This window comes from Osmerus mordax, chromosome 25 (assembly GCF_038355195.1).
Source record: "Osmerus mordax isolate fOsmMor3 chromosome 25, fOsmMor3.pri, whole genome shotgun sequence".
NCBI classification, from domain to species: Eukaryota; Metazoa; Chordata; class Actinopteri; order Osmeriformes; family Osmeridae; genus Osmerus; species Osmerus mordax.
In genome coordinates, this window is record NC_090074.1 from 9,595,570 (window position 1) to 9,710,862 (window position 115,293).

Genomic DNA, 115,293 nt, shown 5'->3' on the forward strand with positions numbered 1-115,293 from the left:
CAGACAGACAGATGAGAGACAGGACTGGCTCAGACACGGGGACTGACACACACACACACACACACACACATAAGCACAAACACACACACACACACATACAAATGACAGACATGCACCACTCACATGCATACACACATATTTCAGCACACAAACACACATGCCCACGTAGAAAACCACGGCGGAGGGGGGATTTAGACAGAAGTTAAAAACACAGTAGAATCCATAGAAGTAAACCTTCCTAACACAAAAAGGAAAAAATACAAATTCCGTTTTTTTTGATCGCTTCGATACATTGGTCAAAACTGAAGCCATATTTTCAAAACTCTTCACACAGTCAGCAAAACAAAAGTGTATGTGGACCAAACTGTGAATCATTTTTCATTGCTTTCACACAAAATGCATTCAATTACGCCACTGTCAATTACCACATTCTCCAAAATCCATGAACTCTTTTCTCATTTATACTGTACCACCTGCAAAACACTATGTTCTACCAAAACTTTTTTTAAACACGTTCAAACCCGAATTATGGCAAATGTTGTGCATTTCTGCAGTAACCATATTGAAATATGTATAAAACTTCATATTGTATTAGCAGAATATATAATCATACATACTACAAAGCTGATTGGAATTTCAGCGATATTTTGACAGTTTTTAGTCTCATAACCAAACAGACAAAAGGAACGGCTTTGGACTGATTTGGAAGTTTGGAAACATGGATCAATGAAGACAGGTTGGTGGGGAAAGAAGAGGCAGGGAAAAGGAGAATGCGTGGAGGACAAGAGAGTGAAAGACCAAGAACGAGGTCTCTGATGAGATTAGGGCCACATTATGGCAAAATGCAGGAGAGAGGGAGAACTACAGTACATTTAGTCATTTAGCAGACGCTCTTATCCAGAGCGACTTACAGTAAGTACAGGGACATTCCCCCGAGGCAAGTAGGGAGAAGTGCCTTGCCCAAGGACACAATGTCAGCTGGCATGACCGAGAATCGAATTACGAATTACTAACCTTCGGATTACTAGCCCGATTCCCTCACCGCTCAGCCACCTGACTCCTCTCAGTAGAACCATCTACCTCAGTAGAACCATCACAGTAGCCTACTGTGCAGCATGAGTGATAACAGAATTTTACAATCGCTGTAACTATTTTTCAATACTTTTAACAAGTTTCCTAAGCACATTCTCATCCTCACAATACTACACACAGTGTTTTGCAAATCACTAAACACACTTTTCTACATTAGACACAGAAATTGAAGATTGTCATTGCCTTTTCAAGATACTGCTTTGTAAAATGCCACACATGTGAACGAATGGATCAAACACAGGTGTTAGGTGTACTAGCACTCAAGTGCTTACAGTATTTCCAATTGCTTACTGTAATTGCCCTTTTTAGACATTGTACGGTAAAATGCCACACGTGAACGAATGTCACGTGTGGCATTTGTGACACGAATGTCACAAACAAAATTGTCATAGCCGTGGAAAAGACTGTAATAATAAGAACATTTCATACAAGAATTGTAGCTCAATGTGCTTTACATAAAATCAATAAAAACAATAATACAAGTAATAAAAGTAATAAAACCCTTCTGAACACAGGCCGCAGTCTTTGCGATACCTCGAGCCACAGTCTTTGTGGTTTCCCAATATACAGTTTTTTACAATCGCTATGACAATTTTTTCAATACTTCTAACAAGTTTCCTAAACTCTTAACGCACCAACACACCTACCACACACAATTGGCAAAACTGTTACTAATTTCAAGCTCAAAATCACACATTGTAAACTAAACTCAAAGACTAATTATCGTAACACAAAAATACACTAAACAATACACCATGTCTACCAAAACACTAACACACGTTCTCTTTCAACAGGAACATTTAGTCAATCATAGCACAATGTCATAAAAAACACTACATCAGATGGAATTACAGAAACTGTATTATTATATATATGTGTCAGGTCTCACGGTATATGGATCATAGATTGTGTTTTGCAATACAGTTTCTTTTGAAGCCTCTTTACATTTTTGTTTTGTTGGGTTTTAGTAAATGGATACATTTAGTTTCTTTTGCTGCAGAAATTCAGACAACAAAAAATGAATGATCCATCTCAGAGTAGCTTTATAGAATGTACAGTTACTGTATTGAAAAAAAGAAGACAGAAACATAATTGCTGCAGTAAAGGCTTCATTTGCAACAGGACATAACTGCAAGAAATATGCAATATAGCTGCCATTTACAGTATTTCATAGTTACCCTAACTATGAAATAGTTACCCAAGCTCTGGCCCTTCTCTGAGCACCACCACACATTCTAACTCCTCTCCCTTGTCCTGGTACTTGTCTTCCTCTCCCTCATGCAGGCATTACATATTCTTACTGTCTTTGTGTTGCTCTATATTGTTCTTTCTCCTTACATGATCATCCCAAAGAGGTCCTCTTTATATATACCATATGGTCATGTGACTCAGAACCGGTCCTAGCACATCTGGCGCCCTAGGCGAAATGTATCAACAGAACCTCCCCCCCCCCTCCCCCCCTCCGGGAGCGCAAATCGTAGTGACGCCGCCGCCCCCCGGGCCGCCCCCCCCAAACGCACGGAGATATGACGTGGGGCAGTTGGCGCCCTCTGCTGGTTGTGCGGGAGGGTTAATTAATGGATGCACTTGGGAAAATGCCGCCCCCCTCTTCATGCCGCCCTAGGCGGCTGCCTATGTCGCCTGTAGGAAGGACCGGCCCTGATGTGACTGAAAGAACCCTGAACACCTGAGTTTTTCCTAGTTGGGAGACAGCTGTGATAGCAATAGAATAAAATACAGGGGATGTACAGTATTTGTGTTTCAATTCACAATATGAACAGCAGTTCAATTTGACTTTATCAAGTTTTGAACATGATGTTATCTGTTCTGACATACAGTGTGAAAGCATTGGTAAATTGGGCAGTAAAAATTGATTGTTTTGGTCTTGGTTGAGCTTGTGTGTAAAAGAAGTTCAAGAATTTAAAATTTGTGTTTATTCTATGCATTTTGTGTCAAAGCAACAAGAAATGTGTTAATTGTATAGCCAACACAGAGTTTAGGAAACAAATAGCGATTGTAAAATACTGTAAATAAAAATGTAACAACAAAAACACAGGCCGCTGTCTTTACGGGAATCCAAAACACATTAGCCACAGTCTTTGCGGTATCTCAAGCCACAGTCTTTGCGGTATCTCAGATTACTCTATACTTGTTGTTTTTTGTACTTACAGTACTTAATTGAAATTGAAATATCATTGATCATTTGTGTGGGTTTCAACTTTGTAATTTTCATATGTATATTACAGTACTGTATACAAAGAATGGAAAACACGTGTAAAGGATACTGAAGCAAATGCTGCATTTTTATTTCATTCTTGTATAGACTTTTAGAGTCAAAGTGAAAAAGTGATATATTTATTTCTATCAGACATTATGTAACTGTTTGCATGTTGCTAATGCAGACTGGGTAAAGGTTTGAAAATGTGACTTCAGTTTCGACCAATGCGTGTAAGCAATCGAATGAAACTGTAATACCTTAACTTACCTTGGATGTTAAGTGTCATGTTCACGTTCTGAAAAAAAAATCCGTCTGAATTGAAGACCTCAAATTGGTACAAACCTCTGTCTGTCCTCACTGCTGAGTCCAGCCAGAAGGTACCATTGTTGAAGAACTTAGTCCGATTCATGTAGTCTGGCCAGACTTTAGACACATTATGTTTAAATTGAAAGACCTTGTGTTTGCCATTGTTGAATTTAAACAGTATAATCTCTTTTCCAGTTGTGTCCAAGGTCAGCTGAAGGAAGAATGGCTCTCCTAAAGTTCCAGAACACTTCACAGTTCCAACAGTGTCAGAAAGATTACAGGTTCTGGAACCTGTTAGAAAAAATTAAATGATTAAATAACTTCCTATTTGACAACTAAAATCTACCTATCAGTACTCACATCAGACATCACAGACACTGTACCCAAAAAACAGTTATAACCTCAGTAACAATTAATTAAATGTATCCCCAATTGGTAGGAATACCAGTGTAGTAGTCGTACACTACCTATAATATGTGTGTTAAAACACACATTGAACTTAAGTGATCTCGAATGTGCGTTTCATAGCCCCAATATCTATAAGCGGCGTGAACAAATTTCCCCGCTTAAAAGAGCGAGCAATGGAGGGCAACAGAAGGTCCCGTCCTCCGTCTTTGGGTGTGTTGTTGTTACGGAGTGTTCTCCACCTCACCCTGCCGAGGTACAGCCTGCCATGTATCTTACCCTGTGTAGCGCTGAAGACCACCAGGAACACAACCAGAATAAGATCCATTTGTTCTGCCTGAACCAGAAGACTCCTAGTGGAACATCAACCGCCCAGTAGATCGTTCTGTCTTCGTGTACGATGAGCTCGGTGGCATAGGCGTTGGTTTCTAAAGGGTGGTTCCTTATTCATGTGAGACTCAGTGTGAACACACACGGACACACAAACAAAATGTCAGCCTCATTTTGAACATCTTCTAGAAGGTCTTAAAGAGATAGCCAGTGCTGAGGGACTCTGAAAGCCTTTGTCCGCTTTGTATGACAGTCAATAGTTCATCACAATAGCAGTTCGTAACAATAGCATTTTCTGCATCTTCTGATGTTATTCTGTGAGAATAACATCTCCTGATGGTAAAGGGTTGCAGGGTAGTGCAATAATGACAATTGTAAGATTTACACAGATTTTCTGGTGAAGTAATATTTCTGAACTCACCTCAAAAAGCACTATTACTGGAAGCTGTTTCTGGAGTGCTGCTTTTGTGGGGCAGTGTACAAACTAAGATGAAAGGGTCTTTGATATTTATAGACATGGGCTGCAAGTAGTCTGTCATTTATATACCAAGTGTGCCAATGCTGGCCAAAGAACAGCATTGAAAAACAGATATTTGTTTAGGTGTTTGTGTGTATTTTTCTTTATCACATGAATCGTTTTCCTTGATTTCCAGATTTTTCTTTCACTAATTTGACTGTATTCATGCCTGACAGATGTGAGATTTGTTGAGTTATTTGGGGGTCTTGTGAGAGAGGGCTGCATCAGATGCATAGACTGCAGCACCTGCAGAAGACTGAGACTGCAGCAATGTCACCTGCAATTAGAAAACTAACCAGACTCTTGACATGTTTCAAACACCCATAGAAAAAAAATATTTGTTTTACTTCAAATGTTTACTTTTACAGAACTTGAGTGGTTTGCCAATAACATATAAAGTGAAACGATGTCACAACACAATTTTCTGATTTGTCATTGCTCTGCATTTATAAATGAACTCCTATAATTACACTGCAATTTCTGTGGTTGTCAACATTTGTGACATCATAGGAAAGCCCAGGATGTTTTCTCAAGTGGGAAAAATAAATAAACACAAAGGTCAGTGTGGTTGCAAAGTTATTAGCCCAGACCAATGCCCACTGTAGTGGATGTGAATGATAGGCTGCACCTCAGGTGGATAAAGAAGCCTTCATGATGACAAGTGTTCCTTGTCCAGATGATACCTGGAAGATGCACCCTGTTTGGAAACCCACACCAGGGCCTTACATGAGATCCAACTGGTTTTGGTCGCTTGCTAATTGACTGTATACGTATTCCATATGCATGTCAAGGGAGTCAGGGAAATGTTTGTAATTATTATTTTTTTTTTAAATTCACAAAAATGTCAACGTACCTTTATGCTTGTTACAAATGGCAAATAAACTTCAAACATTAGCCTGAAACCAAAAGGGTTCATGTTTCCGGATGCTCAATACAAAACAGAAGGCTATTTCCATCCCTCAACGCAGGCCAACTGACACTTCCTTTCTCGACACAGAGAGCTGCTTTAGCTGTTTCCTGTTCAGATAATGTGCAAATGTAGTGTTTTGTGACACCTAAGATAGACTGTGAGAAACGCGCATGAAACTCAAAGGCTGGATGTTAAACAGTGTCATGGTTGTATAGAGTTAGAGAGTTCAGTGTAGTTAATTGAAGTCCACTGGTCTTACACTTATACATACATGAAACACACCATATAACAGTCCATACACACCTTAAGAACCCATACACACCCTGTGAGAGTCCATACACAATTTACTACAGGGCCTTGTTATTTAAAGCAAGATGTAGCTTCCATGCAAATTCCATCTCTTAATTTTTGAATGCTTTCTCTCAATACAGTAACAGAAAAAAGCATGAGAACTTGTTTTCTCATTGTCCAGTTTGGGTTTATTGTCAGATGCACATCAGCAGAGTTACGGGCAAAAAAACGATTGAGTCCCAGACTTCCTCAGCAATGCAGACATATGTTTCACTTAAACTTTGTCAAAACTAGATCAGTGCAAACATGAATATACTGTATTTTAGATATATGTATGTTACACATAAAACTCTTAAAAAAGAAACATAAAAGCTATAGAAAACAAAGAGCAATGTAAACAAGAAGGTACCAAATGTACTTCTTTAAACCTAATATGAAATAACACAAAAAAAGATCTATAACAAGTATGTCTAGCTCTATAACCATTCTAGTTCCATAACCACTATGTCTAGATCTATAACCACTTTGTTTAGTTCTAAACCACTATGTCTACTACAATGCTTGGTTCGATAGCTACTATCAAGAGCTGACATGCCCCTCATCTCAGCTCTCTCGTTCCAGTTGGTTCGTCCTGATTTGGCCGTAGACGACTTTGTCAAAAGGAGGTGGAGCCTGACCTCCGTCTGTCTTACAGCCCTTCACCACCTCTACATAGATGATGTCATCAAGGTTTCCCCCCCCCATCAACATCTCCTGAGGACACACATGAAGAGTCAGCAGATAAAATACCAGGAAGTAAGAGAGTCAGCTGATGAAAGACCAGGAAGTAGGAGGGTCAGCTGACTGAAGAGCTGGAAGATAATAGGCAGTTTGTGTAACCAGTGTCACGGTACAAGGTGGATGCCCACTGAGTTTAAATGGAAACACAATGCGATCAGTTCTACCCCTCGAATGTACCAACTCTTCCATCAGAACACCCCATGAGACGACTCTACCCCAGTGAATGTGACAGAGATGGTTTGGGGCCCATCCTGCCTTACACCACAATGCCTGCCAGGCTTTAGCGCAGAGAGTTACGGCATTTCTTTGGAACAGTAAACCCCGGGTGTGAGTCCTACGACCAGAGAGAGGTGTGGCCTCCTCACCTGTACCGGAGGGGCGGGGCCTGGAGGTTTGACTCAGCCAAACACACAGCGAGACGAGGAGGAGGAGGATGACGGCCATCACAGCCACTCCCTTGATCAACACCACATACAGGAGCCGCTCAGAGACCACTAGACAGAAAGAGATGGTGGGGGGGGGGGGGGGTGAGGATAGCAATGAGACGGTAGAGAAAGATAGGGGGGAAGGGTATAGAGATGGGGTACATAGAGAAAGTTGGGGGGGGTAGATGGAGGTGGGAAGGTAAAGAAAGACGGGGGGAGGGGGTATAGAGATGGGGTGGATAGAGGGAGATGGGAGAGTAGAGAGAGGTGGAAGTGGGTAGAGAAAGATGGGGGGACGGGGTATAGAGATGGGGTGGATAGAGGGGCATGGGAGGGTAGAGAGAGGTGGAAGTGGGTTGAGAAAGATGGGGGGAGGGGGTGGAGTGAGAGAGCTGACTAAAAATGTCTCAACGTCGCTCCTCTGTGCAGCGCTCGTATTGAACACTTGGTTTTCAAATGGTTTTGATTGGTCCAACCATATTCTGGTCGGCAAGAGAAATCTGTGCGAATGGGACGTTGGCCAGATATATCTACCTTAGCAAATAAAACATGAGCTGGCAGATTCATCTGGTTCCCTGGCTAACTCAGTCACTACATTGGAAGTAAATGGTGATCAGAATGTGACCATGGTGGTTTATAGGGTACGCAATTGTGGATGGGTAGCGCTCAGTGGTAGATTATTTGACTGCAGATCAAAAGGTCACAGGTTCAAATCCCCCGAGTGCGTATGAATACGTAAGTACATCGTACCTGAGCAGGTGGAGAGGTGGATTGTGTTAATGTTGGTACTGACGTCATTCAGAACTTCACAGGTCAGATTTCCTGTCATATGGCCCGGCAAGGTGATCGTGGTGTTGTGATGAGATTGGTTGGAGATACTAATTGGCGGATAGGCTACTGATTGGCTGTCCAGACCTGAGTCTCTCCTCCAGACAGACAGATGAGAGACAGGACTGGCTCAGACAAGGGGACTGACACACACACACACAGACAGAAGCACAAACACACACACAAATACAAAAGACAGACACATCACTCGCATGCGCACACACATATATAGACAAACACAAACATGTTCACATAGAAATACACGGCAGAGGGGGGATTTAGACAGAAGTTAAAAACACGGTAGAATCCATAGAAGTAAACATTATAACAGGAAAACAGGAAAAGGCAAAAATACAAATAATACCTAACTTACCTTGGATCTCAAGGGTCATGTTCACTTTCTGAAAAAAATTTCCGTCTGAATTGAAGACCTCAAGTTGGTACAAACCTCTGTCTGTCCTCACTGCTGAGTCCAGCCAGAAAGTTCCATTGGTGAAGAACTTAATCCAATTCATATTGTCTGGATTCAAGACGTTAGTCAAATTTACTTTGAATTGAAAGACAACCCTATGTTTCACATTACTGATTTTGTACAGTGTAATCTCTTTTCCAGTTGTGTCCAAGGTCAGCTGAAGGAAGAATGGCTCTCCTAAAGTTCCAGAACACTTCACAGTTCCAACAGCGTCAGAAAGATTACAGGTTCTGGAACCTGATAGAAAACATTTAATGATTAAATAACTTCCTCTTTGACAACTAAAATCTACCTATCAGAACTCACATCAGACACTGTACCTGATGATTTGAACAACTTTTTTTTTGCTTTTGATTAAATTCCCCTGCCATAATGCAACATATGTTACAATACTATATTTATGATACAGCTGAGAGTTTGGATACGACACGCTGAAAGTGACCTCCAGTGTGCTTTTCAAAGCCTCAATATCATTACATTTCCCCGCTTCCACGCTTAAAAGAGTGAGCCAAGGAGGGGAACAGAAAGGTCCCGTCCTCCATCTTTGGGTGTGTTGTTGTTACGGAGTGTTCTCCACCTCACCCTGCCGAGGTACAGCCTGCCATGTATCTTAACCTGTGTAGCGCTGAAGACCACCAGGAACACAACCAGAATAAGATCCATTTGTTCTGCCTGAACCAGAAGACTCCTAGTGGAACATCAACCGCCCAGAAGATCGTTCTGTCTTCGTGTACGATGAGCTTGGTGGTGCAGTCGATGGTTTCTAAAGGGTGGGTCCTTATTCATGTGAGACTCAGTGTGAACACACACGGACACACAAACAAAATGTCAGCCTCATTTTGAACATCTTCTAGAAGGTCTTCAAGAGATAGCCAGTGCTGAGGGACTCCGAAAGCCTTTGTCTGCTTTGTATGACAGTTAATAGTTCATCACTTTGAAAGTAACATCTCATGCTTGACAAACCAGTTAATCTCTGAGAAAATAACACCTCCTGATGGTAAAGGGGTTATAGGGCAGTGCAGTAATACTAATTCTAAGGTTTATCTGGTGAAGTAGTATTTTTTTTAACTCACCTAAAACAACACTACTACTAGAAGACTAGAAGCCGTTTCTGAAGTGTTGCTTTTGAGGGCCAGTGTACAAACTAAGATGAAAGGGTCTATGATATTTATAGACATGGGTTGCTGAAAGTCTGTCATTTATAGACCAGGGTTGACGATATTGGCTATAGAACATCATTTTAAAACAGATATTGTGTTTAGGTGTTTTTGTGATCTTTTTACGTTATCTCTAGATTTCAATTTCTCTGATTTGACCCTTTCTGTGCCTGACAGATGTGGGGCCTGCCAGCTAAAATATCTGGCCTGCCACACTATTTTGATAATCTGATAATTTTGTTGTCCTTTTCTCAACAAAATAAAAGTGCCAGAAAGTTTTTGGATCAATGTTTTATTTTGTAAGTGAACTGGGACTTTTTATTCTAAATCAATTCTGACCAAAGTTGAAGCAGAAAGGCCACTTTGAATGTGCCATGCTTCTCTCTCTGGTGCTACCTAATATTTTATTCATTAACACGAATCGCCCTTAACAAAAATGCTGAATGAAACAAAATGTTGTTATTACATAAAGTTCCAAAAACAGTAGTCTATTGGTGCACAAAAGAATGCAATTATTATTTTTTACTATTGGTGTCCCTACCAAAGCTGAAATCAAACCTATGCCCTTGCACACCGGCTTTGCATTAATCAAACTAGTTAGGATGACCACAATTGCCTAGTTATCTTTCCATCCTTCTTTGTATACTCAATTTTCACTAATAACTTTCATATTTAGACTTTTTGATTGTAAAATCATTTTCTTGCAAGCTATCTTAAAGATACAGTGTGTAGCATCTAGCTAATTTAACCTTACACACAACATAGGCTACAACAAGATACTCTTTAAAAGTATGTCTCAATTTCCAGAGGCATTTTGTATCACTGATAATCTTAAATTAGCCTTAGATTATGTTCTGGCCCGCCATCTAATGTCTTAGAAAAAAAAATGGTCCCAAACTTACTTACCGACCCATAAATTTAAAGGCACATTCAGACAAATGCAAAAATCCCCAGAGTATCTGATGTATCCATATCTAATAATTGTATAAGCTGTATCAATATTGGATTGTTTTTCTTATGTTTGTGCATGTATAGGCAAGCTTTATGTGTGTGTTTTAGTGTGTACACAATGCCTGTGTCTGTTAAGAAATGGTCATTTCCTGTTGCTACACAGTGCATGAGATACACTTGTCTAATGTAAAATGGTTAACAGGACTAAACACCTCACACTCCTACAGAGAAGGTTGGTGCTCAAACGAAGAAGACAGTTAAAAACACACACATACACACAAACACATACCATCCACACCACCAAATATTGTGTTGTGAGTTGAAAGCAACAAAGAACTGTTGGTTTCAGCTGGCCTGGTATAGCTTCACTGCTCGCTCATGATCTCTCAGTGGAACTCACCACACTCACTCCCTCACACGCACATACACATAGTCACACACACGGACACTAACCACTTGTAATGGAAGACAAAAATAACCCTGACCTGCCAGCTATGGTTTCAAATGGAAACTTTCACACAGGTTGTTTGTGTGTGTACATGCCCGTGTGTGTAGGTGTTTCTGTGTGTGTGCGTTTGCGTGCAAGTCTATGTGTGGGTGAGCATGTGCATCTGTGTGTGTGTGTCTGTCTGTGTGTGTGTCTGTGTGTGTGTGTGTGTGTGTGTGTGTATGTGTGTGTGTGTGCATCATAGCTAAACCCCACCCACCCAACAAATACAAAAAACACTAACAGATTACATGATGTCTGTACAGTTTACTGGACTAGATGGTGCATAAGGAATGGCACAAAGGAATAGATGACAGTAATGAATGAATTACAGTAATAAAGAAATTACAGTAATGAATGAATGTTAGTAAGTAATTAATTACAGTAATGAATGAATGACAGTACAGGACAAATTACAGTCATGAATGAATACTTGTATTTGAATGTATTTTTTCACAAATTCAGTTGATCTGTGTGCAACTCGTCTGGTCAGGAGAGGCACTGGTCTGCCTGCAGGGTGGAGACACCATAACCTCCTCCACACCTTCATATCCTCCCCACCCTTTCCTCCCCCTCCTCTCCTCTTCTTCTCCTCCTCCTCCTCCTTCTCCTCCTCCTCCTCCTCCTCCACATGCGTCTCTCTACAGAGCGACGGTCATCTCGACCCGTCCGTAGTCCACCTCCTGAGGAACAGGAGAGGGTGTGGCTCTCTCTTTTCTCCTCCCCACCATCACGTCTGTTGCTGTGCAGATCACTTCCTCTACTCCTCCACCTTAGGGTTAGGACAGGGTTAGATCTAGGACAGGGTTACATGTAGGACATGGATATGGCTCGGACAGGGTTAGGATATGATCAAAGAAAGAGAAGGCTCCTGTAGTTCACCTGAGTGGACAGGTTGGGACCTGGTCTTCTTTAGAAGGTGTCTGACGCCCAGAAACGGAGAGAAGAGGAGAAGGAGGAGGGTCGCCACTTTGACAGACACAGTCAAAGCTATGTAGGTGAACTGGGATGGGACTGAGAGATGACGAGAGAAAACACAGGAATATTTTGGCTGCATTGATTCTTCAAGGAAAGTAAATATTGTAGTAAGCTTGTAAGCTCTGATTCTTAACTTCTTCTTCTGTGGTTCTCTCTCAACCATACCTGAGCAGGCAGAAAGCTGGATTCTGTTAATGTTGGTACTGACGTCATTCAGAACTTCACAGATCAGATTTCCTGTCATATGACCCTGCAAGATGATGGTGATGTTGTGATGAGATTGGTTGGAGATACTAATGTTGGTCATTGATTGGCCGTCCAGACCCCAGCGGTACTCCACAGGTTCTCCCTCTGTAGAGCATGTGACCTGAGTCTCTCCTCCAGACAGACAGATGAGCGACAGGACTGGCTCAGACACGGAGACTGACACACACACACAGAAGCACAAACACACACACAATTTCAGCACACAAAACACACATACTCACATAGAAATACACGGCAGAGGGGGGATTTAGACAGAAGTTAAAAACACGGTAGAATCCATAGAAGTAAACATTATAACAGGAAAACAGGAAAAGGCAAAAATACAAATAATACCTAACTTACCTTGGATCTCAAGGGTCATGTTCACTTTCTGAAAACATTTCCGTCTGAATTGAAGACCTCAAGTTGGTACAAACCTCTGTCTGTCCTCACTGCTGAGTCCAGCCAGAAAGTTCCATTGGTGAAGAACTTAACTGTTGACACCATATTGAAGAACAGAACTAGGGGATTTTTATGATGTGAATACATATATGATTACTTAAGGCAAATCGTATTTTATCAAGGTGATTTCAGGCAGCCATTTTTTACAAAAACTTCTCCATCCACCATACCTCATCAGACAACTTCATTTTTAACCACTTTAATTACAAGATGGAGGAAAACTTTGAGCAGGTGGAATATCCACACATCTGTGGGCAATGTGGAACAGAAGACAGATTAGAAATATCATATTTTGATTAAAAGTTATGACCATTCTAGTGACTACATGGAAACACGTGGAAACATGGGGGAAACCTAAATTTCTCTGCCCCAAAAGTAGCTAGCGCTATGGCTGGATACTCCTCTCGATAACTAAAAAACGTTGGAGTTTCTTCCACAATCGACCGAATTGGCCAAACAAGGCATGTACATTTAGCTTACAGTGTATATAATCTAGCTAGTTAATGTTGTTTTTCTAAGTTGTTTAGAAATCTGCTCAAATCGAGGCTAAACAGTGCTACTAACGTCATTACTGCCTGTCCTGCCGGACACGGCAGAACGCGAGTTTTCTTCTGGAAAAAACTCGCGTCACTCCCACAAACAAATTCTTCGTAAGTAAAAAGTTTAGACTTTTAATTGACAATATTGACAACACATATTAATAAACTTGTCTTTACTCAGAATATCGTCTCAGATTTCAATTCGAAGCTGTAAATCTAACACTGTAGGCAATCTCCCATGGTCTCCGCTCTGGCTCCGCCTCGAAAAACAATGGCTGCCGTTGCAGACGATACATTTATTTTCCCCTCCCAGTAACCCCTTAACCAATGATATGTACTTTGAGCTTAACTTGTCATGAGTATCTGGCAGTTTTCAGAAATAAAATCGGTGATTGGACGGCAAAGATATTAAGGCGGGTCTTATGGGTCTTTTTCGACCCATATTTGAATGGGCCGGCTATGAGTATCTGGCAGTTTTCAGAAATAAAATCGGTGATTGGACGGCAAAGATATTAAGACCCATATTTGAATGGTCCGGCTGGATAGGGTTAAGGTGTATGATTTAATATGAAAATTCATAAAATTTGCATATTAATATGAATATCATATTTCAACAGCATATGGAATGTTTGGAATGTTGGCTTAGGCAGCAAAAGGTTCCGATTCATATAGTCTGGATTCAAGACGTTAGTCAAATTTACTTTGAATTGAAAGACAACCCTATGTTTCACATTACTGATTTTGTACAGTTTAATCTCTTTTCCAGTTGTGTCCAAGGTCAGCTGAAGGAAGAATGGGTCTCCTAAAGTTCCAGAACACTTCACAGTTCCAACAGCGTCAGAAAGATTACAGGTTCTGGAACCTGATAGAAAACATTTAATGATTAAATAACTTCCTCTTTGACAACTAAAATCTACCTATCAGAACTCACATCAGACACTGTACCTGATGATTTGAACAACTTTTTTTTGCTTTTGATTAAATTCCCCTGCCATAATGCAACATATGTTACAATACTATATTTATGATACAGCTGAGAGTTTGGATACGACACGCTGAAAGTGACCTCCAGTGTGCTTTTCAAAGCCTCAATATCATTACATTTCCCGCTTCCACGCTTAAAAGAGTGAGCCAAGGAGGGGAAGAGAAAGGTCCCGTCCTCCATCTTTGGGTGTGTTGTTGTTACAGAGTGTTCTCCACCTCACCCTGCCGAGGTACAGCCTGCCATGTATCTTACCCTGTGTAGCTCTGAAGACCACCAGGAACACAACCAGAACTAGAGAGGGTACAATTTCTGGGGAAATTGTAGGGTGTGCTTGCTTGCATCGGTTGCACAGGGGTCCGTTTTTGAATGACATTTTTACAACTGATTTATGTATATTTTATATGAAAATGCATACTTATTATTTATAAAGATTAAATAGATTTAACGGCATTTTTTTTTGCTGCTCATTTACAACTGAAAATACGAGTGAAGTGTAGAATGAAATAGATGTCTTCTCATTTCCCCTGCAAGAGGCAGCCTCATCGTTGAATCAAAACGAATAAATTTGGCAGACCGGTGTAAAAATTGACCTAATCTCTATGACTTAAACGTCATTTTAAGTTTTTCCCTTCTCGTGATATTTTCAGGCATGTAGCCTACTCATTGCATTCATTCATTAATAAAGAACCCCCTTTGAAGATTATTCTACGACGTTACCCGGCAGTAGAAGATGGAATCGCGATTCAGACAGTCCCATCTGCTAACTGAAAATATGCCCCCCAAAACGTAAATAAGCTTGACATTTATTTAGAGGAAAATCGCTCATTCATAAAAAGCTCACTGGTAGCGATCATTGTCAGTAACAACGCAAAATGCGATATAGCCCTGTGTGGAGAAGCTGCCCCGGTAAATTGTACTACTACGGTACAGTACTAGACTACTGCTGTGTTCGTCTTGGTAGCGATTGCGTTGGTTGAATTGGATTTAACGTTCCGTTGTAAGGTTTAGGCTGAAATTAATTATTTTCATGAACAGATTGGCAACGTTTAGGCTGTGGCAATGAAGTTCAGGTTAGTAGTTAGATAGACATTTGATTAAGTAAGGGGAGTGCCGAACATGTTCTGTCGCCGTTTGACTTCTTAAACAGCTGTGTAGATGTTTTTGTAGTGTCTCGCGTAGGCTACAGCATTGCAGTGAGCAACACTGGTTTGAAACCACAGGTAATGATAATTTCACCCACAAATCGTTTACTTGTAATGTAATGTCATAATAAATCCTACAACGAAAATGTATTTGTGAGGAATGTTTATTTTAAAGATTGAAAACAGATGCATCATAGACCACTGTAGTATGTGTTGCCCGGGCAACAGAGGCTATTGTCATGATGCTAATGCTTCAGTGAAATAGTAGACTACCGTTTCCAAAAGTAGATGTGGGCCTACTTCCTTAATAATATCAGCTAATATTGTACATTACATTTCATAATTGTGTTTCACATCACAAAGTAAAATGAGTAAATAGTTATCACCCTGGCCTCTTTGCTTGTGGCGTTCCTGCAGCTGCCTTGCAGTAAAGCTATAGTTATCCTAGCTATCCCCCAAGTTAACAGATGTGAAACGAATGTTCTGCTACAGGTAGTCACGCGTGTTTTCGTGACGTGGTGACGTTAGTAACGTCAGTGACTGTGGCTAGCAAATTAGCCACCGTTAGCTTCACTTTTCACCACAAAAACGCAATTTCTACTTAAACCATGCAACGGAACGTAAATAAAAATACAACCAACGCAATCGCTACCAAGACGAACCTTTTGACACCGCCGTTGTGTATGTAGTCCAAATATTGACTGATCCTTAGGGGGGCGAAAATAAATAATAACTAGAAACGGCTGTTCCTGCGAAACAGCAGTGAGAATGCTGAAAACCTGAATGGGGATAGCTGACCATGCTAAAAAAGCGGAAAATTGTGAAACTTTAGTAGAAAGTTAAAAGCTGAAGCTTCAAAGCAACCGAAAGGTATTTTTGAGAGGGGCTGGAGCAGCATTCCAACAATGATTTGAAAGGATTTACCATTACTTTTAAAGGGAGAATAATTTGCACAAAAACCTTAATATTTTAAAAAGTATAAAAGTGAGAAATAAGAAAATACCCGCAAGCTGAAATGAATTAAAAAAATGTGTGAGTCACACAAAAGAGGCAGTGTGGAAGCTGAACTGCATCATCTTAACAAAGCTAAGAGCTTAAATAGCCTACAATGCTGGAGAAGCTGAAAGCTGAACTGTTAAACAGACGAAGAAGTAGGCTAGGTAGTCGTAACAAGAATATTATCGTTTTAACAGCTGAAATTATAGTTGGGATAGTAATAGCAGTAGCAGATGTAGCCTACCATTGAGTGCGTTTACTCAGCTTTCTTAGTTGGATTCAATGTGTTGATGGAATGAAACATACAGCAGTAGGGCCAATACAGGAAGACACGGCGACACTTTGTTGCAGAAGGATGATGGTGCAAGTTTTGTCCGTGGAGCATACAACGATTAATAAAAAAGAATCATGTAGACGCTTTTATTGAGTAATCGCATAACTAATTACACATGTAAACGGAGTAATCGTATTATTGGTATAAACCGACAATTGCTAGTAATCGGGTTTCTCATGGTCAAGTTAATGTACCAATCACCTGTGCGAGAGACTGAGTGGTGCGTGTCTGTCGTTACGGTGATGGTGCAGCTATGATTGCTAACGCGCTGAGGGCAGAGAATAAGAGAAATGTAGCTAGAATCCACACCTCAAACAAGATAACCTAGACGCAAAACTGTACGTCCAAACCAAAATATAAGGATATTTTCCGAGACCCAAGACTCTGCCGAAACCAGAGATATTCTTTATATGTCTGTGCAGTCAGAAATACGACTCTACCTGCAGTTTCAAAAACGTGTTCCTTTTGCTTTCCTGGTGCGTGTTTGTTTGGTTGCCACGGCGATGGAGCAGCTGTGATCGCTAACAAGCTAGGCAGAGAGAAAAACGAACATTTACCTAGCATCCACACCTCAAACAAGTTGACCTAGACGCAAAACTACACGTCCAATCAATAAAATGAGGATATTTTCCGAGACCCAAGACTCGAAAGTAGAGATGTCCTTTATATGTATGTGCGGTCAGAAATATGTCTCTACCGGCAGTTTCGAAATCGTCTTCCTTCCTGCTTTCTCTGACGGATTTTACCCACCTCTCCATTGAAGTTAGTGTGAGAATTTGAAAGGCTGCTCTCGCTTCAAGGCCCATAGCTGAAAATCTGTAAATGTGAGCTCTTTAGTAGTTACATTGGCTGAAAGAGGACAATTTTTCCTACATTTTAAGGTATAACTTGTTTCTGTACGTTAAACTATATGAACGTTAGAGGAATTTGTTTGACAATTTAGTTGAATATCAGAAAAAGAGCAGCCAGCAGAGTGTGCCACTCTGCTTGCTGCTCATTCATAAAAATCAAGAAGGAGCAAACATTTTAATGTATTTCAAACTGTCATAATTCAAAATTGGCTGAATATTTGAAAAAGCTGAATCATTTGGGAATAGCTGAATGTCTTGTGAACATTTTAAAGGTTGTATGGTGTCTCTAGCTGAAAGTATGCTGAAGTAGTTACGTTTGAAAGAGGAGGAAGCTTTTTAATGATTTGAAAGGATTTACCATTACTTTTAATGGGAGAATAATTTGCACAAAAACCTTAATGTCTTAAAAAGTATAAAAGTGAGAAATACCAAAAGTCCAAGCCAACATCTCCTGAAGGAGCTGAACGTTTTGATACATAAATTGTAGGAATCGGTGAAAGTATGCAGAACTAGTTAAAGGCCAAAAAACGGCGGAAGAACTAAGAAGTTGATATAATAATAATAATAATAAAGAGAAACAGGAAAATAATAGTGAGAATGCTTAACAGCATTCTCACAATAAATAAATAAACTAGAGAGGATACAATTTCTGGGGAAATTGTAGGGTGTGCTTGCTTGCGTCGGTTGCACAGGGGTCCGTTTTTGAATGACATTTTTACAACTGATTTATGTATATTTTATATGAAAATGCATACTTATTATTTATAAAGATTAAATAGATTTAACGGCATTTTTTTTTGCTGCTCATTTACAACTGAAAATATGAGTGAAGTGTAGAATGAAATAGATGTCTTCTCATTTCCCCTGCAAGAGGCAGCCTCATCGTTGAATCAAAACGAATAAATTTGGCAGACCGGTGTAAAAATGGACCTAATCTCTATGACTTAAACGTCATTTTAAGTTTTTCCCTTCTCGTGATATTTTCAGGCATGTAGCCTACTCATTGCATTCATTCATTAATAAAGAACCCCCTTTGAAGATTATTCTACGACGTTACCCAGCAGTAGAAGATGGAATCGCGATTCAGACAGTCCCATCTGCTAACTGAAAATATGCCCCCCAAAACGTAAATAAGCTTGACATTTATTTAGAGGAAAATCGCTCATTCATAAAAAGCTCACTGGTAGCGATCATTGTCAGTAACAACGCAAAATGCGATATAGCCCTGTGTGGAGAAGCTGCCCTGGTAAATTGTACTACTACGGTACAGTACTAGTAGACTACTGCTGTGTTCGTCTTGGTAGCGATTGCGTTGGTTGAATTGGATTTAACGTTCCGTTGTACATTTACATTTAGTCATTTAGCAGACGCTCTTATCCAGAGCGACTTACAGTAAGTACAGGGACATTCTCCCCGAGGCAAGTAGGGTGAAGTGCCTTGCCCAAGGACACAACGTCATCTGGCACGGCCGGGAATCGAACTGGCAACCTTCTGATTACAAGCCCGCTTCCCTAACCGCTCAGCCACCTGACTCCCATATACGCTTGTACGGTTTAGGCTGAAATTAATTATTTTCATGAACAGATTGGCAACGTTTAGGCTGTGGCAATGAAGTTCAGGTTAGTAGTTAGATAGACTTTTGATTAACTAAGGGGAGTGCCGAACATGTTCTGTTGCCGTTTGACTTCCTACAGCTGTGTAGATGTTTTTGTAGTGTCTCGCGTAGGCTACAGCATTGCAGTGAGCAACACTGGTTTGAAACCACAGGTAATGATAATTTCACCCACAAATCGTTTACTTGTAATGTAATGTCATAATAAATCCTACAACGAAAATGTATTTGTGAGGAATGTTTATTTTAAAGATTGAAAACAGATGCATCATAGACCACTGTAGTATGTGTTGCCCGGGCAACAGAGGCTAATGTCATGATGCTAATGCTTCAGTGAAATAGTAGACTACCGTTTCCAAAAGTAGATGTGGGCCTACTTCCTTAATAATATCAGCTAATATTGTACATTACATTTCATAATTGTGTTTCACATCACAAAGTAAAATGAGAAAATAGTTATCACCCTGGCCTCTTTGCTTGTGTCGTTCCTGCAGCTGCCTTGCAGTAAAGCTATAGTTATCCTAGCTATCCCCCAAGTTAACAGATGTGAAACGAATGTTCTGCTACAGGTAGTCACGCGTGTTTTCGTGACGTTAGTGACGTAGTGACGTTAGTAACGTCAGTGACTGTGGCTAGCAAATTAGCCACCGTTAGCTTCACTTTTCACCACAAAAACGCAATTTCTACTTAAACCATGCAACGGAACGTAAATAAAAATACAACCAACGCAATCGCTACCAAGACGAACCTTTTGACACCGCCGTTGTGTATGTATTCCAAATATTGACTGATCCTTAGGGGGGCGAAAATAAATAATAATAAATAAATAAATATATATGTGAGAGAACAAGGGTTGTGCTCTTGCCGAAGGCTTGAGCACACCCAATAAGATCCATTTGTTCTGCCTGAACCAGAAGACTCCTAGTGGAACATCAACCGCCCAGAAGATCATTCTGTCTTCGTGTACGATGAGCTCGGTGGTGCAGTCGATGGTTTCTAAAGGGTGGGTCCTTATTCATGTGAGACTCAGTGTGAACACACACGGACACACAAACAAAATATCAGCCTCATTTTGAATATCTTCTAGAAGGTCTTCAAGATATAGCCAGTGCTGAGGGACTCCGAAAGCCTTTGTCTGCTTTGTATGACAGTCAATAGTTCATTACTGTGAAAGTAACATCTTATGCTTGACAAACCAGTTAATCTCTGAGAAAATAACACCTCCTGATGGTAAAGGGGTTTTAGGGCAGTGCAGTAACACTAATTCTAAGGTTTATCTGGTGAAGTAGTATTTTTTTTTACTCACCTAAAACAACACTACTACTAGAAGACTAGAAGCCGTTTCTGAAGTGTTGCTTTTGAGGGCCAGTGTACAAACTAAGATGAAAGGGTCTATGATATTTATAGACATGGGTTGCTGGAAGTCTGTCATTTATAGACCAGGGTTGACGATATTGGCTATAGAACATCATTTTAAAACAGATATTGTGTTTAGGTGTTTTTGTGATCTTTTTACGTTATCTCTAGATTTCAATTTCTCTGATTGGACCCTTTCTGTGCCTGACAGATGTGGGGCCTGCCAGCTAAAATATCTGGCCTGCCACACTATTTTGATAATCTGATAATTTTGTTGTCCTTTTCTCATCAAAATAAAAGTGCCAGAAAGTTTTTGGATCAATGTTTTATTTTGTAAGTGAACTGGGACTTTTTATTCTAAATCAATTCTGACCGAAGTTGAAGCAGAAAGGCCACTTTGAATGTGCCATGCTTCTCTCTCTGGTGCTACCTAATATTTTATTCATTAACACGAATCGCCCTTAACAAAAATGCAGAATGAAACAAAATGTTGTTATTACATAAAGTTCCAAAAACAGTAGTCTATTGGTGCACAAAAGAATGCAATTATTATTTTTTACTATTGGTGTCCCTAACAAAGCTGAAATCAAACCTATGCCCTTGCACACCAGCTTTGCATTAATCAAACTAGTTAGGATGACCACAATTGCCTAGTTGTCTTTCCATCCTTCTTTGTATACTCAATTTTCACTAATAACTTTCATATTTAGACTTTTTGATAGTAAAATCATTTTCTTGCAAGCTATCTTAAAGATACAGTGTGTAGCATCTAGCTAATTTAACCTTACACACAACATAGGCTACAACAAGATACTCTTTAAAAGTCGGTCGCATTTCCAGAGGCATTTTGTATCACTGATAATATTAAATTAGCCTTAGATTATGTTCTGGCCCGCCATCTAATGGCTTAGAATAAAAATTGGTCCCAAACTTACTTGCCGACCCCTGATTTAAAGGCTCATTCAGACTAACGCAAAAATCCCCAGAGTAACTGATGTATCCATATCTAATAATTGTATAAGCTGTATCAATATTGGATTGTTTTTCTTATGTTTGTGGATGTGTAGGCAAGCTTTATGTGTGTGTTTTAGTGTGTACACAATGTCTGTGTCTGTTAAGAAATGGTCATTTCCTGTTGCTACACAGTGCATGAGATACACTTGTCAAATGTGAAATGGTAATGCTCGAACCAAGAAGACAGTTGCAAACACACACATACACACATACACATAAACCATCCACACCACCAAAGATTGTGTTGTGAGTTGAAAGCAACAAAGAAATGTTGGTTTCAGCTGGCCTGGTATAGCTTCACTGCTCGCTCATGATCTCTCGGTGGAACTCACCACACTCACACCCTCACACACACATACACATAGTCACACACACATGCACACTAACCACTAAGGTTTCTAATGGACATTTTCACACACGTTGTTTGTGTGTGTACATGCACGTGTGTGTAGGTGTTTCTGTGTGTGTGCGTTTGCGTGCATGTCTATGTGTGGGTGAGCATGTGCATCTGTGTGTGTGTGTGTGTGTGTGTGTGTGTGTGGGTGTGTGTGTGTGTGTGTGTGTGTGTGTGTGTGTGCATCATAGCTAAACCCCACCCAACAAATACAAAAAACACACTAACAGATTACATGATGTCTGTACAGTTTACTGGACTAGATGGTGCACAAGGAATGGCACAAAGGAATGGATGACAGCAATTAATGAATTACAGTAATAAAGAAATTACAGTACTGAATGAATGTTAGTAAGTAATTAATTACAGTAATGAATGAATGACAGTACAGGACAAATTACAGTCATGAATGAATACTTGTATTTGAATGTATTTTTTCACAAATTCAGTCGATCTGTGTGCAACTCGTCTGGTCAGGAGAGGCACTGGTCTGCCTGCAGGGTGGAGACACCATAACCTGCTCCACACCTTCATCTCCTCCCCACCCTTTCCTCCCCCTCCTCTCCTCCTCCTCCTCCTTCTCCTCTTCCCTCCTCCACATGCGTCTCTCTACAGAGCGACGGTCATCTCGACCCGTCCGTAGTCCACCTCCTGAGGAACAGGAGAGGGTGTGGCTCTCTCCTTTCTCCTCCCCACCATCACGTCTGTTGCCGTGCAGATCACTTCCTCTACTCCTCCACCTTAGGGTTAGGACAGGGTTAGATCTAGGACAGGGTTACATGTAGGACATGGATATGGCTCGGACAGGGTTAGGATACGATCAAAGAAAGAGAAGGCTCCTGTAGTTCACCTGAGTGGACAGGTTGGGACCTGGTCTTCTTTAGAAGGTGTCTGACGCCCAGAAACGTAGAGAAGAGGAGAAGGAGGAGGGTCGCCACTTTGACAGACACAGTCAAAGCTATGTAGGTGAACTGGGATGGGACTGAGAGATGACGAGAGAAAACACAGGAATATTTTGGCTGCATTGATTTTTCATGGAAAGTAAATATTGTAGTAAGCTTGTAAGCTCTGATTCTTAACTTCTTCTTCTGTGGTTCTGTCTCGACCATACCTGAGCAGGCAGAAAGCTGGATTCTGTTAATGTTGGTACTGACGTCATTCAGAACTTCACAGGTCAGATTTCCTGTCATATGACCCTGCAAGGTGATGGTGGTGTTGTGATGAGATTGGTTGGAGATACTAATGTTGGTCATTGATTTGCCATCCAGACTCCAGCGGTACTCCACAGGTTCTCCCTCTGAAGAGCATGTGACCTGAGTCTCTCCTCCAGACAGACAGATGAGAGACAGGACTGGCTCAGACACGGGGACTGACACACACACACACACACACACATAAGCACAAACACACACACACACACATACAAATGACAGACATTCACCACTCACATGCATACACACATATTTCAGCACACAAACACACATGCCCACGTAGAAAACCACGGCGGAGGGGGGATTTAGACAGAAGTTAAAAACACAGTAGAATCCATAGAAGTAAACCTTCCTAACACAAAAAGGAAAAAATACAAATTCCGTTTTTTTTGATCGCTTCGATACATTGGTCAAAACTGAAGCCATATTTTCAAAACTCTTCACACAGTCAGCAAAACAAAAGTGTATGTGGACCAAACTGTGAATCATTTTTCATTGCTTTCACACAAAATGCATTCAATTACGCCACTGTCAATTACCACATTCTCCAAAATCCATGAACTCTTTTCTCATTTATACTGTACCACCTGCAAAACACTATGTTCTACCAAAACTTTTTTTAAACACGTTCAAACCCGAATTATGGCAAATGTTGTGCATTTCTGCAGTAACCATATTGAAATATGTATAAAACTTCATATTGTATTAGCAGAATATATAATCATACATACTACAAAGCTGATTGGAATTTCAGCGATATTTTGACAGTTTTTAGTCTCATAACCAAACAGACAAAAGGAACGGCTTTGGACTGATTTGGAAGTTTGGAAACATGGATCAATGAAGACAGGTTGGTGGGGAAAGAAGAGGCAGGGAAAAGGAGAATGCGTGGAGGACAAGAGAGTGAAAGACCAAGAACGAGGTCTCTGATGAGATTAGGGCCACATTATGGCAAAATGCAGGAGAGAGGGAGAACTACAGTACATTTAGTCATTTAGCAGACGCTCTTATCCAGAGCGACTTACAGTAAGTACAGGGACATTCCCCCGAGGCAAGTAGGGAGAAGTGCCTTGCCCAAGGACACAATGTCAGCTGGCATGACCGAGAATCGAATTACGAATTACTAACCTTCGGATTACTAGCCCGATTCCCTCACCGCTCAGCCACCTGACTCCTCTCAGTAGAACCATCTACCTCAGTAGAACCATCACAGTAGCCTACTGTGCAGCATGAGTGATAACAGAATTTTACAATCGCTGTAACTATTTTTCAATACTTTTAACAAGTTTCCTAAGCACATTCTCATCCTCACAATACTACACACAGTGTTTTGCAAATCACTAAACACACTTTTCTACATTAGACACAGAAATTGAAGATTGTCATTGCCTTTTCAAGATACTGCTTTGTAAAATGCCACACATGTGAACGAATGGATCAAACACAGGTGTTAGGTGTACTAGCACTCAAGTGCTTACAGTATTTCCAATTGCTTACTGTAATTGCCCTTTTTAGACATTGTACGGTAAAATGCCACACGTGAACGAATGTCACGTGTGGCATTTGTGACACGAATGTCACAAACAAAATTGTCATAGCCGTGGAAAAGACTGTAATAATAAGAACATTTCATACAAGAATTGTAGCTCAATGTGCTTTACATAAAATCAATAAAAACAATAATACAAGTAATAAAAGTAATAAAACCCTTCTGAACACAGGCCGCAGTCTTTGCGATACCTCGAGCCACAGTCTTTGTGGTTTCCCAATATACAGTTTTTTACAATCGCTATGACAATTTTTTCAATACTTCTAACAAGTTTCCTAAACTCTTAACGCACCAACACACCTACCACACACAATTGGCAAAACTGTTACTAATTTCAAGCTCAAAATCACACATTGTAAACTAAACTCAAAGACTAATTATCGTAACACAAAAATACACTAAACAATACACCATGTCTACCAAAACACTAACACACGTTCTCTTTCAACAGGAACATTTAGTCAATCATAGCACAATGTCATAAAAAACACTACATCAGATGGAATTACAGAAACTGTATTATTATATATATGTGTCAGGTCTCACGGTATATGGATCATAGATTGTGTTTTGCAATACAGTTTCTTTTGAAGCCTCTTTACATTTTTGTTTTGTTGGGTTTTAGTAAATGGATACATTTAGTTTCTTTTGCTGCAGAAATTCAGACAACAAAAAATGAATGATCCATCTCAGAGTAGCTTTATAGAATGTACAGTTACTGTATTGAAAAAAAGAAGACAGAAACATAATTGCTGCAGTAAAGGCTTCATTTGCAACAGGACATAACTGCAAGAAATATGCAATATAGCTGCCATTTACAGTATTTCATAGTTACCCTAACTATGAAATAGTTACCCAAGCTCTGGCCCTTCTCTGAGCACCACCACACATTCTAACTCCTCTCCCTTGTCCTGGTACTTGTCTTCCTCTCCCTCATGCAGGCATTACATATTCTTACTGTCTTTGTGTTGCTCTATATTGTTCTTTCTCCTTACATGATCATCCCAAAGAGGTCCTCTTTATATATACCATATGGTCATGTGACTCAGAACCGGTCCTAGCACATCTGGCGCCCTAGGCGAAATGTATCAACAGAACCTCCCCCCCCCCTCCCCCCCTCCGGGAGCGCAAATCGTAGTGACGCCGCCGCCCCCCGGGCCGCCCCCCCCAAACGCACGGAGATATGACGTGGGGCAGTTGGCGCCCTCTGCTGGTTGTGCGGGAGGGTTAATTAATGGATGCACTTGGGAAAATGCCGCCCCCCTCTTCATGCCGCCCTAGGCGGCTGCCTATGTCGCCTGTAGGAAGGACCGGCCCTGATGTGACTGAAAGAACCCTGAACACCTGAGTTTTTCCTAGTTGGGAGACAGCTGTGATAGCAATAGAATAAAATACAGGGGATGTACAGTATTTGTGTTTCAATTCACAATATGAACAGCAGTTCAATTTGACTTTATCAAGTTTTGAACATGATGTTATCTGTTCTGACATACAGTGTGAAAGCATTGGTAAATTGGGCAGTAAAAATTGATTGTTTTGGTCTTGGTTGAGCTTGTGTGTAAAAGAAGTTCAAGAATTTAAAATTTGTGTTTATTCTATGCATTTTGTGTCAAAGCAACAAGAAATGTGTTAATTGTATAGCCAACACAGAGTTTAGGAAACAAATAGCGATTGTAAAATACTGTAAATAAAAATGTAACAACAAAAACACAGGCCGCTGTCTTTACGGGAATCCAAAACACATTAGCCACAGTCTTTGCGGTATCTCAAGCCACAGTCTTTGCGGTATCTCGGATTACTCTATACTTGTTGTTTTTTGTACTTACAGTACTTAATTGAAATTGAAATATCATTGATCATTTGTGTGGGTTTCAACTTTGTAATTTTCATATGTATATTACAGTACTGTATACAAAGAATGGAAAACACGTGTAAAGGATACTGAAGCAAATGCTGCATTTTTATTTCATTCTTGTATAGACTTTTAGAGTCAAAGTGAAAAAGTGATATATTTATTTCTATCAGACATTACGTAACTGTTTGCATGTTGCTAATGCAGACTGGGTAAAGGTTTGAAAATGTGACTTCAGTTTCGACCAATGCGTGTAAGCAATCGAATGAAACTGTAATACCTTAACTTACCTTGGATGTTAAGTGTCATGTTCACGTTCTGAAAAAAAAATCCGTCTGAATTGAAGACCTCAAATTGGTACAAACCTCTGTCTGTCCTCACTGCTGAGTCCAGCCAGAAGGTACCATTGTTGAAGAACTTAGTCCGATTCATGTAGTCTGGATGCCAGACTTTAGACACATTATGTTTAAATTGAAAGACCTTGTGTTTGCCATTGTTGAATTTAAACAGTATAATCTCTTTTCCAGTTGTGTCCAAGGTCAGCTGAAGGAAGAATGGCTCTCCTAAAGTTCCAGAACACTTCACAGTTCCAACAGTGTCAGAAAGATTACAGGTTCTGGAACCTGTTAGAAAAAATTAAATGATTAAATAACTTCCTATTTGACAACTAAAATCTACCTATCAGTACTCACATCAGACATCACAGACACTGTACCCAAAAAACAGTTATAACCTCAGTAACAATTAATTAAATGTATCCCCAATTGGTAGGAATACCAGTGTAGTAGTCGTACACTACCTATAATATGTGTGTTAAAACACACATTGAACTTAAGTGATCTCGAATGTGCGTTTCATAGCCCCAATATCTATAAGCGGCGTGAACAAATTTCCCCGCTTAAAAGAGCGAGCAATGGAGGGCAACAGAAGGTCCCGTCCTCCGTCTTTGGGTGTGTTGTTGTTACGGAGTGTTCTCCACCTCACCCTGCCGAGGTACAGCCTGCCATGTATCTTACCCTGTGTAGCGCTGAAGACCACCAGGAACACAACCAGAATAAGATCCATTTGTTCTGCCTGAACCAGAAGACTCCTAGTGGAACATCAACCGCCCAGTAGATCGTTCTGTCTTCGTGTACGATGAGCTCGGTGGCATAGGCGTTGGTTTCTAAAGGGTGGTTCCTTATTCATGTGAGACTCAGTGTGAACACACACGGACACACAAACAAAATGTCAGCCTCATTTTGAACATCTTCTAGAAGGTCTTCAAGAGATAGCCAGTGCTGAGGGACTCTGAAAGCCTTTGTCCGCTTTGTATGACAGTCAATAGTTCATCACAATAGCAGTTCGTAACAATAGCATTTTCTGCATCTTCTGATGTTATTCTGTGAGAGTAACATCTCCTGATGGTAAAGGGTTGCAGGGTAGTGCAATAATGACAATTGTAAGATTTACACAGATTTTCTGGTGAAGTAATATTTCTGAACTCACCTCAAAAAGCACTATTACTGGAAGCTGTTTCTGGAGTGCTGCTTTTGTGGGGCAGTGTACAAACTAAGATGAAAGGGTCTTTGATATTTATAGACATGGGCTGCAAGTAGTCTGTCATTTATATACCAAGTGTGCCAATGCTGGCCAAAGAACAGCATTGAAAAACAGATATTTGTTTAGGTGTTTGTGTGTATTTTTCTTTATCACATGAATCGTTTTCCTTGATTTCCAGATTTTTCTTTCACTAATTTGACTGTATTCATGCCTGACAGATGTGAGATTTGTTGAGTTATTTGGGGTCTTGTGAGAGAGGGCTGCATCAGATGCATAGACTGCAGCACCTGCAGAAGACTGAGACTGCAGCAATGTCACCTGCATTTAGAAAACTAACCAGACTCTTGACATGTTTCAAACACCCATAGAAAATTTGTTTTTGTTTTACTTCAAATGTTTACTTTTACAGAACTTGAGTGGTTTGCCAATAACATATAAAGTGAAACGATGTCACAACACAATTTTCTGATTTGTCATTGCTCTGCATTTATAAATGAACTCCTATAATTACACTGCAATTTCTGTGGTTGTCAACATTCGTGACATCATAGGAAAGCCCAGGATGTTTTCTCAAGTGGGAAAAATAAATACACACAAAGGTCAGTGTGGTTGCAAAGTTATTAGCCCAGACCAATGTCCACTGTAGTGGATGTGAATGATATGCTGCACCTCAGGTGGATAAAGAAGCCTTCATGATGACAAGTGTTCCTTGTCCAGATGATACCTGGAAGATGCACCATTTGGAAACCCACACCAGGGCCTTACATGAGATCCAACTGTTTATGGTCGCTTGCTAATTGACTGTACACTTATTCCATATGCATGTCAAGGGAGTCAGGGAAATGTTTGTAATTATTAATAAATAAATAAAAATCACAAGAATTTCAACGTACCTTTATGCTTGTTACAAATGGCAAATAAACTTCAAACATGAGCCTGAAACCAAAAGGGTTCATGTTTCCGGATGCTCAATACAAAACAGAAGGCTATTTCCATCCCTCAACGCAGGCCCACTGACACTTCCTTTCTCGACACAGAGAGCTGCTTTAGCTGTTTCCTGTTCAGATAATGTGCAAATGTAGTGTTTTGTGACACCTAAGATAGACTGTGCATGAAACTCAAAGGCTGGATGTTAAACAGTGTCATGGTTGTATAGAGTTAGAGAGTTCAGTGTAGTTAATTAAAGTCCACTGGTCTTACACTTATACATGAAACACACCATATAACAGTCCATACACACCTTAGGAATCCATACACACCCTGTGAGAGGCCATACACAATTTACTAGAGGGCCTTGGTATTTAAAGCAAGATGTAGCTTACATGCAAATTCCATCTCTTAATTTTTGAATGCTTTCTCTCAATACAGTAACAGAAAAAAGCATGAGAACTTGTTTTCTCATTGTCCAGTTTGGGTTTATTGTCAGATGCACATCAGCAGAGTTACGGGCAAAACGATTGAGTCCCAGACTTCCTCAGCAATGCAGACATATGTTTCACTTAAACTTTGTCAAAACTAGATCAGTGCAAACACGAATATACAGTATTTTAGATACACATAAAACTCTTAAAAAAGAAACATAAAAGCTATAGAAAACAAAGAGCAATGTAAACAAGAAGGTACCAAATGTACTTATTTAAACCTAATATGAAATAGCACAAAAAAAGATCTATAACAAGTATGTCTAGCTCTATAACCATTATGTCTAGTTCCATAACCACTATGTCTAGATCTATAACCATGTCGACTACAATGCTTGGTTCGATAGCTACTATCAAGAGCTGACATGCCCCTCATCTCAGCTCTCTCGTTCCATTTGGTTCGTCCTGATTTGGCCGTAGACGACTTTGTCAAAAGGAGGTGGAGCCTGACCTCCGTCTGTCTTACAGCCCTTCACCACCTCTACATAGATGATGTCATCAAGGTCCACCCCCCCATCAACATCTCCTGAGGACACACATGAAGAGTCAGCAGATAAAATACCAGGAAGTAAGAGAGTCAGCTGATGAAAGACCAGGAAGTAGGATAATCAGATGATCAAAGACCAGGAAGTATAAGGGTCAGCTGACTGAAGAGCTGGAAGATAATAGGCAGTTTGTGTAACCAGTGTCACGGTAGAAGGTGGATGCCCACTGAGTTTAAATGGAAACACAATGTGATCAGTTCTACCCCTCGAATGTACCAACTCTTCCATCAGAACACCCCATGAGACGACTCTACCCCAGTGAATGTGACAGAGATGGTTTGGGGCCCATCCTGCCTTACACCACAATGCCTGCCAGGCTTTAGCGCAGAGAGTTACGGCATTTCTTTGGAACAGTAAACCCCGGGTGTGAGTCCTACGACCAGAGAGAGGTGTGGCCTCCTCACCTGTACCGGAGGGGCGGGGCCTGGAGGTTTGACTCAGCCAAACACACAGCGAGACGAGGAGGAGGAGGATGACGGCCATCACAGCCACTCCCTTGATCAACACCACATACAGGAGCCGCTCAGAGACCACTAGACAGAAAGAGATGGTGGGGGGGGGGGGGGGGGTGAGGATATGGAGGTTGGTGAAGATGGATAGCAATGGGACGGTAGAGAAAGATTGTGGGGAAGGGTATAGAGATGGGGTACATAGAGAAAGTTGGGGGGGGTAGATGGAGGTGGGAAGGTAAAGAAAGACGGGGGGAGGGGGTATAGAGATGGGGTGGATAGAGGGAGATGGGAGGGTAGAGAGAGTTGGAAGTGGGTTGAGAAAGATGGGGGGACGGGGTATACAGATGGGGTGGATAGAGGGACATGGGAGGGTAGAGAGAGTTGGAAGTGGGTTGAGAAAGATGGGGGGAGGGGATGGAGAGAGAGAGCTGACTAAAAATGTCTCAACGTCGCTCCTCTGTGCACGATCGTATTGAACACTTGGTTTTCAAATGGTTTTGATTGGTCCAACCATATTCTGGTCGGCAAGAGAAATCTGTGCGAATGGGACGTTGGCCAGATATATCTACCTTAGCAAATAAAACATGAGCTTGCAGATTCATCTGGTTCCCTGGCTAACTCAGTCACTACATTGGAAGTAAATGGTGATCAGAATGTGACCATGGTGGTGCATAGGGTACGCAATTGTGGATGGGTAGCGCTCAGTGGTAGATTATTTGACTGCAGATCAAAAGGTCACAGGTTCAAATTCCCCCGAGTGCGTATGAATACGTAAGTACATCGTACCTGAGCAGGTGGAGAGGTGGATTGTGTTAATGTTGGCACTGACGTCATTCAGAACTTCACAGGTCAGATTTCCTGTCATATGGCCCGGCAAGGTGATGGTGGTGTTGTGATGAGATTGGTTGGAGATACTAATTGGCGGATAGGCTACTGATTGGCTGTCCAGACTCCAGCGGTACTCCACAGGTTCTCCCTCTGAAGAGCATGTGACCTGAGTCTCTCCTCCAGACAGACAGATGAGAGACAGGACTGGCTCAGACACGGGGACTGACACACACACATACACACCAATGCAAGACACAGACACACACACAGTACTCGAACATCAGCTTTACATCCGTTTCTACACTGATGAAACCTTTTTCCAAAACCAGCAGGACAAGTCTAGATTGGTTTTCGTCTGAAAGGGAGTCCCCACTTGCCTAACCTGAATCCTTACCTTTCTACCCTGAGTCTCAATCTTTCTATTCTGAGTCTATACCTGCTTACCCAGTGTCTCTACCTGTCTACCCTGGGTCTCTATTTTCCTACCTTGAGTCTTCAGGTCCAGGCTGAGGTCCCACAGCAGACATCCAGAGGTCTTGTAGGTTTTCAGCTGGTATCTCCCTGTGTCTCTCCTCTCAGCCTGATCCAGACGCAATGTCCCATTAGAGAAGAACTCAGCCCGGCTCTGGTACCCTGGATGCAGACTGTAATTCCAGACAGGCCCGGGGAAGGATCGTGCGATACGCATATCTCCAGTCTGCAGTGTGACTTCTTGTTCCAGGAATTGGTGGCCAGGATTCACATGGAGAAAAAACGGCTCTCCTTGAGAGACGAAGCAGAAAGGAACCTCGTCTGGGTTCTCCTGAAGGAACCGACAGACCCCGCGACTGGCCGCAGAAAACACTAGAACACAACAGGGTGGTGCTGATCATGTGTAGATAGAGAACACTGTGTATTGATCATGTATAGGTGATAGGTGATTGTCATAGTCATGGGGAACTTACCTTGAGTCACAGCAGTCAGCATCAGAACCATCCCCACCAGCACCAGACTGTGGCCCATCTCTGCTGACTGGGCAGAATGAGTGGCAGGCTTAGCTACAGTCACAGGGTTAACTGGTGAGAGAAAAGTAACCTCTGATGCACCCTGGTAAAACAAACTCACTTCACACCCTTGAGGAGCAGATAACGCACTCTCCCTCGTGGAACAGAGTTACCCTGAATCTGTACATCCTGATCATCTTTAGAAACTGCACACCAGTGTTGAGAACTTAAACTATGTTGCTTTGGATACATTATTTGTCTATTTTAAAATGACTAGATCCTAAAAACACTTTTTATATTTTCTGTAGGATGTAGAGAGACTCACTCGGACGGTACGTGGAGCGAAGCAGAACCTCCCGGAACACTTCGCACAACCACAGTAGAAGATCTGGCATCAAGCAGTGAGACCCATGACTTCTGTCAGTATGTGTGAGTGTGTGTGTGAGTGTCTATCAGGATATATAAAGCCTAAAGGGCTTGAGTCACACACACAAATACGCACACAGACCTATACACATCCAGTATATAAATACACACACTTACACAAACACGCAGACGCTCACACACGCACATATTACCCTATTAAACGTTACACCATGAGCAGCATTGGTGCGATTGATGGAGTCAAATCAAAATGCATGATCAGATGATTATTAGTTCTGTGAATTAATGTTTGCCAATTATCTTTGTAAACGTCAGAGTTTGTTGAATTTTAATAAAATATTCACTTAAACATAATTCCAAACGTCTTGACGATTTCCTCCACAATTCAAATGTCCGATTCCCCTACACAATTCAAATGTCTTGAGCCCGCCTGTTCTTCAATTTCATTGGTTGAATCTGTAAACCAATAATTTTCCTTTCTGCCCTCAGAACGTTTGAGTTCGTAAAACTCCTATCTGCCACAAGCAGACACACAGGCCTACACACTTCCAGTATATTAATAGATCTACACAAATATGCACACGTCACAAAGAAAAGCACAGACAAACATAATACCACTGTGTCTATGTCTTTAATGTCATAAACTTGTATTTACAGGACCACACCCACAACAGTTTTACAGAACAACTGCAAATTACTGCTTCAGATAATCTTTACAAAATCAATGTTAAAAACACACACACACACACATCAACTTCAGCACATTACAAACTTGCATGCCTCCACTGACACAAAGCCACATACATGTACACTACAGTCAGCAGACTGGTGTCTACGTTGTGCTCTTAGAACCAGGACCAGAACCAGAACCAAGACCAGGACCAGGCTATACAAACTGATATAAAGACTGGGGGGTATAATGACTAACCTAGACTAAAAATATTAACCTTAGACTATATAGAGTCACCTGGACTATGGAGACTAACCTAGACTATATATTCTAACCTAAACTATATTGAGTAACCCGGACTATGAACACTAACCTTAAATCTATAGACTAGCGTAAAGATAATTAGACCACCGTGGACTAAATAGACTAGGTATAAAGACTGCCTAGGCTTAAAAAACTACCCGGACTATACAGACTAACCTTGGGCTATAAAGAATAGACTGTATAGACTAACCTAGATTGACCTAGGGGTGTAAACCAGCCTGGACTAGCCTAGAGACATATAGATCACACTGGACTAGCCTAGAGACATATAGATCACACTGGACCATATGACTAACCTAGACTAGCCTAGTGATAGACTATATAGACAGGGGTGTTGAGTATATAGTCTAACATATATAGACTAACCTAAACTAGCCTAGGGGTATAGACTATATAGACTGATCTAGACTAACCTGGAGGTATAGACTATATAGATTAGCCTACGAGTATATAGCTTAACCTAAACTACCATAGGTGTATAGACTACCCTGGAGCTGGAACAGAGTGTAATGTCCTGGGTGTGTTTGAGTACCCAGATAGATGGTTCAGAAGATACCTTCCTCACATTTTCAGAAGACTAGTTTAACTGTACAGTACAAAATTTGTGGTATACCTTGCTCCAATGCTGAAAGCAGCAACAGGAACTAGCAATACTGTAACAATATTATCAGTGCCTAAACTGGCAGTGTTTCACAACATAGTCATTCTGTAAAGCATCCATTTTAGTCAGAGGGTAAACATATATGTATATATATTATATTTTCTAAAGAACATTATAAAGCTGATAACAATAACCTTCATTTACCACTTTGTACATTCGCTTGACCATAGAAAGAACAGTGTTTCAAATCGCTGGGACAGTACATCTGAAGTGCCTTCGGACATCAGATTTCAGCCATTAAACATAAACGTGTAAATAATCAGTTTTCATTTTTGTACATTGTCATGCAATACATGTGTGTGCTATAATACTTGAGAAAGAGGGTTAGGAAGAGATTGATAAACACCTAGAACAGAAGCAGCCAACACGAATGAATAGAATCAGAACACAGAAAATCAACTGTCGTTTTTCAAAAACCCACATCTCTGCGGCCATGGGGCAGTAGGAAGTCAAACACAGCAAGCGGCTTATTGCAGGGAATCTTAGAGGGACTGAGGGTGTTACAGACTTTGAGGGGGGTGTGGTGGTGTTGGGGGGGTCATCCATACCTGTAACCAGTGTCTGAGTTTTAGCGAGGTCCAACCACAGACATAACTCGAAGCTCCAGGACATTTTAACACTTAGGGCAGGGCAATATTTAAGTACTTTCTTTAGCCTAATTCTGAACTTGGGGTCTCTCGTGTGGAGGCCCTGGGGGTAGCTGTCAGGCAGAGGGTTTAATCTGTGTTCAGGCACAGCTGTGTCATCCTGCCTCTGAGACCTAAAGTGACAGTACAGCAACACAGACAGGAGACCTACACACCCTGACCCCTGACAAGGTCTGGTAGAACCTCCAAGTTAGCACGGATTGACCTCCAGATTCCTCTAGAGGACTGTAATTGCACACACACACACACACTACTTGAAAAACAATTAATATAAAGTAAATATATTTGTGGCTCTAACATATTCAGTCAGTACAACTTACTAACATGTATAATTATTATTATTATTATGTTATTGTGTGTGTGTATCTGTGTGTGTCTGTGTGTGATTGTGTGCATGTTAGTGTGTCATTAATTAACAGTTGTTGTAGCAGAAAGGAAATGTTGGGTAATAAGGAAACAGGAACAGGCCTAAGAGGTTACAACTAATCGTAAATTATCGTCTTTTTCTGCAAACCAGTCATATGTCTCCTTTGAGGTCAAAAGAGGAAGTGAAAACATGGAGACAGGAACCAGAACGTCTAGGTGTCTTACCTCCCTGGAACACAAAGTGACTGGCCTGTGAGATAGATTATATAGTCATACAGTACATGATTAAATTAGATGACGGGGCGATGATTAATTATTGGTCGATGACCGAGACGGAGAGGATGGCTAGATGATGTCGAGATGAGAAGCAGAGGGCTGGTGGTTGGTCCTGCCACTGGGGGGCGGGTCCTTCTGTGTTCCCTCCCACTCAGCCAACTGGTCATCGCTGCTGTCAATCACAGAGACTGTCGCTCAATACCCCTCCCACTCCGGAGCTCAACTAAGGACAGGACAGGAGGGGAGAGGGGCAGTAGGAAGAGGAAAGGAGAGGAGAGGGGGATGAAGGAAGAGAAGAGACGAGGGGGGGAGACAGAAATACAAGGTTAATTAACATTCCTTAGCCGGAAGCATGCAGGAAACAGGAAGGTGAAGATGGACACAAAGCAGGAACAGGAAGGTAGATCGGAAGCAGCAAGATGGATGTAGACAGTGAGCAGGAAGCTGTAGATGGCAAACAGGAAGGTAGAGAGGAAATAGGAAGATGAATGCAGACAGAAACCTGAAGGTAGCAAGAGGGGAGATGCAGCAGGTTTACTTTTCTACCACTAGGATTCAGTGTCGAGCCATCTGTCTAGAATACTCAGAACAAAACCTTCCATTCTCTAATTCTAATATAACACACTACCGCTTTTTAGAGCATCAAGATTTTTCAATTTGTCATGAAATGTATTTATACTTCAAGTCCTGCGAACAACCTTAAATGTTATAAAGGTATGCAGTAAACTGCGAGGGGTAAAAAAAAAATATCATAATAATTTGTTACCAAATACAAAACAAAGTAAAGTAAGGCAGAGTTATAGAAGGAATTAACAATGTGTTTCACAATTTACAGCTGTTCTGCAGCAATGGAAGTAAAACAACGTGTCCCAACGTATGTTGATTACTTCGTTACAACACCCACTTACTGTAAGGATTATTTGGCAAGTATGGTACCGCAGGAGATAGTATATTGCTATGTTGATTATGATAAAAAGGTAATCAACAAATCCTTAAAAGTTGTTGGTGAGTAGGCCTACATTTTGCTACACCATCAAAAGACAGATGGCAAATGGAGAAAACTCTGACAGGAAGAGTTCTGGCAGACCCAAAGCCTGAAAAAAAAATCTTGAGTTTCTTGATAGTCAAGTCCAGCTTCAAGCACAGCTCAACACTGGTGGGAGTAAGCAAGTGTCCATTTCTGCCAGAGAAGACTCAGAGCTGCAGGTTTGAGTGACAGTAAGGAAGCCAAAGAAGAACAGGAGGCCATTAGGCACCTGGAAGACGGTCTTGTGGACCGGTGAGTCATCGGAGATCTTCGATTCATCACGCAAGGTTTTTGTATGGCGTCAAGGATTGAAAGAATGGTTCCTCAGTGTGTGACACCAAGAGAAGGAAGGACAGAGTAAGACACTAAAGCAACTACCACAGCATTTTGTAGTGCCATGCAATAGCCACTGGTATCTGTCTAGTTGGTCAGGGGTACAGCAAGATAATGACCCAAACATACCTCCAGGCTATGTTAGAACTAGCTTGGCAAGGAAACAACAAGATGTAGCTTCGTATCATGGAATGGCCAGCACAGTCTCCAGGCTTAAAGATGATGTAGGCAGAAGCACTTTTTGTCATATTTGCCTAATGCTACATCTTGATAGCAACCAATACATCTAAAGGTTTGACGGTAATATGAAATCAATCTGACATCTGTGGGCGTCGCACAACTGTAACAAACACGACAAATCATTAAGACCGTTTTGAGGCTAATGATTGGATGGGCTACCTGTCTACCTACCTAACAGCTCGCACTCTGTCCCTGCACTCAACTACTGTAGTTTTCAACCAGGCTAGGCAGAGGTATTCTAAACAACCGAGTAAGAGGCACAAGACTGGCGGAGAAAGAGCAGGCAATAAATCCAGTTCCATATTTCACCGTTTAAACACTATTATAGAATTTACGAATACTTACATGCTAGCTTGAAAGTAGTGAGTACTAACGTTAGCCATGTTTATATTCGTTATTATAGTGTTGTGTGTGTTCTTACATGTGAATGCGACAAAATCAATGCTACTCTCTCAAAAGCTCTTTCTCTCGTTGAGACTCGTGGAACTAGACTTGTCTTCCCGGCAGTTCTGTAGTCATTCTGTAGCGCGTTCATGTGTTTTGCGGGAGTGACTTTGAAGGGAGGCGGTGGTATATTATGGTTTGAATAATTTGGAATAGAAGCTAAAATAGCTAGCTTCGCAAAACTTGCCTACACCAGCTTTAAACCCCATTAAGCCTGTTTGGGATGAACTGGAAGTGCAACATGTTAGTAGGAACTTGCTGTGAAGAACTTCACTAACAATATTTGATTTCCATTGTAGAAAGAGTGCACAAGTGTGTTTGGGTGTTACATCTGAAAAAGGTGGCTACTTTGATCAGTAAGAGAAAGATTTCTGAAAAAAAAATAATATATTGCATGTGTTTTAGTTTTTCTTATCTCCAATTGTTAATTTGTTTTCTCCTTTAATTAAAAAAAATGTGTTCTAAAACTTTGACCGGTGGTGAATAACACAGTCAACCATCATTGACACACACACACATCCCTCAAAATACCCCACCCCCCCGCTTCACACACACACACATCCCGCCACCACCCTCCCAGTCTTACTTGGTGAGGGCGGAGGGTGAGCCAGAGCGGTGGAAGTGGACTATCTGCCACTTGCCGTCGCGGCGGTGCCAGATGCGTGTCTCCTCTGACTGGGCAGTGCGGGGCATGCCCTGGGCGTCCAGGTACTGGGTGATGCGGATGTAGGCGATGCAGGCCGCCTCCTCGCCCATCAGGTGGATGTGGGGGTTCAGGATGGTGGTGTGGACTGGTTTGCTGTTCTTGGACCACACTGGGGGGGGGGGGGGGGACAGGGGGACACACACACGGCACACACACGCAGGGACGCAACAATTCACACACGCAAACATATGAACGCAGCGGGCACACACGCACAAACACACACATACACAGACACACATGCGCCCACAGGCGCACACACACACATATCAGACAATTAGACAAGGCGCAGGGATAATGGATGTTATCATTATCTCTGTCTGGTCGCTGTCTAAAACTCTGACAGGACGACAGAGAGAGAGAGAGAGAGAGAGAGAGAGAGAGAGAGAGAGAGAGAGAGAGAGAGAGAGAGAGAGAGAGAGAGAGAGAGGGTGTGCATATGTGCGGATGTGTGTGAGCGTGTGTATGTGTGTGTGTGCGTACAGTTTTCAAAGTAGAAGTGGTGGAAGTCCAGGCCCTCTACCAGGTTCCCCAAAGCCTCTGGTTCAAACGCCGTCACACTGGGGTCACACATCTTCCTGTGGGGAGGGAGGGGGGTGGGGGAGGGAGGGGAAAGGAGGAAAGGAGAGGGAGGAAAGGAGGGGGAGAGGAGTAGGGTGGAGGGAGGGGAGGAAGGTGGAGGGAGGGGAGGAGGGTGGAGGGAGGGGATGAGGTAGGGCAGGGTTTGGAAGGAGGTGGAGTGGAGGAGGGGGATGGAAGGGAGTGGGAGGGAGGGAGGGAGGGAGGGAGGGAGGGAGGGAGGGAGGGAGGGAGGGAGGGAGGGAGGGAGGGAGGGAGGGAGGGAGGGAGGGAGGGAGGGAGGGAAGGAAGGAGGGAAGGAAGAGGAGGAGGAGAGGAGAGGAGAGGAGAGGAAAGAAGGGTATGAAAGGAACAGGGAGATGAGAGTAGGGGAAGGGGAAGGAGGGGAGGAGAGGAGGAGCAGATGAGAGCAGAGAAAGAATGACGTAGGAAGTAGATGGTGTTTTGTATGGATGTCTCACACAGTTATCCTTCCAAAGAAATACATGAGTCTGAATGCACAAGACTTTCCCTTCCCCTCTTGTCCTCCTTTTCTCTACTCTCCACTCCTCTCTCTCAACTACATTCCTCTACATTCCTCTCTCTCCTCTCCTTGTGAACAGGTGTCAAGATGACCTATCCACCCTATTCCTGTGTACGTGTGTGTGTGTGGGGGGGGTTTGTGTGAGTGTGTGGGGGGGGGGGGGGGGGTAGAGGTGTTGTTAGAAGTGAGTGTGACTCACGTGTAGCTCTCAAAGTCTCCATTGCTGATGGCTTCAATAAGCTGCTCCGTCACTTTGATGATCTCCTGTTTCCTAACTGTAAACACACACATACACACATACACACACAAGCACACATTCACAACCACATGCACACATGCCCAATTATGTTATTTATTGCGAACTGATAACACACAATGTAATATGTATTCATCCTCTATCTTACAAACACACACACTCACACAGGCACACATAACCACACACATATTAGCCAGTTTGATAAATGGGACTGCCACTGAGTTCATTATTTCCCAGTATAGCTGCTGCTCAGTCAGGAAGATAAATGATCATTAGTGGTGTTCTGACAGTGAGATTTGGTTAGCTTGTTAAACTGGACTACAGTAGCTCTGAGATAGCTGTTAGCCTGTTAAGCTAGCCTGTTTGCTTGTAAGACTGGACTAGTTCTGAGATAGCTGTTAGCCTGTTTGTTTATTTGTTTGTTAGGCTACACTACCTCTGATAAAGCTGTTAGCCTGTTAGCTTGTTTGACTGGACTAGCTCTGAGACAGATTTGATCCAGTTAGCTTGTTAGACTGGACTAGGTCTGAGATTACTATTGATGGCTGTATTTGGCCCAGCCTAGCTCAAAGATAACTGTTGATGGTAGACTGGCTGTAATCAGACTAGCTCAGAGATAACTTTCGATGGTTGACTGGCTGTAATCATTCTAGCATAGAGATAACTGTTGACGGTTGACTGGCTGTAATCCGCCTAGCTCAGAGATAACTGTTGACGGTTGACTGGCTGTATATTTCTCAGCCTATCTCAGAGATAACTGATGATGATAGACTGGCTATAATCAGCCTAGCTCAGATATTTCGATTGATGGTTGACTGCTTACATAACCAAAAACGCAGCAGCAGCTGCTGCTGCAACATGTGAAGCAGCATTTCATAAGATACTGTAGGTAGGAGGTAATGTTTGTGTGTGTATCTCTTGGTGCGTTGTTGAGTGTGTGTGTGTGTGTCTCGGTGCGTTGTTATTATTGTATGTGAGTATCTTGGTGAGTTGTTAAATGTGTATGTGTGTACATGTGCATATGTATATTTGTGTATCTGTGTGTGTGTCTCGGCGCGTTAAGTGTGTGTGTGTGTGTGTGTGTGGGTGTGATCTGCCCACACTGAGTGCTGAGAGCGCCAGCAGAGAGAATAATTTCCTCCCACCCAGCTCAGTTCTGAGAGGGAGGGCTTGCTACTGGCATATGGATGTGTGTGTGTGTTTGTGTTTGTCTATGTGTGTGTCTGTGTGTGTGCCTGTGTGTGTATGTGTATGTGTCTGTGTGTCAATGGACGTGTGTGTTTGTATGTGTGTGCGTGTGTGTGTGTGTGTTTGTGTGTGAGAGACATATGGAGGACAGTGGCACTTCCAGCTAAACAGGTTGCCCTCTCTCATTTTCTCCACATAATAGAAAGAGAGAGAGAGGGAAAGGGAGTGAGAGAACAAGGGGAAAGAGAAAGGGGGAGAGAGAAGGGGGGAGAGACAAGGAAAGGGATAGGGATAGAGAGGAAGAGAGAGAAAGAGAGGGAGGGAGAGATGAAGAAGGAGAAAAAGTGAGAGAATAAATCACTGTACCAACTTCAGTCTCTGTCGTTGTCATGACAATAAAAGCAGATGAAACAGCTGAACCCAACTTCAAACATCAGCGGCCTGCATAACAGTACGATACATCACACAGCACTGACTAACTGGATAACTGAATGACTGGTTGAGTGACTGATTGATTCACTTGCTACCTGGCTGGTTGGCTGGCTGGCTGGCTGAATGATTGATTGATTGAATGACTGACTGATTCACAGACTGGCTATCTGGCTGGCTGGCTGGCTGGCAGGTTGGCTGGTTGGCTGGCTAGCTAGCTGGCTGACTGACTAACTGGCTGCATGGATGGCTGTCTGGCTGACCGGGTCTCCAAGACTGCGTCAGACAGTGATCCACCATGGCTGGAACACACTCACAGCTCTTCACCTGCCCTCCCACTCTCTCATCCCTCTCTAACCTTCATCTATCCATCTCTTCAACGCTCTCTCTCCCACTCACTCTTTTTCACTGTCTCAGTTTTTTTCGATCCCTTCAGTCCAGAGTTTGCTAGCCTCCCTCGCCCACTCTCATTTTGCCCTCTCCCTCTCTCCTCCTCCTACATTTCTCTCTCCTCTCCCTTCTCCCTCCTGTCCTCTCCTCCTCCTTGTGTATTTGAAGAAGGTCGGTTATCAGACCAGATCAGAATCAGAAACCATAGGATAGTTGTAGCATGTGGTTCCATTTGACAAGTTTAAGTCCAGTGCAGCTCCAGTCTAACTCCATTGCAACTACAGTGTAACTTCAGTCAAGCTCCAATACAACTTTAGTGTAACTCCAGTGTAACTCCAGTGTAACTACAATGTCACTCCAATGTCACTCCAGTCTAATTGTAGTGTAACTGTAGTGTAACTCCAGTGCAACTCTCTCCAGTTTTAAGCTCTGCACTTCCAGTTATGGTGGATGTCTATACTATATATAGCATTACAGAGTGTCCCTTTCCCAGCCACTGACAGACACGTCCCAACAGATATCTGTGTGTGTGTGTGTTTGTGAAAGTGTGTGTGTATTTGTGTGTGTGCGTGTTTGTGAGTGTGCGAGTATGTGTTGGCGAAAGTGTGTTTGTGTGTGTGTGTGTGTGTGTGTTTGTGTGTGCGAGTGTTTGTGAGGGTGTGTCGGCTTACCCCTGGTGTCCTCATCTTCTATAGTGGTGTTGGTGCTCTCAGAAGATTCCTATGAACGACAGACACTCCATTAGAGACACACACATACCCACAAACACAGACGCAAGACACACACACGCCTAACAACACACACAGAGAGAGTGACACAGGTCTACAGCAGCCTGCGTCCTGCCCCTTTAGAAGAGAAACCAGTCAGAGAGTCAGGTGGTTAGCAGGACGGGGAGAAGGGGAGGGAGGGGGGGGGGAGGGGGGGCACACCTATACTGGGAGGATGGGTGTCTCACAGACCCGTCATGGTAGAGCCAGCCCCAGACAGTAGCGGTGAGGCTGGGTTAGAGGATGGGATGTGTGTGTGTGTGTGGGGGGGGGTGTATATGTGTTTGTGTTTGTCTGTGTGAGTGTGTGTGTGTGTGTCTGTGTGCGATGGGATGTCCACAGAGATAAATCAACAAAAAGAAAGTCCAGCTCCATTCTGAATGAACCACAGCTGTTAGCCACGCGTTCATTGGACGATTTTTTTTCGCGGGAGTTATTCTTGAGTTTCTTCTGGCCAGTGCGCTAATCAATCACTTTCCCGAGTGTTAGGGGGCGGGATAAAGCCAGGCGCGGCACTGGGGGGGGGGGGCGCGCGGTCGACAGGAAGTGACATCACTCACCATCAGCTGCACGCTGGAACTGGACTTCCTTTTCTGGAAGAGAAGTTAGAAGAGGTTAAGGAGCGACAGAAGGGATGGACGGATGGACGGATGGACGGATGGACGGATGGAGGGATGGACGGATGGACGGATGGAGGGATGGAGGGCCGGTGACAGGCCAGGCAGGACACGCTAGTATGTGTGTGAATGTTTGGGTGTGTACGCGTGTACACGTGTACATGTGTGTGTATGTGTGAGTGTGTACATGTGTGTGTACGTACATGTGTGTATGCTTGTGTGTGAGGGTGAACATGTGTGTGTGTGTGTGTGTGCGTGTGTCTGTGTGTATGCATGTGTGTGCATTCCTACAGCATTCCTCTCACTATGCTCCTGTGGGTAGCCGCTGCAAAGCATCAAGGGAGCTTGGAGAGAGCCACCTGTGACCCTTTTTAAAACACAGAAACTACACGCACACACATACACACATACACACACACACACATACACACATTCACACACACACACACACATATACACACGCATACACACACAGACACAAATATACACATACACATATATACACATGCACGCACGCATACTTATACACAGACACTTACACACATATCTTCAAACACACTCACACATACATACAGACACACATACTTAAATACAGTATATTGATGCACAAACAGTCACTCACACTCACCAATATACACACCTACAGACACACAACACTTATATCGAGTTTTGATGCCCTTTTGGACATCATCGTGTCAACCATACAGGGTAGGAGATCTGTGTTTGTGTGTGAGTGGGCGTGTCTGTCAGTGTGTAAGTGGACGTGTGAGTGGACGTGTGTGTATGTGTGTGTGTCAGTGTGTGTGAGTGTGTGTGTGTCAGTGTGTGTGAGTGTGTGTGTGTCAGTGTGTGTGTGTGTGTGTGTGAGCCCTACCTTCACACCGTCAGCCTTCTTGTTGGCTCCGCTCTTCCCCCCTGAGCGAGAGAGAAACAGGAAGAGGGAGAACACAGCCATGAGGACGGGCACAAACGCCCAAAAGAGGAGGGCGAAGGGCATGACCCCTGACCCCCGAGCCCTCACCCCTCACCCCTGACCCTTGCTCTTGGAAGAGACCGCCTTCAAAGGGGGAGGAAGAAAAGAGGAGATTCCATGGCAACGGGAGAGGAGAGAAGGAGAGGAGGAGTGGAGGTCCGGAAGGGCGTCGCCGGAACCGTGGGGGTCAGATGGGCGTTGCGGTGGAGGCCGCGGAGCTCCGTGGATTAGCGTTCAACAGAGCGAGCGTGTTCCGATATTCTCAGACCCCAGACCCACACCCAGACCAGACAGGCTTGAGAAGCAGTAGGCAGGCAGGGTGAGAAGAAAACTGGCTGGACTGAGGAGCCCCACCACCCAGCAGAGAGAGAGGAGGAGGGGCCCTCACCGTCCCTCTCACCCACCCCAATCCCCCCACGTTCCTGCCATGCCCCCCTCCTCCCTCCCCCAGAGAGGCCAGATATAGGAGCACTTGAGATATGGCACATTCCATACCTCTCTCTCTCTCTCTCTCTCTCTCTCTCTCTCTCTCTCTCTCTCTCTCTGTCTCTCTCTCTCTCTCTCTCTCACCATCAGTCTGTGTCTCTCTCTCTCTCGTGTTCTCCACTGGTGTACTTGTCACGTTTATTGGCAAAGCCTGGATTTTATTTCAAAGATCTCTGCTTTTGACAATGAGCTTGAACTTGAACTCTCTCTCGCTGGCATGCTCTCTCTTTCCCTCTCCCCCTTTAGACTTTTTCCCTGCCTCACCCTCTGAAATCCCACCACACCTCAACTATCAGGAGGGGGGCATGGGGACCAAGGGGGTCGGGCAGATTGGGTCAGGGGGGGATCAGGGGCATCGGGGGGGGGGGGGGTTAGAGGGGCCTAGGGGGGACCGTTGGGGGTCATGAAGGGCAGGGTGGTTTCCCCTCATTCATCAACATGCGTCTATTTTTAGCAGTGGTCTGTCCTGGTCTCACACAGACATACACACACAGACACCCACATACGCACACACACATACTACAGACCTACATACAGTACCAGTCAAAAGTTTGGACACATTGAATGGGAAAATGTGTCCAAACTTTTGACTGGTACTGTACATCATTGTTAGTAGAAGTAGTAGTATTACATTTACATTTAGTCATTTAGCAGACGCTCTTATCCAGAGCGACTTACAGTAAGTACAGGGACATTCCCCCGAGGCAAGTAGGGTGAAGTGCCTTGCCCAAGGACACAACGTCAGTTGGCTTGACCGGGAATCGAACTGGCAACCTTCGGATTACTAGCCCGATTCCCTCACCGCTCAGCCACCTGACTCCCCTATTATTATTATCCAGTATTATTATTGCAAGTAGTAGTATTAACTTTGTTCAAGACAATTGGTGCTACTGTTGTAATTATAATGACATGGAAAAGTGTGTGTGTGTCTATGTACAGAACGGAGATTGTATAAATAGACTTGTGATATGTTATCTGCTCATAAATCTGCCTGGTGTTCCCTGTCTGGGGGGGATGAAGAGGAGGGGAGGAGGGAGGGAGGGATGGGAGAAGAGGAGGCGGAGGAGAGGAGGCGGAGGAGAGGAGGCGGAGGAGAGGAGGGGGGTCAGGAGGGAGGGAGGGAAAGATGGAGGGAGAGAGGGATGAGGAGGAAAGGGAAGGAAGGAAGGAAGGAGGGGTGAGGAGGGGAGGGAGTAAAGGAGATAGGGGGAGGAGGAGGGGAGGGAGGGAGGTCTGTGGCTGGTGTTCTAATCCAGACTGGAATGAGAATGTGGACCCTAACAGAACCCAATAAAATATTTATTGTTGCTAATATAGCCTATATTACAGTTTTTCTCCATTGCTTTGGCTCAATTCTTGAAAAAGAAATTAAATTCTCAAAGTTTTAAGTGCATTTGGCAAAATAGCCTATATGGTTCAGCACAAATACATAGATCACCTTCAAAAGGTCATATCTCACCCATAACAGTTAACTTGTGCTTCAAAACCAAATCATTTTCTCATATAAATAGTCAGTACCCCCAAAATGAAAAGTTCCTTCTCGATTGCTGTGATTCATCTCTCTCTCGAAAAAAAAAAAGACATTCTCAAAACTATAAATACAGTTGCCAAAATAACCTAGATGGTTCAGCAAAACACCATGACACACCTGCAAAAGGTCATATCTCTCCCAAAACAGACAACTCATCAGTAAAAGTTTTAACCTTTTCTCATACAAATAGTCAGTGCCCCCAAAATGAAGTTCCTTTGGCATTGTGTAAACACTGCAGATCAAAATGTTTAGATGTTTTGTCAGTATGGCAGTGGACCTTAGAAATATCCCTCATGTGCACTGTGCTACAGTTACTGTAGTAGATGTTTTCTTCCCAGAATACTATATGCCTCATGTACTAACGCTTTTGCGCCCACTTCAGGCGTATTTGTTTCACAATTGCGTGTAAAAGCATGGCGAGGTATGTTCAAACATGCCGCACTGAGGTAAAAGCGCAGATTGCCTGTCGCGGGAACTGAAAATAGCAAATTGCGCTTTTCAGTGTCATGCATATGCATTCACGGGAGGGTCAAGGGGAAAGTGGGAGTTTCCCATAAAGAGATGGGAGGGGATGCGTAAAGTGCGCCTAATTATGTATTCCGCAGTATGTACAAAAACCGCCTGTGAAAGCGCACCTATATTTTGCGGTGAAAATTCTCCGCCTGTTAGTAAACCATGTGACTACAATTCAAATGATTACATGAAACAAAAGAACGTTATTCGTGATCACGTCACTGAGCATGAGCAGAAAGGTGGTTATCAGGTAGGGGGTTGTTCCTGGGAGAGACAGAACTTACCAGAGAAGTTCCTGGTGGCCAGCATGGTAGTGAGGATGGCACCCTGTAACCAATCACAGACAAGTTATCATCCCTCTTCTCCAATCACACAACAGTTATCATACCACTCCATCAATCACTGACAATATATCACCATTCCCCACTAATCCTTTAGTCAATTTGTTGAGAGGGGTTGAGAGTGTTGTGTTTCCTTTGTTGCCAACAGGGTGATGATGTGTTTCCTGTGTGCCGCAAGTTGACGATGTGTTTCCTGTGTGCCGCAAGTTGACGATGTGTTTCCTGTGTGTCGCGGGGTGATGATCCTGGGGCCAATCCCAGAAAAGCAGGAACAAGGGGTGCAGGTTACCATGGTGACCAACAGGACATACCTTGAGCTTCCGTCGGGCGTTGAACTTCTTGAGACACTCTACTGTCTCCTGTCTATGCATACAAGAGGCCACGGTGGAGCGATGCTGAGGGGGGGGGGGGGGGGAGCGGGAAGGGGGCAGGAAGGGAGGAGAGGGAGAGAGAGGGAGAGAAGTGAAGAAAAAGGGGGAGAAAAAGAGGGACAAAGGGACAGGGAGGGAAAGAGAGGGATACAGAGGGAGAGAGAGGGAGGGAGAGAGATGGAAAAAGAGGAAGAAGGAGAGAGGGAGACAGTCGGAGAGAAAAAGAGATAATGTTATTCATTAACAGGACAAGGTTCAACAGAGTTTCCAGGATGTGAAAAGATCTACATCATGTTAATTATCCTCATTATCATCTAAACAATGACTTCCCTCCCGCCTCCCATCCCCCCTTTCCTCCCCGTCTCCCCTCTCGTCCTCCTCCTTTCCCCTCTCCCCCTCCTCCCCCTTGCTCCCCTCTCCTCTCCCCTCCTCCCCCTGCTCCCCCTCCTCTCCACCTCCTTCCCCCTGCTCCCCTTCCTCCCAACTGCTCTCCTCCCCCACCGCTTTCCCCTCCTCCCTCCTGCTCTCCCACCCCCCCCTGCCCTCCTGCTCTCCCACCCCCCCCCTGCCCTCCTGCTCTCCCCTCCTTCCCCCTCCTCCCTCCCTCCTTCCTTCCCCCTCCTCCCTCTCCTCCTCCCCGGTCTTACAGAGATCCAGGGGTGTTTGAGGACCTCAGAAGCAGTGATGCGTTTGGCAGGGTTGATGGTCAGCATCTTGTTGATCAGATCCTTGGCCTCGGGAGTCACTGTGTCCCACTCTGGAGACGGAAACTGTGGAGGGGGGAGCAGGGGGAGCAGGGGGTGTGAGGGGGGAGGAAGGGAGAGGAGGAGGAGCAGGGCAGGGCAGGAAGGAGGGAGGGAGGGTTGAGGAAGGGGACACATTCCAGCAGGTCATCTCCAGAGATGCTATTACATGATTGTGATATCATAAGATGACATATATCCACAGAGAGAGGCTTATGGAGTAGCTCACGTCATACGCCCCCGCCTTGATCTGCTGGTACAGTCTGTGCTGGTCCTCGTCCCAGAAAGGGGGATAACCCACCAGGAGGATGTACAGAATCACACCTGGCAACCCACACAACATGCAACATGTTAGAACATACACACACTCTCACACATGGGCACACTCACATCCACACACACAAATGCTCACACACAGTTCACACACTCACACACAAGTGCTATACACACACAGGCAGACACACACTCAAATACACACACACATAAATATACACTCACATACCGTACACGCAAACTTACACACACATACGTTATACACAAACACACACAAACAAACCTACTCTCACAGACACAACCACACACACACACACACTCCTGTACTTACCACATGCCCACAGGTCCACAGCCTTGCCATACGGGTCCTTCCTCAGAACCTCTGGTGACAGATAGCCTGGTGTTCCAGCGAAGCCTGCATACACACCAAAACACACACACCCGAGGACACACAATCACACGCACACAAACACACGCACACACTCAAGCACACACGTGCAGAAACACACACACACACATGCATACACACAGTCCATTTAACGTTTAATGTTATAATAGTACAAATAGTGCACACACACACAAAGAAACACCTGTACATACACATCTACACGTCTACACACAAATACACATCTACAAGTACATAAATATACACACAGACACACCCCCCACTCACACACACACACATACACACATTTACTCAAACGCAGAGATAGAGACAGAGACACAAACACCTACTCACGCTGACACTCACACACACCTGAACGCACACTGTACACAGACACCTACACCCATACACACCTACATATCTATACATCTACACACAAAGTCGCACACCAAGATACACACACACAGATACCTACACACCTATACACAGATGCACACACACACACACATACACGCTTGCACATACACACAGAGACACCTACACACAGATACACGCCTACATATCGACAGGTCGACACACAAGGACGCACCTACACACCCACCTAGACACACACAGAGATACCGGTACAGATACAGACACACACACACACACCTGCCGTACACGCACACACACACACCTAGAGTGTGCAGAGAGGTCGACACACACCTACGCCCCTACATGTTTGCACTCCTACAGCACACCTACGGCAGGGCTTGTGAGAGACGACAGTGTGACTCAGAGATAATGTTCTCTAATGAGCCTGGAGACCCATTCTCTCCTCCACTCTGCTCACCCTGTCATTAGACTCAGGGCTTCACCACACACCCCAGAGGGTGTGCGTGTGTAGGTGTGTGTGTAGGTGTCTGCGCGTGTAAGCGCGCGCATGTGTGTGTGTGTGCGCGTGTAGGTGTGTGTGTTTGTGTGTGTATGTGTGTGCGTACACGTTAGATCCCTTTTCAAGCCTGGAGACTGAAGTAATGACCAAGTCATACCTCTCCTCTCCCTCCATCCCTCCCTCTTCTCCTTCCTTCCTTCCTTCCCTCCCTCCTCCCTCCCTCCCTCCCTCCCTCCCTCTTCTCCTTCCCTCCCTCCCTCCCTCCCTCCTTCCTTCCTTCCTTCCCTCCCTCCCTCCCTCCCTCCCTCCCTCCCTCCCTCCCTCCCTCCCTCCCTCCCCTAAAAGAAAGAAGAGGTGTCAGTTCATGTGAACCTACAAATCTTTGTCCTCTAGTTTGTGGCTGTTCAGCTATGATTAAATATGCTATTATATATACTGTACATTTTAATACTGTAATAATGTCTTTACATAAATGAAAAAACGGGTACATATTTCCATCTAACACTAATGGTTTTCCTGTTTTTATTTTATAACCTTTGTATCCCAAATGTTTTGATCACATAAAATGTGAGATAGTTCTGTGGAGTCCTTAGATCAATTCCCTACTCTGAACAAAATCTTTTTAGTACAAATCGTTTAGTTTTTTATTTAAAAACGGACCGAAAAGAGAGTAGCAAACGGTTAAATAACAGCTGCTGCCTGCAGTTGTGGAGCAAGGGGGTGAGGGCTGCGATGATTCATCCCACCCATTCCCATTCACGCCATCCACTAGAAGTACACTGACCCAGATGTCCTGCATTTGTGTCCAAAATAAACGTGCATGGGCCTACGTGTCTGTATCTGAATCAGCGGGGACGCAAATGCAGGGCGAGGAGGGCGGGAAACCCAAAACAAAAAAGCGAGAAAGTATTTCTTTGAACGAAACAGAGGAACGCGAAGGACAGACTATTTATTCCTAAGGACTGGACACCCAGAACGAAGCAACTAACTGACAAAGACACACCAGGGACGACACCGCAACTGCACACAAGGACCAAACAAGACACAGGTGAAACCACTCCAGCTGAAGAGCAAACTGAAGCTCACACACACTTAACAAGACAACAGGTGCAGATAATCACTCAGACACTGAGAATGTGTTGGAATCTACGCAAAGTGAAAGCTGCAATTTACTAATCGGTTATCATGGCTTTTACCGACACTTTCTAAATAACTTCAACTTGACCTGGACCCTGACTTTTTTGACCTTGTTATAAGCTCCAACAATAAACAGACTAACGACTCATCATCAGGCGCAGCTTTCACCGACTGTATAAATTGAGCAGTCTCTTCTGTGTCATTCTGATGTGTCACATCACACAATACACACTGGTTCAAGCCTCTCCAATTTAACACCTACATGAAGCAACATGTGTATGTGTGTGTGTGTGTGTGTGTGTGTGTGTGTGTGTGTGTGTGTGTGTGTGTGTGTGTGTGTGGACGTGTATGTGTGTGTGTGTGTGAGTGTGTGTGTGTGTGTGTGTGTGTGTGTGTGTGTGTGATGTACCGAACCAGGCCTGTTGGTCCCCCCTCCACCTCTATGGCCAGGCCAAAGTCTGCCAGCTTCACTGCTGCTCCCCTTAGACTTGGACGCCAGGAGGAGGTTCTCCGGCTGGGGAGGGGAGGGGAGGGAGTGTGTGGGGGGGGGGGAGAAAGTGATGTTTATCACAGCATCTCTGGTAACAGAAACATATTCACATGCTAAATGGTTGAGGTGTGTGTCTATTATGTAATACCTGTTACTGTAATAGTGAAGAAATTGTACTGTATGTAATAGTACTCTCTCCTCTCTCTCCTCTCTCTCTCCTCTCCCCCTCCTCTCTCTCTCTCTCTCTCTCTCTCTTTCTTTCTCTCTCTCATCTCATCTCATCTACTCTCTTTTCTCCTCTCCCCTCCTCCTCTCTTTCCTTTCTTCTCCTCTCTTCTCCTCTCCTCTCCTCTCTCATTTCCTCATCTCCTATCCTTTCTTTCCTTTCCCCTCTTCTCCTCTCATCCATATCATTTTCTCCCTCCTCCTCTGCTCTCCACTCTTCCCCCTTCCTCCTCTCATTCCCCTCTCCTCTCTCACCTTTTCCTTTCCCCTCTTCTCCGCTCCTCCCCCCCTCCTCTGCTTTTATTACTGGAGCGTGTGGGCGTGAGGACCTCTGCCGCGATGGTCTACTGAGACACAGACGAGGAGCGCTTAAAGAGGAGGGTTCTGTGTGTGTGTGTGTGTGTGTGTGTGTTGGTGGGTGGGTGGGTGGGTGGGGCGGGTGGCTGAGTGGGTGTAGGTGTTAGGGTGTGTGTGAATGCGTGTGTGTTTGTATGTCTTGTATGTCTTTAAGGTACCTTCAGGTCTCTATGGACCACTCCCATCTGATGACAATGTAGCACCGCCTCCAGAATCTGTTGAATACAATGACTGATACAGACATAGAGAGTGAGAGAGAGAGAGAGAGAGAGAGAGAGAGAGAGAGAGAGAGAGAGAGAGAGAGAGAGAGAGAGAGAGAGAGAGGGAGAGGGAGGGAGGGAGGGAGGGAGGGAGGGAGGGAGGGAGGGAGGGAGGGAGGGAGGGAGGGAGGGAGGGAGGGAGGGAGGGAGGGAGGGAGGGAGGGAGGGGAGGGAGGGAGGGGAATATAGAGAGAACAGACAGAAGAGAGCAGAGAAAAGGAAGGAGTGGGCAGGAAGTTAGAAGGCTGAATTGAAGGATGTTGAGAATAAAATTTGAACATTTAATCCTGGCATCCTACGCACTCTGGAGACCAAATAAGAATTAAGAAGAATGAATGGCTGTGATCTGCCGCTGGAGCACACAGGTTATGTGTGTGTACGTGTGTACGTTTTTTGTGTTTTTTTGCGAGTGACCGAAGGTCATAGACGTGTGAGACTCTGTTCCTCCTCCACCTCCCCCTCCTTCTCCACCTCCCCCTCCTCCTCCACCTCCCCCTCCTTCTCCACCTCCCCCTCCTCCTCCACCTCCCCCTCCTTCTCCACCTCCCCTTCCTTCTCCACCTCCCCTTCCTTCTCTCGTCCTCCTCCACCTCCCCCTCCTTCTCCACCTCCCCTTCCTTCTCTCATCCTCCTCCACCTCCCCCTCCTTCTCCACCTCCCCTTCCTTCTCTCGTCCTCCTCCACCTCCCTCTCCTTCTCCACCTCCCCCTTCCTTCTCTTCGTCCCCCTCCCACCTCCCCCCTCCTTCTCCACCTCCCCTTCCTTCTCTCGTCCCCCCTCCACCTCCTCCTCCCATCTCATCCTCTCCGAGGAGAGCAGACTTACCTGGCGTCTGCTTCACTGTAGTACTCTCTGGCCACAATGTCTTCAAACAGCTCTCCTCCTGTCACCCTGCAGGAGGGGGGGGGAGGGAAGGTTCTGTCAATCGGTCTGAGGGGAGGCGGGGGGAGGGATGTGGGAGGAGAGGGGGGCGAGGGGACTGGGGGGGGGGGGGGGGGTGGCGGTCGGGAGGGTGCTGTCTGAAGAGGATCCAGATGGTCAATAGACCATGGAGAGAATGGGAGATGGAGAGCAGAGCACTAACACACACTAACACACACACTAACACACACAGTAACACAAGCACTAACACACGCACTAACGCACACACTAACACACACAGTACTGTAACATACTCACACACGCAAACACAGACACACTATTACAAACAAGCATGCACACACAGAAATAGATAGATAGATTCAGAAATGGAGATTACTGTTTTTTACCATCACTTTGACACTAATTTCAGAACCTTGATGTCCTTTTTCCAAACTCTAGATACAAAACTCGAAACAGTCATTACTTGTTACACACACTGTCACATGTTCAAAGCATAGCATTGTATGTTCATATCTTTAAAGACACCTTGCGCGTGCAGAATCATTAGTTCAAAAAACGAATTTATCATGAAATACCATAGGAACATTCACTTAGATCATCCACATACAAGTTACCCATAGTTTCACCATGTAGTTGTTTGTACAATAATTAAATATTGTATTACAAAATTTGTGATACATGTTTCATAAGTCACTACATCACCATAAATGGACTAAGAGAGAATACTACAGACAGTGGAGTCATTGAGCAAAATCAGAAATTTCTTGATCAACTACAATCAAATTCCAATGTTTCTTAGTCTTTTTGTATCAAAGCAAACATAATTAGCTACAAAGGAAAACTATGCTACTGTACGTAAAACATGTACTGCAGTGTTCCTCACCTGGCTCAAAAAACAAACAAACAAAGCAAAACAAAGGATTGATTACTCTCCTACATTTCCATCAAACCTGTCTTGTGGATTTGGCCACAAGTTTTTATCCACATCGGAATGGATGTTTTAATTTGACAAACATCTCTGAAAGAATCTCCGGCCATGGCGAATCCTGGCCTGACACTGGTCTGCCGTGATTCAATTGCATGCCTCATCCATGGCCTGTAGAAGGGTAACTTGTTCATGAGGGTGCTTATCGTACACTTTCCTCCATACCTCCATGTGAAGAAGAATCTTCAATAGGGTTGAGGAAGGGAGAGTATGGGAGCAAGTACAAGGCTGTACATTGTGCATGGGCCTGAAACCATGCTTGCACCAATTGAGCATGGTGTCAATGGATCTTGTCATACTGAAACTTTCATGTTCTACACTTGGAATATTGTTTGTCAGTTTCTATAAAACTATGCATTACAGTAAGAGTAATGCAACAGTTACTTATCATTTTGAGCAGTAGTATCAATTGACAGTTAGATCATTGTAATGTAAGAAAATGACAGACATTTCAGATGTTGTGTGAATTTCATTTTAAAATGGTGATACTTTGATGTTTAGTTTTGTCATTTTAAACAGATGATTATAGTTCAAGCAACAAATGATCTAAGGTGTATGTATTGTATCCAAGCAATTGAAGATTGTCTTAGCGTTTTGAAAAATGTGCATTTTGATCATCAGTTGTGAGTTTTGTGTCTAGAGTTTTGAAAAAGGACATCAAGGTTCTGAAATTAGTGTCAACGTGATTGTAAAGAACTGTGAGAGATGGAGATATTCTGAGAGATAGATAGATAGATAGATAGATAGATAGATAGATAGATAGATAGATAGAAAGATAGATACTTACAGGTCAAATATCAGATAATGGTGCCCCTCTTCTGAAATACTGTCATGGAGACGAACTGAGAGCGAGAAAAAGAAAGAAAGAAAAAAAGAAAGTAAGAGGAGGGAGGACAGATAGAGAGGGACACAAAGAGTGGAGTGCTCCTCCATTGGGGAGTCCAGCTGCAGAAGGACACTACACGCTACATTTGCAACACACTCCTAACTCCACTCAATATCGCGATTGGGGTTTTTCACAGGTTTGTTTGCAACAACAACATCAATATTCTGACGGCTTTGTCCAGTATGCGCCGTGTGTTTACTGCCATTTACAGTCCCTTAGACAGGTCCAAATGGCTGAATTCTTCCTGTGTACTTTAGCTTCATCCAGGTTTACCTCGTCATCATTCATGAGTACCATGTCTTCACCTATACCTAGCATGTCCTTTAAAAGACAGCAGGTTAGCATGGTGTTAGCATTTTGTTTTCAATGCGTTGGCCTAGTGTTAGCATGGTGTGTGTCCCCCTCCCTCCCCCCTCCTCCTCCTCCACCACCCCTCCTCCACCTTTCCCTCTCTGCCTCCTCCTCCCCCATGCCTCCTGAACCCCTCCAACACGCTTCACTTGTGTGAATCATTCTAGCCTGCATTCAACCATTCTAGACTGCATCCAACCATTCTACCTTGCCCTCAACTATTTGACCCTGCATCCAACCATTCTACCCTGCCCTCAATCATTCTAGACTGCATCCAACCATTTACGATTGCATCCAACCATTCTACCCTTCCCTCAATCATTCTAGACTGCATCCAACCATTCACGATTGCATCCAACCATTCTACCCTGCCCTCAACCATTCTACTCTGCATCCAACCATTCTAGACTTCATACAACCATTCTACTCTGCCTTTAACGATTTCAACCTGTATCAACCACCTTGCCAGATACATTTAACAGCAAACTGAAGGCATCTCTCCTATTGGCTCTGTCTGTTGTGTTTGTTAGTGTGTGGGCAGGCTGTGCTTTCATTGGCTGACTCTGCTGTGGTTGTCAGTGTGTGGGCGGGCTCTGGATGCTTGACGAATAGCAACCCCCGCTTCCAGCGAGGAAGACTGGAGAAGGTGTCAGTAAACAAAGAGTCATAACTCTCTTCCTCTCTTCCTCTCGCTCTTTTTCCCTGCATCCCTCTCTCTCTCACTTTCTCTCTCTCAGATTTTCTCTCTCTCCCGCTATCTCTCCATCTTTCTCTCCTCCCCTCTCTCTTTGTCTTCCTCCCCCCTTTCCTCCCCCTTTCTATCTCTCTTTCGCTCTCTTTCCCTTTCTCTCCATCTCTCCTACCCTCTCTCCGTCTCTCCCTCCCTTCGTCCCTCTCTCTTTCTCTCCAGTGGGGCTCTAGTGCTGTAAACAGGGTTGTTATTAGGTTTGTTTATGGGTGTTTACTGTCCTGCATCAGTGTGATCAAGTCGTTACTGTAATGTCTATAGTGGTGTAACTGGTCGGAATGTGGCAGTTTTAATTGCCCATTAAAGGCTTTGAGAAAAAAGGAATCTCTCTCTTTCTCCCTCTCTCACCATCCCTTCCACTCTCTCTCCCTCCCTCTCCCTCTCTGCCTACCTCCTTCCCTCTTCATAACCTTCCCTCTCCCTACCTCTTTCCCTGTCTTTCCCCCTCCCTCCCTCCCTCCCTCCCTCTCTCGCTCTCTGTCTCTCCCTCCCTCCCTCCCTCCCTCTCTCGCTCTCTGTCTCTCCCTCCCTCCCAGTTCCCCCCCCCCCCCCTCCCAGAGCAGGGGACTCCTGTGAGCGCTCCACACAATATTGTTACGCAAGCCTCTTTATCCTGTCAAGCTACGGGCTGGGTGTGTGAGTGTCCATATGTGTGTACGTGAGAGAGAGATAATTTCCCATCTGGGCTGCCAAGGGGGTCGATCCTTAGCAGATAGTTGTGCATAATGTAGCTCTGTATGGCCCTCCTGACACCCCCCCCCACACACACACACACACACACTCTGACTGTGTGTGGGAAGAGACAGCTCCGTTCGCCACGCCAGAATTATATACATCTCACTGAGTGCATGTGTGTGAGTGGGTGGGGGGATGGGCTTCCCTGCAGGTCACTCCCAAGTAACCTGCAGGAACACGCGCGCACACTCACACATGCACACACACACGCAGGATTCATTATAACTGTGACACTGTGACCTGGCATGTATTTGAGCATTCTTTCATTCTCTTTCTCAATATCTTTCCCCCCTCTCTATTTCTCTCTCTCTCCCTCAATCTCCATCCATCTTTCTCTCTATCTCCGCCACCCTCTCTCCCTCTCTACACCTCTCTTTCTCCGCCTCTTCCTCGCTCGCTCTCTCCCTCGCAACCTTTCTCTCTCCACTTCTCTCCCTCTCTTTTTAACCCTCCCTTCCTCCCTCCCTCTCCACCTTCCTTCCTCCCTCCCTTCTCAATCTCCCTCTACACCTCTCCCTCCCTCCCTCTCCCTCTCACTCCCTCTCTCCGTCCCTCTCCCTCCCTTTCCACCTCCCTCCCTCGCTCTCTTGCTCTCTCCCTCTCTCCCTCTCTCCCTCTCCCTCTCTCTCTCCTAGACTAGAATACCTCACTATTAATAATGGAGGGTTCCAGAAGCTCAGCGGGGCACACTTCTAAAGACCTGAGAGTCTGCATCCACACACGTGTGTGTGTGTGTGTGTGTGTGTGTGTGAGAGAGAGAGCAAGAGAGAGAGAGAGAGAAAGAGAGAGAGAGGTGTTTGTGTGTATTAGTGTGCATGTCTGGGGTGTGTGTGACCTCACCTATGTTGGAGTGTTTCAGCAGTCGACAGATTCTGGCCTCCCGGTCCAACTTCTGGTGGTCTAAAACACAGAACACACTCTGTTAACACACACAGACACTCTCACACACACTCTCACTCATGTATACCCTCTCAAGCTAATTCAGTCACACCCGCAGCCTGCACACTAACACACACATATATACACAAACACTCTTACACAGAGAACGCACGCTATTATGCACACAGAACACACACATACTCTCTCACACAATAAACACACACTGTTGGTCTGAGTAACCACAAAACACACTCTCTCATCCACTCTTTATCTTTAGCACACTTAGACTCTCACACATGTATACCCTCTCAAACTAACTTAATCACACTGATAACCTGTCCGCATACACACACACACTCCTGTAAGCTACTGTAGCACTATAGGTAAAGCTATGCTGAAAACTCAGAAAAATGGTGTTGCTAAGCAACCTTGCTGAATATACTAAGAACAGGATTACAAAGATATAGAAGTAGAGACAGACAGACAGAAGCAGAGAGAAAGAGGTAGGAAGAAAGAAAGAAAGAGAGAGAGAGAGAGAGAGAGAGAGAGAGAGAGAGAGAGAGAAGAGAAAAGAGAGAGGGGAAATGGAAAGAAAGAGAAATTACAAAGAATACATGTCTGCCTGTATGTCTGTCTGTCTGTCTCCCAGTATGTCTGTCTCTCAGTCTGTCTGTCTGTCTGTCTGTCTGTCTGTCTGTCTGTCTGTCTGTCTGTCTGTCTGTCTGTGGAACTGTCTGATGAGCCAATTATTGAGCAGAACCAGCTTGTTACACACACTAACCCACTTACAGCTGTTACCGTGACAATGGCTGTGTTAAGGGGGACAATGTTTCCAAAGTTTGTATAAAGAGGGATATAGGGAGGCAGGCAGGGAGGGAGAAAAGAAGGAAGGAAGGAAGAGAGGAGAGAAGAGAAGAGAAGAGAAGAGAAGAGAAGAGAAGAGAAGAGAAGAGAAGAGAAGAGAAGAGAGGGATGGAGTGAAACAGGAGGAGAGAGGAAGGGAATGATGGGGAGAATTGATTAAGGAGAGAGAGAGGGAAGAAGGATCGAGGGGTATTCCGTATAGTTGCCTCCTTCTTTGGCAGAAAGCCAAACAAGAAGCTGGTTAGAATGTCCTTAATGACTGCTCACAAACAAACAAACACACACACACACACACAAACCCATTAACACACTCAAATACACACATACACACAGAATCACTGATGCCAAACAGCTAATAGTACTGTAATTAAAGCTGACAAACACAAACACACACCTGGATGCCACCACAGGGAAACCAATACACACCCCATGAACCAAACCCCCTCACACACACCCCCCCCCCATGGACCAGGCCTTCACACACACACACACACACCATGAATCCAACCTTCACACACACCACAAACCCTATCTCACACACACATACATACCCACCCCATAAACCAGCCCTTCACACACACACACACACACACCATGAATCCAACCTTCACACACACCACGAACCCTGTCTCACACACACATACATACCCACCCCATGAACCAACCTCACACACACTCAACACAGGGAACCCACAACAGGACAGGGAGGAGAGTTATTTTATGATGAGCTTTGTCTGTCTCAAACTGGTTCACCGCACCCATTCCGTCTGCATCACAACACAACATCAACACGACCACACCACAACCACAGCTCAAAAACACAACCACAGATCAACAACACAACAACACAACAACAACAACACAACCACAGCACAACACAACCCAGTGCACCAGCAGCAGACACACAAGCAGGGCAGAGACCCCAGGAAGAAACGCCAGCAACTCCAGATGGATCTGAAACCGACCGCCTCTCTCTGAACCCTCGAGCACACACAGCCTGACAAGCCAAGTCACTGCCTCCGCCGAGTCAGGACCGCGGACACACACACACACACACGACCACTGGGAGCCATGACGGGCAGCCTGTTTGATACCTCCCCTCATCCCAGTCAGCAGAGCAGAGACAAGGCCAGCTTCTGTCAGACAACAAGCAGGGCAGCAGGGATGGAGAAGGCCAACTCACTCACACAGGATTCGACCACCGAGTGAGAGAGGGTGAGGACTGGAAGCCGGTAGAGAATTCTTCCTCTTTTTTTTGTGTGTGTGACTCTGTTCTGCTCTCTGTTGCCTGACCGATGCCTGCTATGAGGGCTTGTTAAAAGCGATTTTCCCACCCGGAAGAAGAATTTAGTTTGAAAGCTTTAGTTTTTGTTTACCTTCTTGCTAAGAAGCCTCACGTTTGTGTTGACGCTGCCCCTGACTGTGTCTGACTAAATTAGATGGGGCTCATGCCGGTATCGCTCGTTCGTTGCCAAAACACACACATACGCACACTTGGAAGCATGCACACACAGACACACACATACACACACTTGAAAGCCCGCACACACACACATGCTCACATGCGCAAATACACATGCGCTCACACACACATGCGCTCACTTACACATGAGCGCACACACTCACACACCCGTATGCATGAACGCACACACACACACACATGAATACACACACTTACGGCCACTCATGAACCCAAACACTCACTCGCACACACACGCTCACACACCCATCAGGATACAAAGAGAAGGACAGTTCCTTTTGACAGACTGCTTGTTAGCAACTTCGGCTCTGTATGTGTGTGTGCTTGTGTGTGTGTGTGTGCTGTGAAGGCAGATACACAGGTAGACGGACAGACAGACAGGCAGACAAGTAGACAGACATACAGACAGACAGACAGACAGGCAAGTAGACAGAAAGACAGGTAGACAGAAAGACAGTCAAACAGACAGACAGGCATAAAGACAGGTAGACAGACAGACATATAGACATGTAGACAGACAGGCAGACAGGCAGACAGACAGACAGACAGACAGGTAGACAGACAGGTAGACCGACATACAGACATACATACAGACAGACAAGTAGACAGAAAGACAAGTAGACAGGCAAACAGATATCCAGACAGACAGGCAGACAGACAGACAGACAGACAGACAGGCAGGTAGACAAGCAGACCTCTGGCTGAGAGTTTCTTGGTGTTAATGATCTTGGCAGCGTACTCCTGTGCTGACAGCACCTTCAAGCAGCGGCGCACCACTGAAAAGGCTCCCCTGGAAACAAGAACACAGTCAGGAACTTTCCTCGCAGACCTGGACCTGGACTCTAGTCTGTGTCATCCATTCTGTTTGCTGTTGTAAAAACCCCTTCACATCTGTTACACACACACACACCTCTCACACATACTCCTCACACACACCTCACATACAGATACATACACCACTCACACACAGGAACACACACCTCACACAAGCACACTCCTCACACACACATCTCTCTCTCACACATACACACAAGCACACACTCCTCACACATACCACACACCTCAGGCACACATTGCTCACACTCATAAACACAAACACACTCACACACCTTTATAGCGATAGTGGGTGAGAAGCCAGTATCAGATGTACTACTGTGTTTCCACCCCCAAATGGAATTATGTAACATCTTTGGCTGCTTGACGTGTGTGTGTGTTTGTGTGAGAGAGAGGTGTGTGATGTTGAGAGTGTGTGTGTGGGAGTAACAGTGTGGGCCGGGGTCAGGGACGTTCAGTAGACCCTCTCTCGCGCTACCTCTCACTCTCTCTCTCTTTCTCTCTGTCTCTGTCTCTCTCCCTTCTCTCTCTCTTCTCTCTCTCCCGCCTCTCCACCTCTTTACCTTTACCTCCACGTCTCTCTTTCTCTACCTCTCCCTCTCACTCCCTCTCCCTCTCCCTCTCGTTCTCTCTACCTCTCCTTTCTCCTCCTCCTCACCTCTCCTCTCCGCAGCCTGCAGATAGAGTACAGTCCTCTATCATGTCTCAGTATCACCGTAGTCTGTGTTTATACAGTATGTTATGCTGGGAGAGACACACACAACTTTACATTTACATTTTACATTTAGTCATTTAGCAGACGCTCTTATCCAGAGCGACTTACAGTAAGTACAGGGACATTCCCCCCGAGGCAAGTAGGGTGAAGTGCCCAAGGACACAACGTCATTTTGCACGGCCGGGAATCAAACTGGCAACCTTCAGATTACTAGCCCGCTTCTCTAACCGCTCAGCCACATGACTCCCTTCACTAGCTGGGGGGCTGAGGGGAGGGGGGGGGCAGTAGATAGCTCCACTGAAGAAGACAAAAGCGCAACATACACACACCCGCACACAAACACACACACCAGAGGAGGCAGCTATCCCCAGAGACACTGCTGTCAGTCTGGTTGAGGGGAAGGGGAAGGAGAAAGGAAAGGGGAGGGAGAGTGTGTACGTGTGTGTGCTTGTGTGTGCGTGTATGTGCTTGTGTGTGCTTGTGTGTGCATGTTTTTGTGTATGTATGTATGTGTGTGTGTGTGTGTGTGTGTGTGTGTGTGTGTGTGTGTGTGTGTGTGTGTGTGTGTGTGTCTTTGTCATAGTGACCAGGACCTTCTGTAACCTGGTCCATTGAAGTGGACCGAACCAAAAACAGAACTATATTGTAACATGTAATATCATTACTCTCTGTCTGTCTCTCCCTCTCTCCCTCTCTCCCTCTCTCCCTCTCTCCCTCTCTCCCTCTCTCCATCTCTCTATCTCCCTCTCTCTATCTTTATCTCCCTCCCTCTCTTTCGCCCTCTCTCTCCATCACACAAAGAGACAGAACCTTCTGATTTGTCCTTCTGATCTACAGGATCCGAAGGACATGTTTTATATGTGCATGAGTAAGTGTGTGTATATGTGTGTGTGAGTGTGTGTGTCCTGGAGGATCATTAACATCCGCAGGCTGAACGATCAACTGTCGTCAACTATCACCTGTTCCCACGGCAACATACAGCAACAAGCCTCATGCACTCAGTCACTGCCTCTCTCTCTCCAGTCCACCTCTTCTACTCTTATCACCCCCTGTTCCATTCCTTCACTCCTCCACACCTCCACATTCTCTCCTTTCATCTCTCTTACTTTTTTTTTACTTCAGCGCTCTCAGTGTTCGAGAACAAATCCATCAGTTCTATTCTCAACATTCTAGAACAGCAGCAGTTCCATTCTTAGTGTTCTTGAACAAAACCAGTAGTTACATTCTCAGTGTCTCGAAGAAAAGCAGCAGTTCTATTCTCAGTGTTCTAGAACATCAGCAGCAGTTCTATTCTCAGTTTTCTAGAACAAAACCAGAAGTTATATTCTCATTGTTCGAGAACAACAGCAGCAGTTCTATTCTCAGTGTTCTAGAACAAAACCAGTAATCATATTCTCAGTGTTTAAGAACAACAGCAGCAGTTCAAATCTCAGTGTTCTAGAACAACATCAGTTATTCTCTCAGTGTTCTGGAACAACTGCAGTTGTTCTATTCTCAGTGTTCTAGAACAAAACCAGTAGTTCTATTTTGATGGTTCTAGAGCAACAGCAGCAGTTCAATTCTCAGTGTTCCAGAACAGCAGCAGTTCTATTTTCAGTGTTCTGGAACCAATGCAGTAGTTCTATTCTCAGTGTTCTAGAACAAAACCAGTAGTTTTTTAATGGTTCTAGAGCAACAGCAGCAGTTCTATTCTCAGTGTTCTAGAACAGCTGCTCTAGTCTTACTAGAACCAGCACACAGACTTGCAGAGCAACATGAGCTCTATTCTACTTCAGGCTGTAAACCAGGCAGTCAACAGGGCAGTGAAACAGAGAGTAACTTACTTCCCCAGTTCCTCAAAGAGCTGGAACTCCTCAGTGAAGCGTGTGCAGGTGATGGTGGCCATGCTGGAGCTAGTGGACTGGTTCACTGACTGGCTGGCTGACTGGCTGGCTGGTTCACTGCCTGGTGTGGCGGTGGTGGAACAAGAACAGCACAAAGCTTTGGTGATGGTATCCCACTCTTCTTGTTATTGTCTCTCCTCTCTCCTCTCTCTCTCCTCTCTGTATCGGGAGTGAAGGAGGGTTCCTAGTCTGGATGACAGCTTTGGCCCCTCCTCCATCACACAGCCTCGTCCAATCGCACCTCTGCCTGCGAGCCTTCTGAATACACAGCTGCGTCGTCATGGCAACTGCGTCCGCCCTCCGCCTCCCTCCTGCTCTCTCCGAGCGCTCGTCACACACACATGCCACACACACACATTCAAGCACACACACACACTCATACACTCTCTCCGAGCGCCCGTAACACACACATGCCACACACACACACATTCAAGCACACACACACTCATACACACAGACATACAGTACAGGCTCATCCATGACACAGATATTAAATATATAACGTTTAGAGTCTGGCTTGTTTCCAGAGATTCATCAAGATTTCATTCTTGCTTTTTTCCTCCAAGCTCCTCTCCCCTCTTTTCCTCTTCCCTCTCTCCCCCTCCTTCCCCTCCTCCCTCCCTGCCTCTCTCCCCCTCCTTCCCCTCCTCCCTCCCTGCCTCTCTCCCCCCACATCTCTTCAAAGACATCCTCAAATTCCTCTTGTGTAGTTTACTTCTATACCCTCTGACTTCCTTTTGATTTCTCTCTCTCTCTCTCGCTCAAACACACACCCACAAATCCACACACACCCCCCCACACACATGCATGTACACACACATCCACATTTGCACGCACACACACTCGCCGGTGCGCACACACATGCCCACACGCATGCCCAAACAAACTGAATGCTTGAGCTTTTTCTGTATGTTAAGTTCACGCTTAGATGCACAGAATAGGTTCCGAACGCAGACGAAGGACTCTGGAGAATGAGGGAGGGGTAAGGTGGAGTGGGAGGAGGGGAGGAGGAGGAGGAGGGGAGGAGGAGGGGGAGAGGGTGGGTGGGTGGGTGGGAGATATGAAACCTAGAATTAGAGGGAGAGACTGGAGTGGATGGCACGAGGGAGGGATGAAGTGAAAGAGCAAAAGAGGACAGCAAAGTGAAGATTGGAAAGGATGAAGAGAGTGAGGAATGGATTCTCCACTACTCCCCTCTCATCTCCAACAAGAAGAGTCTGTGAGGCAAATACATTTTACATTCAGAGAAAGAGAGGAGAGAGAGATGGACTGGACAGGAGAGAGAGAGGGATGACAGGAGAGAGAGGGAGAGATGGATGGTAGAGGAGAGAGGGATGCGAGAGAGAGAGAAAGAGAGAGAGAGAGAGAGAGAGAGAGAGAGAGAGAGAGAGAGAGAGAGAGAGAGAGAGAGAGAGAGGGATGAGAAGAGTGGAGAGAGAGGTGACAGGAGAAAAGAGAGAGGGGGGAGGAGGGAGGAAAGAGAAAGAGAGAGAGGGGCGAGAAGAGAGGAGAGACACAAGAGAAGATTAACAGGAGAAAGGGGAGAGAGAAAGAGAAAGGAAGAGAGCGAGAGACGGTTTGACCAATGATGGGTGAGCGATTCCTGTGGATTCTTACTTGCAATGAGTCACATGAGGACACAAAGGGGGTCATGTGACCTAAGGGAATCCAATCGAAGCTCCTGGTGGCTTATTCAAAGTTGTTCAGCGATGCAGGAAGATCAGTCTTCTAACCCTCCTGGTCAGAGGAGAGGCACTGCCTCCTGGTGGCACAACTCGGAAATGCAGCGTCATGTTAATGTGGAGAGGCAATGATGAGCATCGCTATTGCATCTTCCACTGGAACTGGACACACACTCACAATGCACACACACACACACACACACAACGTACACACACACACACCACATACACTAAACACTCACACACAAACAAAAACACACACACAACCCAAACGCCCCCCCCCACACACACACACACACACCAAGCACACAAACACATGACTCTAGTGTGTGTGAGTGTGTATGCATGTGCAAGTGTGTTTACAAGTATGTATGCATGTTTTTGTGTGTGACTGTATGTACATGTATGTGTGTGTATGTGTATCTCAACTGCGGTAACGTTTGTTCTTACTGTCTCTCCTGGGAATATTCCAAAATCTCCATGGCAACACATAGGTATGCGTCATCATCGTAGCTGTCTGTCTGCCTGTCTGTCTGCCTGTCTGACTGCCTACATGTCTATTGGACCAAAAGATGCAGGAAAGAGAGGGAGACGGAGACCTAGAGAGAGACAGAGAGACAGACTGAGGGAGAGACTGAACCAGTGAGCTGACATGAGGAGAGTCACCATCTTGTCTATTTCCACCTCGACTGGAGATGATACAACTTTATTTACGACAGAGAACTTACTGTGTTTCTCTCTTTCTGGATGTTTCTGCCTCTACCTCTCTCTCTCTTACTCTGCCTTACACACACACACCCACACAGCTGCCCTCTGCCCCTCCTCACACACACACACACAGAGGGGTCTTCCTTCTCTTTGATTAAGGCACAGATGACGTCAAGGATGATGTAACAGATGATGTCACTGTGATATGGGTCCTCACAACCTGGGTAAACACAAACACACACACAGGTACACACACACACACAGACATTGAATGTATTTTGAACCAAGTGCCGTATGAGCATGCTCAGAGCTGTCTCTCGCCTGTGAGGAACAACATCATTGTTCAAGAACATTTTGTCCGGTTCCGCAGCTGGACGAGAGTTGCACTGGTATGCAATGGACCTACACACACACACACACACACACACACACACCCACAGACAAATTCTCACAACAACCTGAACTCCTGTCACCTTCATATTTGTCTGTAATGTGTCCAGGTCGTATTTTTCCAGGTTGTGTTAGTTTGGATGACGACAGTTAAACTCTCCGGAAATTCCCTCTAAAAGTGTTTTCATCCAGGAAGGAAATTCCACAGGAGCTCAGGTTGTTGTCTGTGTATTTGTATGCACGTGTGAGTGTGTGTGCGTGTGTACGTGTGAGCCAAACTGGATGCAGTCCCTGAACACGGAGCAGCTGTAGCTATGCTGAAAAAGACTAGAGAACACCTATGATGTTATTGTTGCGCTGTACTACGTTCTACTCTAGTTGAGATGTTGCACTGTTTTATGTTATACTTAGTGTACCTGTCATACTGCAGTAGAGATTCAGTTATTATTCACTGGGCCTGGTAGATGAGCTTGGGTTATTGTTGCACTGGGCGTGGTAAACACAGACCATTCCTTGATGCAGACCACTGAAACACTGTTCGAACTACTCATGTCTGATGCCTGATTTTCTGCTGTACTTTTTACACACACTATTTGTATGCCGCTGTGGATAAAAGTGTCTGCTAGATGAAGAAAATGTCAAACATAGATAAACACTGACCTGACTGTTATCCTTCAGGGTTTCCTCACAGAACGAAAGAGAGTAGCTGGCAGGGAGAAAGAAGAGAGAGACCGAGAGGGAGAGAGGGAGAGAGGGAGAAAAAAGGAGAGAAAATGATTTTGGAGAGCAGACAGAAAGATATAAAGAGAGAAAGAGAGGGGGTGGGGGATGTTGGATATAAGTGAGAGGGAAAGGGAGGAATGCTGGAGAGAAGAGAAAGACTATGGAGGTTTTATCATTTTATTTGGCTGCATTGAGGATCAGTTCTCTTTACACAACTCTCATATTTACAGTGTGTGTGTGTCTGCGTGTCCGTATCTCAAACAGTAATCTCTAGCTCCATCCCTCCATCTCTCAATCCCCCCCTCCCTCTCGCCCTTCATCTGTCTATCCTGTTAGACATCATGCGTGTGTTGAGCTTGTTAAAAAAGGACTTCAGTTTACAAAGTTTACACTTCTTCCTCTTTGTCTTATTCCTGCCTTTCTTGGAGACCTTCCCCCCCCCCTCTTCCTCCTCCTCTCCCACCCAGGGAACCCAGGCCCCTCCGTGGAGGTCAGGGTTCGCGCGGGGGTCGTCGTCGGGGAAGCGAACGGGCACCGCCGTGCGGTTGTAGAACGCCAGACGAGACAGGAGCTGTCGGACCACATCCGGCCTCTGATTTGCCAGGTCGTGGCGTTCGTAGGGGTCCGCCGTGATGTTGAAGAGCCAGACGCTCTTGTCGATTCCCTCGATGTTCCTCTCCAGGTTCCACCAGGTTCCTGAGAGTGTGGCTAGAACCTGGGGTGGAACCCAGTCTCCATGTCCAGGGTCTCCTGTCAGCAGCTTCCAGTCTCCCACCCTGATGGCTGCCTGCACCGAGGTGTCGAACACAGCCAGGCCTTCCTGGACCGGCCCCCCAGGACCAGGGCTGGGGACCTGGGTCCGGGAGCCGCGCCTGGGCCCTTGTCTGGAGCTGGAGCCCTTTTCCATGTAGGCCTTAGTGGGACCAGGAACTTTCCTGGAATCCTTCCCTGAAAATGCCTTGTCTTGCTTGTGGACTTTTCTGGAGGCCCGGCTTGAGCCTTTCCTGGAAGTACCCCAAGAGGTGGATGGGGTTGTACTGGGGGCTTTCTTCCCAGAGGCCTTACGGAGGCCTGCTGCTCTCCTGGAACTCTTCTTGGAGGCCTTGGCGAGACCGGGGCTTTTCCTGGAGGTGTTCCCCGCCGGCCTGCGCCCCGTTCCCTGCCCGGCCCGCCTGTGCAGGGGATTGATGTTATGGAGGATCTCCAGGCGTGGGGACTCCTTCCCCTCGCTGATGGTGGGCCACACGTCGTAGCCATCCAGCCCCTCCGCCTCAGTCACATTTCCCCCAGCCAGGCCCACGAGGGTGGGGTACCAGTCGGAGATGTGGAGCAGGGCTCTGGAGGTCCTACGCCTGTGTCTGAGGAGGGGGCTGTGGACGAAACCCACCGCCCTCACCCCCCCCTCCCAATAGGTTCCCTTCCGCCCACGTAGGGGCCAGTTGCTGCCCCCCGTGAAGGGTTGAGCCCCGTTATCCGTGGAGAAGATGAGCACACTGTTCCGGTAAAACCCGTACTTCCTGAGGGCGTAGGTGACCTTGCGCACCGACTCGTCCACCGTGGTTACCATGGCGGCGTACTTGCGTCTTGCTATGTTGCCCATGCGGCGGTAGGGGTAGATGTAGGATTTGGGGGGGTGCAGGGGCGTGTGTACTGCCTGCAGCGACAGGAACAGGAAAAGGGGCTGGAGCGAGGCATTGTGGGAGGATAGGATGGCGCGGGCCCGCTGGGTGAACAGGTGGGTGGAGTAGCGGCCGGCGTAACCGCGGGAAACGTGCTCGTCCTCGTGAAGGTCGTAACCGCAGAGACCGGGGCCGTCACATGACCCGTAGGAGTAGTAGTCCACACTTCCTGTCAGCGAGCCGAAGAAGCTCTGGAACCCTTTCTGGGTAGGAAGACAGGAACGCCTGAGGAGAGGGGGGGAGAGAGGCGGGGAGGGGAGGAGGGGGGAAAAGGGGGAAAGGGGAGAAGAGGAGGGGTGAGGAGAGAGGGGGAAAGGGGAGGTGAGGTGAGTAGATGAGAGAAAAGGAGAGGCGAGCCGGGTAGAGGGGAGGAGGAGAGAGGACGAGAGAAGAGACTGGAAGTCATGACCCATTCCTCCGGTGCATACAGTAGTACCCCCCTACCCAGTCCAACCTTTACCCTCCAGTCCGACCTGCACCCCCTAGTCCTACCTGTAGAAGCCCAGGTGCCACTTCCCCACCATGTGGGTGGCGTAGCCGCGGTCCAGCAGGCGCTGGGGGAGGGTGAGCAGCTCCCTGGGCAGACAGCTGGGCTGGCGGGGACGGATGATGGAGTGCTGCAAGCCTGTGTGGATCTGGTACCTTGGAGACACACAACGCTTAGTGAATGTGTGTGTGTGTGTGTGTGTGTGTGGGGGGGGGGGGTGTCGGATACACCAGTCTGTGCTGGATGCTAATCTGGCATGTAGACAGCTACACCACTGGAACAAGAGGCTAGGGATCTCTGTACACACAAACACACTTTAATCTCTTTTGTGTACACACACACACACACGTACACACACGTACACACACGCACCCGGCCTCCAGAGAGTATCGTAGAGATGTTACATGGCGTGGTGAGTTCCTGTCTCCTGAGAACAAGCTCCATTCGTGTGTGTGTGGGGGTGTTTGTGTGTGTGTGTGTGTGTGTGTGTGTGTGTGCATGCCATACTTGTTCCACAAGGTGAACATCTACATTCCTGGATGGATGCTGTACAGAGTAAACACTAACTGGCTCTGCTGCCACCCTCCTCTCCTTCCTCTCCTGTCCTCCCCCTTCTCCCTCTCCTTTCCTCTCCTCTCCCCATCTCCACTCCTCTCCTTTTCTTTACTCTCATCCTCTCCTCCTCCCTCTCTATTAATCTTGACTCAGCTTACTGAGTGTATGAAACAGCAACAGCAGCCAAAACTACTGCACTGTGCATTTAAAGTGCAGCCCTCCCCCTATCCCTCCCCTCGCCCCCTCCCTCCTTTATCCCCCCCCCTTTTTTTTCTCCCCTTTTCCCTATCTCCCTCTCCCCCAATCTTGCCCTATCCCTCTCTCTCTTCTTCTCCCTCCTTCCTTCCCTTTCTCTCACTCTTTCTTTCTCTCTCCCCATCTCCCTCTCTCTCCCCCTCCCCCTCATCTTCTTCAAAACAGATGTTTCTGTTCACAAAGCATGACTGAGATGGAATATGGTAACACACACACACAAGTACAAACACACCAGCACACACACACGCACACACACAGTCTCACACACTCTCACACACAGACACACACTCACAAGAGCAAAGTTTCAAGATGTACTGGAATTCATGTACTGTATGTGGAGCGTCACGCGTCCAATACCCTAGGACTCCACCGTACCTGCCGGTAAGGAGCTGGCTCCGGGAGGGCGTGCAGATCGGTTGCACGTAATAGTTCTCCAGCTTCACCCCCTCCGCGGCTAGCCGGTCCAACGTCGGCGTATGGATGTCCGGGTTGTGGTACCCAACGTCATTGTAGCCTTGATCGTCCGTAAGGATGAAGATGATGTGTGGAGGCCGCCTCGGTTCAAAGGCGTCGTCGTCGTCTTGTGTGTTCTCGTCCCGGTCCAGCAAATTGGGTTGGAACGGGTCTAACGACGGGTAACCGATGCTGAGAAGGCTGAAGAGGCACAGGGTGCTCGCGGCTTGCATTCTCACAACCTGGAACGGTTCTGCGGGGGAATTTAACCCCGTCTGTTCGACCCTACACACAGGCTCATTCTTCTCTTCACATTCTCGTGTGTACGCATCACAAACAGACTTTCCTCTAATAGTCTTGCTAAGCTACACACGAAGGATATGAGCGTCGCATGTACGTAGCCACATCTCGCTCTTTATCAGAGTGCAGTTCAACTTCCCAGAAAGTTGCAACATTTTAGGACGTGGCATACCATCTCCGTGCGCCACGCGCGCGCAAATTGCTCTTCCCAAATGTAAATCACACTGTTTATATTACGCAAGACATGTACGCATTTGTCTCAACGTTTGTCCAAAACGATTGATTTCGTCTTCCTACTCGTTAAGTCCTAACCCCGCCCGGGTCTCTCGTGGACTCATCCCAACACCGTGTAACCGGAGAGCACCCTTTCGGTGCCGCGAGGCAAGGTGCATCTTGGCCTGAGAGAATGCAAGGCTCGAGATTACCTCCATGATTGTTCATTTAGGGGTTAACTTTGTTACTTTATTACAGTATTATGACTAAAGTCATCTTACATTTACATTTATTCATTTAGCAGACGCTTTTATCCAAAGCGACTTCCAAGAGAGAGCTTTACAAAGTGCATAGGTCACTGATCATAACAACAAGATAGCCAAAAAACATCGCGAGTAGCCAAAACATGAAGCACACATTGTGAACAACCAAAGTAAGTGCCAAAGGGAAGAACCATAAGAGCATGTAGTTAAACAAGTTACAATTAAACAACATGAACCGCTATAAGTGCAAGTGTACCTGTGGAAAAAAGCAAGCAACAGTAATAAAAACAATATATCACAGCGAGAACAAAAATTTAAATCAGTTACCACTAACCACAAGAGCAACAAGTCTCTAAGCAAGAGTCATTGTGATCCTTGAGGAAAGAATCACAATGACTCTTGCTTAGAGATCTCGTTGATATTAGGATCGATTGTTAGTCGGTAACATTCGGTTTAGGGCAGAAGTAGATCTGATGTGTGATTTTATTCAGTATGGACGCCTGAACACCCACTGAGAGAAGAATGGAGAAGAGAGAGATGAACAGAGGGAAGGAAGAGAAAGAGGCCATGGAGAGATGGATGAGAGGTAAGAATAGAGAGAAGGACCGAGAGAGAAAGAGGCAGGTATGGAGAGATATCTGGGGGGGGGGGGGGGGGGGGATAGAGAGAAGATATGGAGAGCCATAGACAGACAGGAGGAGGAGGGATGCCAGATGTGACTCATTAGTTGTAGCTAGGTGGATGAGACATCAACTTCCTGTCTGCTTCAGAAAATACACTTCTACTGAGACGGGCTCGTTCACATGCAACATTGAACCCTGTCAGACACACATACACACACACTCACAAACACGCACACACATACTCTCTATCTCTCACACACACATAGGCTCATACACGAACACACACACATAAACTCTCACACACACACACTCACAAACACATACATACTCTATCTCTCAAACACATACTCATACACAAACACACACACACATAGACTCTCTCACACACACATACACAAACATACTTTCCCTCTCTCTTGTGTTTGTAAAATAATTGTTTGGAGCTGTTGGTCTGCCTACCCGGTTTCTTGTCTCCCTGCCTCTCTGCCTCCCTGCCTATCTATCTCTCTCTCTCTGTCTGTCTGTCTGTCTGTCGGTCTCTATATCTATGTATCTATCTATCTGCCTGCCTGCCTGCCTGCCTGCCTGCCTGCCTGCCTGCCTGCATCCCTCCCTCCCTCCCTCCCCCTCTCCCTGTCTGCCTGGTCCTTCAGGCTTTGTGCTGTGCAGAATGCAGAGGGCATCGTGACTCCCTCACAGGGGAGGCTGAATAGAACACTTATTATATATCAGATTTGTGTGTGTGTGTGTGTGTGTGTGAAGGAATGTGTGGCTGTCTCAAAGCAGCTTGTTGGCTTTTCTACCGGAATTACATAATGTCCTGCAGCCTACACTGTCCTGGCCTGCTGAAAGATACAGTCTCCTGGCCTGCTGAAAGATACAGTCTCCTGGCCTGCTGAAAGATACAGTCTCCTGGCCTCCCTCTCTCCTCTCCTCTCTTTTCCTCTCTCTCCTCTCATCAAATCAAAATTTGAATTAGAATCAAATGATCAAATGACAAATCAATGATTTGTATAGCCCTTTTTAAGAGCAATGTCACAGAGGGCTTCACATACGCCCATAGAACTGCCCCTCAACCAACCTAAACCCTCAAGGAAGTCAAGGAAAAACTCCCATAAAAACTCACTAGACCTTGGGAGGACCAATTCAGCGAGGGATCCCCTCCTCCAGGGGTAGTGAAAGAGAGGAGCCCCCTCATACCCCTCTCTCTTTCTCCTCTCATCCCTCTCCCTCTCTGTCCATACATACATATGCATATGTGTACGTAGATGGCAATGTATACATGTATTTGTAAAATGGGTATATATAAGTAAAAATATGATTATACCTTACATCATCAGTGTCCTTTATGAGCTTTGCAATCCCCCCCCCCCTCCTCCCCAGACACACACACACGCACAGCCTGCTCCAGTGTAGTAGAGGTGGTTGGGTGAGGCCATGACCCCAGGGGCGACCCCCCAGGTCAGTTGGCATGGCCGTGGCTGGAGCTGCATGTGTGTGAGAGCTATGTGGGGAATGTAGCTGGCGCCATGTTGGTTGGAAACACCGTAGATCACATTACACAGCTGCACAGAACCAGGACACAGCACCTGTCTGCCTGTCTTTGTGCCTGTCTGTCTGTCTGTCTGTCTGTCTGTCTGTCTCTCTCTCTCTCTCTCTCTCTCTCTCTCTCTCTCTCTCTCTCTCTCTCTCTCTCTCTCTCTCTCTCTCTCTCTCTCTCTCTCTCTCTCTCTCTCTCTCTCTCTCTCTCTCTCTCTCTCTCTCTCTCTCTCTCTCTCTCTCTCTCTCTGTCTGTATGCTTGCTCATCTGTCAGTCTGTCTACCGGACTGCCTGCCTGTCTGCCTGTCTGGCCCTTCCCCCCTCATTTCAAACAACAGTGGCAGGGTTGCTTCAGCCCAACCTACACGGTGGTGCATAGCGCCCTCCTTTGGCCGTTCCAGGAAATCAAGATGCGAGAACAATAACGTGTTTGGCATAAAATGTTCATTCGACATAGTGACGTATTGACGTGCATAAGCCACTCACTACGTACAGAAACTATATCATGTGCAACGATGTTTTATATTAAGTACAGTGTTTGAACATGAAAGCCATTTTTTCTGTTTAATTCAGCTGAGTCATGAAACTACTTGTCCCAGCATGCAAAGAGAGAGAGAGAGAGAGGGAGAAAGAGAGAGAGAGAAAGAAAGAAAGAAAGAAAGAAAGAAGGGGGCGTTGTCTATTCATTCATGCAGACGTCTATGCGAGGATGAAGTAATACCTTGTTTATCCGTTTAGTAAACTCATTACATTACAAGTATTTGGTAGTGAAATCGTTCTATTCTAAGACGATGACTTCAGTGGAATCGGATGCGTCCGATAGTGCCTTGCTTTACCTAATTTATCAGCATTTAAAGGAGAACGGTTATCAGAAAGCTGCAAAAGGACTGAAGAAGCATGTTGCTCAGGTAAATAGTTGGATTAAACTATCTCTTCAGCGTTTGTAAAGATTTTCCCGTGGAACGCAGAAACATACTTAAATATAGCTCAAAATAATAGGCTGCAAAGTGCGTTGCAATCCCCTATATGCTAAGTCGACAACTGTCATGTTATGCAATCTCGGACGTCAAATCGTGTTATACCTTTAATTAATTGCAGGTGAGATGTAAATTAAACGCAGAAGAGAAAGGTCGGTTTGTCGGTTGGGTCCTGTGTGAACGGGACGCGTGTTGGGCCAGTGTCCTGGCTGCTAGCATGTAAAGAACATTATGTAACAGAGGGACACATGGCTGCATGTCTCCGACCCTCTTAGGCCCCTTGCTTTTGAGTTGTTTTTCAGGCGAAAACATGGACACACAAACTGTATTATGTAGTATATGTAAGTATATGTAAACCCACATGCAAGTATGTTGCTCTGGATCAAAGCGTCTGCTAAATGAATGCAATGTAATATTTTAACTAGATTTGTCAGTATGGCAGTCGTTGAGATGTTTTTGCCCCCCTACAGTCGGAGAGCCCAGAAGAGTTCCTCTCTCTACACGATATCTACTCAGCCTGGACCAAGTATGAGCTTAAACCTGTACATTAAACAACTTCAATACCAGTCATATTCAGAACAACAATGCAAATAAAAGATGGATTCAATTAAATAAATTACTTTTAAAGTTACTTTCTTGTGTTATGACCATGTTGCAATAAGGCTATTGTTCATACTGTGTGTGTATGTGTTTGCACATGTGTGCGTGCCTGTGTGTGTGTGTCCTCCAGGATCTCAGCACTAGGCCAGGTAGCTAAGCAAGAGGCCGAGGTGGACTCCACCACGCTGAAGAAGGGCATCAAGGCCGACCCCTCCCCCACCACAGAAGAAGACAACCTGTGTCTGCAGCAGACCAAAGAAGAAGAGTTAGATGCCAAACCAGTTACAGGTAACCCTGGCTCTGAATACCGTATTCAGTTTAAGGCATTCATCTTTGTTTATAAGGGTCTGCATGACTTGGCTCCTCTCTATATTTCGGATATTTTTTCATTCCATCGAAATACATCACGAGACCTCCGATCAACCAGTAGTCTTCGGTTAACTGTTCCAAGGACAAGTCTCAAACAGATGGGAGATTGAGCCTTCTCCACAGCTTTGGAATAATTTTCCCACTGAACATGAAAACTGCATCAACATATGATGTTCAAATGTTTGTGCACTGTCTGTGATTGTGTTTTGTGTCCTGTTGTGTGTGTTCTAATTATTCACAATTGTACAGCACTTTGGCTAACAGCTGTTACTTTTAAATGTGCTTTATAAATACAAATGGATTGATTGACTGATTGTATGGGTTGGGGGGGGTGGTTTCTGTATGGGTTGTGGTCTAGGTTGTAATCTGATGCTGGTGTCCCCCAGATCTCCTGCCCCCCCCTGCTGAGCAGCCCGGCGCCACTGACACCCCCCTGAAGACAGCACCCCCAGAGGAGGAAGAGGAGGATGAGGAGGAAGAAGAAGAAGAAGAGGAGGTGAAGGAGGAGGGGGAGGTAAAGGCGGAGGAAGATGAGGAGGAAGAGGCAGACGGAGATTGGGAGAGAGGTTGCTAGTTGGTTAGAAGTGAGGATGACGGTGCGGTAGAGACAGACGTGATTAGAAGGTTCCCGTCAGTCCTACTTGTTGACCTCTCTCTGTCCCGCCACCTGTCCGTCACAGAAAGCAGCCACTCAGGACACAGAAGCAGACAAGACAGAGACTGGCCCCGCCCTCGCCACTACCCCTGACAAACCAGCACATAATTCCGATGGAGACAGCGAATCAGAGAGCGAGGAGGAGCTTCCGCTAACCCAGGTAAAGAGGACAGCCCAGAAAGTGTTGTGCTAGATCCGGGATTGGTCGAGTGGGGGGGGAGCTAAACCAAACCATGTCTTATTTTTAGAGCTCTATAAAACTTATCTCTTTCAAAAAAAAATTCTCTCTCTCTTTCACACTCTTTCCCTTTCTCTCTCTCTCTCTCGCTGTTTCTAACAGGCGTCAGCTGTGACCCCAGCTGTCCCCAGCCCAGCATCCACTGCCCCAGCCTCTAAACCTGCCCCGAATTCAGACAGTGAGAGTGAGTCAGAGAGTGAAGAAGACATTCCTCCACCACAGGTGAAGACACGCACAGATACACAAACACACATACTCACACGCACACACACTAACCCTCCATCATAGGTTAACTGGTTTAAACTGGTCTGCTGGTGGGGTTGAAAAAGCGGACTGAAACGTATCTTCACATCTCTGTGTGTGTATGTGCGCGCCTGAGAGTGTGTTTGAGTGCATGTGTGTGTGAGTAGGCCTACAGCCACGGAGTGACATATCTGAGGCCCAGTCACTGTGCTAATGTGTGTCTAGACCTCAGCATTGCTGGGTCTCTCTGGTTTCCTGGCTGCTCCGGCCCGTGTGTGTGTTCTGGACCGGCGGTTCTGTCAGGCTTTGTTCTGACCCACTGGGCCGTGAGGGTTCCAGGGTTGTTTGGACAAAGTCGACATGACCTGGGTCCCCGCTGGCTTAGGCGTTCATACTCTGGGGTGGGTCTGGCCCCAGGGTCCATATATGAAGGACGAGAAACGTTGATTACCCATGAGCCTTTGCAGATTATGGATACTGACATGGGACCTGCTTTACATTTACATTTACCGTATTTTCCGCAGTATAGGGCGCACTGTATTATAAGGCACACTGTCAATGAATGGTCTTTTTTCGATCTTTTTTCATATATAAAGCGCACCGGACTATAAAGCGCATTAAGCGAAACAAAACAGTCAGTCAAACTTTATTAAACGTGTTCACAATAACTCTCAACATTGTTCAAACGTTAATGAGCGTATTCACAATAACTCTTTTTTAGAAAATTAAAGGCTTTTAAGTGCGCCTTGTAGTCCCAAAAATACGGTAGCTCTTATCCAGAGCGACTTACAGTAAGTACAGGGACATTCTCCCTGGGGCAAGTAGGGTGAAGTGCCTTGCCCAAGGACACAATGTCATTTTGCATGGTCGGGAATCAAACCGACAACCTTCTGATTAATAGCCCGATTCCCTAACCACTCAGCCATCTGACCCCTGCTTTGACTACCTGATAGCCTGGTAGCCAGGTGGAAGGCAAGATTAGCTAACTTTGGCCTCTAAGTGGATTTAGGTGTTGGTTGTTGTTCAACCTCGCTCTGGCCTGACCACAGTCCCAGAGACACGCAAGGCCTCAGGGCTCCTAGTCCCAGATTAGGCCTAGTCCCAGATTAGACCTAGTCCCAGATTAGGCCTAGTCCCAGATTAGACCTAGTCCCAGATTAGACCTAGTCCTATATTAGGGTGACACTAACAGTAACTCTGAATAGGTATTAAGTGTTTTTCCACCCCCTCAGAAAACACCAGCCAAAGCGCCCCCACCTGCCTCAGCTCCCACCCAGAAGGAGAGCAGCTCAGACTCCTCTGAGGACGAGGCCCCCCCCAAGAAGACCCCGGCCACCCCCATCCTGGCCAAGGCTCAGCTCAAGGCCCCTGCTTCAGCCAAGAAGGCCTCCAGCTCCAGTGACGAGAGTGAGGAGGACGAACCAGTCAAGGTTAGGAAGAAGAACATAGGAACAGGAAGAAGAACATAGACAGGGAATATGAAGATTAATTTAGGCAGGAAGGTGAAGGTTGACTGGAAGTAGGAAGTTGTATTTAGACAGGAAGCAGGAAGGTGATGGTAGACAGGAAGTAAGAAGATGAATGTAGACAGGAAGAATGGAGACACTATGTAATCCAAACTTCTGCATTCTTTGTCTCAACCTTGATATATTCAACCATTGGTGTGTGTTCACCTCTCTGTCCTACCTCTTTACCAGAACCCAGAGTCAACCTCAGAACCCCCCAAGGTCGCCACAGAAACCGCTGCCTCTGAGACACCTGTCAGCGACACCCAGGCCCCTCCCCCTGCAGGCCAGGAGGAAGACGCAGAGGAAGAGGACAGTCCAGAAGAGGTGCAGTATGGGAGATGGAGTTTAAAGACTGTGACATTGTGTGCATTGCTCTACTATTGGGTATTCATTCTGATATGTTCCCATCCGTCCAATCACAGACGGAAGAAGCTGCTCTGGCCCCACCCACACCAGAGGAACCCAAGGATGATGATGCTGAAGCCCCTCCCCCAGAGGGTAGGTGATTCTGTAGTTCACGTCCCACACTGCAGTGTCCCTTTCTCTAAATTATACTAACTTTCTATGCTTCTCCTCTGCTTACTTCTCTCCATCCTTCTCTTCTTCCTTCTCTCTCTTTCTCGCCATCCTCGTCCTTCTCTCCTTCTCTTCTCTCTATCCTCCTTCTCTCTTCTCCAGCTCCTGTACAGGAAGAGGAGGAGTCTCAGGTAAGATCCTCCACCAATTAGAGTCCAGGGTTGTATACTATCTAGTACAGGTTTTGTAGTACAGTTCTTGGTCAGATTTCTATATTATCTAGTACAGAGTTATACACGATTACAGGTATTCTAGTACAGGGTAATACACTATCAAGTACACATATTTCAGTACTGAGTTATGTACCCTCTAGTACAGGTGTTCTGACACAGAGTTATACAGTATACTATCTAGTACAGATATTATAGTACAGTTATGTATTATGTAGTACATATATTCTAGTACAGAGTGATATGTTATACTATGCTGTCGCCTGGTTGCAGAGTGGAGAGACTGTATTAGCTGGCAACCTAAAGGCCGAGGATCAGATAGTGACATCGACCACTCCAGAGGACAAGAACGACACACCTGCCGCCCCCACAGGTAACACCATGCTAGCTCCGCCTCCCCCCCCAATACTCATTGGATGGGGAGGTTGAAGGAGAGAAGCCTCGTATATTTTCCACCAATCAGCTGGGAGAAGGAGGAGAGGAGACGGGACATGGGAAATGGAGGAAGGATCTGTAGACTCAGTGTGTGTGTTATTGTGTGCGTGTGTGTGTGTGTGTGTGTGTGTGTGTGTGTGTGTGTGTAGCTGCTGCTGCTGCTGTCTCAGAAGTAGAGGAGGAGGTAGCCCCGCCCTCTGACCCCGACATGCCCCCAGCCACGCCCGGCGCGGGGGGGAAGAAGAAGAGGAGCAGAGATGATGCTGACACCCCGGGCAAGAAGGGCAAGAAGAAGAGAAAGAAGAAGGTGGAGGTGGAGGAGGAGGTGGAGGAGGAACAATCAGCTCCTCTAGAGGGCAGTGAAGAGACAGAGGTCCAGCTGGACACCAAGGAGCCAGCAGATGAACCAGAAGGTATGGACTGTGTGGTGTGTTTGAGAGAGAGAGGGAGAGAAAGGTAAAGATAACTTTTTTTGTGGGTGAGAGTACAGGCAACACTCTTATTACTCTCTCACCATTTTGTCTGACTGACTTCTTTCTCTGACTGACTTTTCTTTGACTGGCTGTTTTTTTGTCTGACTGCCTGTATTTCCTCTGACTGTTTCCTCTGGTGTGACTGGTTTCCCAGATGGCGAAGGCGAGACTGAGGAGGCTGCCCCTGCTGGCCGGACCATCCTGCTGCTCTCCTCCAACGCTATAAAGAGGAGGAGGAGGAACAAAAAGAACAAGAAGACAAAGAAGGGAGAGGAGGAGGTGCAGGAGGAGGCTGCAGAAGAAAAGGAGGAAGAGGAGAGCGTTCAGACGAAGGTCACCCCAAAACAGAGCAAGAAAGCCAAGAAGAGGCAGAGGGAGTCTGTTGCCATTGAGGAGCCCCCCGCAAAGGAACCCCCACCCCCCCAGACCCCGGAGGACCAGGAAGAGACCCCCAAGAAGAAGAAAAAGAAGAACGCAGAGAAAGAGAAGAAGAACACTGTGAAACAAACCCCGGCCCCTGTCCTAGAGAAGAAAAACAAGAAGAAGAAGAACAAGAAGAAGCTTCTTGTGGAGCCGGTGGAAGAGGAAACGCCAGAGGAGGTCATCTCTACTCCAGCTCTTCAAGAGAAGAAGAAGAAAAAGAAGAAGAAGACGGCGGTGGCGGCTAAAGCTGAAAAAGAAAATAAGCAGGAAGTGACCTCACCTGTCCAAGAACAGAGCATCACACCAGAGAAAGCCAAGAAGAAGAGTGAGTCATCCAGAATACATTTGTTTATGTGGTTAGGTTTGGTGTGTCTGTGGTTAGGGTTGGTGTGTCTGTGGTTACGTTTGGTGTGTCTGCGGTTAGGGTTGGTGTGTCTGCGGTTAGGGTGGGTGTGTCTATGGTTGGGGTTGGTGTATATTCAGGGTTCAGTTAGTTTGGTGTCTTTAAACTAAACTATAGCACATCTCTTTGAGCAAGCCTAACGTGTTGGGATCTTTTTAACAGAGAAGAACAAACAGAAGCAGGAGAAGGCGGCTCCTGTTGCTCCTCCAGCGCCCCCTGCTGGGAAGGTAAGCTCTGCCCCCCCCCATCCTTAACCCTCGTGCTGCCTTCGGGTCACATGACCCAAAGGTTCATAACGAACCATCGTTGTGTTTACCCAATTTTACCCAATACAAAAAAAAATATTTTAACCATTCCAATGTGGGGGGTCTGAGACAGCCCGACAGTTAAAAGAAAATGCTTCACTTTGTTTTTGTATGAGGTAAATTTGTCGCAATACGACGGTGGGTCACAATGACTGATGGGTCAGAATGACCCGAAGATAACACAAGGGTTAAGGCTTTTTATAAAACATTTTAGTTACTTTTTCATCAGCAACAAAGCTGAATAAATCAGACTTCAACTCTTTCGACCAAGAGCAACGATCGTTTCCGAGGGTTAGCGTAGTTGAACACTGTTGTCAGTGATGGTGTCGAGCTGTTTAAGGCTTTTTTCCCTGTCGGACGTACTGAGGAGTTTGTGAGAGACTAGCAGGTCAACCTAACATGCTGCTTCCTGTTTCAGAAGAAGACCAAGAAGGCCATCGTGTGGTGAAACTGTGGTGAGTTTGCTGTTGCTCTGAACACAGTTCTGTGCAGAGCAATGTCATAATGATAATGTATTCACTTAAGAGACACTTTTGTTCAAAGCAACATACAGGGGGGATTTGAACCTGGGATGCCTTTATATCAGAATCAGAATTTGGTTTCATTCGCCATGTATGCAGGCGAATGCTCTACCATTGAGCTGTACCCAGGTTATGTAACAGACTACGTATCTGCATCTTGCTCCTATAGGTTACAATAATAACATATTCATCTCTACAACTGAGCAGTGCAGCATAGCAAGAGAAAATATTACTCATTAAACAAAACACTTCTGTAACTTGCATCCGAAAAGGTGCACCAGTTATATTAGTATGTTGTATTTATGTAATATGTGTTTGTGAGGCTCTGTAAAGACTGTGTCCACACATTTTCTTGGGAAAGGACAGTAAAGAATAGCTATCTATTCTTCTGAAGCACACGTGAAACTAGATGGTGAAAAGTAGCATAACAACATCGCAACATTGAAAGGAACATAAATGAACTGTCCATTGATGTCGAGTTGTACCCATTAATGTTGAGACCGATGTTGTCTTTCTTCTGCAGGAGAGCTTTCCAGGACGTCCTAGTTCAAACTGACGGAGCTCAGGATCTTCACAACCATCTTACGCTCACCCCCACCAGTGCAGTGCCTTCAGCCCACCACCAGGGGGAGCCCTATGTCTTAAGCAGGGTTCAGATCCCATTCTCAACTTTGAAAGATCTAAAACTAGTGTCTTAAAAGATGTTGAAATGTCTATCGATTTGGCAAGATTTAAATAACAGAATGGTATGATTTGTGGTTACCTTGGTGACACATTTCTGGGAACATGGCGTTGTTACGTTTTACCCTCTTTAGTTTTACATTTTAAGTTTTAAAGAATTTTAGAGGTGGAGCTTATCTTGAAATGATATATTTGCTAAACTGGACAGGTGATGATAATCCAAAGGGAAATGATGACACATCAGTGTTGGGTCTGTTCCGGTTGATTCTTCCGGAGTAAATATGACCAGCGGGAACCACATCTTCACATAATGTGTTCCTCTCTACCTGCTCAGCTGATACGGTTATCTGTGTTCTGATGAGTTCTTTGCTGTACTTTCTCAAAGCTGTGAACCTGCTCATGAATTAGGAAAGGGATTTTTGTACTCCGGTATTCAATCTATGCACCTCACAGACCCTAACGTTGAGCTCCTTTACTGTTTTAGTGCGCGCACACACACACACACACAGACACACACGAAGAGATGGGGCTGAGTCATTAACGACAACTTTGTTAAATGTCTTTTTTTTGACTGCTGAAACCCTGACGTTTGTCCCAACAATGTCTTGTCTACCTACTACAGCTGAAGTGTGACGTTTTCCATCTGATGCACTTCCATTCTTGGCTTTGTGACTCCTCAGAGATCACCCCTCCCATCTCTAACGTATACTTTGAGTTTCATGTTTACAAATCCATTTGTTCATTATCCTCCTGAAACTGTGAACAATTCTCCTTTTGTCATTTCTACTTGTTTTATTGTGTTGAATAAAAATTGGTGTCAGTCTGGTCTCTTATCCTAATGTGTGGTTCCTCACGGGGTGATCGGCCATACAGTAGTCTGTAGTTAAAGCAGGCCCTTTTAACATTAAGGCATGAAACATTCATAGAATTAGCACCATAATATACAACCAACACAAAACTAAAACATGGGTAAAGAACAGGACATTAAAAAAGCACTCCGATTGATACAATCAGGAATAATGATCACGTTTATTTAGAACAACAAAAACTGGGTTAATATTAGTTTCATACAGGCCATTTACAATAGATCTCTTCTCTCTGGTTAGCTTCTACACCTTGACAACGGTCTGCAGCACTGAAGCAACCTGGTCCACCGTCATATTATCCAACCCCACACTGGTCTCTTTCCCGAAGTCTGCAAAACAAGACAACGCGTCAGGGATACCTTCGGTGCTCGTACTGAAGTTGTATAACAGTTTTATTGTTATAATGAGGTTGTGATAATGAGTCGCGCCGCACCGTATCTGGCCCAAAGTTTGGGCTGGACTCCGGAGCATTCTCGGATGAGGATGGGAAAACCGGGGTTCGCTGATTTCAGGGCTACATAGTGCTGCTCCACGAAGTCCCTGCGGAGAGAAGGACAGTGCGCTAGTTAGATTCAAGTTACACTAAAGCTAGCTAAAAGTATCTTGCAACGATAACCAAGACTGTTGCAGACCTATATCGGTTAGGGAAACATTTAAAAACAGTGGTTCCCATCCCTGATGAACAGGGTTGAGAACCACTGATCTAAAACATGCTGGCTTAAGGAGTCAGAATAGATTCGCCCTCTATAGGCCAGTGTTAGTATAGCATGCAATTGTGGCGTGCCTTTGCTATTCTGTGAGCTGTGCTGATGCTAAACTAAACAGGATATTTCTCTATCTCACTACTGAACCTCGATGTAGACTCGGTTATTGTGTTGTACCTCGTGAAACAGTACATGCTTACCTAAAACTTCTACATGTTGGCAAGCAAACATAACCTAACCACACAGATAAGCTTGACAATACCTCCTTCACAAGCTAGTAGTAGTAATCGCTAGTTAACAATTCCCTCAATCAGCACCTAATACCTGTAGCTAACATGTTTGTTGAGTGTGCGTTGAGACATTACCGAGCTCCTTGACTTGCAGGTGAAGTCTGGCACAAATGCAGACGAATTTCGCGAAGGTTTTTGGCAAGGTTAGAGCCGATACCCCGTACCACCGCAGCAGCCATGATGATATTTGTGTCGACGTGATTAGACACTCCTACTTTAAGATATTAGCAAATCGCAGCCAAAGAAGCCCAGATCATGTAGCCAATTGTAATCCACGGCTAAGATTGACATGCATTTTGATCCAATCACTAGTAAGGAAACACTAGACTCTACCAATAGAGTGATCCAAGTAGCCAACCAGCCGTTCGACTGTTGATTACAAGGGACTGTCACTTCCGTTCTTCCGAAGCGAATTCACAGCAACCTCGTCGTAGACAACAAGGAAGAACGCGATAGATTAATGCTCGTGTGTTTATTAATTTGAATGATCATTTATCGTACACTCTTCTAGGGAGTGTGACCCACATCTGCATCAAAATGCCAGAACGAGAAAGTAAGTACATTATATTCGGCATTTGCATTAGAGCTCTAACGTTATCATACAAGCTGTCTGAAAGCTAACCAGCTAGTGCTAACTAGATCAAGCGCAGAGGGACGGTTGAAGCTATGTAGATCATGGCGATATATTCAACCTAGGGTTGAAGCAACCTAGTTTTTAACTCTGTAGAGAGTTATGTAGCTATAGCACAGCTATTGACTGTACTTCTAGCAGTTTGTGCTGAGACAGTCTAGTGCAGCGTCTCCATGGCTTCATGTGCTAACGCCCGTGTCTCCCTCGCAGCCGAAGCCTACTCCAACCCCCTAGCCCCCGACAACCATGAGGTGGAGGACCACCGCTCCGCGATGCAGTAAGACGAGTGTTTCTTTCCATCTTTCTGTTTGTCTTTTTATTTGAACAGCAGCGGTCGTGTAAGCTGGTCTAGCTGTGTTGTCTTCTGTGTTTATGTTCTGAGTGACCTGAATATCTTCCCCGTCACCACCAGGTCCAAGCTGACCAATGACGACTTCCGTAAGCTGTTGATGACCCCTCGCTCCGCGCCGTCCTCGGCACCACCCTCCAAGTCCAGACACCATGAGTGAGTGATGGTGATGACGAGCAGCGATTGAAAATGTGTCATAAGGGGGCCAGATGTTTCTCAAAGTTATTCTTGGATGGCGCATTCATCAACCTTCTCCTTACTGTGCAAATTATGTTCAACTGCCGAATTGGGACATTTAGAAAAACTCAGTTGGGGCGAGTGGCTAAGCTTCGTAACGGTGTAGCTGTTGGCTACGCCAAGGATGATGATTATGAAAATTAGTTATATCTGGTGTCAGTTGTTATGTCCAGGGGCTAACCTCCTCCATGTTTTTCCCAGAATGCCACGGGACTACAATGAGGATGAGGATCCAGCTGCTCGCAGGAGGAAGAAGAAAAGGTGAGCTTTCAGATCTGTTACCACGGTGCCGTTCCAGCCAGGCGTGAATATTCATGACGGGTTATATTTTTCCTATCTGAAACTGTGAGGAATAACGACACACCTAAATATCTGTATGACCCCTCAAGTCCTGACCTTTCAGCCCTGATCTCTCTCCCCCAGCTACTATGCCAAGCTGCGGCAGCAGGAGATTGAACGGGAGCGCGAGCTGGCGGAGAAGTACCGCGACCGTGCCCGCGAGCGCCGCGACGGCGTCAACAAGGACTACGAGGAGACGGAGCTGATCAGCACCACGGCAAACTACCGAGCCGTGGGCCCCACAGCCGAGGCCGACCACTCGGCTGCAGAGAAGAGGCGCCAACTCATCCAGGAGTCCAAGTTCTTGGGAGGTGACATGGAGCACACTCACTTGGTGAAGGGGCTGGATTTTGCCCTGCTGCAGAAGGTGAGATGGTCAGACTCCGAGCCCTGCTCTCCTCCCGCCTCCTTTTCTCTCTCCTCCTCTCCCCTCCTCCTTTCCTCTCTCCTCTTCCTTTTTTCATGCTTCGTCTCCCCTCCTCCCTTCCTTCTCTTCTCCCCTCCTCCCTCCTCCATGTTCATACCTGTGAAGCAGAGATGGCAAGCTAGCTCCCACTGACTACCGCCTACTACTCGATTTAAATAGCAATTTGCAAAACTACACATGGTCAATTGAGGAGGTGCAGACGTTCTCTGTTTGGTTGCCGACCAAAGGATCCAGCGGTGGTGGGTACAGAACGATGACGTCACGTCCGTTTCATGGGACATCGCTAAGACGACCAGCTACATTGAGGGTGTACAATTCTGCAGTGGAAAACAAAAATACTTGGTTCTAAAAGAGTTGAGTGGAGCCAGTACCATGCGGTGGAAAAGCGTCTCCTGCCCTCTTGTCCTCCCCTCTCCCTCTTCCCCCTCTCCCTCCTCTCCTCCTGGATGGTGTCATCATGGAGCAGAGATGGCCAGCCAGCTCCCACTGGCTGACGCCTTGATAGACTGAAGAAAATATGGTGGTTCTAGATGCCCTACTCTCCTCACCTCCTTCCCCTCCCTCTCCTCCTTGTCCTCCTCCTTCTGTTCTGAAGAGAATAAATATCATCTAGGCCAGTCTGTCCTCTCTGTCCCCCCAGACCCCTCAGGGGAAAACAAACTAAATCACTCAAATATAACGTAGTGCTTGAACACAGTCTTCTTCCTGGCTCTGGAAGTGCTGCTGGTGTTTATTGCTATTTTAGGTTTTCTTGCTCTTATTTGGACTCTTTTTAATATACTACTTAGCTGTTGCTTGCCATGTGACCTAAGAATTTCATTGTTCAAAATGACTGTCCACTTGACAAATGCAACACTGACTTCCTTGCTTTAGGCACGATACTGATGTGTGTGTGTCTCCAGGTGCGAGCTGAGATCACCAGCAAGGAGAAGGAAGAGGAGGACTTGATCGAGAAAGTCCAGAAAGAAGTCAAGTACGTCTGTCTAGTCTCTCTCTCTTTATATCTCTGTTTGTCTCTTTTTCTCCATTTCTCTGTCCCCCTCTCTATTTGTCTCTCCCCTCACTCTGTATGTGTCTCTTTCCCATGTCTGTCTGTCTCTCTAAAATTCATTTTTCCACTACACTCTAACCCCTGAGCTAACATCACCCCTCTCTCTCTCCCCCCCCCCCCCCCAGGAGAGAGGTGGAGCCGGAGGAAAAGATTGAGTTCAAGACTCGTATGGGTGAGTGAGCCACAGGTCTCCAGGGCCGCCGCCATGTTGAGCCGGCCAGATGCTCTCCTGCTGTTAGCATATAGCTAAACCTACTTACGTTAGTGATGTTCCAGAGAACTGGCCTGACTAGCATGTCGCTAACCCTAGCTTTGTGAGCAGGCATGTGGCTAACGCTTATTGGTTAGCATGTGGCTAATGCTAGCCACTTTGCAGGCATGTGGCTAACGCTTATTGGTTAGCATGTGGCTAATGCTAGCCACTTAGCAGGCATGTGGCTGACACTCACTGGTAAGCTTGTGGCTAATGCCGGCTGCCGTCGCTCCCCACAGGAAGGAACATCTACCGTATCCTGTTCAAGGGGCGCCAGACGGAGCGTAACGAGCTCTTCCTGCCCGGCCGCATGGCCTACGTGGTCGACCTGGAGGACGAGTACGCGGACACTGACATCCCCACCACGCTCATCCGCAGCAAGGCTGACTGTCCTACCATGGAGGTACACGCACACATCCCCACCACGCTCATACGCAGCAAGGCTGAATGCCCTACCATGGAGGTACACGCACCTCTCACTAGAGTCTGTCTTCAAGTGTGTGTGTGTGTGTGTGTGTGTGTGTGTGTGTGTGTGTGTGTGTGTGTGTGTGTGTGTGTGTGTGTGTAACCCCCCCAGGCCCAGACCACCCTCACCACCAATGACATTGTGATCAGCAAGCTGACCCAGATCCTGTCCTACCTGCGCCAGGGAACACGCAACAAGAAGATGAAGAGGAAGGAGAAGGGTAGGCCTGTGTGTGTGTGTGTGTGTGTGTGCGTGTGTGTGTGTGTGTGTGCGTGCTTCTGGTCACGCGCACTACTGCAGGCCTCAGCATACATTTATATGTGTTTACCTACAGAATACTGTACCTAGTATATATACCGTGTGTGTGTGTGTGTGTGTGTGTGTGTGTGTGTGTGTGTGTGTGTGTGTGTGTGTGTGTGTGTGTGTGTGTGTGTGTGTGTGTGTGTGTGTGTGTGTGTGTGTGTGTGTGTGTGTGTGTGTGTGTGTGTGTGTGTGTGTGTGTGTGTGTGTGTGTGTGTGTGTGTGTGTGTGTGTGTGTGTGTGTGTGTGTGTGTGTGTGTGTGTGTGTGTGTGGTGTTGACCTCTCTTTCTGTGTGTGTGTGTGTGAACAGGTAAGCTGGATGAGAAGAAGGCTCCGGAAGCAGACATCAGGTGAGACCAGCTCAGACTCGCACCTTATTTCCTAATCCTGCATGTTCCAGACCCCTGGTTGGGTGAATCTCTTTCCTCCTCTTGGCCTCCTCTCTCCTCCTCCAGCGATTCACCTTTTATTGAATTTATGAAAAATGATCAATCCAACTTAGAAGGATTCGTATTCCGTACCACCATTGACTAGAGACTGCGCAGTAGAAAAACGTTTGCCCTTCCGCTCCCGTGTAATCCCTTCCCTCCTGGACTAAATCAAGAGGCACACCTACCGATGACGTTTTGATATCGAACATCGGATCATCATAATTATCACAAAAATAGAAACGGCAAACAAAACCCCAACACGAGTTACGATGTGTCTGTAAAAGGATTTTTACACACACGATGTATAAATATAATCCCAGATTGTACTAAAATGTACTGTCTAGAAAGTAGATCCAACCAAGTGCAAGAAAAGTGTTTGGTACGGAACTAACCCTCGGTTCCCCCCGCGTTCCTCAGCATCTTCGAGGACATCGGCGACTACATCCCCTCCACGTCCAAGGCTGTGAGGGACAAGGAGAAGGACCGCCACCGGGAGAGGGAGCGAGAGAGGGACCGGGAGAGGGAGCGAGAGAGGGACCGGGAGAGGGACCGGGAGGAGGAGAAGAGGCGACACAGCTACTTTGAGAAGCCCAGGGCTGACGACGAGGTCGGTTCACGAGCGCTGACGCCGGATCACATGACCGCGCGCCGCCTCTGGCGCCGTTACTGTTGATACCTGATCACATGGTCCTAGCCCTCTGACGAGCTTTCGACCATGGAGTGACTAATGTTGTCATCTCTGTGTTTGTGTGTGTGTGTGTCTGTCTGTCTGCAGACCCTGGAGATCGAGCCAGGTAAACCCCTCTTCGTCTTTAACTCTACCTCGTCCCCTAACCCTCCTTGATCTCTCCCTTACCCCTCTCCCTGTGTGTTCCCGTTTACAGCCCCAGTGTCTATCAAGGACCAGATCAAGCTGATCAATGAGAAGTTTGCTGGAACCACTGCCCAATGGCAGGCCGAGGAGACATATCCTTCTCAATGCTCATTGGCCAATCCCTCTGTCCAGGGAGAGTTTGTGTTTGTTGGTTGGCGTGTGTGTAGAGTGTGGAGTCAGGTGGCTGAGCGGTGAGGGAGTCGGACTAGTAATCCGAAGGTTGCCAGTTCGATTCCCGGTCATGCCAACTGACGTTGTGTCCTTGGGCAAGGCACTTCACCCTACTTGCCTCGGGGGAATGTCCCGGTACTTACTGTAAGTCGCTCTGGATAAGAGCGTCTGCTAAATGACTAAATGTAAATGTAGAGTGTTGGTTCTCCTTGACTCGTCTCCACTGCAGGTAGTCGTCGTGAGGAGAAACAGCACCTGGGAGATTTCTTTGGGATGTCCAACAGCTACGCAGAGTGTTACCCTGCAACGTACGTCTCAGCCTGCTAGAACACTAGCACCAGACCTTTCTAGCTCCCTAGAACCTGACCCTGCTAGAACTGGACCCTGTTAGAATCCGTCCCTGCTAGAACCCTAGGACCTTCTGGTCCATATTGAAATTTCACATTGTTACTGAGAATTTAACATCTGGGATCTCTGTTCTCTACCTTGTCCTCGTACCCCCCCCCTCCAGCATGGATGACCTGGCAGTGGACAGTGACGAGGAAGTGGACTACACCAAAATGGACCAGGTCTGACTACACGTCCCACAATGCACCATACAATGCCAAAGATCATCCAAGCCCCCCCCCCCATCGTCGTCGTCGTCGCACAGTTCAGTGTGTTCATTGGCTGTGTGTGTATGTGTTTCCAGGGTAACAAGAAGGGTCCTCTCGGGCGCTGGGACTTTGATACTCAGGAGGAGTACAGCGACTACATGAACAACAAGGAGGCCCTGCCCAAGTAATACACACACACACACATTCTTGACACACTATACAAACACACACACACACCAAGTGTGTTAACAACAAAGAGGCCCTGCCCAAGTAATGCACCCTCCTAAGATTTATGTGCAAAACTGCAGTAATAAGAGTGTGTGTGTGTGTGTGTGCAGAGCGGCGTTCCAGTACGGCATTAAAATGTCAGAGGGGAGAAAGACGCGGCGCTTCAAAGAGACCAATGAGAAAGCAGAGCTGGACCGCCAGTGGAAGAAGATCAGCGCAGTGAGTACACCAGGATGTGATGTCACTCTGGGCTCCCTCACAGGATGTGATGTCATACGTAGAGGTCTTGGAGGATATGAGCTCACCATGTGCCTCTTCCTTCACAGATCATCGAGAAGAGGAAGAAGATGGAGGCTGACGGGTAAGTTCCTCTCCTCCTACCTCTCTCATCTCTCCATCTCCCCTCTTCATGCCTCCTCCTGCCCCTTTCTCATCCCTACGTCTCCTCCTCCTGCCCCTCTCATCCCTCCATCTCTCCTCTTCCTGCTCCTCTCATCCTTCCTGCTTCCTCCTGCCCCTCACTCATCCTTCCATCTCTCCTCCTCCTGCCCCTCTCATCTCTCATCTCTCCTCCTGCCCCTCTCATCTCTCCTCCTCCTACCCCTATCATTCCTCCTCCTGCTCCTCTCTCATCCCTCCATCCTCCTCCTGCCCCTCATCCCTCCATCTCTCATCCTTCCATCTTTCCTCCTACCCCTATCATCCCTCCTCTTTCCTCCTCTTGCTCCTCTCTAATCCCTCCATCCTCCTCCTGCCCCTCTCATCCCTCCATCTCTCCTCCTCCTGCCCCTCTCATCCCTCCATCTCTCCTCCTCCTACCCCTCTCATCCCTCCATCTCTTCCTCCTGCCCCTCTCATCCCTCCATCTCTCCTCCTCCTGCCCCTCTCATCCCTCCATCTCTCGTCCCTCCATCTCTTCCTCCTGCCCCTCTTATCCCTCCATCTCCTCCAGGGATGTGATGGGAGGGAGTAGATCTAGCAGTATGGTTGTTGTAGTCCCAGTCTGGTTCTATGCTGATGTCTGGTGTTCTCTCCGTCTCTCCTCAGGGTCAGTGTGAAGAGGCCCAAGTACTGAGAGCTCCTCCTGCACACCCCATCTTCCACAAAACCCTGCTTGTAAATTTAGGACGTGTCGGATGTTTAGATTCTCCATTTCCAGCCTCGTAGTATTGCTGACGTTCTTATTATTAATATTACTCCTACCATTATAAGATACTATGTTCTTTCAACATTATTCTCATAACATTATTATTATACATGTTACTTCTGTTCCTGCCATGGTCAAGTGTGATATCCTAGTCTGGGCCCCTCCCTCCAGTGCTCAACCAGAAGCAGTGAATCCAACCAGTACCTCTGATTTATTTGGCTTTATTTTTTTTAACACAACACATGATTATGAACACATTTGTATAGATCCAAGCAAGTTTGTATAATAAAGTTTAAAAAAATCGAATATGTTGTATTACATACACTATACACATGTTATAATAAACGTGAGCTGAAAATGTAGAGTTCATTTTCTTCACAGCCCATAGCTAAGTGGTGAGGTGAGGAAGAGGAGGGTGGAGGTGGAAAGATGTCAGAGAACGGTGATCTGTTCTTCACATTCCTCCACATTGGTGCCCTGCAGACAGAGAGACGGGGTCACAGCTAGGTAAACAGCTAGCAAGCCAGGCTCTGTAAGCAGTCAGCCAGGTGAGCAATCAGCCAGTTAGGTAAGCAGGTAGTCAGCCAGCAAGATCAGTAGTGAGCCAGGTAAGCTTTCAGCCAGCCAGGTATACAGCCTTGAGGGGAACTAGAAGGTTAGAGGTTAAGGGGTTACCTGCGGGGGTTAGAGGTTAGGGGTCGCCCGCGAGGGTCAGTCTAACTCCAGGCCAGCCAGCAGAACACTCTTGACAGGGAAAAACGGAGGAACACGTGTGATTGGAGCATACCAAACGTGCTCTTGAACCTTGGTACTAAACGCAGTGTCCTAGAACCTTAGTGCCAAACACTATGTTGTAGATCCTTGGTACCAAACAGCGTTCTACAGCCTTGGAGCCCAACAGCTTGGTGGTTATGGTTATTGGTGGTTAGTATGTTAGTATGAGTCTGGTGGTGACAACTTAAAAGCAACAGATCTTAGTTTTTTTTCCCCTGATAGTGTGTGGCTGTGTGTGTGTGTGTAGGAGAGAGCTTACCATGAACACCAGTGTATGGTGTAGGATGTGTGTGTATATAATGTGTGTGAGAGAGAGCGTACCATGAACAGCAGTGTATGATGTGTGTGTGAGAGAGAGAGCGTACCATGAACAGCAGTGTATGATGTGTGTGAGAGAGAGAGCGTACCATGAACAGCAGTGTGTGGTGTATGATGAGCTCGCGGGTGAGTCGGACCATATTGGAGTTGGAGGCCTGGTTCAGGCTCAGCTGGTCGGGGAACAGAGTGGGAACAAACACCACAGCCAAGCTCTGAGCCGTCATCTTGTTATCCCCACTGTACAGCTGTACTCTGGAGAGGGGAGGAGAGAGGGGAGGCATGGAAACATGTCTTGAAGGTGTGTGTGTGTAATGTTTGAGGTGTTTTTTTGTATGCGTTTGATGTCTGTGTGTGTACTGTCTGATGTGTGTATGATCATGTGTGTATTATTGTATGTGTGTTCTTACATATAGAAGTGTCCGCACAGCGTATTGAGGGTGGCTCTATTATCTGTAGGAAGTTGCTTCAGGAGCTTCCTGTATGAGGCCAACCTCACAGCCTCCACTGGTTCAGCTACACACACACACAAGTAGAGTGGTGAGATAGAGAGAAGGCGGGGCTCTAACCTCCCCCACCCTCCTCCCAGCCTTCCCCCCCCAACCTCCGACCCACCCTTCCCTAGCCTCCCTCTACCCCAGCCTCACCTGCAGCCTCCACCCACAGCTGTGTGTGCTGGGGGGGGATGAGCGCCTCCTGCTGGCGGACGTACATCTTGAGGGCGGAGGCCGTGTCCAGCACGCCCTGCTCGTCTGTCTCCAAGGGGGCGGAGCCCGGCGACGCGCACAGGGCCTCCACCAATCGTTTCACCTTAGTGGCCACGCCACAGCGCCGGTACACACCCTCCACCTTCAGACCTGAGATGAGAGAGGGGAAGGAAGGAGAGAGAATGGGGAAGAAGAATGAAATGCCAAGCATTGAGAAACTTACTAGGCTAGGCTAACCGCGGCTAATCATTTGACATGAGAGCAGTCCCAGTTGCAGAATTAGCTGTAGTTGTGTGAAAAAATGGAGCTAGCCAGAAAGCTAAATATTTGAAGGAATGTAGAAACTACCAAACAGATGTGAAAATGGTATTGAGAGTGGCTGGGTATTTACAATGTGAGATTGTGACACAGCAGAAATAATGCAGTCCCATTCTTAGATTTTGAATGGAAATGCAGACTAAACCATAATTGAGAACACAATATACACCACCTTCGAGTTAGCAACAGTAGGTACCTAGCCATGAACGGACTTCTCGCACTATATCATTTAATAAATAATAATAATAAATGTGACTTTAAAATGTGCCTTTCTTGTAGTCAAAACGCAGAAATAGTGTAACTTCTCCCCTTCTCACCGTGCAGGGTGATGTGTGAGATACAGCGCTCCACCGCAGGGGGAACCCTGCCCAGGGTGGCCGAGGGCAACCGGGCCGCATCCCTGCCCTCCTCCGCGGGTACGGACGCCTGTGCCAGCCCCTCAAACCACGACTGGCAGCTGTGCCCTCCCTCGAACCGCAGAGAGAGGGTCCTGGAGGGAGAGAGGAGAGGCTCAGGTCCTACCCTGTATGCCGTTTATGACAGGGTCACGTGACCAGGGTCACGTGACCAGGGTCACCTACTAACCTGAGTTCCGTCTGCAGCTCTATGGTGGTCTCAGAGGACATATCTGGAGAGGAGACACACAGTTACACCACATACTGCTCTGTGTGAGTGTGTGTGTGTCTTACGTGTGTGTGTGGTCCGTACGGTAGTGTGTGTGTGTGTGGTAAGTACTGTAGTTTGTGTGTGGTAAGTACTGTAGTTTGTGTGTGTGTGTGTCTTACTGTAGCGCATGTGTGAGGTGAGGGCCAGTCTTTCTCGGTGTCTCTGGGCGTCGGAGCAGTAGAGGATGACCCCTCCCCTCTGTAGCCCCACCCACACCTCGTTGTGATGGCGGTCGCCCCCCTCCTCCCGGAGGGAGACCCTCGCCACGGCCTTCAGGCCCCCCAGATCAGCCTCCTCTACTGGGCCCGGGAGCACCACCTGCACACACACACGTACACCAAATACGCATGCATTCACACAGCCACACACAAGCATATATACAGCCACGCACACACATTTACACACATACACACACAATTAGTACTTTTCTGGAGGGGTTCCTATAACTAGTTCTTTACACTGACAGAAGGACAGATTTCCAACAAAAAAGAATTCCCACAAAGCAACGAGACATGGTAGTTTCCAATGTATGTACACTATTTAATATAATATATCACTCATGCATTTTATTAAGACCAAATCCTGTCATAACAGCAACTAGGCACTGGCATTTCCTTTGGTGAATAATTTGAATATGAGATTCTTATGTCACATAGCCATTTACAGTTGAGCTGAAAGTTGTTTTAGTAAATCGTTTGCTACCTTGGTTTAGTAATTGGGTGTGCTTGGGTCAGCAAGGCACACACTATGTTATGTCACATATATATAACATGTACATATTTATTATTTATTTTCCCACCCTAACTCGTCCCTTAGTTTTTACACTATATAAACAATGTTTTTACACTATATAAACAATTTTACATTCCGTTGCACAGTTTACGAGCGTCACGTCAGCACACATTAGCAACGACCCATAGATACAACGTGCTAGTAAGACAGACAGCAATATCAGCGAGCCCTCAGCATTAGCACCATAGCTAAAAGTGTAGGAAAGTTGAGGTTACAGAAATGGGACCCTATCTAGTTTCAACAAGTTTGTAACTTTTTAACAAAAAAAGGCAGGCATACAGACAGACAGACAGGGTGCGAATTACGGGTGGGTTAGGGGGGTTTGACCCCCCTAATTATGACTTGGACCCCCCCCAAAACAGGTAGGGGGGGGGTCGATATATCGTTCCTACCTGTAATCGTAAATTACAGGTAGGAAAAGTTACGCCCTGGAGAAGAAGTTGACCCCCCCGTTTGTCATTGTATAATTTGCACTCTGCAGACAGGCAGATACACACAGACAGACGCAGGCAGACAGGCAGACACACAGACAGGCAGACACACAGACAGGCAGACAGACAGGCGTACCTTGAGGATGTGTGTGAGGTGAGCCACCAGTGTCTCTCGTATGTCTGCGCTGCACAGCAGCTTGTCTGTCAGGGTCACAATCTCAAACTCATGGTTGGACCTGCGGGATTCAAACCAACAACCTCTATCACAACACAGTGACAGTCTGTGTGTGTGTTCTGTATATGTGTGTGTGCGTGCGTGCCATACCCGGCAGAGCGGTCGAACACAGAGACGACCTCTCTCAGGTCCAGAACGTCGCAGGCTGCATCGTCGTTCTCCTGGGAGAACAAGAACCGGTCCTCCTCCAGCTTCCCATGCAGCTCCTCCTCCCCTGCACACAAATTTACATTACATTTAGTCATTTAGCAGACGCTCTTATCCAGAGCGACTTACAGTAAGTACAGGGACATTCCCCCGAGGCAAGTAGGGTGAAGTGCCTTGCCCAAGGACACAACGTCATTTGGCATGGCTGGGAATCGAACCAACAACCTTCTGATTACCAGCCCGACTCCCTAACCGCTCAGCCATCTGACCCACACACACACACACACACACCCCCACACACCAGTGTTAATTTGAGCAGGTATTTCAGCGACCCGTTTTAATTTCTTTACAAAACGCTCGCTTATTAGCCTACTGCACAGTATGTGCCTGCTGTGAGCTGATCCAGTGACCGGTCTACCGTTCTATCCAACGTTACATTACCAGTTAAACTTCATCTTTACGTTCTTAACTTTATTGCAATTTTACATTGGTTAAAATTAACCGTCAATCCCTCCATTGTCACTGCGCTACGTTGTCACGTGACAGGGAGCTAACTCGCGCTAAAAGTTTGAAGAGCTGAAAAGTCAATATGAACATTTTCAGTGGGTGCTCCAATATTTTATAAGTTGGGTGCACTAATGCTAACAAGTTCAAAAGTTCATTTCAAGCCCTGCCTTCATAGTTGGAGCCTAGTTTTAGTCGACGACAACCCAAAACATTTCAGTCATAGCGTTCTCGTCAACTTTGTGTCACACCGACAGTATCAGTTTGTGTCTCTGTGGGGAATGATGGCGTCTCAGGTGGAGCGTACCTGGAGTGGAGGCGGGGTCAGAGGCGGGGTCACTCCTGAGCTTCTCGTGCTGATAGGCTGGGTACTCTGGAAGATAAGATGCCATGACTACAGAGATTTCAGTGAAATCAGCTCACACTGTGCGTTTATGTGTGTCTGCGCAAGTGTGTCTGTGCATGTGTGTGAGGTGGTGTGTGTGTACCTGTGTCTTATTTGTATATTAGGAGGTTTACTATATTTTAGCTTATCATAGATGTAATATATGTTCTGTGTACTTATGTTATGCCAGGTTGTTTTGCGTTGTCTTGTCCTAAGAATTTCAGTGCCCAGTCTGACCCTGTGTTGTTCTGTGCATCTGACAATAAAAGACTTGAACTTGAACAGTGTACTAGTGTGCGAATGTGTTTTTGTGTGTACCTGTGTACTCGTTGTGTCGGAGGAGCTCAGTCTGCAGGGCCTGCCCCGCCCTCTCAGCCCGCGCCAGGGGGGAGGCGACGGAGGCGGAGCCAGTGTGGACCCGGGCCCCAGAACACAGCAGGGAGAGGGTCTCCACCACATCAGGACCACACACCACCTCACACAGCCTCTGGAAGGGAGAGAACACACACGTCACACACACAAATATACCATCTCACACCACCTCTGGAGGAGAGGACACACACACATCACACACAACACCTCAAACACACACCACTTCACACAACCACTGTGGAGCAGGGACATACCACCCCCACCTGAACCCCCTTCCCCAAACACCCCCCTCCCTCAGTCTGACCTCGTAGAGGAGGGTCTGGTTGGAGGCTAGCGGGTGCAGGCGTCGGTAGCGCCCCCGGCGGTACTTGGCTTGTATGAACTCTGACCTCTGCTGTACCGAGCAGTCAGGCAGGATCTGCTCTGCTGCCGGGACATTGTGACCCCACACATCCCCGCTCGCCTGGTTACCGTGGAGAACAAACAACTGGGGGGGCGAGAGAGAGAGGGGGGGGGTCATCATGTTGATCCTTACCGAGTGAACAGGTGAGGTGTGTGTGATGTGTGTGTGGGAGCAGGTGAGGTGTGTGTGTGTGTGGTGTGTGTGTGGGAGCCGGTGAGGTGTGTAAAGTGTGTGGGAGAGCAAGTGAGGTGTGTGTGTGGCAGGTGAGGAGTGTGGTGGAGCAGATGATGTGTGTGAGACCTTCCTGTCTCACCTGTATGAGAGGGTCGGTCCAGACCTTGCTGTCCAACTTCAGACTCCTCACCTTGGAGAGACCGATACCCAGAGACCTGTGTTGACCTGAGAAACACACACACACCCGTCAGATAGTCAACCAACTAGCTAACCAGTTAGCTAACCAGTTAACCAGCTAGCTAACAAAATAGTTCACCAGCTACCCAGTTCACTAACCAGACAGTTAACCAGCTAACAAGTTAGCTAACCAGATAACCATTTAGCCAGCTAGATAACCACACATCAACCACATAACCAGTTAGTAACAAAATAAACCAGTCGGTACGCCCCCTACCGGCACACTCTTCACAGATGACAGCCAACAAGTTGACGGAGGCCCACTCTGGGCTGGCACTGCCACAGTCGGCACACACCTTGTTCCAGGGGCTGGCCCATAGCTGTAGCGCCACCTGGCTGCAGGAGAGCGCACTGCGGATCACCTTCCCCAGGCAGTCCACCCACACGGCCAGGTCTCTCGACGAGTCCGCCGAGAAGCTAGACAGGAAGAGGACTTTAGGTGACTTCCTGTCCAGAGACTTGGTCTGATGGAAAGGACCAGGTTTGCTGGTTGGATGTCGTAAGTAAAGTCTATTAAGGTTGTAAGAGCCAAATATCTAATTGTGTTGTGGTGCAATGGTTAAGGCTGTACACTGGGTGGCGCTGTTTGGCTCGGCTATATGAGCCAGGGGAGACAGGTAGTGGGAGGTGTTGAACCCGGAAGGGCAAATGGTTTTGATTTTTATGGATGTTTGGTTTGCACCAATCCCTGGAATAAAGGATGATCTCTTTAGCCGGCTTTTGGACTCATTGAAAACATGACGAGCCACAGGCAAAACAACAGCCGTCAAGCGAGTCGTAAAAGAGCCTGGGGCAACACTGCAATAGCGCAGCATTAGGCTGGCTGTTATAAAGGTTGTTTACTTTATGAAACCATTCAAATTTGGCAAAGAGATATAGAGAGGAGGGACGGAAAGAGGAGGGGGGAGAGAAGGTGAGATAGAAGGAGAAAGGGAGAAGGGGATAGAGGGAGGGAGGGAGTGGGGAAGAAGAGAGGTAGATGGAGAAAGAAAGGGGTAGAGAGGTAAAGAGGTAGAGAGAGGTTGACAGCTAGAGAGATAGCGATAGAGAGAAGTTCCAGGTCCGTACTTGAAGGTCTTGTATGGGGTGATAAGACTGAAGCTGTGACGTCCTGTCGGTTTGACTGACGCCACCTCCATGGAGACATAGGTCATACCTACACCCAGCTGGAAGTCCTGCACACACAACGTCATCCTCAGACCACACACAGATAACATCATCCTCATTTCACACACACAACGTCATCCTTAGGTCACGCACACATCATCCTCAGGTCCAACACAAGATCCTCCTCTGATCAGAAACACACACACACACGCACGATTATCCTCAGATCACACACACACCTCCTTGTTGTTGTAGATCCAGAGGCGGTGCTGGTACACGGCAGCGTAGACGCGGCTCCGAGGGTCCTTCATGGTCAGGTGACCCTGCTGCTCTGGGGGGGCGGGGGGGTCACGACCCCGGGACGCCAGCAGGGATGCCACCCAGCCCTCCTGCACCACTGTCGGGAGGAGAGGAGAGGTCACGACAGGACCGGAGAGGAAGGGGGAGCACAGGAGACCTCCTGCACCACTGTCGGGAGGAGAGGAGAGGTCACGACAGGACAGGAGAGGAAGGGGGAGCACAGGAGACCTCCTGCACCACTGTCGGGAGGAGAGGAGAGGTCACGACAGGACAGGAGAGGAAGGGGGAGCACAGGAGACCTCCTGCACCACTGTCGGGAGGAGAGGAGAGGTCACGACAGGACAGGAGAGGAAGGGGGAGCACAGGAGACCTCCTGCACCACTGTCGGGAGGAGAGGAGAGGTCACGACAGGACCGGAGAGGAAGGGGGAGCACAGGAGACCTCCTGCACCACTGTCGGGAGGAGAGGAGAGGTCACGACAGGACCGGAGAGGAAGGGGGAGCACAGGAGACCTCCTGCACCACTGTCGGGAGGAGAGGAGAGGTCACGACAGGACCGGAGAGGAAGGGGGAGCACAGGAGACCTCCTGCACCACTGTCGGGAGGAGAGGAGAGGTCACGACAGGACAGGAGAGGAAGGGGGAGCACAGGAGACCTCCTGCACCACTGTCGGGAGGAGAGGAGAGGTCACGACAGGACAGGAGAGGAAGGGGGAGCACAGGAGACCTCCTGCACCACTGTCGGGAGGAGAGGAGAGGTCACGACAGGACCGGAGAGGAAGGGGGAGCACAGGAGACCTCCTGCACCACTGTCGGGAGGAGAGGAGAGGTCACGACAGGACCGGAGAGGAAGGGGGAGCACAGGAGACCTCCTGCACCACTGTCGGGAGGAGAGGAGAGGTCACGACAGGACAGGAGAGGAAGGGGGAGCACAGGAGACCTCCTGCACCACTGTCGGGAGGAGAGGAGAGGTCACGACAGGACCGGAGAGGAAGGGGGAGCACAGGAGACCTCCTGCACCACTGTCGGGAGGAGAGGAGAGGTCACGACAGGACCGGAGAGGAAGGGGGAGCACAGGAGACCTCCTGCACCACTGTCGGGAGGAGAGGAGAGGTCACGACAGGACCGGAGAGGAAGGGGGAGCACAGGAGACCTCCTGCACCACTGTCGGGAGGAGAGGAGAGGTCACGACAGGACCGGAGAGGAAGGGGGAGCACAGGAGACCTCCTGCACCACTGTCGGGAGGAGAGGAGAGGTCACGACAGGACCGGAGAGGAAGGGGGAGCACAGGAGACCTCCTGCACCACTGTCGGGAGGAGAGGAGAGGTCACGACAGGACCGGAGAGGAAGGGGGAGCACAGGAGAGGAGACAAGTGGCAAGTATCTCCCCCCCGTCGTCTCCAGGAGGGAGGCGGGAGGAGAGCGGCTGTGAGCCGTGTGCCGGGGCAGCGGCTGCTCTCCTCACCGTCGCTGTGGGCCATGAACTCAAAGTGCTTCTTCTTGAAGTACACCGAGAAGCGCCTCTTCTCCTGCTTCTTAACCGTGGTCACGCTGGACACATGGAACACCACATCCGAGAACTTGTCCTGCAGAGAGATACAGGGTACAATTACTATCAGAGTATTACTGGAGTACCACCTGAATACAATTACTGTCAAAGTACTACCATAGAACTAAGAGATAATTACCAGGGTATTACTGGAGTGTAACTAGAAAACAATTACTACCAGAGTACTACTGGAGTATAATGAGAGTACTACTGGAGTATAATGAGAGTACTACCAGAGTACTACTGAAGTACCACTGAGATACTATCAGAGTGATACAAGAGTACTAACAGAGTTGACTCACGTTGCGTTTCTTCCACAGAGACATTAGCTGTCCGTCCAGGCTGGCCCACACGACATTGTGCCTGCAGAGACAGGGTTCAGGGGTCAGGGACAGGGTTAGTGAAGGAAGTGACGTCATCAGTGATGTCGGTACCTACTTGCGACCCTTCCAGACGTCCAGCCAGCTGGAGCGAGACACCACGCTCTCCTTCCTCGTGTGGTCAGCCGGCCCCCCGGCCCCCCGCTGCTTCCTGCGGCTGACGCGGATGGTGGCAGCTCTGAGAACACAGCAGACCAAGTCTCAGACAGGACAGCAGTCACCCAACCACCTCTACTACATCCAGATGGGGTTGGGGTGCAACGGTGGGTGTGAGTTGCGTACGTGCAGGTGTGTGGTTGTGTGTATGGTGTACGTGTACGGTGTGTGTGTGTGAGTATGCTGGAGGTGGAGTGTGTGTATGGTGTGTGCACGTGTGTGTGTGTGACTTTTGGAGGTGGAGTGCGTGTGTGTCTAGTGTAGGTGTGTGTCTAGTGTTGGTGTGTGTGTAGTGTGGGGCTCTTTATTGCAGGGGTCTGGAGGTGGAGTGTGTGTGTGTGTATAGTGTAGGGGTGTATGTGTGTGTGGTGTGTGTGTGTACCGTGGGGCTTTCTGTTTCAGGGCTCTGGACGTGGAATGTGCCCGGTTCAGGGGAGGGGCCGGGGCTTCTCTACAGGGAACAGGACTAACATGCACTTCGGCAGAGCTGCAACACACACAGGGTAGCGTTAACACACACACCCGCACCATTTACATTTAGTCATTTAGCAGACGCTCTTATCCAGAGCGACTTACAGTAAGTACAGGGACATTCTCCCCGAGGCAAGTAGGATGAAGTGCCTTGCCCAAGGACACAACGTCATTTTTCACAGCCAGGAATCGAACCAGCAACCTTCGGATTACTAGCCCAATTCCCTAACCGCTCAGCCACCTGACTCCCGCACCATCCACATGCACGCACCATCCACACACACACACACACAATAGAGAGACACACCAACATACCATACACTCACACAGACATAATATACACAAACACCACACACGCATCGTACACAAACACAAACAAACAATCCAGAGACATACACACACTGTACACACACACACACACCAGACAGCTGTGTCCCTACCTGCTGTTTCTCTGCAGCTCAGTGTTCCCCTCCCCGGGGCAGGGGGGCAGGGGACGCGGGGGGGTGTAGGGGGCTGTGGGGCAGTCCTCCTCCCCCCCAGACGACAGGGACCCGGACCCAGAGCCGTCGCCCCAGTTAGGCACCACCCTCACATAGGGGTCGAGCTCCGCCTCTGGGCTAGGGGGCGGGGAGGGCTCTGCCGGGGGGGCAGAGGAGCTCCCCAGGCGACGTAGACTGAGGCGGGGGGGGGTGGAGGTGGGGGAGGCGGCTTTCGCCTCGTCAAAACTCCTGGCTGTCTGGAGGATAACAGCTGCATCCGCGGAGGAGAGAAAAGAGGGAGAGGGACAGAGACAAATAGAGAAATAGATGGAGGGAAGGAGAGTGTGAAAGACAGAAAGAAAGACAATAAGAAAGAAAGAAAGAAAGAAAGAGTGAAAAGGAGCAAGGAAGGGAGCGAGTGACAAAAAAAAAAGACAGACAAAGAGATAGACAGACAAAGAAAGAGAAAGAGACACAAAGATGTAGAGCGCGATAGACAAAAAATTAGGTCTGACAGGTAATTGGTCTTGTCATGTCTCAGTATGTGCATGTGCAGGACAAAGATGTTCACAGTGTCAAAGTACATGTGCCTAAAACGCCTGTACATTCTTCCAAACCAGTTTTCAGTAACAAGAGGGAACATTTAGTGAAGGAACGTCATGTGCTGGCGTGATAGAACCATAAAGATTGTATTTACACATGTAGGAATGTTTCACTAAAGATGACAGCTAAAGCTTAAAGCTGGGGTTACGGTTAAGGAAAGAGGCTAGAGACTAGGAGTGAAACAAAACACGTCTGCCTGCCTGCCTGCCTGCCTGCCTGCCTGCCTGCCTGCCTGCCTGCCTGTCTGCCTGCCTGCCTGCCTGCCTGCCTGCCTGCCTGCCTGCCTGCCTGCCTGCCTGTCTGCCTGTCTGCCTATCTTGTCTGCCCGTCTCCCTGTCTGAAGACCAGATCAGCCAGTCATTCACTACCTGGGTGACAGGTGACAGGTGTGTACAGTTGACAACTACTTAGTACAGGTTAGAGCCACAGCACAAGCGTGCACTTCCTGTATTCATATGACTGTATGTTCAACCTTGCAGCCAAGCAGGATAGCACCATGTCAACAATTCCAATATTACACAATAAAAAACACGGAATCATGTCCTCATACATAACACCAGCCTCTGATGTCAGCTCTAACTGACAGGTACTGCAGCCATGGCAATAAGCATCCTGACTCACCGTTGCTGTGACGTCCAGGTGAGGATGCAGAATTGTCCATCTCTGAGGATGGGACAGCACTGTAAAGGAAGAACAACACACACCTGTAGGGCTGAGGAGAGGAGAAAAGGAGAAAGGAGAAAGGGAGAGAACAGGAAAGGAAATGAGAGTAGAGGAGAAGGGAGAGGAGAGAGAAAAGGAGAGAGAAAAGGAAAGGAGAGGAGAAGGGAGAGGAGAGAAAAAGAGGACTATAGAAGGGAGAGTCTAACCTGTCAGTGGAAGTCTGTACAGTGATTCCACAGCGTTTGTACCGGTTGCGAGGTTTAGGCACTGGGACCGGCAGGTCCGTATATAACTCTGAGGACATCTGAGGGGGCACACACACACACACATATCAACACACACACACAAACACAACACCATGGACACACACCTCAAGGTATTATAAGACATTAAGTCCTACATCAGAACCGGTCTGTTCTCTAACCTCATAGCTCAATCATGCATTTCATGAAACTTGATATGTTTGACAATAAACTTGAATTTGAACAAACAGATAATGTAGTCCTGTAGGGGTGAATCATAGGACAAATAAATAACGCTACCCGAGACGGTTTGGCACCAAATTAGACTTAGAAAATATTAAACCGAAACTGGGATCCAACCAGCAGTTTAGTGACATAAAGAATCACTGCATGCGCTGCTTAAGGTGTTCAAAGGTTAAAACACACTGATAGTAGGTCACATGAGCAAGTATACTTGCTCATGTGACCTAAGTAGCATGAACAAGGTAAGTAATAAACATCAATCTCCAAAACAAACAATTACACACAGTGTGATCATTATAAGAATAACAACGAAAATACAATTGTTTTACTTTTACATTTATACCCACGAACAACTTTTCATTAGTAAATCAGATGTTTACCTTGTCGGTTGCCGGGGTGTATCGGCGTACGAGTGATGACCACGGTAGTGGAGGGAGTTCTGAGATATTCGTGAAGCCGGGTATGGACCGTATAGGCGACTACTTTTCTGCTGTGCGTCAGCGTTGTTTTGTTAACGTGAAACTGCGTTTCAATCTCACCTGGCTGGTTGTGATAGCACACGTCCATGCGGTTCACCTGTCTAACCAGTTGAACAGGTGTGTTCTGGGAAGGAGGCGGGTGTGCGGGCTGGGTACAACTTCGGGGCACGGCATAAGTCTAAATAACAGTATAGCTTATCTAATAATATCCTTCCGGGAACTCACCGAATCAGTCGGTGTTATCCCTCGCGGAGAAGATAGTAAGAAATTGGCGTTGAGGCGTTGAAATTGGCGAATGAGGTTGATGCACGATCTGCATCAACCTCATTCTTGGCCTCATATCAAATCAAATCCATTTGTATTGTATTCCTTTTTTAAGTAAAGGAAAAACTCATAATTATTAATAATAACTACAGAAACACAAAAGATTTTAGAGATACTTCTAACTATATTATATAAGCGAAATTATACTAAGCGAAAACATGTAGATTAGATTCAGTTTATTAGCTATAATAGCTTCCTCCCGTGGGGTTCTGGGGATGGAGGTTGCCAGGGTCGAATTCGAGTGTATGTCAATTTGGATAAAGATGTCTACAAAATTAATGTGATTGCTAAATGAATATATGATTGCAGTCACTGGAGAAAAAACTGGGGATTGGTTTATGACATGATCATTGTGACTCGGTGATTGGGCAGGAGGGCGCAGGATACATTTCCATTTTGTCATTTAGCAGACGCTCTTATCCAGAGCGACTTAAAGTAAGTACAGGGACATTCCCCCCGAGGCAAGTAGGGTGAAGTGCCTTGCCCAAGCACACAACGTCATTTAACACAGCCGGGAATCGAACTGGCAACCTTCAGATTACTAGCCTGATTCCCTAACCGCTCAGCCACCTGACTCCCACACAGCTACACAGCCAGCAAGAAGACCAATATACTCAATCTACTTGTTTAAACTAGTGAAATACTGATGTTCTAAGTATTATAAGGTTATAAGGTTAAAAGGTAATGCGGTTGAGGGTTGTAAGGTACCAGAAAAGTATCCTAAATATCAAAAATAACAATTTAGCCTACACTGTTTTTTTCAGTGAGTTTAATATAACAGTTCACAGTAACAAATGAAGCTTTTAACGGACAGTTCATTTAGACACTGGCACTCATAACTGATCACTAATATATGCATGATTACAACTTCCAGTTATAATCACATACTGTATATAATATAATTTGACCCTATGTTAGACAATGTGACGGAAAATAAGTTCAGTTCATAGTTGTGAACACATGCAAAATGATTCATGTTAGGTCACATATATTTGTGTACCTTAAAAATGTGATTATGAAAACATCTGCAGTCTATGTATGTATGTATGTATGTATCTATCTATATGTCTGTGCTTCTGCCCGTCTGTCTGTCTGTCTGTCCGTCTGTCTGTCCGTCTACCTACCTGCATGTGATACTGGCTGTCTGTCTGTCTATCTACTGTGTACTCTTCTAGTCTATCCAGTCCCAGTCCAGTACTGTATTAGTTTATTATATGACAATTTGATAGAATGTCATAAAACCCAGGCCACATGTCTCGCATAGATCAGCCAGACAGTGGATGAACAGGCGGGAAAACAGGCAGTCAGAGCATCAGTTGGTCAGAGAGCATTTAGGCCTGCAGCCTTTCCAGAATCCTCTTCAACTCCGGGCGTCTCCTTCAGATCCTGCAACGCCACGCTCTCCTTGAGCTCCTGCTTCTCCTGCTCTGACGGACTCTTGCCCCTGCACACACACACACACACAAGCACACAAACACACACACAAGCACACACACAAACATGCAAACATTCCCACCCACACACAATTTGTCTTATTTAAACGCAGCAAGGTAATGAAGACATATCAAGCCTTGTGGAGCCAAACCCTCCCCCTCCTCTCCTCCCAGTCCCCAGTAACCTCAGTGACCCCAGCGACTCCTCGGTGACCCCACGGCGACCCCACAGCGACCCCCAGCAACCTCACCACTTCTCCTCCACGTCCTCGATGGTGTCTGGCAGCGGCACGTCAAGCGTCTCGGGCAGGAAACAGGCAAACACCCCGGCCACTAGGGCGGCGCCCCCGTACACCATGCCGGGCAGGGCGGGGAGGACCTCGTCCAGGATGAGCACGGCCGGGGCCGCCATGCTGCCCAGCCGGGACATGGTGGAGGTGAAACCCATCCCCGTCTGTCTGCGGGTAGAGAGGAGGGGGGGAGAAGGGGAGGAGATGGTGGGGAGGTTGACATTTGGGGGAGGGAGGAGAGGAGCGGAGGGGAGAGGAGGGTTACCTGATGACAGTAGGGTAGAGTTCTCCAGTAAAGAGGTAAACACAGGTGAAGGAGGATGAGGTGAAGGCCTTCCCCAGACAGGCTAGTGTGGTCCTCACGGTCTGCATGTCTGAGAAGGCAGCAATACACACGGCAGCCATTACAACTAATACACACACCTGTGTCTGTGTACGTGTCTGTGTGTGTGTGTATACATGTGAATGTCTGTGTGTGTTTCTCTCAATCTTTGTGTGTCTGTCTCTGTGTGTGTGTTTGTGTGTGTGTGAGGGTCTCTATCTCTCAAATCCAGCAGCATGGATAGATAATTTGTGGTCTGTACTGTCTCTTTACTATTGCTGCTGGCTGGGCTTTACAAGGCAGTAGCATCTCCAATAGCTCTTTACCTCTGCTGCAGAACTAGCTTTACAAGCTTGATGTTAAATGTCTGTTTGTGTCCTATGGTGTTTTCAGGTAAGTATATAGGCCTCTCGTTAATCCAATATTTTCCAGTTGGTTACTTTTAAATGCTAAGTGAGTTAGATGAGTATTTAGATGAGTGAGATTGAAATGTATATACTTTTAATGCACATACTGTATATTCACCATTCAGTGTAAAATGTTGTATTTATTGTATTTATTCACTTAATTTATATTTTAATTTTTGTTTCCTATGATGTAGTATTCATTCATGCTTTGTGTGTTCTTTGTAATATATTGGCACTTCACAATCTCCAGTGCTCCATCTCTTTTTTGCTTCCCTCTGGAAAATTAGTGTGAAACATAAGTGTTTCTTCCATACTATTATTATAATTAGACCAATACGCTGTTCTTATTGGTCCAGAGAAGTTCTAAAAAGTCCGCAAAACCGTTTGCAGACTTTTGAAAGGTCTGCAAACGGTTTTACGGACCTAGCAACAAGCGGTTGCCTTGGAGATGTTGACAACATGGCGTCTGCTTTTTCGTTTTTCTGCCAGATTATTGTTGTATTATATAAGAAACCAAATATGGACTTTGGACGAGGTCTCGGTCAACAAATGTTTTAACAAATCTCTGCTTACAAAGGCGTTTGCAGACCTGTCGAAAAGTCCATATTTGCAGTTTGTATTCCATCCCCCCCACTCCCCCCCCCTTCCCTTCTGTGAAGCGCATGGTGTTGCATTCTGGTGTGCAAATGCGCTATATAAATAAAGTTTGATTTGATTTAATGTATCTGTTTGTGTCAGACCTGAAGGGACAAAGATGTTAGCAAAGATGATAAGCCCGGACACAATGAGGCAGGTGGCCTGGGTGACCCTCCGGCCGAGGTAAGTGAGCATGCCCAGTGCCACCAACTTGGCAGGGAAGTCGACAAACCCAAAGATTATTTGCATGAGGTAGATGTTCAGACCAAACTTCTGCAGGTCCATGGCAATGCCATAGTAGGCAAAGCTGGTGGAGAACCTAGAGAGTCCAGAGAGGGCCCAATTACAGACTACATACAGACCAGAGGGAGACCAGTTATAGACTAGATGTAGATACAGAGACACACCTGACAGACCAGACAGAGACCAAAGAAAGACCGTAGTGACCATATGTAGACCACAGACAGACTTTAAAACATATAGACTTGGCCTACATACAGACATACACATCACATACATACCACATACATACCTCATACAGTCCACTTATAGACCAAATATAGACCTTATGTAGATTATATAGGGACCACAAACAGAACACATACTGCCCACAAATACATATTATTGACATATAGTGTATATATATTCCTGGCTGTGCCAAATGACGTTGTGTCCTTGGGCAAGGCACTTCACCCTACTTGCCTCGGGGAGAATGTCCCTGTACTTACTGTAAGTCGCTCTGGATAAGAGTGTCTGCTAAATGACTAAATGTAAATGTAAATATAGACAACATGTAGAGTAAATACATACCACATACAGACTACTTACATACCACATATAAACCTCATACAGACAACATATAAACCTCATACAGACAACATACAGACCCCATACAGACCTCATACAGACTACATATAGACCACATATAGATAACGTACATACCCCATATAGACCACATACAGACTACATATACACCCCATATAAACATCATGTGTGAACAGGGTGGAGCAGGGCAGCAGAAGGGGGGTCATGGATCATCATTCCTCACCAGACAACCATGAGGCAGATAGAGACCCTCCTCATGACCCGCGTCTTCACCAGGTTGTAGGCCGTGTACACAGACTTACTGCACTGGATCTCCTTGTGCATGTGAGACTCCACCACCTACACAAACACACACGCCCATGCACACACACACACAAACACACATGCATTCAGTATGATTGATACCTACAGTACTTGCTACACGTGGTGCAAACAGACATATCTCACACGGCACACACCACACACACCGCACACACACGCAGCACATCAAATGCGGCACACACACACCGCTACGGTGATCTTGTCGACCATCTCTGGCTTGCCGTTGGTGCGAGCCACACGATGCAGCAGACTCACAGCCTCCTTGGTCCTCCGGTTCAGAACCAGCCAACGGGCCGACTCATAGAACCACCTGCCAGCCAATAGCAGGACAGCACAGGAACACACAGCCAGTAGGGAGACAGCACAGGAACATGCAGCAAACAGGAGGACAGCACAGGAACACACAGCCAATAGGAGGACAGCACAGGAACACACAGCCAGTAGGAGGATAGCACAGGAACGCGCAGCCAATAGGAGGACAGCAAAGCAACACACAGCCCATAGGAGGACAGTACGGGAGCAGATAGCCAACAAAAGGACAGCACAGGAACACAGAGATGGTCAGATATTATTGTTAGATCATACATTGGTCTGAGTGTTTGTGACAGTAGTTTGTGTATATATGCATGTGTTTTTATTAATGTGTGTGTTAGTGATGTGCGGGTCAGACGGGAAGTGAAGGTGGACATGGATGCATTGGACTAATGCACACAGAATATTTCTGCAGGAACACTGCTTTGACACTTTTTTGTCACAAAACAGAATCTACACTCTGTGTGTGTGTATGTGTGTGTGCGTGAGAGTGTGTACCCAATGTGTGTCTGTGTGAGTGTGTGCATACGCCGTGTGTGTGCGTGTCTCTGTACACACGTGTGTGTGTGTCTGTGTGAGCGTGTGAATACACTGTCTGTGTGTGTGGGTGTGTATTCACTGACTGTGTTTGTGTGTGTGTGTTTGTGTGCTGCTCACCAGCTGTAGAGGAAGAACAGGATGAACGGTGCGCAGACGGCAATCTGCAGTTGGCGCCAGTCTCTGAGACTGTGGGCGATCCCTGCCAGCAGCATCTGACCGAACGTGAAGAAGAAGGAGGTCAGGGTGCCCACCACTGTCCGAGACTTGGTGGGGATCCACTCCACCTCTGGAAACACACACACACAGAGGGGGGTCAGGGAGGGGGGTGGGGGGGGGGGGGGGGGGGGGTGGAGAGGGGTGGAGAGGGAGGGAGGGAGGGGGGGTTTAGAGTCAGGTCTGTGAGAGTTTAAACGAGATGGCGTGTGTACGTGTGTTTAGGTGTGAGGTGTTTGTGTTTAGGTGGGTAGTGTGTGTGTGTGTGTGTGTGGGGGGGGGGGGTTAGAGAGAGAGTGTGTGTGGGAGCGTGTGTTCGAGGGACCCACTGAGGGAGACAGCGTTGAGGATGATCCCCGACACGGCCATGCCGGCGAGGAAGCGGAAGGTGCAGAAGGCTACGTAAGAGGGGGACAGGGCCGTGCAGGAACCCAGCACAGCCAGCTGGAAGTAGGACCACACCAGCAGAGCCTTACGACCGAACCTGCACACACACACACACACACAGTCACACACATACGCACACACGCAGGTACGCCCAGTCACGCACGCACATAGACACATTACCATACACAACGGAAAGAAACAATGACATTACATGAGATCGCTCACTAGAAGTACTGCATTACTTAACTTCTTTAGTTATTGAATACTTCAGCTGTCCTGTAGTATTATACAATGTAGTTGTACTGTAGTTATTCTATAATGTAGTTGGACTGTAGTATTCTATGCTCTAGTTGTTCTTTAATAATTTCATGGTAGTAATGTAGTCATTTATGTATTCTATACTGTTGTTATACTGATCCTATTCTCTAGTTGTACTGTAGTATTTCGTACTACTAGTATTACGTTTTACTGAGGTAATTCTATAGTTTAAATGTAGTAATTCAGCACTGTGGAAGACTGTAGTAATGCTATGGTAGCACTTTAGCATTATGCTATTATATGATGTAGTTCTACTGTAGTAATTCTATAGTTCCAGTCTTTCTGCTGTGTGGACCTGGATGCTAGTCTCAGTCTGTCTGCTTTGTGGACCTTGGCCTGCACAACAAAATAAAAAGCTTTCTACGTAAACAGCGGAGTCCCTCTGTCACACTGGGAGCAGGGGGCTTGGAGTGCACGTGTCCACACCTGCACACACATACACTCCTAACACACACACACACACACTTGCTTCTAATACACACACATACACAGCTTGCTAGCTGGCTTGTTTGCGTGCTCACAAGCAGGGTCTCCCAGAGTGAAGCTGTGAAAGTCTCAAACAGTGAAACAACAAACAGAACTGTGTTCTCTGAGGAATGTTAATCCTCCTGTCAGCTGCTCTGTCCACCAGCACCAGCACTGACCAGAAACCTGACCAGAACTCTGTAGAACCCTGACTAGAACCAGAACCCTGACTAGGACCCTGACCAGTACCCTATAGAACCCTGACCAGAACCCTATATAACCCTGACCAGTACCCTGCAGAACCAGAACCCTGACCCACAAACCTGAACAGAACCCTTGAGAACCAGAACCCTGACCAGAACCTTCTTTAGGTTAGTATAGGTTACTATGAGGTTTAGTATGCTTTTTACATTTTACATTTACATTTAGCAGACGCTCTTATCCAGAGCGACTTACAGTAATTACAGGGACATTCCCCTGAGGCAAGTAGGGTGAAGTGCCTTGCCCAAGGACACACCGTCATTTGGCACGGCCGGGAATCGAACCAGCGACCTTCTGATTACTAGCCCGATTCTTTAACCGCTCAGCCACCTGACTCCCTACAAAGTAATTATATGTCATGCTATGTATGTTATGCCAGGTTGCTTTGCGTTGTCTTGTCCTAAGAATTTCAGTGCCCAGTCCGACCTTTTGTTGTTCTGTGCATCTGACAATAAAAGACTTGAACTTGAACCCTTAGAGAGGGTGAAAGGTCAAGGGTGATAGATTGGAGGTGAGAGGTCAGGGGTGAGAGGTCAGGAGTGACAAGTTTGAAGTGAGAGGTCAGGGGTGAGGGGTCAAAGGTTACTCACCTGTCCGACAGCCCTCCGAAAATAATGGCTCCTGTCAGGACTCCGCCCATGTAGACGGTCTGACTCATCTGCTTCAGAGGGCGCAACGTACATACCAAGTCCCACTGTGGAGCACACACACACCATAAACACATGCATACACACACCATATACACATACACACCATAAACACACATATTCACACACATGCACACACCATATAGATATGCACACACACACACCGACACCACAGACACATACACAAACACACAGCATGCACCCTCACATGCAAGCAAATCCATGCACGTGCACGGACAAGCACACACACACACAAATACACACATCATCATCCTCATCATCTTCTCCATCACCTACACCACTAAATCACTCATTTTATGAGGGTTTCATCACGGTATACACATTACTAACGTATCCGTGCCAAAAGTGCGCCACGCGCAAAGACATTTACCCTCTCCATAGTGCGCGCAGCCCCAATTGCTCACCTCTGTCACGATGGTGGAGAGGAACTCCGTCCGGCTGTACGTCCACCCGTCCAGGCACAACTCCGTCTCGGGCTCCGTCCCATTAGCGAACGTTACCGGTGTGCTCGCGTTGCCCTCGAGGAGATGCCACTGCGCCTCCACGTACCGCGTACACTTGTCCAGTCTGTTCCCGCCAGCGTCGGTCGGGATGAAGACGCGCAGCAGTTGACTCTCATCCACGTCCTCGAGGGAGATGTTGTGAGTGCTCGCGATGGAAGTTCTGTTCGGGATGGTACAGTGATGCGACGGCGTTCCCGCCGTGAAGTTGTTGAGGAGGTTCTGGCTAGCCATCAGCAGACCGGGAATCGAGATCAGCGTGACGTGGAGCCACTGAAACCGTCCGAACCCGCCAACGTCATTCAGGAGGTCCGCAAACCCCATACCGGCGAAAGACACTGGACGCCGTTACACCGAGTAGTAGTAGAAGTTGTCCTAAGTCTTGAGAAGCTCCGGGAACGTTGTGGCGGTCTTTGTATGGCTGAGTGTGGATACCGCGCGGAGACCCGGAGCGCATCGACTCCAAATCTTGTTGTCAGCTTTGAAGTTAATGTTCCACCTGAATAGTTTTTCCTCGCGGAGCCTGACAACTTATTTTAGTGTCACGGTGTTACGACATGGAGATAAAACCAATCCGACCGTGCAATCATTCATGGAGCCGTTAATGGTTGTCAAGCGTCGGTCGTACTGGGTCATGTATGGGACGGACCCCAGCCTCCTACACCGCGGGCCCGCTGGGAGCGAGTGGTCATGTGTGCGTTTGCAGCTGAGGTGGTTGGGGGACAGTGTTGGAGCCCTCTGTTACTTGCTCGTCCTCAATTTTGATTCATATAAGCCTTAAGTTTAAACCTTAGTGCTATAATTACGGAAATCCTGGCATCTTTAGCAGGATATTATACACGCAAACAAACATATAGACGCATAAATACAAACTCAAATACAAAACTGAGCTCTCTCCACAACTTCAGCTCACGTGTCAGGGTTAGTGGTCATTAGCACCTCCGCGGTGTTAAATCCTGTGGAGGATTTACCGGCTGTGCCAGCATGGCGGGAACAGCGAGGCTCAGAGGAGACCTCATTGACATGCTAATCTCGGTACCGAGCCCAAGTCCGGTCCGGTCCCAGACATGCTTTATGATCATGTAGCGCTGGCGCTGGACTGCTTAGTATGCAGCCCGCAATCGTGGGTCGCCTCCGTCTTGGTCCAATAGGACATGGCCAGACCATGTCTCACCATGGAGACCTTCGCGTGAGAGAGTTCATGTCTGATGTGCGTGTATCTGTCAGTGGCAACTAGGATCTGAAACAGGCGGTAACCAGGTGGTAAGACATAAGGTGGTAAGCTGTGTTCCCACCTGATCAGGGGTGGGCAATTAATTTTTACAAGGGGTCACATGAGAAACCTGAAATGTGTTGGAGGGCCGCATCAACGATAACTTGAACTTAATTCTGCACACTATTAATTTTTTTCCCATTGTAAAAAGCTAAGTATATATTTTGATTAGCTGCTACTGGTTATCAGAAGTATACGGATATTCTGTAAATAGCTATATGAAATTGTGGTGTATCAAATAGGAAAATACCTTAAGTAATGAACAGTAAAATCAAAAACAATCATTACATCTGTGTTTCATTTAATTTGAATCTAGTTAATCTTCACAAACACTGAAAAGTTGTTTTGCAGTATAGGCCCTAGCCTATGTTAAAGATAGGCCCATGCAATTGATCAACTTTATACAAAAAGCAAAACGTGCTTTTTTTCACTTCATTTTGTTCAGTGAGAAAACCAGTGTGCCATCACCCCAATATTCAAATCTGGTCAAAATGTACTCCCCAATATATTGATATAAAAATATAAATGAAATATAAATGTGCTACGCTACGACAGGCAACCACGCATGCTGTCCGAAATTATCATTACAAATTTAATCATATTCATAACTAAACGTAACAAGTTTTCAGGGGGGGACCCTCGGACTCCCCAGCAGATTTCATCCCCCCCAATGTTGACAGATACTTAGAAGTCCATGTCTTGTTAAAAACTCTACATTCTATCAACCTGTCTTTTTTTACCGTGCGCGGACATTTTCGAGGGCTAACCAACAGCTAACTCTCCTGTCGGTTATGTTGCGTAAGCGCACATATGTAAATCGCCTGATCACTGCAGTCTTTCACGACTACAGATTTACTACCGCTCAACACATTTATTTATTTTTAATTTTCCTCACGCGGGCCGGACTGGGACAGCCCGTTGGCCGGCTGTGCCCCGCGGGCCGTACAATGCCCAGGTCTGCACTAGATGGAACAGGCGGTAAGGCTGTGAACATGCAGTACTACTTTGAGCAGGCAATAAGGCATTAACCAGGCTGTTTCCAGGCAGTAAGGCAGAAACCAGGCTGTCAGGCAGTAACCAGCCTGTAATCAGACAGTAAGGCCATGACCAGGCTGCCAGGCAGCAACCAGGCAGTAACCAGGAAGTAACCAGGCAGTAAGGCTGTGATTAGGTGTTAACTGAAGAAGTTGTTATTGGACAAATGGATCTGATAAACTACTAATCCGGTGAGGGTCCTCTTTTTACCCCCTCCCTTCCCTATCTCCTTCTTCTCAGGCCCCTCTACCCCCCCCCCCCCCCCTCCCACCCCCTATCCCCCGATAGAGCAACCAACAGACAGGAAATAGGAAATGACCATCAGGAAATAGAGGAGT

At 46.4% G+C, this 115,293-nt stretch overlaps 7 protein-coding genes and 1 long non-coding RNA gene across 11 annotated transcripts; 2 read left to right on the top strand and 6 right to left on the bottom strand.

Annotated features, from left to right (window-relative positions):
- Positions 1-22,685: 22,685 nt before the first annotated feature.
- Positions 22,686-23,344, bottom strand: LOC136933748 (uncharacterized). The gene is made up of 3 exons (XR_010874832.1): positions 23,190-23,344; positions 22,929-23,060; positions 22,686-22,818 (listed from the first exon to the last, which is right to left on the bottom strand). It is a non-coding gene; the product is annotated as an uncharacterized lncRNA (long non-coding RNA).
- A 15,071-nt stretch (positions 23,345-38,415) lies between these two features.
- On the bottom strand, positions 38,416-63,488 carry camk2a (calcium/calmodulin-dependent protein kinase II alpha). The gene is given in 20 exon segments (XM_067229255.1): positions 38,416-38,648; positions 39,020-39,114; positions 39,838-39,913; positions 42,573-42,621; positions 43,229-43,261; positions 44,160-44,200; positions 47,073-47,115; positions 47,441-47,524; positions 48,148-48,270; positions 48,473-48,567; positions 48,848-48,931; positions 51,322-51,343; positions 51,345-51,392; positions 51,394-51,426; positions 52,143-52,215; positions 53,070-53,135; positions 54,899-54,953; positions 57,672-57,731; positions 60,750-60,844; positions 63,427-63,488. Coding segments are annotated over 20 exon segments (1,470 nt in total).
- A 3,672-nt stretch (positions 63,489-67,160) lies between these two features.
- On the bottom strand, positions 67,161-70,949 carry arsib (arylsulfatase family, member Ib). The gene is made up of 3 exons (XM_067229252.1): positions 70,341-70,949; positions 69,161-69,310; positions 67,161-68,893 (listed from the first exon to the last, which is right to left on the bottom strand). Exons 1-3 carry the CDS (start codon positions 70,649-70,651, stop codon positions 67,306-67,308), a joined length of 2,049 nt encoding a protein of 682 aa, XP_067085353.1. The 5' UTR covers positions 70,652-70,949; the 3' UTR covers positions 67,161-67,305.
- Positions 70,950-74,077: 3,128 nt separating this feature from the next.
- On the top strand, positions 74,078-82,760 carry LOC136933736 (neurofilament heavy polypeptide-like). The gene is made up of 16 exons (XM_067229251.1): positions 74,078-74,265; positions 74,805-74,860; positions 75,065-75,222; positions 75,690-75,817; positions 75,984-76,118; positions 76,299-76,418; positions 77,672-77,869; positions 78,137-78,271; positions 78,370-78,445; positions 78,626-78,654; positions 78,967-79,066; positions 79,278-79,541; positions 79,756-80,349; positions 80,590-80,654; positions 81,151-81,187; positions 81,777-82,760. Exons 1-15 carry the CDS (start codon positions 74,149-74,151, stop codon positions 81,178-81,180), a joined length of 2,205 nt encoding a protein of 734 aa, XP_067085352.1. The 5' UTR covers positions 74,078-74,148; the 3' UTR covers positions 81,181-81,187; positions 81,777-82,760.
- Positions 82,761-82,944: 184 nt separating this feature from the next.
- On the bottom strand, positions 82,945-83,980 carry ndufa2 (NADH:ubiquinone oxidoreductase subunit A2). Its single transcript, XM_067229261.1, has 3 exons — positions 83,870-83,980; positions 83,234-83,340; positions 82,945-83,129 (listed from the first exon to the last, which is right to left on the bottom strand). Exons 1-3 carry the CDS (start codon positions 83,971-83,973, stop codon positions 83,044-83,046), a joined length of 297 nt encoding a protein of 98 aa, XP_067085362.1. The 5' UTR covers positions 83,974-83,980; the 3' UTR covers positions 82,945-83,043.
- Positions 83,981-84,207: 227 nt separating this feature from the next.
- On the top strand, positions 84,208-91,601 carry ik (IK cytokine). Its single transcript, XM_067229253.1, has 19 exons — positions 84,208-84,347; positions 84,636-84,702; positions 84,838-84,930; positions 85,213-85,272; positions 85,435-85,717; positions 86,680-86,750; positions 86,954-87,000; positions 87,321-87,484; positions 87,659-87,767; positions 88,159-88,198; positions 88,697-88,886; positions 89,055-89,073; positions 89,164-89,243; positions 89,547-89,632; positions 89,836-89,893; positions 90,016-90,104; positions 90,259-90,367; positions 90,475-90,509; positions 91,196-91,601. The coding sequence occupies exons 1-19, from the start codon at positions 84,332-84,334 to the stop codon at positions 91,221-91,223; spliced, it is 1,644 nt and encodes a 547-aa protein (XP_067085354.1). The 5' UTR covers positions 84,208-84,331; the 3' UTR covers positions 91,224-91,601.
- Positions 91,602-91,635: 34 nt separating this feature from the next.
- On the bottom strand, positions 91,636-104,463 carry LOC136933735 (arf-GAP with Rho-GAP domain, ANK repeat and PH domain-containing protein 1). Of its 4 annotated transcripts, XM_067229248.1 has the most exons (26): positions 104,327-104,463; positions 103,668-103,765; positions 103,420-103,478; positions 102,392-102,466; positions 102,157-102,328; positions 101,628-101,732; positions 101,148-101,267; positions 101,012-101,072; positions 100,456-100,746; positions 99,102-99,248; positions 98,824-98,930; positions 97,973-98,172; positions 97,658-97,743; positions 97,246-97,428; positions 96,888-97,056; positions 96,492-96,557; positions 95,624-95,747; positions 95,435-95,534; positions 94,195-94,393; positions 93,995-94,037; positions 93,727-93,899; positions 93,032-93,241; positions 92,795-92,900; positions 92,477-92,639; positions 91,971-92,039; positions 91,636-91,772 (listed from the first exon to the last, which is right to left on the bottom strand). In XM_067229248.1, the coding sequence occupies exons 2-25, from the start codon at positions 103,763-103,765 to the stop codon at positions 92,007-92,009; spliced, it is 3,090 nt and encodes a 1,029-aa protein (XP_067085349.1). In that variant the 5' UTR covers positions 104,327-104,463; the 3' UTR covers positions 91,636-91,772; positions 91,971-92,006. The 4 variants fall into 4 exon arrangements, with proteins under 4 accessions (XP_067085349.1, XP_067085347.1, XP_067085351.1 ...); XM_067229246.1 differs by lacking the exon at positions 91,971-92,039 and having other exon boundaries at positions 91,638-91,772; XM_067229247.1 differs by having other exon boundaries at positions 91,657-92,039.
- A 1,047-nt stretch (positions 104,464-105,510) lies between these two features.
- Positions 105,511-112,971, bottom strand: oatx (organic anion transporter X). Its single transcript, XM_067229254.1, has 10 exons — positions 112,552-112,971; positions 112,070-112,173; positions 110,378-110,532; positions 109,953-110,121; positions 109,170-109,293; positions 108,886-109,001; positions 107,942-108,156; positions 106,738-106,846; positions 106,434-106,640; positions 105,511-106,193 (listed from the first exon to the last, which is right to left on the bottom strand). Exons 1-10 carry the CDS (start codon positions 112,969-112,971, stop codon positions 106,070-106,072), a joined length of 1,743 nt encoding a protein of 580 aa, XP_067085355.1. The 3' UTR covers positions 105,511-106,069.
- Positions 112,972-115,293: the final 2,322 nt, after the last annotated feature.

Bases quoted from the DNA above. Each gene is read 5' to 3' on its own strand.
- LOC136933735 (XM_067229246.1), bottom strand. From the start codon at position 103,765: ATGTCCTCAGAGTTATATACGGACCTGCCGGTCCCAGTGCCTAAACCT. The intron at 101,268-101,627 runs GTACACACACAC...CTGTGTTCTCAG, and splicing joins CTGAAACAGAAAGCCCCACG to AGCTGCCACCATCCGCGTCA. The intron at 98,173-98,823 runs GTACGGACCTGG...CTTCCTGTCTAG, and splicing joins ACCCCATACAAGACCTTCAA to CTTCTCGGCGGACTCGTCGA.
- ndufa2 (XM_067229261.1), bottom strand. From the start codon at position 83,973: ATGGCTGCTGCGGTGGTACGGGGTATCGGCTCTAACCTTGCCAAAAAC. The intron at 83,341-83,869 runs GTAATGTCTCAA...TTCTCTCCGCAG, and splicing joins CCTGCAAGTCAAGGAGCTCG to GGACTTCGTGGAGCAGCACT. The intron at 83,130-83,233 runs GTGCGGCGCGAC...CTTGTTTTGCAG, and splicing joins CAAACTTTGGGCCAGATACG to ACTTCGGGAAAGAGACCAGT.
- oatx (XM_067229254.1), bottom strand. From the start codon at position 112,971: ATGGGGTTTGCGGACCTCCTGAATGACGTTGGCGGGTTCGGACGGTTT. The intron at 106,847-107,941 runs GTCTGACACAAA...CTGCCTTCTCAG, and splicing joins TAACATCTTTGTCCCTTCAG to ACATGCAGACCGTGAGGACC. The intron at 106,194-106,433 runs GTGAGGTTGCTG...GTGTGTGTGCAG, and splicing joins GAGGACGTGGAGGAGAAGTG to GGGCAAGAGTCCGTCAGAGC.
- LOC136933736 (XM_067229251.1), top strand. From the start codon at position 74,149: ATGACTTCAGTGGAATCGGATGCGTCCGATAGTGCCTTGCTTTACCTA. The intron at 75,818-75,983 runs GTAAAGGCGGAG...TGTCCGTCACAG, and splicing joins AGGTGAAGGAGGAGGGGGAG to AAAGCAGCCACTCAGGACAC. The intron at 79,542-79,755 runs GTATGGACTGTG...CTGGTTTCCCAG, and splicing joins GCCAGCAGATGAACCAGAAG to ATGGCGAAGGCGAGACTGAG.
- arsib (XM_067229252.1), bottom strand. From the start codon at position 70,651: ATGCAAGCCGCGAGCACCCTGTGCCTCTTCAGCCTTCTCAGCATCGGT. The intron at 69,311-70,340 runs GTACGGTGGAGT...TGTGTCTCCAAG, and splicing joins AGCCAGCTCCTTACCGGCAG to GTACCAGATCCACACAGGCT. The intron at 68,894-69,160 runs GTAGGACTAGGG...CCCTCTCCTCAG, and splicing joins TGGCACCTGGGCTTCTACAG to GCGTTCCTGTCTTCCTACCC.
- ik (XM_067229253.1), top strand. The intron at 84,931-85,212 runs GTGAGTGATGGT...TGTTTTTCCCAG, and splicing joins TCCAAGTCCAGACACCATGA to AATGCCACGGGACTACAATG. The intron at 85,273-85,434 runs GTGAGCTTTCAG...TCTCTCCCCCAG, and splicing joins CGCAGGAGGAAGAAGAAAAG to CTACTATGCCAAGCTGCGGC.